The sequence below is a fragment of the Danio rerio genome, chromosome 5 (genome assembly GCF_052040795.2).
Source record: "Danio rerio strain M-AB ecotype USA chromosome 5, GRCz13ab, whole genome shotgun sequence".
Classification (NCBI taxonomy): domain Eukaryota; kingdom Metazoa; phylum Chordata; class Actinopteri; order Cypriniformes; family Danionidae; genus Danio; species Danio rerio.
Genome location: NC_141025.1, coordinates 73811852 through 73933747, shown reverse-complemented (window position 1 = coordinate 73933747; position 121896 = coordinate 73811852). Strand labels below are relative to the sequence as shown.

Below are 121896 nucleotides of genomic sequence, written 5' to 3'. Positions count from 1 at the left end.
AATTGATATAATTCACCCAAAAATGAAAACTTTCTTTCGTTTACCCACCTTTACGTCCTATTTGTAGAAGATATTTTGAAAAACGTTGAAAATCGTTAGCCATTGGCTTCCATTTTAGGAAAAAAAATACGATAAAAGTCAATGGCTACCTTTTTATTAAACATTCTTCAAAATATCTTCTTTTGTGTTCAACAGAGGAAAGAAACTCAAACAGGTTTGGAGTAAACAAAGGCAGAATTTCCATTTTTTGGGTGATCTATCCCTTTCATCAATTCAAAATAATTACATCAACATCTACAAGGAATCGACAGACCAAATAATTCAAAAATATCTGCACACTTTCAATCTATAAGATTCATATTGTATAAAACAAATCTAATATGTGATTTAAACATGTCAATCCATATTCCCTTCAGAATTATTGTTCATATTCACCTAAATATGGGTAAAGTCTAGCTGCGAACATCAATATAGCATAATTTTTACAACATTAATTAATATTTTTACATTACGTGAGGGTTGGGTTTAGGGTATTAAAACACAATTTTATGGGTAATTTAATAAATATTTTGAATAATACTTGGTATAACTACTGTTTTACATTACTGTGAGGGTTGGGTTTAGAGTAAGGGTGGGTTAAAACAATTTTATGGGTAATTTATTAAATATTATGAATAATACTAGGTTTAATTACTGTTTTACTTTACTGTGAGGGTTGGGTTTAGGGTAGGCATGGTCTAAAACACAATTTTATGGGTAATTTAATAAATATTATTAATAATACTAGGCATAATTACTGTTTTACATTACTGTGAGGGTTTTGTTTAGGGTAGGGGTGGGTTAAAACACAATTTTATTATTAAATATTATTAATAATACTAGGCATAATTACTGTTTACGTAACTGTGAGGGTTGGGTTTAGGGTAGGGGTTGGTTAAAACACAATTTTATGGGTAATTTAATAAATATTATGATAATACTCAGTATAATTGCTGATTTTACATTAGACTGAGGGGTGGGTTGAAATACAATTTTATAGGTAATTTAATGAATAATAATACTCTGTATAATTACTGTTTCTACATTACTCTGATGATTGGGTTCAGGGTTGGTGTAGGGGGAGATGTTAATAAAGTACAATTAATGGGTAATTTAATAAATAATATAAATAATTCTCATTTACTTACAGCCACAGCTGTATACCTTCTAGCAACAACCCGAAATATCCTATTCTTTCCCATTCTATTATATTCTATTCATTCCATTCTATTCTATTCTTTTCCATTGCATTCTATTCTATTCTACTCTATTCTATTCTATTCTATTCTATTCTATTCTATTCTATTCTATTCTATTCTATTCTATTCTATTCAATTGCATTCAATTTTATTCTATATCAATCTTATTTCCTTGCATTTCCAAACCCTTCTTCACTGTTGTCATACTCTTTCGGCGCTTTCTATATTTTGCTACATTCCTTGCAGTCAACTGTGAAGAAAAAAAAAGAGAGAGGGTTCCAGTGTTTCTGACTTCATCATTCTCTTGCACACCCCTCCCCCCTCCTGCCTTCCTCTTTATTTTCCTCAACAGCCTGTAACATTCCCTTTGACTGCCTTGTCATTTGGCACTGATTAAATTTTGGGACAAAACAGCAACCTCGAATCCAAGTTCTCCAGACACTGAATGCATTTGTGGTGATTTCTTTTTTTAAAGCATTCATTCTGTTTTCCATATTTCAATTGCAAAGTACACTTCCAACTTTAAGGAAGATTAATTGCATTTATATATATATATATATATATATATATATATATATATATATATATATATATATATATATATATATATATATATATATATATATATATATATATATAATATGATATATATGATGAAGACTATTATTATTTAATTATTAAATTTGTGTATCTAAATATCGCTAGACTTGCTCCAGAACATCATAGAGCTCTGTATATGTCATTTTTACAGTATGTTGCTACATTTCTCAATGCTTGAGATGGGTTTGTTATATTTCATGTAGATGCCCACAAAATCATCCCAATGTATTGCAAATTATCAATATATCCCAAATAGACTATTCAATATCGCAATATATATCATAGAAGAATTAAATATTGCAATGTATATAATCTATATTTAATATAATCTCTATGTTCTGTTATATAACCGGCTGTATTTCTAATCAACAGCAGTAGTAATCATTATTATTCAATGATTTATTGGAAAATAATCTCGCTCTATCGACAAAGCTGAAGTGAGATTGCAAATTTTCATTCACTTTTTAAAGACTAATCTCACCACGCTGAAATTAATTTCAGACATTTTTACACGTATGTTTATCTATCAGAAACAGTATAGTTATGACTGTTTTATTACCTCAATCCTCACAATATCCTACAGAGGTTAAATGGTATGGATGGATGAAATGCCTTAAAAGTAGTCTATATCACACTTAAAAAATACTGGCGGCCTTACATTTTTTTAAGCTGAATCAAATCAATCTTATGAGTCCTTTGAACTTATGATAAACTGATTTAAAACAGTTTGCGTAACTTTTAAGATTAAGTTAGAACATGAGTAACTAAGTTTAATAAGATACGATGACCTAAAAAAAATTCTGTCAGATCTACTTGATCGTATAATTTTACAGTGCAGTATTATTCACTTACAGAATGTATTTCGGATTACGCGTTGGGTTGTAGCAGCCTTTTTTTCAGTCAGACACACAGTCATGTGAATTGTACACATCACTAGATGGCACTGTGTCTTTTTCAGATATTTCCCCCAGAGAAAGCCTCTTCACGATGAAATGGTTTGCTTAGGCTTTTCCAAAACGCCTCACAGCAGAACAATTGTCTTACTTCAGAAGAGTCAGTGTTTGTTTCTGTGCTCCGACGACATTACGATTTAATATTTGTGTTTGGGTTAGAAGTCATTTAAATCTTCATTTATTTACTTTGAGTATTTCGTGTCCTTAGGGTTGAATAACAAATGCTTGTTGCAAATGGAAGACATATGGTTATTCATTTAGGTGTAGTATTGTTAGCCTTCATTGTGCTATGTTTTGATTTGCAGTTTAACCCTTGTTAATTATAATCTCTTACAAGATTCATTTACTGTGTAATTTAAGTCCTTTGGGAAGATTAATAAAAATGTTTGTAGTAGTAGACTACATTGACACGCTTAAGTCGGCAAATTGTTTCCCTTAATTAATTATTAGACCCATTTTTATAAAGCAACTGTGTTTTAATTTGCGTTAAGGGGAAAGTGATGCTGCTCGTGTTCACCTACATTTGGTAAAAAAAAAAAGAGAGATCTGACATGCATCGGGTGATTTATTGGTGCATAAACACGAGAGGACGAAAGTGTTTTCTGAACAGACACCAGATTTAACGATTTAATTGGTGATGTATATTAAATACAATAGGCTACTGGTTGATCTAAATCGTTAGCAGTCATGTGGTTGTTCTTTATTTCTTACTATATTAGGGTAAATCAAATGACTGCAATTTATAAACAATTATGGAAATTAAAAGCATTTTTTACGCACAGACGTGACAGTATCTGTTGGCTACACGTCATCCATTATTACTGTGAGTGTAAAGTAATGTAATGGGGGTTAACTTTATAGCCCTCGCATTTTGGTGCTGGACATTTTTTCTGTTTCAGATTTGATAGATAGATAGATAGATAGATAGATAGATAGATAGATAGATAGATAGATAGATAGATAGATAGATAGATAGATAGATAGATAGATAGATAGATAGATAGTGTTTTTGTCTGGCAGCAAACTAAATCGGAATCATTCCAAACGTAAACACAATTATGGTAATTGATCAATTAATCTGAATGAAAATGTTAATTCGCTGTTTGAAGTGCGCCAACAATGCAAACTCCGGGTGGTAATTACGCGGCGCCTTTGCGCTTTTGTTTAGCATTTGCATAGGGACGGGCTGCTAAGGCTGTCTTCAGAAAAACTTTTTTTTTTTCATGCAGGACAGCCTTCTGTTCGCATCTGGGTGTTTTTCGAAAAGTCAAAGTGTCAAAGCATGCCAAACCACTCACGGAGCTGTTTAAGATTTGGATTGTGAAAACGCGCAACAAACACATTGGCGGCACGTTTTGGCGACTGTGTTTTATAGATATAAAATGTAGGCATGCCATTAAAATTTAATATGAAACATGCAGTTTAGGCAGTTAAAATCTGTAAAATGTACTGATTGAGTAACGAGACTGAAATGTTGGTGTGCATTAACTAAATTTGCATATGCATAAACATTTGCATAAGGGTGAAGAAAATAAACAATGACACTTTAAATACTTTTCAAACAAAACAAGACTTTTTGCAAGACCTGGATAGTGCTCAGCAAATTTGAGTACACCGCCCACAAATCTCTCATTAAAATGAATATTTACTTTAGGAAGCTTTACAATATTATGTTTGTGCATATACATTAGATTGGTCAGTACTGAAGCTAAATCTGTAGCTAATCTAATAAAATAACTTAGAATAATGGTTCAAAATGTATATATACAATACAAAAATATTACATTTTTCTAAAATAGCAAGAATCAAGATTAAAAAAAATTATATATATATATATATATATATATATATATATATATATATATATATATATATATATATATATATATATGCAATTTTGTTGAAATGTTGTAGTTTGTAATATTTTTGCAATATTTTGCATGCATTTAAATGCATTATATTTCCATTTTTAAACTTGTTCTGTAACAAAAATATTATTTTAATAAATATATCTGTTCAATAAATCTGTTTTGTTTAAATGCACCAATATATAATACTCATAATCACTGAGAAATGGATAAAAATGTTCATTTTCAAAATGTGTACTGTCAAATGCGTTTTCTCTAAGTCTGTTTACTTTTCAAAACAAACTGTTATAGCAGTAAATGCATGGTACCACTTGTCATTATTGCCTGTTAAAAAAGGTGGCACTGAAAGGATTTATATATATAAAAAAAAAATATGTATAATATTTTTTAAGCACGTGAAATTCCTTTCTTGTAAAGCTAACGGACAAATCCTGGACCACCTTAACAGATCGTCCCTCCCTCGGCATGTGTGCCATTGGCTGCAGTCTGCAGCGGAGGACCCTGCTGAAATGCAAAACTTGTTGCTGGTGCTTGCGGTCTTTACGCGCAGTGCTGTGCGTCTCAGACATCAGTATGTGATCTATATGGCAATCGTTTCCAAACGCGAAAACTGGTGCTATTGGAAGAGACTTGCTCAGTTTGTAAGCGCTGGCTGTAATTTAATTTGCAGTCAAGCTTTTCGTTTGCGCGGAATATGAGAAGAACCGATGGGACTGTGTTGGCCAGCAGCAGCTCTATGGTGGCGGGCTTTGGATAACGCATGTGCTTCCTATCGCTCGGAGCTCCGGAGACGGGCGCACAAAGACGAGCACTCGGGGTCTACACTGGACTGTTTTCCCCATCTTTTTCCTCGGCTTCATCACTTGTGCAGTGCAGCCCGAGGGAACTATTTATTTTCAACTTATTGAGTTTGAAAGAATCCGTTTCTAAGAGAAAGTGGATACCAAAAATAGGCTGGGTTCGTGGATATGTTTGTGGAACGCTGGATAGTGTTGTGATGCGCGTTCTCAACGCATTCTTAAACAGAAAGAAACGTTTACCTCTGGACATTTGACAGTAAAGTGGAATAATAATCTCTGGAGAATAATGTGATGGAACGTGTTTTATATTAACTTTTCTATATATGTTATAGCATATTCTCAGTTGAGGGTATTTTTTGTGGTAAGGAAGATTTTTATCGTTTGGTTGAGCTTTTTTAATGTGCACATTTTTACTTAGTAAAATAAAAATAAAAACGAACATTTAATTTAATTTAGTACCTCTAAGAAAAACTGAAAAAACATGGAACTGATTATAAACTAGAACGCAAACTTTTTAGTTTATGTGAAGCATCTAACTAGTCTTAAAATATCAGATTCATTTAGAATATCACAGACTTTCCCAGTAACTAAAAATTATTATTAATTGTTTTTGATGGCGATATCACCTTTGAATTTCATCCATGTTTTTTACGTCTTTTTGTTGATGCTTCTTGAGTTTGCCAAAGTCAAAAAATAAAAGAGGCAGCAGACTCTGCAGTGGAGCCAGGCGAGCTGGCTGTCATGTGGGATTGATCGTGGGAAGTATGTTTGAGCTGGAACAGTTTGGGCCACAGATTAATAACAGAAATTTTGGCCACACAGAGAAAAACTTCAACAAGCCAAAAGTGAGCATGAACTCGCATTACAAGAGCCCAGGTTTTCATACTGGAGGCTCGCAGAATACAGCGGAGCCTGGTATGGGTCCACTTAATGAAACTCCTGTGATTGAGATGAACATTAACATGAGTAGAGGAGAACAGTATGGTGGATTTCAACGGGGACATTCAGAACTGCATACAGGGAATCTCCAACAGCAACCCTCCATGCATGGATTTTTTAACCCTCAACAGCCTCATAATCATTCACACGGACATCAGACACATCCACATCAACACTTTGGGGGAAACTTTGGACCTGAACCAGGATCCTCTTGTTTACACAGTGGAAGGGTGATGGGTTACAACAGCAGTATGGGACTCCAGCAAGGGTTCACAGAGGGTTTTGACTCGCTCTCTGAAGGACAGTCAGCAGATGGTGGCTTCTCTCAGCAGCAGCAAAGGACAAGCTCTATGTCGGATTTTCAGCACCATGGACCACCCAGTGGAAATCACCCTGTTCCAGCCCCGTGTCTCCCCTTGGACCAGTCACCTAATCGTGCCGCCTCCTTCCATGGCCTGTCTTCCTCATCCTCTTCATCAGAAAGTCACAATCTTGAGCCAAGGCGAATGCCGCCGCCAGCCGCTGTCGAAGGACTGGACTATAGCTTTCCTAACGAGCCCTCATCCAGACATTTTGACGTGCCTGTGTACTCCCCCTCTGAATCTGATTCTCAGCTTTCTCATTTTGGGACAGGGTGCCAGGTACCAGGGTCCAATTTTCCTGGAAACACAGGGTTGTCTCGCGCTCCTGGAATGCAGGGCATCGCTAAAGAGCACCCCCATGCCCCTCCTCAGCAGCAGCAGCCGTCAGCCCAGCACAGTGTGTTCTTTGAACGTTTTGGGGGTGGACGCAAAATACCAGTGGGGATAGAGCCTGGTGCCAGGCATCCTCTCATGCAACAGCAGCAGCCAGGCTTGATTGGACGACAGAACACTTGCCCACCATCTCTCCCACAACCCCCACTATCAGAGACAGCTTCTGCTAATGTCGGCATGCAGGAGGGTGGCGTCATGATGCCTGGCCAACATAATCAGTTTGAATACCCTATTCACAGACCAGAGAACAGACGGATACATAGTTATGGTGACCCCATCTTCAACATGCAGCAGCAGCCTCCCCCTCCTCAGCAGCCTCCCAACCAGAGGTTGCAACACTTTGATTCTCCTTATTTAAATATGGGTAAGAGGCCCAGGTTTGATTTCCCCAATGCCACTCATGGCAGGGAGAGCTGCGGCAGTTGGAACAGCGCTATGGAGAATAATCTCTCTCCAGCAGCCTACCCTGGCCTGCCTGGAGAGTTCACCCCTCCTGTGACGGATGGCTTCTCGACAGGCCCATCGCTGCAGCTAACCGGGTCTGAGCAACAATCGATGCAGCAGCAGCAAAATGCAGCAATGATGATCAAGCAGATGGCGTCTCGGAGCCAGCAGCAGAGGATGAGACAACCCAGTCTACAGCAGCTGGGTCACCACAATGATGTTTCTCAAGGGCCCCTGGGACCAGGGGGCCCAGTGGGAGGCATGCCTCAGTCGAGTTTTGAGAGAGAAAATGGTGGGAGGATGGTGAACTTTGATGGACGGAGTCCACACATGACTATGGAGAGCGGGTGGTTTCCTGGACCACATCCACCTGGGGAAATGCTAGGTCATCGCATGGGTTCAAGTGGTGAGATGGGGGATCGAGACATCCAGCAAAATGGTCCTGGAATGATGTTCAGAGCTGGTGTGAGTGGAATGGGCATGCAGGAGTCTATGAGGGTCCCTGGAGAGGGCCACGTGCAGCCTTTACTGTCTCCTAACATACACTCACAATTCAACAGTGGCATGGGAAGCCTCTCGCAGATGCAGTCTCCCAGTGCAGGTGTTGGATTGCCCAACACGCCATCAGAAAGACGCTCAAATGACTTTCCAGGACCACCCATGGGTGGTCCGTCCCAGTTTCAATACGGAGGCTCTAATCGACAGGGAGCCTCTCATAGTAACTCTCAAGGGGTGAACACCTCACCGGGGAGCTTTACATGCCAATCAGACTTTCCCACTAGCCAGCGTTCCTCAGTCAGCAAACTTGGGGGACTGTCTTTAGGGAATTTTAGCAAAACGAATGGCAAGGACAATGTTTTTGGACAGAGCTGCCTGGCAGCCCTCTCTACTGCCTGTCAGAACATGATTGCCAGCCTGGGGGCCCCTAACCTCAATGTGACATTCAACAAGAAGACTCAGGCAGAGGGGAAACGAAAGCTGAGTCAGACAGAACAAGACCTGAATAACAGTGCGGTTAATGGCACTGGGAATACTGGGACAGAATATTTCCCAAGCCTTACTGCCCCCCAAAATGGGCAAATGCCTCCTGCTGGAAATAGCAACGCTAAGCCACTGAGTCAAAATCAGACGGTGCAGGGGGAAGCCAGCGCCCTCTCCCCGAATTTCAACATGGACACTACCCCTTGCAGTGAGGGGAAGGCAGCAACAGGGAGTGGGAGAGGGAGAGGGAGGAGAAAAAGAGACAGTGGCCATGTGAGCCCTGGGATATTTTTCCCCTCTGAAAACAGTAACCCTGTTGTGAGTCCCAGCCAGCAGGTGTCCTCAGCAGAGAGAAGTACAGGCACACCTCACGAGAAGCCCCACACCTCTCCATCATGGGGAAAAGGGGGCGACCTGCTGCTGGGGGATCAATCTGACCTCATGTCATCTCTTGATAGTGGCATCCAGAGCGCATCCAAGTCTGAGGTCTGTTCGCCCCGCATGGATTTCACAGATGATGCGGTGGTCACACATTACAGCAATGAAGATGAAGTTTCATCAAGCTCAGATGCACAGTCCTCTGTGAAGCCTGGCTGCAGCCCTTTGTTAGGCTCGCCCAAAATGCCCAATGGACTAATGAGTGGGCAGAAAGGGCAAGGCCTCTCCAACCAAACTACCTCAACATCGGATGGCTTTGGTGGAGCAGGCCATCCGGGTACACCAGGCATGGAGCAAGTCCGCACACCCTCCAGCACCTCTGGCCAAGATGAAATTCACCCGCTAGAAATACTGCAGGCTCAGATTCAGCTTCAACGCCAGCAGTTCAGCATTTCAGAAGACCAGCCTTTAGCTGTGAATAATAACAAAAAAAGCAGTGAACTTGGAGACGGAGAGCTTGCCAGCTGTGGTCCAGATGCGGAGAAGAGCTCTGTGGGCACCATTGATCTTGACACACTCATGGCAGAGCAACATGCCACTTGGTATGTGCCCAGTGACAAGTGTCTGCTCGAGGATTCAGAGGAAGAGAAGTCTACGTGGGAGAAAAATAAAGCCCAAGCAACCATCAAAGAAGGTAAATGTTATTTTTTGTTCTACCAAATAAAAGCAGTGCATATTTTATAGTATTATATTATATTATTTTATATTATGTTATATTATATTATATTAATTATATTATATTATATTATATTATATTATATTATATTATATTATATTATATTATATTATATTATATTATAATATATTAAATTATATTATTTTATATTATATTATTTTATATTATGTTATATTATATTATATTATATTATTTTATATTATATTATATTATAATATTTTATATTATATTATTTTATATTATATTATATTGTATTATTTCATATTATATCATTTTATATTATATTATATTTTAAAATGTAACTTAAATTGTTTTCACTTTCTCTGTTTTGCGCGCATGGACAGTCATAAACTCATGTAGGCATACACACAAAGGACGCTCTCTTTTACATTGTGACACTTTAAGAAATAGCAATGATACTGTTACAATATTATTAGAAGGGAATGACACACAGTTCTTTATTCATTTTCAGATAGTAGGATTTATGTTGGCAATAATGTTAGAGGCTGTTTCAAAATAAATATTGCTAAATTTACTGAAAGAACAGATGACAGGTACTTGATGTAATGTATCATATAACATCGCTTTGAGGGAGAATAAACATTTCACAAATCACTAACAGCAAATGAATGATGGAGGCAGAACAAGATCTAACAATATTTCATGTGGATATTTATCTTCACACACTCTTCATTTACCATATTATTCTGGCATCTTGATATGGTTAACTTTTATTTCTTGCATAATAAGTACAATATTTATTATTATTATTATTATTATTATTATTATTATTATTATTATCATTATTATTATTATATTCATCTCTCAGCTGTCCTTTATTTTAAGTATAATCAGCATTTGTACAACCACTTTCAGATGCATTTAAAGGATCAGTACTGTAATTCCATACTTTAAATATGTGGATCTTTTGTTTACAAAATCAAATTAATGAATCAATTAATAATTAAACAAAATGCATTGACATTTTAATGTTTTTTCGAAACCTAAATATTAGAATGACTAATGTAAGTTGTAGCTTTGTAATAATAATAATAATAATAAGTAGAAGAAAAAGAATTTTTGTTATTATTGTTGTTGTTGTTGTTATTATTATTATTACTATATTAATCTCTCAGCTGTCTTGAGTTTTTTAGTATGATCACCATTTCTACAAACACTGACATTTTCAGATGTATTTGAATATTCAGAATTGTAATGCCATATATAAAAAATGTGGATCTTTTGCTTACAAAATAAGTTAATTAATCAATTAATAATAAAACGTGTTTATATTTAATGTATTTTTGAAACCTAAATATTAGAATTAATGTAGATTGTAGCTGTGTAGTAGTAATACTATTATTATTAATAATAATAATAACAACAACAATTATTTTTCTTCTTGTTGTTAGTATTATTATTTTATTATGAATAATAATATTGTTATTATTATTATGAATATTATATTACGCTCTCAGCTGTCTTCTGTTTTTGTTATGATCACCATTTCTACAAAAACTTTCAGATTCAGTATTTTATTGCCATATATAAAATATGTGGATGTTTTTGTTTACAAAATGAGTTAATTAATCAATTAATTATTAATGCATTTACATTTTAATGCAGTTTTGAAATCTAAATATTAGAACAACTAATGTAGGCTGTAGCTGCGTAATAATTATAATAAGAATAATAATAACAATTCTTCTTCTTGTTAGTATTATTTTATTATGAATAATAATAATAAATTATTACATCAAACGTCTTGGGTTATTTAATAAATTAATTGTAATGCATTTTTGAAACCTAAATATTAGAACAACTAATGTAGGTAATACTGTAGCTGGGAAATAATAAAAACAATAATAACAACAATTCTTCTTTTTCTTCTTATTATTATTTTCATAATCATTATAATTAATAAATTATTACGTTAAATGTCTTGGATTATTAGAATAGCTGCTTGTAGGTTACTATTTTGGCAAACACTTTGATGGATAAAATACTATTATATATTATATATTTTAAAGCTTTAACATTATAGTACTTTAAATAAAATATACACTTCTTTTGTTTACAAAAAAACATTCACCTATACATTTTAATTTATTTTTGAAACCTGAAGATTGTTATTTAATATATTAATAATATAATATAATTTTGCATAATTTGTTTATTATTGATAAAAATAATAACAATAGTCGACATCAATCTTCTTCAAATCATTATTATTACTATTATTTAATAAACCTTTTCTTCATATAGGTTATCTGAATATGATGGAAGATTTTATTTTATAATCATTTCTTAAATCAGATCTCTTGAAAGACCTGTTACGGCTAATAACAATAATTTCTCGCTCATTTACATGAAGCAGCGTAATTATGTCAAACGTGAGCTCATATATTTGATGTGTGTGTGTGTGTGTGTGTGTGTGTCCTTCGCTTGGCACTTGTCCTTTGGTTTAATCAGTGTATGAAACGGTAATTGTCTTTACTGAAAAGGCAGCGGGACGGACACGCATAATTGAATCTCCACAGCCGGGAGTGCGCTTTTCACACGTGTTAATAGTTCGCCCCCAGTGTGCATTATGTGCCCTTTGTTTGGGCTAACTGCAGGTGGGAGGGTGCGCAAGGGGGACTTTCAGAGGAGGCAAACCTTAAGTCAAGGTCCATTGTTTAACATTCAGTGTTGTCAAGTGCACCGTCCCCATCCCATGGTGCTCATTTTTCTGTAGCAAACGCATCCACAACACAGCCCAATGGATTTGTCGCGCATCTGTCTTGAACCAAATGCAAAACATTGTGTTTCTTAGCATTTTCCTCCTTTCTTTTCCCCCCACCGACTGTGCACTTCTCTCCTCATTTTGCAGTCTCCTTCTACCCCCCCTTTTTTTCTCTCTCTCTCTCTCTCCTCTCTTCCTCGCATTCAACCCCCGGAGCTGTAAACGCGCGTTTCGCTGGTGCAATCGATAGCTAGTTAGCACAAATCACCAGCCTTGACAGATTTTCATTTGAGTGGCGTAGACAGCAGAGATGAGAGAAGGGTTACAAAGTGTTTGCGGCTCGTGAAATTGCATGGGATTCATTGCACGCTGACACACAAGGGGACTGTTAGACTCTATAAGACGTTCGTTCACATCGTCATTTTTTTACAGGCCTTTATAACACTTCAATCTCAAAGTGCAGGAATGCGTCTAGTCGTTTTAATTAGGTGACTAAGTACGTTGATAATATGGATTTATGGGATGCTTTAATTCATTTTACAAGTCTCCTGATCATTTAAGTGGCCATGAAATGAACTCCTAAAATTGTGTTGTGAACCAAGCTAGCAGATACGACCAACGTTTTTTCTTGATTTAACATAAGGTATAATCATAGTCATGTATTGCACATCCATGATGTAAATCTCCCGTTACACTAAATCCCAAAGGTGCTCTATTGGATTGAGATCTGGTGATGTGGAGGCCATTTGAGTACAGTGAACTCACTGTCATGTTCAAGAAACCAGTCGGCACATTCTGACCCTAGCATCCTGAAGTCGCCAACCCAGGCTCATTCTGAAAACGTAGTCCAGCGGATGTTTCTGGAGACCGCGAAAAACGTCCCGGCAGGTACGTATTTGTGCAGTTTTTGTTTTCGCGAATCCGCAAGAGGCCGCTGTGTGCGCTTTTTCGTATCTCAAACGTCTCTCGCGAGTGCCGTTCTAGCCCGCGCTGTTCTCGCGTCAACCCACCAGAGGCCGCTGTCTGACTGACCGAATGATTGACTGCGCAAGCGGCCAATCAGCTGACCCACCCTCCTCCTTCCGTGAACCCAACCAGTTTTACCAATTGACCCGCCCGCCCGCTTACTTCCCTAAACCCGAGCAACAAGTTAGAAAAGCCGTCTAGAAAAAGAAAAGCCCTCGTCTGTTTTTTTTTTTTTTTTTAACCACTTTTTCGGATTTCACCACGTTCTCACCCTGTTATGAACTCGTTTGCTTTATTTTTTGGATTCTGTTTTTGTCTTACCTGATTTCTGGAACCGCTCTTCCCCGGACTCGAACCCGGACGCCTTTGCGAACTCCTCCTCTCTGCATCTGAAGCCCACCGACGCACACGATGAGCTGACCGAACAAACTGATTGCGGCGGGAAAGCCCTCCACACGGAGGTAAGCGGTCAGCCGGCAAGCGTAAAAGGGAACGACGTCACACCACCCCGTAGCGTTCGCTTAAAAAAAAATGATATGCAGCCATATGTACCTCCCGGGACGTATTTCGCGGTCTCCAGAAACGTCCACGGGACTACGTTTTCAGAATGAGCTTGGGTTGGAAGTCGCAGCAGAATTCGAGACTCCTCAGACCAGGCAACGTTTTTCTAATCTTCTATTTTTTCTTGATGTAAAATAAGGTATAATCATAGTCATGTATTGCACATCCATAATGTGAATCTCCCATTTCACCACATCCCAAAGGTGCTCTATTGAATTGAGATCCGGTGACTGTAGAGGCCATTTCTGTAAAGTGAACTCAGTCATGTTCAAGAAACCAGTCTGCAAATTCTGACCCTAGTATCCCGAAGTTGCAGCAGAAATTGAGACTCCTCAAAGCAGGCAACGTTTTTCCCGTCTTCTATTGTCCAGGTTTAGTGAGCCTGTGTGAATTGCAGCCTCAGTTTCCTGTTCTCGTTCCCGTATGTTCACATCGCCCTTTTTATTTTATTTTGCAGCCTTTTTAACACTTCAATCTCATGCGTCTAGTTGTTTTAATTAGGTGACTAAGTACGTCGTTAATATGGATTTATGGGATGCTGTAACTCATTTTACAAGTCTCCTGATCATTTAAGAGGCCATGAAATGAACTCTTAAAATTGTGTTTGCCTGATTTTGGTGAGCCTGTGCGAATTGTAGCTTCAGTTTCCTGTTCTTGTTTCCATTCGCTCACATTGTCATTTTTTATTTTTATTTTACAGGCCTTTATAACACTTCAATCCCAAAGTGTAGGAATGCTTCTAGTCGTTTTAATTAGGTGACTAAGTACTTTGATAATATGGATTTATGGGATGCTGTAATTCATTTTACGAGTCTCCTGATCATTCAAGAGCCCATGAAATGAACTTAAAATAAAGATGTGTAGTTGTGAAGCAATATAGCAGATACGACCAAAGTTTTTTCTTGATGTAAAATAAGGTATAATCATAGTCATCTATTGCACATCCATTATGTGAATCTCCCGTTTCACCACATCCTAAAGGTGCTCTATTGGATTAATATCTGGTGATGTGGAGGCCATTTGAGTACAGTGAACTCATTGTCATGTTCAAGAAACCAGTCGGCAAATTCTGACCCTACCTTCTGAACGTTGCAGTAGAAATCAAGACTCCTCAGAGCAGGCAACGTTTTTCCAATTGTCTATTGTCCAATTTTGGTGAGCCTGTGCGAATTGTAGCCGCAGTTTCCAGTTCTCGTTCGTTAACATCGTCATTTTTGTTTTATTTAACAGGCCTTTATAACATTTCAATCTCAAATTGTAGGAATGCATCTAGTCATTTTAATTAGGTCACTAAGTACATTGTAAATATGGATTTATGGGATGTGGTAATTTATTTTACGAGTCTCCTGGTCATTTAAGAGGCCATGAAATGAACTCCTGAACTAAAAATGTGTAGATGTGAACCAATTTAGCAGATACGTCCAAAGTTTTTTCTTGATGTACCCTAGGTATAATTAGTCATGTATTTAATAATTAAATGAGGAAACATTTTTCTGTATAAGAGTGAATCTGTTAGCTCAGAATGTAACATGTACGAATATATCTAATTAAAAACTATATATTTATATTTTTGACAATACATTATATTTTATGAAAATATACAGTGCTCAGCATTATTTAGTGCACCCCATTTTGAAAATAAATATTTGTATCCATTTCTCAGTCAATATAGGCAATGTATTTTGGTGCATTTAAACAAAACTGATTTATGAAACAGATATATTTATTAAAATAATAGTTTAGTTACCAAACATATTTAGAAATTGATTCTAGCAAAATATTGCAAAAATAAATTACAACCTACAAAATTTCAGGCAAAAGGCTTAACTAGGTGGATTAGGTTAATCAGGCGGGTTAGGGTAACTAGGCGAGTTATTGTACAACAATTTTTTTGTCTTGTAGACTATCAAAAAAATATGGATTAAAGGGGCTAATAATATTGACCTTAAAATGTTTTCAAAAAAAGGAAAAACTTCTTTTATTCTAGCCAAAATAAAACAAATAAGACTTTCTCCAGAAGAAAAAATATCATCAGACATACTGTGAAAATTTCATTGCTCTGTTAAACATCATTTGAGAAATATAAAAATCAAAAAGGAGGCTAATAATTCTGACTTCAAGTGTATATACGACCACTATAATATATTTGTGGTTGTATTTATTTCAACTGCTTATAACAGAATGTATTGGATGTACAGCCAGTGTTATGGTGTCAAGAGACATATACATTAGGATGGCAGTAGAGCTCTTCTGCAGCCAGTGTGAACAGGCATTCATAGTTTTGGCTTTGGTTGTGATCAGTCATTATACAGAAGGAGCTGCACTGGTTTTTCCTCAGCCCCTAGAGTGTGCGTAAATGTGTGTGTCTGTAAATGGTGTTAATGACCCCCACTGGACTCTTTAAGGACATGATAAATGACAGAGTGGCTCAGGATAGGTTTATTATCCCTGTCACAGATCCTGACCATATTTCTGCATTATGCAACAATTAATAATTAATAAATATCTGTTCGATACTAAGGAAATAGGTGACGCAATGGCGCAGTAGGTAGTGCTGTCGCCTGACAGCAAGAAGGTCACTAGTTCGAGCCTCGGCTGGGTCAGTTGGGGTTTCTGTGTGGAGTTTGCATGTTCTCCTTTCGTTCTCGTGGGTTTCCTCCGGGTGCTCATGTCAGCTAGTGTGTGCTGTGCAGGTAAATCTCACTCCTCTGACCTCTAAAGGTGCTCTAGCGACAGACGCTAGAGGCCAGAGGCCTCCTTGGTAGAGCAACCGACTTTCATGCGGAAGGTCGCCGGTTCGATACCAGCTCAGAGCGGGTTGGGTAGCATAGGACCTGCAGGGTTACGTTGGTGCCGTGACCCAGATGGGAGTGAGGTTTAGGGGGGTGAGTGTAACAGAGGCCAGCTAGTGTATGCTGTGCAGGTAAACCTCACTCCTCTGACCTCTAAAGGTGCTCTAGCGACAGATGCTAGAGGCCATGGTCTTTAGCCTCCTTGGTAGAGCAACCGACTCCCATACGGAAGGTCACCGGTTCGATACCAGCTCGGAGCGGGTTGGGTGGCGTAGAACGGGGTTACACTCAGGTGCTTCAAAGACATGTGGTACACGTGAATTGGGTAGGCTAAATTGTCCGTAGTGTATGAGTGTGAGTGAGTGTATATGGATGTTTCCCAGAGATGGGTTGCAGCTGGAAGGGCATCCGCTGCATAAAATGTGCTGGATAGGTTGGCGGTTCATTCCGCTGTGGCGACCTCAGATTAATAAAGGGACTAAGCCGAAAAGAAAATGAATAAATTAATGACTAAGGTAATAATGTCAAAGGGTTGAGCTTCTTATATATCCAGGAGCTTTAATATATTGATAGAGAGTATTGGTGGCTCAGTGGTTAGCACTGTGGCCACACATTAAAGAAGGCCGCTAGTTCTAGTCCTGGCCGGACCAGTTGGCATTTCTGTGTGGAGTTTGCATATTCTCTCCGAGTTAGCGTGGGTTTCCTCTGGGTGCTCCGGTTTCCCCTACAGTCCAAACAAATGTGCTAAAGGTGAGTTGAATAAGCTAAATTGCCCGTGGTGTATGTGTGAATGCGAGAGTGTATGGGTGTTTCCCAGTTCTGAGGTGCAGCTGGAAGGTTATCCGCTGCATAAAACATATGCTGGAATAGTTGGTGGTTGATTCTGCTGTGATGACCCGTGATAAATAAGGGACTAAGCTGAAGGAAAATGAATGAATGAATGAACTTCTGTAAACAAAGGCCAAATGGGGGATTTTTTTAACTTTTGACACGATACAGCATTACACTTTACTGATACTGACAAGTTTTTATTTTTTTATTTCCCTGCCTTGAATTTTCGTTTTTTCATTCCATTCCCGACACCCAAAACAAAGCTGTGATTCACATTTGGTGTAAAATAGAAAAACAGCTGAGGGCAAACCCACGCTCTCATTCTGTCACCAGCTTGCTTCTTATTGACTTCCTCTATATGTATTCTCCAATTCCCCCATCGTTTTATCAGCATGTTAGCTCTAAGTTTGATTTATAATATACTTTATTCTGTAACACTTTAGTTTAGGTGCCAATTCTCATAATTAATATTGGCTTATTACCTGCCTATTATTAAGATATTATATGTTTATTAGTGCATACAGTTGAAGTCAAAACAGTAGTGCATACAGGTGTTGTTTTTTTTTAGATTTCCCAAGTGATGTTTAACAGATTTAGGAATTTTACACAGTATTTTCTATAATATTTTTTCTTCTGGAGAAAGTCTTATTTGTTTTATGTCAGCTAGAATAAAAGCAGTTTTAAATTTTTTTAAAACATCCTTTCTTTTCTTCAAATTTAAGGCAGAAAAATATCAATAAGGAAGAATGACTTGATATTCATTTTATAAACGTTTGCTTTAGTTGGTTTTTAAAGCTTTTACGTCATACATTTTCATTTTAAATTGTGTTTTACAAATAGTTTGCGTTGCTCCTGTGAATTTCTCCCTTGCGTTTTAACTGTATGTCTCAAAATGATTGGGATTTATTGGCACCTAGGGGTGCAGATTGTTGTCTGGCAGTCATAAATCATTTTGGAGGGAAAAAATAGGGTTTGAGGTGCTTTTAGAAGAAAGAAAGTGGTCCTTTATGTGACCCTTATGTTGATCTGTTTAATCAGAGTTCATAGGCTAATTGTACATTAGCAAGGCTGTATTCTGCATCATTAATAATTTAAATATGCAGTGCTGGTAAATCGCAGAAAGTAATAATAAAGCTAATCAGTTAGCATACTCGTGTAATGATTAATTAGGAATATGCATGATTGTTTAATGAGGTGGCACGGTGGCTCAGTGGTTAGCACTGTCGCCTCACAGCTGGAACAGTGTGTATTTCTGTGTGGAGTTTGCATGTTCTCCTCGTGTTGGCATGGGTTTCCTCCGGGTACTCCATTTTCCTCCACAGTTCAAAGACAAAATTGGCCCTAGTGTTTGAGTATGTATTGGTGTTTCCTAGTATTGTGTTGTGGCTGAAAAGGCATTCGCTGTGTAAAGCATATGCTGGATAAGTTGGCGGTTCATTCCGCTGTGGTGACCATTTATGAATAAAGGGACTAAGCTAAAGGAAATAACGGTCTATTAAATAATGCATTTAATAATGCGAACAAACAATGAATGATTTAGTAACAAAACATTAGTAAATGTGGAACTATGATTAAGTAGTTAATCCTGTATACGATTGTTCATTCTTAGTTCGTGTTAGCAAACACATGAACTAATAAACCATTATTTTAAAGCGTTACCCATCGTTACTTTAATTGTAAATCAAATAAAGGTTACATTTTAGTTTAAATAACAATTCACATTATGCACAACTGGCTTATTACCAGCCAGTTATAAAGATATGAACTGTTTAATAGCACTTATAAAGTAGGATCTTATTTTACATCAATTATCCAATACCTAAACTACCGTACTAACTATTAAAAAGCAGCAAATTAAAAGAAAACTGTTGTAAAAACCTTTTTAGAGATTTCAAAACATCAGCACTAACTGGTAAATACACCAACAAGTCTCCAAAATGTTGATGTAACTGCAATAAAGCTAGCCATTATCATATAGTTTAGGAATGTTTGTATATTCAAGAATGTTGAAAAGAAATACAGGAGGCTCTTGAACATATATTTGACTTAGATATACCTCTAGAAACCAAGTTGTTACATTTTGGCTGTGTGGATCCAGATACAATAAAGGCAGACAATAAATACCTGATGCGTGCTCTCATGTCTGCCAGTAAAAAAGCAATCACACGCAAATGGCTACACCTGTCAACATTGGGATGTGACAAAAAGGATATGCCCACCATAATAAGGGATTCCTCCGACGACCCCTTAAAAAATCCCTAAATTGCTAAATATGTTCATTTGGAGCTGTTTTATTGTAAATAAATAGTTAAATGGTCAGTAATATGTTTTATTATTATTATTTACAAAAGAAAAAAAATAGTACATTAGCAGCAAATAATGTACATTAGCAAACAGCTAATTAAAATTAATAGCTATTAGAATGAAATACAATCAAGCTATCAAATCTCATTAGCCGTTTCTTCACTGTATAACTTACACATTCTGATTAAAGAGCAAAGAATGAATCTTATTTAGATTTGTTTGTTTGATTACATTTAATAAGAGGTGTCACTCCAAAAATGCACACACTATTATAATAAAAGCATTCGACTGCTTTCCTAACTTTAGGCTCATCTAGGATGAAATTATTTGTGTTTGAAAACAACTCCAACAAGATCGATATCTTAAGATGTAAGATTATTATTAATTATATGTATGTCTGTTTAAACACGCACCTAAAACTCGCTCCGCTTCAAATCTCGTCTACAGAGTCCTTTTGTGAAACAGCATCTATTTATCAATATGGAGCGTATCAGCTGACAGTCACACATTGCTATATGACTGTTTTGAGGATTGCATATGAAGGGGAGATGTAATCTGTAAAGAAAGGAAATCCTGCCGTTTTTATATTTATTATAAAGTGTTTTCGTGCCTAAACAAAGCGAAAGCACAGAACAGACTCACATTTAAAGGGCCATGAAAACCCCTTGTTTCAGCAGGGTGTTTTCACACCTCTACTTTGGAAAAAGTCAGAAAAGTGGGCGTGTCCAGCTCTGTTTAGGGGGGAGTGTCGGAGGAAGAAAAGTGGGAGAGTGTGAGAGTGTCTATTTGGGCACGCGTGAGTTTCAGAGTCAAAATACACACACACACACACAGGAGAAAGTGATGGTGTTTCACCTACATGGACATCTGTAGTCGAATTATTTGCCAAATTATTAAATGGTGGACTTTAACTGCAGTTTGGCTCTTTCATTCAGGGAGTTCATTCATGCCCCTCGCGACAAACGAGATATTTGATTCGAGGAACTGCTCTAAGCGTGTATTTTTCATGCAATGTTTGATACCGCACGGCGAATGAGAGAAAAAAAACCTCCGCATTTCCCGGAAACTTAGATGCACTCGGCAGGTAGCGTCAGAAAGCCGCATGTGTTATTCCGGTCACTAAATGCGGTGAAAACCCTACACGAGGTTAAAGTTTGGTTGTGGTGCTAACATGTTTACACTCGGTGCAATAGTTAACTTAGTTCAATACGAGCAAACTGAATAAACAAAGAGCGCTGGTCGCTCACTTACCAAATCTGTAGAGACAGGACAATCACCAGCAACTAGAGCCGCGTCTTTATGAAGAGAAGAGTACAAGCGAATCCGGATCTCAGTGTTTGCAGATGAGAACAGCTCTCAGGTAAACAATAATCCTCCTTAGACACGTAAGTTATTGTTGTCGAGCGTCGCCTACACTGTAATCCACACGTGAGACTGAGCTCTCACAGAGAGAAAATGAAAACAAAACTTAACTGCAGCAAACTATAAAAGCAACACTTCACGCTTGTTTTGCCAATACAACGTGGCGTCTCTAAACACTGTGACACTAATGAATATTAATGAAGTTGCACAATAGAGCGCGCTGATTGGTTTGAACCAAGCCTTACTCATGCATTAATGCATCACACTGTAAGACGTAATAAGACTCACTCTGGCACAGACGTCCACTCTGCACGCTGGAATACACGCTGATATGTCGTGACCGTGACGCAGCTTCAAAAATTAGTTTCAAACCGGAAGTACGAATTTGCTTGAAATAACGCAAAAACAACCAATTTACACTTTTTAGTGAAATATAGGTGTCCTAATAGTGTTTATAGCAGTGTGGGACACATATACAACTGTCAACAGCTCATGTGTTTTGGTGTTTCGTGACCCTTTAAGAGCAAGGGGCGTCCCCTGCTGGTTCGGTGGTATGGGTTGCGTATAGGGAGGATCAGCTCTTTAATGTTGATTTGTCACCCTTCAGAGTAAGACTGAAAATACGGAAGAAATACGAGAAAATACCTTAACGGGATGATAGCAGGAAAGAACTGTGAAATACAGGGGAATCCAGAGAAAATGGGAGGGTTGACAGGTATGCTACAGCAAGAGCGACCAACGCTAAATAACTATATAGATGCAACTATTGAGATCCACACAATGGAAATCACTTTTGTTGTCAATTTAAAAAAGGATTTGTTGGAGGAATGGAGGAAATGGGTTGAATATATTTTAGTTAGTGTTGGGGCCATTTGTGATATTTATATATATTTATGTTTTATTTGTTTATTTGTTGCATGATTGATTAAGATTAATAATATTATAAAGTATTATTCTGTGTCACTGATTGAGTTGTTTAGTGATATAGAATAACTCCGCCTATATGTCACGTCAGCTCACCTGCTTAAAGAAGGGCTCACAGGTGATGGGTGATCAGCTGGCAGGAGTAGCGGGGAAACCGTTTTTTGACCGTGTTTGTTTGTAGCATTTGTAAGACAAATAAAATAAATTCTGAGATATAAATGCTTGGACGCGTCATGAACATCACTGCTCCTGTAAAAACGGCTCCGAAATAACTAGATGATGCTGGAGACTGTTATAGTTAGTATACTTAATTTTGTTGCTATAAACCAATAGAAGATGTTGAACTGATAGATAAATATATGCTAATGTGTGTACATGTATGCGGTTATGCATATTCATATTGTATTGTGTGATATCCCTATGTGTACAATGAAGATGGTCAGTTAAGATTATTCTGGAAGGAATTATATTATGCCATGCGTTCTCTCCCTTGATGTAAATTGTGCTTCTATTTTTATTTTTATTTCTCTTTATGCTCTTTTTTTATTTTAGGATTTACAAAATTTGAGTACTACTCTGTAGTTAATTTCCCCCACAGTCCAAATGCGGTACAGGTGAATTGGGTAAGCTAAATTGTCCGAAGTGTATGAGTGTGAATGAGTGTGTATGGATGTTTCCCAGAGATGGGTTGCAGCTGGATGGGCAACCGTTGCGTAAAACATATGCTGGATAGGTTGGCGGTTCATTCCGCTGTGGCGACCTCAGATTAAAAAAGGGACTAAGCCAAAAAGAAAATGAATAAATGTTAATACAACCGACAATAATGCACGTAATTTGTATACCACGTAAGGTCACATATTGAGTTTCAAATGTACCTTGAAATGCTGTATGATTGTACTCAATTGAGTGTTCACAATAGACATAAAATAATAATAAAAAAAAACAGCAAATGAGTATTTTATTGAGCAAAAGGTCTTGAACTGTGACTTGTAAATTAAAATAAAGTGTGGCCAAAATAAATAAATGTGTGAATACAAATGACTGTAATGTTATTAAAAATCAGTACTGAAATCATTTGTAATATTTAGCGTGGCGGTAATACTTTTCAGTGTATTATTATGCATGTTTTAGAATAAAAACATAAGATTAGACAGTCACTTCATGTCATTTCCTCTACTCTGCAGTCAGAGGATTTATGTCTCGCAGCAGTAAATCACTTGTCATTTTGCTGATATGTGTATTAGTTCCCCAAGTATTGAGTGTGCTGGTGGAGGGGGGAGGGGAGAGAGAGAGAAAAAAAATAGAGAGAGGGAAAAAAAAAAGCGAGAGAGACAAAGACTGTGCCTGCCTGAACTCAAACCTCCCACAAGATTTCTGCAGGAAGGAGGATTTCAGCTTTCAAACCTCCAAATAAGTCTTTAGCAAATCCTCTGGCGGATAGCAATTAAAGAGGCAATGTGTGGATCAAAATTAGCATCTTTTCTGTGAAATCCCTAGATATTTGGCGTTCAGTGCATTGAATTGGTAAATTCAGTAATATTTTCTGATCAAAATTGAACAGACATATATACACTACCTGATAAAAGTCTTGTCGCCTTTCCAAGTTCTAGGAACAGCAAATAATAATGACTTCTAGTTGATCATTTGGTATCAGAAGTGGCTTATTTGAAAGGCAAACGCCTGTAGATTATGCGTATTTTAGCTAAATAAAATATGATCATGCCATGATTTTGAATTATTTAATTAGGAGAGTAAAGTCTGACTTTGCTTAGACAAAAGTCTTGTCATTTAACAGAAATAATGCACAGTATAGAATATAAAGTCATGCTGCAAAGGAAACAGGATGAAAATTGTGTATGACTCCCATGAGCTTGGAGGACTGCATCCATACATCTCCGCAATGACTCAAATAACTTAATAAAGTCATCTGGAACAGCAAAGGATGCGCTCTGCATGACTCCCAGAGTTCATCAAGAGTCCTTGGATTCATCTTCAATGCCTCCTTCATCTAACCCCAGACATGCTCAATAATGTTCATGTCTGGTTACTGGGCTGGCCAATCCTGGAGCATCTTCTTTGCTTTCAGGAGCTTTGATATGGAGGCTGAAGTATAAGAAGGAGCGCTATCCTTGCAATGTAATGGGCAGCACAAATGTCTTGATATCTCTGATATCTTATACATTCTGCAGATCTCCTGCACGCCTCATACTGAATGTAACCCCAAACCATGATTATTTCTTCACCAAACTTGACTGATTTCTCTGAGAATCTTGGGTCCATCCAGGTTCCAGTAGGCCTTCTGCAGTATTTGTTCAACAGATTATTCATCTGAAAAATCTATACCTTCTGCCACTTTTCCAAGTGATCAAGAAAGTCAAGTTATTATTTTTTGCTCTTATAACTGGGATCCAGACAAGACGTTTGTCAGGTAGTGTACATTGAGTCCCTAAGTATTGGTTGAACCGATACAAGAAATATTTTGTACCTGTTTTAGTGGGTTCTCTTATAAGGATTTATCTTAATTATCATGATTATTATTATTGTATACTGCAGCAGTATGGCGAAGCCCATAACAAATAAAGTTCACTACTACGATGTGTGTGTGCAAAAATGAGAAGAAAGTGGCAATCGTATTGTCTTTCTGAACATTTTTTTGGGTAACACTTTAGTTTAAGTTACAATTCACACTATCTACTACTGGCTTATAACCTGCCTATTATTAAGATGTTAACTGTTTATTAGCACTTCTAAAGTGTGATCTTATTTTTACATCTCTAATTCATACACAAACCCAACTACTACCTTAGGCCGTACTCACACTAGGTACAGTTGCCTCGAACCGGGCCAAAGCACGCTTGTCCCCCCTCCCGTCTCACCCGAGGGCCCGCACTCACACCACAAACGGGCTTCGGCACATTTACGTCATCGCTGGTGCGCTGTTCAGTGAGAAGCACTCTCTCACTCAGCAGCACAGTGGAGATTTCTCTAGTTATATTGTTTCAGTCGTTTGATATGCCGTCAAATATTTCGCCAAACAGTCCTTAGGGATGCGGGGACACGCAGTCAGATATTTCGCCGAACAGATCCGCCACTTTTGGTGCTCATAAACAATCATAAAGCTCTCGTGCTGCAGGAATGAGGAGGTCTGCTGAAGGCGCGCAGCTGTCGTCAAGTGAGGGGTTTGCGTCTTTAATAAACTACGGCAGTTTGCGTTCACTGAACAGTAAGAATGATTAATAAATCCATATGAAACAGCCCTTTAAAAGTCACGTCTCGCTTTCAGTTTCGGGCTTTGGCATGTTTTGCACTCACACACAAGCGTACCGCGCCAAAGCCCAAGTGAACCGCGCTCAGGCACACCTCTTCCAACCGGGCCAGGGCCGGCCAAGTGAACCGTGCTTGAGCCCGATTCAGCGCACTCACACTTCTCAAACGATCCGGGAAACGGGACTGAGCACGGTACGGATGGCATAGTGTGAGTAGGCCCTTACTAACTATTATTAAGCCGCTAGTAAGTATTCATTGAGCTAAAAGTCTTAGTTATTGATTTGTTAATAGCGTGAACTGTACGTTAAAATAAAGTGTGACGACTTTTGTCATAAAAATTAGCAGTTTTCATTTATTCATTTTCTTTTCGGCTTAGTCCTTTTATTAATCAGGGGTCGCCACAGCAGAATGAACCGCCAACTTAAGCCTGGTTTATACTCGACGTGCTCGCTAGTTCGCTTGAGTGCACCCGGCGAATGTGATGTCATCGATGAGTTTGCGGAGGTTCCCTTTGGGTGCGCGACATGATTTCGGTCAGCGGAGCGCATGATTTTTTTTGTGATTTGAGTAAACAGTTTGCGTGGTGCCACAACTGCTTTGAGTTGAATATTAATCACTAAAGAGATTTTGTCTGAAACAATATGACTGTACATACATCTTTATGATGCGTGATCATAGAAATAACCAGATGATCAATAATTCCTGGCTAAAAATTGCAACAGCCGTAGGAAAGGAGGAAAGTTTTTGTTAAAAGGTTTGGAAAAACCTGAGGGACACATTTGTTAAAGTCAAAAGAGGCCATGGCAAAAGTGGGGACCAGGTACACAATCACAGAAATATGTTTTTACCACCATTTATAGGCTTTACACTGATGTATATATTACAATTATTGAATTTAAAACAATTTAATAGTTACAAAACTATAATTAATGAATAAATTATTTCTTTCCAACCTGTAAAAGAATATATAAACCCATCGGTTTACAATATACTGATGGCCTGTTTTTCTAGGCTTTACTGGTGATAATGGTCAGGAAGGTTGGATCATTGTTGCCTTTTTAGCATAAGTATAGGAAATAAACTAGCCAGACAGTAATGTGTGAATTGTGGAGCGGGCTAGATCTAAAAAAAACATAACTATTTTTTATTCAGTGTTTATTTTTTTTTTTTTTTTTTGCTTTTTTTGTCATAATAAAAATATATTTCTAGAGCAACTCATGTTCTGTTGTCATTACCATTTGAATAAACTTTAATAGAATAGCAATTGAGCACATTTAAATATTAGATAAAGCATCCTCATTCAATACATAAACAATAAAAAAATTATTTAAAGTGTTTTTCTTTAACGCATTATTGAATGTATTTTAGTTTATTTAAAATGTCAAATTTAATTTGCTATTTATTTTATATTAAGGCAAGGCAAGTTTATTTATATAGCACATTTCATACACAGTGGCAATTCAAAGTGCTTTACATAAACAGGAATAAAAAAGACAAGTTTAGGACATAAAATGCAGAAAATAAAAATGATTAAAAACAGATAAAAACAATTTAAAATGTGTTAAAATAGGTTATAAAAGAATGAAAAAGAAAACGAAAAAACATAATAGTGCAATCTGTCGGACGTAGCACAGTGCTCATACAGTAAAGGCACAGCTAAACAGATGTGTTTTCAGTCTTGATTTGAACATGCCTAATGTTGGTGCACATCTGATCATTTCTGGAAGCTGATTTTAATACTAAAATTTAAAACTGCATTTTTTTAAAGGATATGTTATGTGTGGCTTTAAAGATTAAAGTACATCAAGGACATCATATTATGTGTATCATCCTTGGCTGCTGTGTTTTGGCATGGGCACTGAGCCTCTTTAATGCATACATTAGTAGTGTTTTACAGTGTGTTTGTGTGTGTGTGTGTTTTGGGGCTGCACAGTTGTCACATTGCTCTTTCTATCTCTCTCTCTATGTATATATGATTGTGTGTGTGTCTGTGTTTGGGGGAGCAGTTTCTAAGTGTATGTGTGTGTGTGTAAGCGTGTGTGCTGGGTGGGGAGGGATGCTTGGTTGCTTATCCAGGCTGTGAGCAGCCTGCTGTGCCCAGCTATCATGGACTATTGGCAGACTCTGCAGGACGTATGACAAGAGAAGGACTGTGTGCGTGTGCTTGTGTGTGTGTGTGTGTGTGTGTGTGTGTTATTGCCTAAGGCATGTGAAGATGAGGGGGTGGTATATGTATATTTGAGGCCACTTGCAAATTCTCAGTTTCTCAGGATTTGTTAGGTGTGTGTTAAGAGTAAAATTTGTCTGATAACAATCCTTAATGTTTTGATCATATAGAAAATCAAAATAAATTTTAATTTGAATTTGTTTTCATTTATTATTCCACGTAATACTGAAATTTTAACTTGTGAGGTTAAAACACTGGTATTGTGCTGTATAAAATGCGATATAACCTTTTAAAATTGACATCGATGTTGTGACATTTTATTTACCATTTAGATTTAATAATCACTGTCATTAGTAAATAAAACTAAATTCAGTTTAACTCTCAAACATACACCTATAAATCCGGTCTTTTAATTTCGGCTTTTGAAAATTTTGATTCTCTGAGTTTATCAGGTGTGTAAAAAGTAAAATGCTAATATTTGACACGAATGAGGCGATGCGAATCATGCGATTTGTGTGAATTGAGCAATTTGCACGAATCGCTTGAGTTGGCGTTAACCAATCAGTAGCGTTACCCAATCAGGAGCTCTCTCTTGTAGCCCCGTGATTATGACGTAGCGCCTGTTGTAGGTGTTTCGAGGGGAAATCCTCGTGCCGACAGCAGACAACAGCTCTTCAAATTGGACTCGGCTCAGTTGAAAGCACCGCTGAAAGTTTCCATCATTCAGGTGTAGTTTCTGGAGGAGTTGATGAACTCACAGAGCTGGGTGCTCCTCAGAAAGGATTCAGTGAACTCAGACATGGCACCGAACGAATCTACCCTGTTTTTCAGCCTTCCTAAAGCACATAAACACAGCTATTCTCTCAATAAAAACCATGCTAGCCATTTAGCAATGAAACTAGAGTCACCAGGCAGACAGAAGCCCTGTCCATCACAGAATCCTTGTCTGCTGTGAAGTGAATTTCACGCAAATGAAGTGACTTTGATGCGCAAATGGCGAAAACTTTGATGCGCAAATAGCGAGATTTTTTTACGCATGATGCATCTGGTGTGAACACAGCATAAGAATAATGATTATTTAGAGCTCTTCTGAAGTTAAACATTGGTATTGTGCATTTTTTATATTTATAGAAGTAGTTAAAATAATCACTGTCACCAGTAAATAAAACAAAAAGTCATGTTTTACTCAAACGTATTCGATTAATGGTAAATCAAATAAAATTAGTTGTTTTTCAATGCTATCTCATTCGAAACTTTTTATTTAATTCGTATAAATTTGTACGATCTTATTCATTTGATTTAGTACGATTTGCTCAACTACATGAATTAATCGGGTTTAGGTGTTGGGTTTCCTTTTAAAATCATACACTTTCGTACAACTAAGCTTGTACGAATTAGCCACTAAACTGACAAAATGTAAAATATTTATAATTCCTCGTAAGATCAGGGTGCTTTTGTTTGTATTAATGGTGTTAGGAAATACAATCCCACCTCTTTTTTTTTTTACCACAAATGTCTCCTCTCTAGATTCCTTTCCCCTTTATTTGTGTCCTCTCTCCTCAGGGTTTGGGGGATGGGTTCGGGTTACTGACCTTTCTCTACACCTTACCGTTTCTTTCTGCAGTACTGGTCCAGACAGGCTCGAGGGCGAGACCAGGCGCCCGTCTCTCAAAATGGCTGTGTGTTAGTGTTAGTGCGTGTGTGTGTGTGTGTGTGTAAAGGTGTTTGTCTGTAGGAGAGAGCAGAGATGACTGTCACACATTTTTAATTTGCTGAATATTCATTTAGAAAACATTTAGCTAAGATTTACAGTTTTACCTTTAATATATTCGACATGTCCGATGTCATTATTATTTATGACAACTTAATTTACAACATGAATGCCATTAAGATGCCATTAAACTGAAAGTATGGAAAGAAAAATTGGCTAGAATTATGTTTCACACGCTCACAATTGAAGTCAGAATTATTCCCCCTCCTGTGGTTTTTAATTTTTTTTTTTGTAAATATTTCCCAAATGATGTTTAACAGATTCAGGAATTTTTTACAGTATTTCCTATAATATTTTTTCTTCTGGAGAAAGTCTGATTTGTTTTATTTCGGCAAGAATAAAAGCAGTTTTTAATTTTTTAAAAACCATTTCACGGTTAATATTATTAGCCCCATTAAGCTATAATTTTTTCCGATTGTCTACAGAACAAACCACTGTTATACAATGACTTGCCTAATTAACCTAGTTAAGGTTAAATGTCTATTTAAGTTGAATACTACTATCTTGCAAAATATCTAGTCAAAAGTTATGTATTAAAAGAAATGAGTTATTAGAAATGAGTTATTAAAAGTATTATGTTTCGAAATGTGTCTTCTTTGCGTTAAACAAAAATGTTCAGGAGGGCTAATAATCCTTACTTCAACTGTATTCTGTAGCTTAATATGGCACTTTTAATGTAAACGATGATTTAAGATAATCTACAAACCTAAAACAAGCATTTCCAAAGATTTTTTAACAAGTTTTATTATTTTTTTGAACATCTGTTTGTATGTTAAAAACTATTACGATGTGGATTGTGTATAAAATTAATGCAATTCCCTGTCTCACCTTTCACCTTTCGCTGTGACATTTTGAATACAGCCTCTTATAAACCTGGGTATGGATTTGGTTTTGTGGCTCAAATAAGAAGGGGGGCAGGGCATCGACATGTGGGTCAATTCTTTCCTAGAGTCATTATGCACATAAATTAGGTCAAACAAGGTCAAAGGTCCTAAAACAGCCTTTTTTTTTTTTTGTTACTTGTTTTTATTATTTTTTTTTAATAAATGATAGTTTAGTAATTTTATCGTCTAAAATTAATTTTGTATGAAGTAACACTTCATGGATTCACATCTCCAGTTAACAGTCCATTTTCTAATGGTAAATTTTAAATCTTACAACAAAGGAATATTGACTTTCCTCATTGCGTTACGTTCTGTAATATTTGTTTTTTGCTAATAATCTTGCTAACTGATGCATTTATTCAGGATTAATGATGGTGACAGTGCTGGTTTTGGTGGTTTTCAAAATAAAAGTCTTTACAACTGGCTCGTAAGTAGGTTCATACAAAATATATGCTTAGAGAAATCCACAGATTTCCATAGCCCAGTTTATGAACTTATGTAAATTTGGGTACATATATATTTATTCAGTTTTTATATTATTTTCAGTCACTTTATTGCCTAATATGCAATGTGTCTATGAGTTATTTACAATACAGATTGTTAAGTAATTGTTATGTGACAGAATGCTGACAAGGAAGTGTGGATCCAAATGCAGGTTTATTACACAGATATGGTCAGGCAAGCAACGGTCAAAACAGGGGCAAACAGATGTATACAGGGAATCAAGAGTCATGGTTAAATAACAGACGAGTGGTCCATCCCCGCAACATACAATGTAAACAAACAAACAAGGCGAGGGTCAAAAGACGTCAAAGCAAGGCAAGGGAAAAGCATCATAATGTTCACAGTAACAGTAAAACAAGGGGGTGGCGCAGTGGGTAGCATGTTCTCCTCAAACAAGAAGGTCACTGGCTCGAGCCTCAGCTAGGTCACTTGGCATTTCTGTGTGGAGTTTGAATGTTCTCTCCATGTTCGCGTGGATTTCCGCCGGATGATCCGATTTCCCCCACAAGTCCAAAGACATGTGGTACAGGTGAATTTGATATGCTAAAATTGGTGGTGTGGCGACCCCAGATTAAATAAGGGAAATAAATAAGACTCAGCACTGATGTGTGTGTGTGTGTGTGTGTGTGTGTGTGTATGTGTGTGTGTGTGTGTGTGCTGTATAAATAGTCCTTGTATTCAGTCTGTAACAATCCTCTGGCTGTGTGTGTGTGCAATCAGCGGAATCTGGAACAGGTGCGTGTGAGTGGTGCATGACTGGATCTGTAGTCCGTAGAATGATTTGTACACTGTAAGAAAAATATTTTTTTTTTTACAGCTGCGGTGCCGAAAAAATGTAAAATAACAGCCATTAAATTACAGAAATTTACTGTAAAATAACGGATATTAAATTACAAAAATTTACTTAAATTTAAATTTTTAGTAAATTTCTGTAATTCAACAACTGTTATTTTACAGTAAACTTCTGTAATTTAACGACTGTTATTTTACGTTCTTTAAACTGTAAAATTACAGATTTTTTTTACAGTGTAGTACTATGCCAGTTTTTAGCGTTTAGAGTTTTTAGTAGAGATATTATATGAGAAACGTCCTTTGTCTAATTGTACGTATGTTGTAAAGCTTAAATAAAAGGTATCCTTTCTTTTATCATTCTTTGTTTTTAGATACTATATTCCTAATATCAATCCACAGCTTTTTACCAAATTCTGCACAGAAAAAGCAGAAAATGTTTGCAGATTCTGTCTGGCCCTGCATATATGACAATCTCGGTTGCCATCTACTGGCAAAACAATGTAACGTCAACTGTCAATCACAACTGATGTCTTCGTTCTTTTCCTTTTCCCTATTTCAGAGGCAGACCTCACTCAAAATAAGAGCGGAGGAGGAGCAGGTTCCTCTGGGACCGCTGGAGGTATGGGTTCTCATCTCCAGTGCCTGTCAGTCCATTGCACAGATGAACTCGGGGAGTCAAAGGGACGCGGAGGGCCTGTTCCTTCATGGCGTTCCCTGCACTCGGACATCTCGAATCGGTTTGGGACATTCGTAGCTGCGTTGACTTGAAGATAAATAGCAGAAAAAGAACTTCCACGATGAGGACACAGAAACAAGACTTCCCTTTTTACACGGAGTCAAGATTAATCAATGTTTCTTTGTCAGGAAAATCTGTGCCCCCCTTTTTTTGTAGAAAACAAAAATGATCACAGCGAGTCTTTCTGTAGGGTGGTATTTTGGGAGGCATAAGACCAGATAACAGTATACCAGTACTGATGCTGTATTTCCAGACCTCTGTATGTTCTGATGGCTATTCTATCCATCAAGTTTTTTGTGCATTCTTTCAATTTCTTTCTTTTTCCCCCGTTTATTGTTCCTTCTTATCAAATAACCCAGATTCTGTCTCAGATCTAGGATCTTTTTCTGACCTCTCACCCTCAGGGCAAGTCATTCTTTTGTTATGGAGAGACAGAAGAGTGCTTTGAAATTTGGTCATCGTGAGCTGTACAGCCTGCTGGCTTTTTGGGAAATTAGTAAAAGTGTCAAGGAAATCCTTTTAAAAGACGTTTCATGGAAATTCAATGATCCACCATCAGCTTTACCACAACATTTTTGGTTACTCTAAAACAAGGGTGCCCAAACTCTTTCTTATAAAGGGCCAAAAATCTAACTTTGTTTTTTGATTGAGGGTTGCGAGCTGAAGTCGAATATTCCAAACCATATTACATCAAACTTGCCATGTGTAATTATCTAATTACTTTGCTAATATTTAAACTACAAAACGTAGCTGTAAAACATACTAATTAATCAACATAGGCTCATTCTGAAAACATTGCCCTATATATGATTCTAGAGATCGTTAATTATGTAAATCATTAGGTATGGTGCTATATTATTTTGTAAATGAAAAGGTGACCAATTTCCTCATTTTGGAAGGCATTCCCAATGTTACCAGTTTGTCAATTATATATATATATATATATAATTATAATATAAGGGCGAGAATGTGGTAAAATCTGAAAACGTGGTAAAAGGGGTTTTCTTTTTCTGGTTTGCTTTTGAAAATTGTTGGTTGGGTTTAGGGAAGTGGGTGGACGTGTCAATCGTTGCTTTGGAAAATACTATTGGTTGGGTATAGGAAAGGAGGAGGGTGGACAGTCAGACGACAATGGCCTATGGTGGATTTACTCAAGAACAGCAGGCACGAATGGCACTTAAAAAGTGTACACAGTGCCCTCTGGTGGATTCGCGTAAACAAAAACTGCAAAAAAACATAGGTCCTTGGTCGTATTTGGTGCTCTCCAGAAATGTATATAGAGATACGTTTTCAGAATGAGTCTGGGTTGTAATTAATGACGCAGTATCAATTTTAACATTTTGTTAATGAACCCTGCAGGCACATGATGTCAACAAGGCGCCATATTGACGTTGTATCCCAACCTACCCCAACATCGTAGGGACGTTGGATTTTTTTTGGAAATGAAAATTGGGTTGACATCAGAACTCAATGTCCAATGTCCAACCTAAAATCGACCTAAAATCAACCAAATATCCACATCTAATCATGTTACACCTTAATGTTGTGGGGACGTTAGCACTATGACATCTATCACATATAACGTTGGATTTTGGTTACTTTCCTACACAACCTAAAATTAACCAAATATCAACGTCATTTGACGTCGCTACTGCACGTCAAAATACTGTTGTCGTTAGACGCTGGCTAGACATTGAATTTTGTTCTCCTGACGTCATGACCTAAATCTCATCTAATATTAATTTCTTATAATGTTGTGTGCCTGCAGGGAACTATAGAAAAAACATAAACAATCCCATTTATAACACAATGGAGATCAATGCTGAATACACTAGTCGAGCTGCTCCTGTCTTTGGCTTGCTTTGCTTGCCGATGTCTTGTGCATCTGTCTGTCAAGTGGCTGTAATTACATTTTAAAAGTCTGATTCATTTACAACATTTAATTTTAGTTGGCTTTTTTGTGGCTCCTCAATTAAACAAATAAACAAATGGTTATGCTATATTGGAAATGAAGATCTCTGTCAAAGGCATTCCCCAATCAACTCCCATCACCAATCAAGGTTACCATTGGCTAACTTAGGCCCGCAGGCCCTACTTCGGGCCCCTCTGCTCTAAAGTGTCTTATTTTCTCAGTACTGCTAAAATAAGTTTACATTTGCATTTTCCATGTTTCACTTTTTTTTTTCTCAATATTATTTTCTTAAACACCCGGGATGCTTCAGTACTGGTATGCCACATGGTTAAGAGGAAATGTTCTTTTGATGTTAAATGGATAACAAGTAGAAACCAGAACATTGGTATTGCACATGTAATTTTTAGGCAATCTTATACTCTTTAGAAACATGCTTCAATTGACCTGAAAAGGGTTAGATGGAAGGTTATAATAATGACAATGTGGAGATCCTTTTTTTTTTTTGTTTCTTTCTTTCTTTTCAATTTTTAAAGTAATATGTAAAGTGCAGTTGTCTGTTTTCCTGCATATTGTATATATATGTATATGTTTTATTGAGTAACTAAATAACAATAAATATGATGTTAATGGTGACACTTGTGATTTGAAAAGTTGTATTTTGTATTAAGTTGTATTTTGCACTATGCAATATTCATTCATTCGGCTACAGCCTGATTTAAACTTCTGCTTCAATGTCACATGTATGGTCAGGCGCAACCTTAGCGCAGTCACATAGCCCTCGTCGTGGCTGACACTGATGCGCCCCTCTTGAAAAATGTAACTACACATCGCAAAGACGCATAGCGCAAGCTTTGTGATTGGCCGGCTTGGTAACATTGACGAGTAAGCCTGATGGAGGGATTGTTCAAGTGTCGATCCTGTGAAGGAGCTCCAGATGGAAACTTTTGATTTGTGTTTACCTTATGATTAAAGTTGTTGCATGTCCACCAGTTCCCACATCTGAATGAGCGAGTTTGAGCTACTTGTACATTAAGGTAGCATTCATAAGGGACTCGACAGCCTGCTGCTAGCTAGCGTTTCGGAAGTGTTATTGCAGAGTAAAACAAACAGCATGCAGAAGTATAAATGCACAACTACGTGCAAGGCACTCATTCACACACACACACACACACATACATTACGGCCAATTTAGTTTTTTCAATACACATATAACGCATCTCTTTGGACTGTGGGGGAAAACAGAGCACCCAGAGGAAACCCACACTAACACGGGGGGAACATGCAAACTCCACACAGAAATGACAACTGACCCAGCTGGGTCTTGAACCAGTGACTTTCTTGCTGTGAGGCAACAGTGCTAACCACTGAGCCACCGTGCCACTGCACTATTGGGTTATATCAAATATTGAAATGCCACCATAGGTTTTAAGTAGAAATTTATTAACTTTTTAACTATTTCACATTTGTACAAAATGCAAATATGCATTATCAAAACAAATGTCAAGTTATGTTTTTGCACTTATTACTTGCTGTGCTGTAAATTATGGAATTACAAATGTTAATCATGGTAAAGGGCGTCAAACACCGGATGCGCCGCTCAGCCTCGTGACATGGCGCACACACGACAGTTGAAAGTATCACACACCAGACGCGCACATTCGCATGGTATTTAAAATGAAACTAATCAGATGGCGCTCTGTGGCGTGGCAGAACTGTCAACTGTGTCCTGAGTCATGGCTGGGCGCCACCGACTTGCAGCACCGCTGTGTGAACCCTGATAGAAACCTATGTTTAGAACTCTGAAATGCATGACGCTGCTTGGCGCTACGCGGCGCTTGTGGTGTGTGACCCCCTTAACAGTAGTTTTTCTCAGGAATTGTAGTTTAATGAGTAGTTTAGAAAATATGTACTTTTACTTAAGTTCATTTTAGTGCTATATTGATACTTATACCGAGTTATTTTCCTTCAACCTGCAGTCACTGCATAAGTTTATTTATTTTTTGTCTACGGTGATTACGGAGTATAAAGGCTCATATATACTTCTGCGTCAAGTGCACATGAATGCTCCGGTGCGGTCTTCGCGCGGTCGCATAGCCCTCACCGCACCGTGACGTGCACCTCTCAATAAATGTAACTACACTAATTCTCACCCCAAAGCTTTTCTTTTTCTGTGTATTGTTATTCATTTATTATTTTATTGTCTTTATTTTACTATTATTTTTCATTTCTTTATGTATTTTCAATTAATGCAAACCTTGGCTTGTATATAGTGAGTGCTAGCTATGTACGCTGGCTTTGTTCTGCAATAAATAAATAATCATAAAAAAAAAAATAACTACGCGTCTCAACGATGCATAGCGCAAACTCTGTGATTGGTCAGCTTAGTAGCTGTGATCAGTGTGGGCTGGACAGAGAGCCAAGCAAACTTTTGAAGCGAGTGTTCACAAGTTTCGAGTCTCATGAGTAGCTCTTGATGGAAGCTATTGTTTTGCATTCATCTTATGATTAATATTGTTGCATTTCTGCCGGTTCTGGTCTCTGAATGAGCGAGTTTAAGCTGCTTGTACGTTAAGGTAGCGTTCAGAAAATATAAAACACCTACGAAGAAAGTCGACACAGAGGATAAAAACCTATTGCCTGCTAGCTTTTAGAAAGTGTTATTTCAGAGCAAAACAAAAAGAACGCAGAACTATAAACGCATATAAATGCAAGTATAAATGACTGTGCGAGGCGGTCGCCGTGGGTCACGCGATCACTCAACGCAGAAGTATAAATCAGCCTATAATAATCAGTCCTGTAAATCCTGTCCACACAAATTAGCATTGTTAAAAAACACATCAGACTGACTTTAAGACATGAATGCTTCATAAATGCAGCAAACATTTAGTGTGAAGCAATGAAAGTGTCCACAAAGATGCTAATTGATTACACTCAATTACAGAGAAACTGATGTTTAGACTGATGTTACCGATGAGAAGATGAATGATGACTGACTCTGTTGACTGAAATCACCAAAATAACCTTAAACAATAACTAAATGAGCAAGCACACACACAACATGCTTGTGTTCTATCAGTGCTTGGTTTGTGGCACCAACATTTGGACACAAAGCTAGGGGCCGTTCACACAGAATGCATTTTTTCTTTCAAATGTGCTCCGCCTTTTTTGTATTTCAATGTAAAAACATAACTAATTTATGTTTTGTCAATTTAGTAGCTAATTTGTACAAATTCGAGTTCTGTTGTGTGGAATTGTATGATTTTTAAAAGGGGGCATTTCCACATAGCAAAATTTCTCTGGCCCAGCTCTGGCCCACACAATCAGGTTTTGCTTGGCCCACATGCCGCAGTGAATTACGGTACATGACTGGACCAAATCTGGCTTCCAGACAAGGGCCAAACACGGACCATATCTGGGCCAAGTCTCAGCCAAGTTAATAACTCATAACTGGGCCTGAACTGGGCCAGATAGGTTGGTGTGTCACGATTGCAATGAAATTGATAAAACCATGGAGTGATGCGCTTTAGGCACACTATGGGCACGCTTTTTCTCAAAGTGACCTGATTGGTAGAATTTTTTTTCTTTACTCAAAAATGATTTTAGTGTATTTTAAATGTGGGTCAAGACTGGCCAAACTCACATGGCCCACTTATCAAATTTTTAAATCTGGGCCAAATACTACGTTTTTCATCTGGCCCAAATCTTGTGTGCCGCCTTAAAGACGGTGCCACCTCTGCCAAACCCGGGCCATGTTTGGCCCACATGCTGTATGCCAGTGCCGGATGAATGCCTGCTGTGCCAGCTTTATGCCAAATCTGGGCCAGAATTCTTTGCTACTAGGGTTGTACCAAACCCCACTCCTAAACCCGATTGTCATTGGGGGATGAGCAAATCATACAAATTTTTATGAATGAGATCATGCAAACTAATACGAATTCGCCAAGTTAAGAATTGCCGTGAGATAGCGTTGGAGTTTTCACTGTTCACCAGTCATCCTTTTTTCCCCAGAGAGAAATACTAATCTGTTAATTTGAGTGAAGTTAGCATAAAGTGTTTGCCATATGCTTTAGCTGCAAGCTGCTGTTATTTTTAGCCACAGGCACATCTCCTATTAAGTCTAAGTGTAAATCATTTAATTAAAAAAACCCCACTGAGCTTTGCAGCATGGCAAACCCTAAAAAGCCAATTGGCCCCATGCTGCTTGAGCTGGATGCTGAATTCCTATAAATACACCGCATGTTTGTTCAGGACAGATATGCATCTTTGGGAAAGTAGCACAATGTTGACCTAAGTCTGCTTCCTCCCCCTCTCCAAAATCAACTCACCCCTCCATCCACCCTCCAAAGACCCAGAGGTGAATGTCTCGGACAGGAGCGAAAAAGAGAACATGTGAAAATGCTGCATTAACGTCACTAACAGAGGTGCTGAATTTGCTTAACTCACACTACCTTTTAATTACATGCTTTATTTTATCTAGAGGAGATTTGAGAAATTTAAAAATGTATTTGGTCAAAATTTATCTAAAGGTACAATTCTCACTATGAATAAACCATTTGCCTCAGTACCCAGTAAGCACACAACATCATAAGACATTAATGTTAGGTTAGGTTTAGGTCGTGATATCAGGTGACCAAAATTAATTGTCTAGCCAGGGTCTAAGGACAACGTTATTTTGGTGTCCAATAATGATGTCAAATGACGTTGATATTTGGTTGATTTTAGGTTGATTTTAGGTTGTGTTGGAATATCGACCAAAATCCAACGCCTTAAACCAATGTTATATTGACGTCAAATACTAACATTTATTCCTCAGGTTTAGCAACCAAAATCCAATGTCTGATAGACGTCATAGTGGCAATGTCAACACAACGTCAAGCTGTAACATCATTAGACGTTGATTTTAGGTTGGACGTTAGATATTGACATTGGTCTGACGTTGGGTTCTGACGCTAACTCGATTTTCATTTCCAAACAAAGTGCAACGTCCCCATGCATAGGGGTACAACGTCAATCTGACATTACATTGACAACCCGTGCTTGGGTAAACTCCCAATTTGCTGCTTATTGATAACTATTAAGGTAGTAGTTGGGTTTGGGTATTAGGTTTAGCCATGTATAGTAAGATCATGCAGAATATGTTGATAGAGATTCAAGACCTGTGAAGAGGTGATGCCAACCAAAGACTTTGAGCACAACACATACACTTAATACACAAATACACTACATTGAACATGTACACAAGGACATCACCTATATACTGCAGGTTAACTATGCTTATACAATGACTTAAACTTTTAAAAGCTATTAGTTACTAGTTCATTAGTTAAAGTAATTAGCAACTAAAGTTATAGTAACTAATAACTTTTCTGATTTTGATTGTAATGTTATTTATTCCTCAATTTCTGTTTAACGGAGAGATTTTTTTCAACACATTTCTAAATAATAGTTTTAATAATTCATCTTTAATAACTGATTTATTTGATCTTTGCCATGATGACAGTAAATAATATTTGACTAGATATTTTTCAAGACACTTCGATACAGCTTAAAGAGCCATTTAAAGGCTTAACTAGGTTAATTAGGCTAACTAGGCAGGTTAGGGTAATTAGGCAAGCTATTGTGTAATGATGGTTTGTTCTGTAGACTATTAAAAACAAATATAGCTTAAAGCGGCTAATAGTTGTGACCCTAAAATGGTGTTTAAAAAATTAAAAGCTGATTTCATTCTAGCCGAAATAAAACATAGAGTTTCTCCAGAAGAAAAAATATTATCAGACATACTGTGAAAATTTTCTTGCTCTGTTGAACAATTTGGGAAACATTTAAAAAGGAGAAAAAAAATTCATTCATTTTCTTTTCAGCTAAGTCCCTTTATTGTTCTGGGGTCGCCACACTGGAATGAACTGCCAACTTATCAAGCATATGTTTGATGCAGCAGTGATAAAATAATGTTTTATAACTCTTTAAAACTGCTCCTTTTGGCCTTTGATCCTAATTGTGCCATTTTGGTGTCTGTCGCTTTGAATTCAAATTTGAGTGCTCTTTTCAAAAAAGGCGGAGCTACAAATGCTGTGTGTCAGCATAGTGGCAGATTCAAAAACAAGACTAACTTCCTATGCTAATGAGGCTAAGCTGGTCACTAATGGGTGGGGCTTTTCCCCCTCTGATGACACGTACAAAGCAAGAATGTCAATCAAAGTGTTTCTGCAGACAGTTTTCATCAAGCGTTATTATAAAAAATAAGCTTAAGAAATGATTAACATTAAAAGTTGGTTATGTTCACACACTGTTGCCACCCAATGGTGTTTAATCCCCTTATAAAAGTCAATTTTGCATAACAGGTGTCCTTTAAAGTGATTTTTAAAGAGAAACTATAACCACAGCCAATAAAAGAACTGTAATATTTATAGTTGTTTTTTTTTTTACCAGATGTTCTGTTGACCTTATTCTAAAATGCGGAAGTGCGCCTGTTTTCGCGATTGTTTTAGAACTTCCGATTCAGTTGCCTATGGGAGAAATGAGGAATAATAAACGGTCAAACTACTTGCTCTACAAACAAATGTTTGCATTACTATACAGACCAAGTAGAATAATATAATAAGAAAAAATCCGCTTGCAACATCAAGCAGCGTAAGAGCAGTTTTTAACGTCTAAAAATGAATGGAAGTGTATGAGACCGGAAGTCTCGAGCCAAAAAGATTCAAATGGCTGCGCCCGCCCGTCTGCGAAGAAGAAGGTGAATAGAGTGTGAATATTTGTGCACCTCAACTAAAGGACGCTCTTTCTTTGTGTGTCCAAATAAAAGTTTGCATTTAGACTGCCGCTGCTTATTTGTTGTTTTTACCTTAAGGATTAGCAGAAATCCGAAGATACAACAGATCCTTGTCTTTTGGCGGTCAGAGACTTTCCCTTTCTGTTCAGGAATGCCTAGCTTTTGCAATAATTCAAATCCTGAGTTACCTGTTGTAATCACATTGGATGACGGATTCAAAGTTATGGAGCATCGCAAATGATCTCCAGCTGCTGTGAGAGAGTGGAGAATATACTTCCATTCATTCTTCCCTAAAGACACACACACACACACACACACACATTCCTCTCTTGCTTTCGTCTGATCCACAGTGTTTTTTTTTTTTTACACTTTTTAAGGTGTCAGTAACACTCTTATACTTCATTTGACAGGATGTCTCTTAATGCGTATCGTCAATGTGTTTCCACTCAAACCGTCACTCTATCTAAATATTTTAGTGTTCAACTGCTGTTTAAGTGATAATCCTGAATTCTTAAGATGTTACAATGTGTCTGAGACGTTTCCAGATTTACACATGTGCAGATCCATCAGATCTCCAACATATAGGCTCATTCTGAAAACGTTGCCCTATATACGTTTCTGGAGATCGTGAATTATGTAGCCAGAAGTATGGATGGCTGCATTTCGTTTTTAAAACAAATACTACGAGGCGGTATGATGCTGTTCCTTTTTGTGCTTACCAGCTGACCGCTTATCTCTGTATGGACAGCTTTCCCGCTGTTACCAGTTTGTCCAGTGGCTCGCCATGTACGTCGGTGGACTTGAGATGCAGAGGAGATGACCACAACGACAGGGTTTGAGTCTGGTGATGAATGGTTCCACAAAGTGGGTAAGACAAACAGAAGCCAAAAATAAAATAAACAAGTAAAAAACAGGGTGAGAATGTGGTAAAATCTGAAAACGTGGTAAAAATCAGGCGAAGGCTTTTCTTTTTTTGGATTGGTTTTGAAAACTGTTGATTGTGTTTAGGGTAGTGGGTGGGTGCTGGTCAATCGGTGCTTTTTAAAACACTTGATAGGATTTAGGGAAGTGGGTTGGTGGGTCAATCAGTGCTTTAAAAACACTATTGGTTGGGTTTAGGGAAGTGTGTGGGCAGATCAATCAGTGCTTTTGAAAACACTATTGGTTGGGTTTAGGGAAGTGTGTGGGCAGATCAATCAGTGCTTTTGAAAACACTATTGGTTGGGTTTAGGGAAGGAGGTTAGTCAGTCGACAGCGGCCTCTGGTGGATTTATGTAATAACAACAAGCGCGAACGGCACTCGTGAGAAAAATTTGAGATCTTAAAAAGTGTACATAGCACCCTCTGGTGGATTCGCGAAAACAGAAACTGCAAAAAACGTAGCTCCTGTCACATATTTAGCGATCTCCAGAAATGTAGAGGTATGTTTTCAGAATGAGGCTTGGTTGTAAAGGCTGATTTATGCTTCAAGTGCACACGTATGCTACGGCGCAGCCTACACGTCAACGCATAGCCCTAAAAAAATGTAACTACATGTCGCAATGATGCGTAGCACAAACTCTGTGATTGGTCGGCTTGGTAGCGCTGACGAGTCTGGGCAGGACCGATGGAGTGATTGTTAACAAGTGTGGAGTCCTGTGAAGAAGCTCCGGATGGAAAGTTTTGTTTTGTGTTTACCTCATTGTTGTTGCACGTCCGCCGGTTCCTGCCTCAAAATGAGTGAGTTTGAGCCACTTGTACATTCTGGAAGTGTTCCGAAAAAACATACACCAGCGAAGAAACTCAACACAGAAAAACATTAACACCCCACTGCCAACTAGCGTTTCGGAAGTGTTAATGCAGACCAACAGAAACAGCGCACAGAAGTATAAATGCACAGCTACGCGTGTTGCATGCGCCATGGGTTAAGCCGGTCACTTGACACAGAAGTATAAACCAGGCTTAAATCCTACACACACACGCATGAGAAGTGAAAGCTACTAAGATGTTTAGCTCCTAGAGCCTCCTACTATCAACAACATGAAGTCTTTTTCTTTCTGCTGGCTTGGGGTTTTTAACCAGCAACCACCCACAGGGGAATATATGGCAGTGAATTAGAGGTCAAGCTCACTAACTTTCAGTGGAGAGTTACTGAATCTTACATACACTGGCCAGAACTGAAAATGTACTATAAAAAGTAAATGTAAAATGCGACAACACCAATTAAAAATAAACTATTAAAGCACAAATGGAATCTAAACTAATCAAATTGATTTTGTCAGCTCACATTGCTAGTTTTGTGGTGAATTTATCTGTGTAAGTCCTTGTAATCTAAAATTGAAACCTGAAAATGCACTTCCTGTTTGTTTTCAGTTAAAGAGCCCCTATTATGGGTTTTTGAGGATGACCTTCCTTGTAGTGTGTAACACAGCTCTAAGTGAAGTGAAATATCCAGCTAAGGCTTAAATCTGAAAGTGCACAGTGTTTAAAACTATTGATTCATCTATATAAGAGTCGACATAGTGCTTCAAATGAACCGTCTTAATAAAGAGTCTTTAGCTGTTTCGGCGTGACGTTGATACAAAACTTAAGCCCCGCCCAATTGTCGCTCGCGCAAACCCGCCCACAAACACTGTAGCAGATCCCGGTTGAATCAAGTCGTGTAGACGTTGTGCTCAGCTGGATATTATTGGAAGTGTGAGGGGAAAGTTAGTGTTATTTTCTCTACCCAAAGATGAAACAGAAGAGTCAGTGATTCAGGTTTATTTTTGCAAAAATACCTCAGCATTATCGCCCAGCCTTGTGCCGTTTCAGTCATTTTTCAAACGCATGCTACAGGAATCTACACGCTTACAACGGGGGATTCGTCGGCCGTTTGTTAAAGCAAGAATCTGAAAAAACTACTGATGTGTGGGACTTTGTCAGAGCTTGACAAAAACTTCCTCCATTTCACAAGTGTAAGTAAGTGCGATTTAAATGGTTGACTTCTTGTTTTCTCGAGCTTGCAAATTATGTATTTAATTGTGTTTTGTTACTTGTAACCGCTCCACGTGGCTTGTACTGTATCTGGTTCACTTTTTATATTCTCATATCACGTCTAAGGCCACATTGAAAATGCGTTGCGTGCTGCTTTGTTTACAGATTTAAATCAGCTGGGAAGCGAGAAAAGGAACAGCGTCATACCGCCCGCATTTGTTTTAAAGACGCAATACAGCCATACAAACATCTGGCAACATAATTCACGATCTCCAGAAATGTAGACGGGTACATTTTTAAAGTCAGCCTCTGTTGCAACAAAAACCTTAAAATGAGCATGTTCCCTTTTTGTATTACACTTAAAAAAATGATGTTTGCTTACAATTCTTGAGGTTTTTTTTAGGGATCAACTAAACTGTTTTATGTTCAGTCCACTTTAATTAGTAAAAACTTATAAGTTAACTTCATTCCTTCATGTTGTCCCAACACAATTTATTTTGTGTGGAACGCAGCATTTTTTACCCAGCAAAAAAATTAAAAAATAAATAAAAATAAATAAATATGCTCTTCTTTTAGGCATGAAATAAAAAATAAATAAATCCCTCATCAGTAATAATCTCTTTTACAATAGGCATCTATGTATCTCATTTACGATTGAACTGCAATCACACTAGTGGTAAAAGGTTTAAGTGGGCGCACACTAGCACAATACGTTCAGTGTATGCGAGCACATGTGGAATATGACACAGGTCAGTGAAAGTGTGTGTGTGTGCTCTTGTATGCGTGTCGCTCTTCTAGTCCTGTTCTGGAGATCTCTGTACCCTGCGGGAGGCTAATTCAGGAAGGAGCCCCAGGTTGTAAGACAGTGCACAGGGTGTTATGGGGGTGGATTCTGCTCTTTCTACCCCATGGCATGTTGCCATCCCCGTCAGACTGAACAAAGATGACTGCCCACCCCCTGGGTGTCTGTGTGTGTGTTTGTCTGGGATTTCTGAAGAGGATTTATGTGACGCTTTCTGAACCATTTTAATTCATTCTTTACCATCTGTACCAGCCAGCATCTCTTTCTGAAGTTTACAATAAACATGTTTTTTTTTTTTCATCCAACAGGAGAGCTATAATTTTTTCAACCACACTACTGTATGTTTCAGTAATCTATTGAGATTAATTATTATTGTTTTTATTATTATTATATTTTACATCCCTACAAGTGAAATGTTTATACAGTTAAAGTCAATATGATTCACCCTCCTGTGAAATGTTTTTTTCTTTTTTAAATATTTCCCAAATGACGTTTAACAGAGCAAGGATTTTCTTACAGTATTTCCTATAATATTTTTTCATCCAGAGAAAGTCTTATTCATTTTATTTGGGCTAGAATAAAAGCCGTTTTACATTTTTTCCAAACCATTTTAAGGTCAAAATTATTAGCCCCTTAAGCCATATTTGTCTTCAGTTGTCCACAGAAATAACCACTGTTATACAATGACTTGCCTAATTACCCTAACTTGCCTAATTGACCTAGTTGAGCCTTTAATGTCACTTTAAGCTGTTTACTGGTATCTTGAAAAAATATCTAGTTAATTATAATGTTTAGACTTGTGTTGAAAAAATTATTATCTCCAAAAACAGAAATTGGGTGAAAAATATACAGGGAGGGCTAATAATTCTGACTTGGGTAGATATTAAGCTACTGTAATTCCAGTTTCCAATTCAAACAAAAATCTTGACTGTCTTCTCATCTCTGTAGAGTAGTGGCCAAAATTGATCTCTAGCCAAGGAAATTGATACTTCATGTTTTTTGTAAGCATAATACATAGTATATTATGCAGAAGAGTCTAAAGTTTTTCACCAACCCAGGCTTATTCTGAAAACGTACCTCTATATACATTTCTGGAGAGCGCCAAATACGTCCCAGGAGCTAGTTTTTTTTTTTTTTTTTTGCAGTTTTTTGTTTTCGCGAATCTACCAGAGGCCTACCGCTTTTTCAGATCTGAAATTACTCTTGCGAGTGCCATTTGTGTCTGCTGTTCTCACGTAAACCCACCAGAGGTCGGATTGAAAAAATGACTGACCAATTGACTGACCCACCGTCCTCCTTCTCTAAACCTAACTGATAGTGTTTTCAAAAGCACCGATTGACTTGCCTACCACTTCCCTAAACCCAACCGACAGTGTTTTCAAAAAGCAATCCAGAAAAGAAAAAGCTTGCGCAGGCACCTGATTTTTACCACATTTTCAGATCTTACCACATTATCACCCTGTTTTTCACTTGTTTATTTTATTTTTTGGCTTCTGATTTTGTCTTACCTGTTTTCTGGAACCGTTCTTCACCAGACTTAAACCCTGTCATTGCAGTCAACTTCGCTCCATGTCATAAGTCTGCCGATGTATGCGGCAAGCCTGGACAAACTGGTAATAGCAGGAAAGCTGTGCATATGGGGGTAAGTGGTCAGCTGGTAAGCGTGAAAAGGAACAGCTTCATACCGCAACATACTGTTCGTTTTAAAGACAAAATGCAGCCATATGTAGTTCTGGCTACATAATTCCTAATCCCCAGAAATGTACATTATATGGAGGTGCGGTGTCAGAAAGAGCCTGTGTTGGTTTTTTAATTGTTTTATTTGTGACATTACAAAGAAACACTAGGAAATGTAGAGGACAATGGGTGCTAATCAAATACAAAGTAGAACCAATGAATATTTTAGATTATCTAGATTATATTCAAATCATTTGATGTATTTTATTTTTCTTTAAGCTTCTTTTCTAAGCTTTTTTAATCGTTAAATGAAACCAATATTCCATGATAAGCTGTTAAGGCTGATTTATACTTCTGTGTCGAGTGATCGGCGTGAGCCATGGCGTCTGCTTTGAGCGTAGTTGTGCATTTATACTTCTGTCTTTATGTTCCTCTGTGTCGAGTTTCTTCACGGGTGTTTTCTTTTTTCTGAACGCTGTCTTAATGTATAAGTATCTCAAACTCCCTCATTCAGAGGTGGGAAACAGCGGATGTGTAACAACTTTAATCATAAGGTAAACAAAAAACAAAAGTTTCCATCTGAAGCTCCTTCACAGGACTCGACACTTGTAAACACTCGCTCCATCATGCTCGCGTCTCTCACCTCCGCCCACACTCGTCATCGGCATTGGCAAATTAAAACCTAATATATTCAATTAAAAAAATAACACATTTTTAACATTTATTTATTGTTTACGCAATAAATAAATAAGCAAATGTTTCACACAGCGAATGCCCTTCCAGCTGCAACCTATCACTGGGAAACATCCATACACACTCATCCACACACATACACTACGGACAATTTAGCTTACCCATTTCACCTGTATAACATGTCTTTGGACTGTGGGGGAAACCGGAGCACCCAGAGGAAACCCACACGAACGTGGGGAGAACATGCAAACTCCACACAGAACTGCCAGCTGACCCATCTAAGGCTCAAACCAGCAACCTTCTTGCTGTGAGGCAATTGTGCTACCCACTAAGCCACTGTAACGTCCAAATGTTTAACATTTAAAGTAAAATGTTTCTCATAACGGTGACATCGGCATGACTAGCTTAAACGTTACAGTAAGTGAAATCTTTTATTGCTTTTATAGCAAAACTCAAGGTTTTTGTATTGTTCTAGGAATGACTAGATTCCACCAGAATCATTTCACAGAGTAACAATGGATGTGATCTCACTTTAATGGCTTTTTGACTGCAGAAATATGGAAAAACGTTAAAACATAATAACCAAACCAATCCAGCTAACATGGAATCAGATGTTTGTAAGCTCATCAAAAGTGGACAGTGCTAAATACAAATGTCAAATGAGTCCAAATGTGTTTTCAAATACATTGTGATCCAGTCAGATGTCCAGCCTTGAAGCGGCTCTGGGACACATATGGCAATGTTGCATTTGTAGCGTAAACGCTAATCTATCTTGATGTGGCCCCAGACAACAATGAAGGACCACCTACTCAGAACACAAAACCAGTGCACCAGGACAAAGGTTTGACGCCTGCCAAGTAGATATAGCTTTAAAAGAAAGCAATCATTTCATTCTTTTTTTGTATATTAAATAGTAATATCCAATGGTATTAAAAGATCCTGCCGGTCAGACTTTATTTTTAAAATCGTACATCTTTGTACGACTGAACTCGTACGAATTTGTACGAATTAGCCACTAAACTGGCAAAACGTAAAATATTTACTTTTTCTCTTGAGATCAGGCTGTATCTGTTTTATTGGTATATACTGTGACTGTTCTGTTCCACATACTACATTAACTATTTGAACCGTTAATGACGATACTACCGTTTACAAACTACAAAGGCACCGCTAGTATTTTGGAGCCATAATATTCAATTCAATTCACCTTTATTTGTATGGCACTTTTACTATGTAGATTGTGTCAAAACAGCTTCACATAGAAGATCATAGTAAATCGCAACAGTGTCAGTCCAGTTTTCAGTGTTTAGGTCCAGTTCAGTTTAGCTCAGTTCAGAGTGGTTTAAAAATCACTACTGAGAAAAAAAAAGAACATAATTAGGAGCAGCCTGCCCAATAGGGATGGGGGATAGCACAATTTTTTTATTCGATATGATACGGATACTTTTTGATTAAATTTTTACGATACCGATCTCGATACCACATATTATTTAAAATGTTAATGTAATTTTACAAAATATATTTATGTGTGTTCTTTTTAATCTGAACCTTATAAATGCTTTAGCAAAACATTTGTAACATTTGTCATGCCAAAAAAGCAATTATTTAATTAAATTGAGAGAGAGGTTTGCCTCCTTTAAAACTCTCCTATAATTTCTTTCATCGCACAGAGGGAGACTGAGCAGAGAAACACTGGGCAGCTTGTTTTTGTTCCCCTTCTTTATAAGTTTCATGGTGTGTTGTCTGTTAGTGTTTATAACAGGTGCTTGTATTGTTGCTGTGTACGTCTCATCACTATACTGCTCGTGCATTGCGTTTTTAGCTGATGAGCACCACAACACGCTGCGTTACCTCTCAGCCATCGAGTCATTCCATAATGCAGAAGTGTGTGACTTGCGTGTGTTGAGTACGTAAGTTATCCGAAAGGCACATGATCGCTCACGTCATGTTCCGTGGCAGATTGGTTGTTGTAATGTCTTGTATAAAAAGCGTCACAGCGCTAAAACATTTAGTTTTGCAGAAATTATTAAAATATAGTAAAAATATAGGTACTTTAAAAAGAAACAATACCAAATTAAAAGCTTCTGAGTATCGATATATCGATAATCGAGCATTGATGTGCACATCCCTACTGCCCAATGTGGACTTGAGATTTTATTGTCCTCCTTATTTCCACTTTTTTACTGTACTAATGTGACAAATGTTTAAACAGCATGTCAATTCAAGATCCATTTTACACTTCATTTTAACATCCTATTCAACTTGGAGTAATAGTTCACTCATTCATTCATTTTCCTTTGGCTTAATCCCTTTATTCATCAGGAGTCACCACAGTGGAATGAACCACCAACTTATCCAGCATATGTTTTACACAGGAGATGCCCTTAAGGCCGCAACCCAGTACTGGAAAACACCCATACACACTCATACACTTCAGCCATTTTAGTTCATCCAATTCACCTATAGCGCATGTCTTTGGAGGAAACCCACGCCAACATGGGGAGATTATGCAAACTCCACAAAGGAATGCCAACTGCTAATCACCGAGCCACCTTGTGAAGTAATGATAAAAAATGTAATTAGTGTTCAATTTATTTCAATCAAAAGAAGAAAATTCAATAAAGAACACAAACAAATTATATTTGAGCTGGTTTTACATCTTTCATCAAAGCGATTGTTCACACAAATTACAAATGATATTTCCAGGATGTTTGACCTCTATGTGACAAAGCAGTCATGTTTGCATAGTTACTTTTTAATTAGCCTTTTCATTAACGCCCTTATTTATTCAGAATAAAATGTAGCAGAAAAACAGAAGGCAGGATTTATTGTTTGAATAACATAATAGGCCAATCAAAGACAATTCAGCTCTAGTGTGCAATTAATCTTGCAGAGGAGATTTTTAAAATGTATTCTTCTGTATTTTCCTTATAGACATTTACTGTTGCAATATGTTGCCACATATTTTTTCTGTTTATAGGGGAATTACCAACCTACATCATCCATGGCGTCACATGGGGTAAAAAGACCGGTTGCAATATAGCAAACTTGTTGTGTTGTGCAGTGAGATGCCAAAATGGAAAGTCCAAAAATAGAAAATTTAAGTTTTACCGTACACCACACTGCTTTTAACGCCAACCGCAGACATCTTTGGCTAACAACCATCATAAGAGCTGAATGGAGTGAGGACCTAATTAAAAGTCCTGGGCTCAGCATGTGTCATATCATATCAGTTCACGCTATGCTGAATCATACAGATTAATCGTTTTTGACTGCTGTAATGATTTCAGCAAAAACAGTTAATTATGGTTAATTAAACTGAATGCTCAGAATGAAATGTAAAGATGTATCTTCATATACCCTGCCATACAGGCGCAGTTTGCAGTTGTTCTGCTTGCTGATGATTACCCGGGCCTTGTACAGTTCTGTCCATTGGCTAGGCAGAACCTCGGTTTTTAGCACTACAGAATTTTGAATCTGGTAATCATGGAACGTTATTTCTGGTACATCACCACGCAGAACAAAATTGTAGGCATCCAAAGACTTGTAGGCCTTTAACTTCTCTCTTGTAAAATCTCTCTTAGTTTCAATGAGATAGCTGTATATTTCGGGCTGGATGCTTGGCCATTTCGTCTTATCCAGTATCTATTGGGAGCAACCCAAGATCATTTTGAAAAAGTAGCCCCGCGGACGTTTCTGGAGACCGCGATTTACATGGCCGGAGGTACGTATGGCCGCATTTGTTTTTTTCGAGCGAACGCTACAGGGTGATGTGACGCCACTCCTCTTCTTCGCACTCGCCGGCTGTGATGGCTCACTCACCTCCGTGTGGAGAGCTTTCTCGCCGCAACCAGTTTGTCCACTTAGCTCGTAGTGTTACGTCAGTGGAGCGAAGGCCCGAACAAGGAGAAGTCTAGAAATAAGGTAAGATGAAAAACAGAATTCAAAAAATAAAAGCAAATGAGTTTGTGACGGGGCGAGAATGTGGCGAAATCTGAAAACTCGGTCAAAATCGGATGACGGCTTTTGCTTTTTTTGCTTTTCTGGACGGCTTTTGTAAATCGTCGCTTGGGTTGCTCCTGGAAGGAGGAGGAAGAGGGTGGCTGGGTCGGCTGATTGGCCGGCCGGCCCAGTCGATTGTTCAGTCATTCAGTCAGTCGGTCAGTCGGACAGACTGTCACTCAACAGCAGTCTCCGGTGGCTTTCCGCGCAAGAACAGCGCGGACGCGAACGGCACGCGCTCCCGAGAGGCGTTCGAGACGCAAAAAGCACGGCACAGCGACTTCTCGCGGACTTGCGAAAACAAAAACTGCACAAATACGTACCTCCCAGGATGTATTTCGCGGTCTCCAGAAGCGTCCGCCGGGCTACGTTCCCACAATGAGTCTGGGTTGATTGGGAGGGTGCTATCGCAAATAGACCTGTCAGATGAACGCCGCTCACTTTAACGTTAATTTTGCAGAAAAACAGTGTTTATCACTGGGTGACAAGCTGTTATAATACACTGAAAGCATTATGCAAATAATGGTAATTATATGTAATCAATATAACTTATCCCTAATACAACGAAAAACTCTGTACCACATCGGATGTCATTCCCTCAGTGTAAATGGTAGCACACCCAGTTTTTTTTTTGTTTTTTTTTTTGCAATCTCAATGTGCGTCCATCCTTAATGTTTACAAACCGGTAATTCACCTATTAGTACAGCCAATGCTGTGGTCTCAAAACCAAATATATTTTCTCTCCTCTACCTCACATAAGAACATTGACTTTGGTTTTTGAGGAATTGTTGCCATGATTGAGCATAAAGAACCTCTAATGAGCTGGCTCATTTTAATATGCAAAGCCATACAAGAGGTCATTTGAATTGGTGTGAATTATGGTTTAATAGGTGGTCTGTGATTTTTTCGATGGGCTTCTCAGGTAGATAAAAAAAGAAAAAAGGTCACCTTTTATTTTGATGCTCCGTTTGTTGAAGTTAAGTTACATTGCATCTACATGCCAACTAATTCTCATTACATTTTAAGTAGACTGTTGGGATTAGGGTTAGTGTAAGTTGACATGTACTTGCAAAGTTTCTTATAGTCAGTTAAATGTCTGTTGAAGGAGCATATCAACAGATATTTAGCAGACAGTCTACTAATACTCAAGTAGACCATCAAAATAAAGTGTTATCGAAAAAAAAAACCCCACAGACACACACCAGGTTTATGTAAATATTTGTTTGTATACGCTAGTCTCAGCTTTCTGGAGTATGTTCCTTCTTTTCTCTTTCTGAAGGCGCTCGAATAAACGTTGTTTTTTTCTGTCTCCTTTTTCCTTCTCCACATGTGTTATTTCCTTTTGGTGACTGATATTTTTTGGGGGGGAGTGGGGGGATGGATATTCTTCCTCTCTCTCTCCATCTCCTCCCATTGCTATTTTTCCTGGATGACATGTCACTGCGCAGTCACAACATCACAGGCCGCCGCTGCTGAAGAGGACAAGCAAATCCCTCCCTCTTCCACTTTCCATCCATCTCCATGAGCCCCGCTCAAACACAAATGCATAAACAAACCTAATTAGCGAATGACAGCAAGCTGGCCATTGGAAGAGCCTCATTAAGGTTTACAAACTGCTTCACGTCAACTACTCCGGCAATGATTTATCATGTCTGGCCACTAAGTCAACAGTGTGTATTTGACTGTGTGTGTGTGTGTGTACCCTGGAATGGGCTGCATTTATGATACATGTATTTCAAATATGTGTTTTAAATACAAAATAGTATTTTGTAATTTGTATTTGATAGGGTTTATGTGTGGAATAAAATCTGTCATAAATATATTGTGCGTAAATAAAATTCACGTATCTGAAATTACAAAATAGTAAAGGAAAACGGAACGTACTTGTAATTTTACGAGGGTACAAATCCAAAATCTGCGATTGGAATAAACACAGATGCAACATTTTCTATGTCTGTTTGTATACGACTACAAAATTTACGATGGGTGTACTTTACAAACACGAAATAGAGTTTCACCACAGACAAGAAGACCTGATTACGAGTACGAATTAAATAGCGTCAGTCCACTGTCAAAATTACGTCTACGCTGTCACAGGCAATAATAAACAAGCGAGAGTCATCAATCACAACGGTATTACAGCTTATGACGGACATTTCTCAAAGAGCGAATAACAAAATCTTACCTGAGAGTGTGTGGGAGCTCGAGTGCCCAGCAAGCACTGTTTATTAATGCCTGTGACAGTGGTGACGAAATTTTGACAGTGGAGTGATGCTTTTTGATTCGTACTCGCAATCAGGTCTTCGTGTGCATGGTGAAACTGTATTTCGTGTTTGTAAAGTACACCCATCGTAAATTTATCATTTTGATACAAACCGACAAAGAAAATGTTGCATCTGTGTCTGTTCTAATCGCAGATTTTGAAATTATACCCTTGTAAAATTACGGTTGCGTTTCGTTTTTCTTTCTGATTTTTTTATCGCAATATGCGTGAATTTTATTTATTCACAAAATATTTATGACAGCGATTTTAATCCATATAAACACCGTTAAGTGATTCACTGAGAAATTCTACACTCGCTGCCTGTAACGTTAACTTACATTATGCTCACTATCCTCGGCCCCTTTTTAATTTTGATTCGGTAAAATCTCCAAGAAACACAACGAAAATAGACCTCAGTAAGTTTCAACCTTTATTACATCTCACGACGGACATTTCTCAAAGAGGGAATAACAAAAATCTTGCCTGAGAGTGTGTGGGAGCTCGAGTGGCCAGCAAGCGCACCGTTGTGATCGATGGCTCTCGCTTGTTTATTAACACCTGTGACGGCAGTGACGAAATTTTGACAGTGGAGTGACGTTATTTAATTCGTACTCGCAATCAGGTCTTTGTGTCCATGGTGAAACTGTATTTCGTGTTTGTAAAGTACACCCATCGTAAATTTATCAGTCGCATATACAAACAGACAAAGAAAATGTTGCATCTGTGTCTGTTCTAATCGCAGATTTTGGAATTGTACCCTTGTAAAATTACGGTTGCGTTTCGTTTTTCTTTTCGATTTTTTTTATCACAATATGCATGAATTTTAATAATGCACAAAATATTTATGACAGCGATTTTAATCCATATAAACACCGTTAAGTGATTTACTGAGAAATTCTACACTCGCTGCCTGTAACGTTAACTTACATTATGCTCACTATCCTCGGCCCCTTCTTAATTTTGATTCTGTAAAATCTCCAAGAAACACAACGAAAATAGACCTCAGTAAGTTTCAACCTTTATTACATCTCATGACGGACATTTCTCAAAGAGGCAATAACAAAAATCTTACCTGAGAGTGTGTGGGAGCTCGAGTGGCCAGCAAGAGCACTGTTGTGATCGATGGCTCTCGCTTGTTTATTAACACCTGTGACAGCGGTGACGTAATTTTGACAGTGGAGTGACGCTATTTAATTCGTACTCGCAATCAGGTCTTCGTGTTTGTGGTAAAACTGTATTTCGTGTTTGTAAAGTACACCCATCGTAATGTCGTCTCAAATGTCGGATCTGTGTCTGTTCTAATCGCAGATTTTGGAATTGTACCCTCGTAAAATTACGAGTACGTTTCGTTTTTCTTTCCGTTTTTGTACTATAGATACGTGAATTTTATTTGCGCACAAAATATTTATGACATCAAATTTATTCAATATTTATGAAAATGGGTTCATATTTTGTATCAAAATACTTTAGCGTCTTGTACTTTTGCATTTTTAAAATACTGTAAGATACTTTATAAGAAGTATTTTACTCTTGCAGGTGGGCCCATGCAGTTTGCGCTACACCACTGAGACAATCAAACTAAGCTCCAAGAACACCAGAAAACTGTAACCTAATTTCTCTTTCTTCTTCAAGAAATTAAAATGTCCAGATCAAATCGATGTTTTCATAGTGTACACACAGTAGATAAACTACTATGGTTCTTCGTCATTTTATTTGCAGTGCAGCGTGAACTGAACACGTGCAACCTCTAGACTGTAATCTGACTTAAGACGGCAGAAAACCCCGTGAAATCTCCTTTGCAGAGTCAAAGAGCTTATAGTTGAAGGGAAAAACAACACAGCTACTAGCTGGTTAAGCGTTAACCCTTTCTCCATTCCTCTCCCCAGGAAGGAAAATGATCTAAGCAGAAAAGCAGCCCGGCCAGAGTCTTGTCAACCTGCTGCATCCCAAGACAGCGCCAGCATTTGCTTTGGCCAGCTCGCAACATTTTTGTGCTTGTTTTTCCATTCGACTTTTTACTGTAGTCTCATGGTTTTGAGACTTGGAAGATGTTGAGGAATGTCTGATTTTATTACAGAGGAAACATAGGTGATTATAAGCGGAATGGGAGCAATTAAGTGTTTTAGCGATGTATTTTTTTTAATATTTTACTTTTTTTTGCCAGTTGAATAACAAAGCCAGTAAACGATCCATAAATTAGCAGTTTTACATATTTTGGGATTCATGTTTTTATTTTTTTGACGTTTCTTTATGCATTATGGAGCCTTGATCTTTTTACCACAAACTTTTAATCTTGAAAAGTAATAAAACGTGAATTTTGATAAAATTTTTAATATTTTAAAGTGAAATATTGTCTGGGTTGGTGTTTTATATAATGCATCAAAAACCTTGTATTAACCTCCAGTAACCTCCAGTCATTCTACAGACTTATTTCTGTATATATTTTTACTTACACACTTACCGGCCACTTTATTAGGTACACATGTCCTACTGCTCGTTAACGCAAATTTCTAATCATCCAATCGCATGGCAGCAAGTCAATGCATTTAGGAATGTCGACATGGTCAATACGATCTGCTGCAGTTCAAACCGAGCATCAGAAGGGGGAAGAAAGGTGATTTAAGTGACTTTGGTTGTTGGTGCCAGTTGGGCTGGTTCAAGTATTTCAGAAGCTGCTGATCTACTGGGATTTTCATGCACAACCATCTCAAGGATTTACAGAGAATGGTCCGAAAAAGAGAAAATATCCAGTGAGCCGCAGTTCTGTGAGAGCCAACGCCTTGCTGATGCCAGAGGTCAGAGGAGAATGGCCAGACTGGTTCCAGCTGATAGAAAGCCAACAGTAACTCAAATAACCGCTTGTTACAACCGAAGTTTATCCCTTTATGACCACAGTGTACCCATCTTCTGGCTACTTCCAGCAGGACAACATGTCATGTCATAAAGCGCAAATCCTCTCAGACGGGTTTCTTGAACATGACAATGAGTTCACTGTACTCAAATGGCCTCCACAGTCACCATATCTCAATCCAATAGAGCACCTTTGGGATGTGGTGAAATGGGAGATTTACATCATGCATGTGCAGCCAACAAATCTGCAGCAACTGCGTGATGCAATCATGTCAATATGGACCAAAATCTCTGGGGAATGTTTCCAGTACTTTGTTGAATCCACACCAAGAAGAATTAAGGCAGTTCTGAAGGCACAAGGGTTACTAAGGTGTACCTAAAAAAGTGGCTGGTGAGTGTACATTATATTATTTCAAACTACTAAAATGTCAATAAAAGTCACTTTGTTAATCACTAGAGTTGAATTTTCAACATCATAAGTTGACAGCGCAGAGATCGACATACCGTAATGCAATTCACAGCCGTCAATAAACTGAAATCTTGTGAATCGCAAAATACAGATAATTTCCTTCAGTGTATAATTGACTTTTTACCTGCTTCCAATCACATCATATAATGTACTTCAAAATGCACTTGCCTGATTATATGCTGAAGTTTTTTACTAAAATTATATTGTTGTTTTTTTGCTGATGTGTATTGACTGTTTGCATATAAATGTGATTCTCAAATCCATTCAGGCTTTCATTAATTCATTCCAACTCTCTATTGACATTCTCCTGAGGAGGAGGAGTAAAGAAGCGATCCATAGAGAAAGGTTGATAGAGAGAAAAAGAAGGAGGGGAATGAGGCGGACCCCTTCTGTCTCTCTGCCTTTACAGAGGAGGGGGAAAAAGAAAAAAACAATTGGTGTGCAAATGGCTTATTTGGAGAAACTTAAAGTGTATTCATTTATTCAGTCTTTTTATTTAGTGTTGTAGTGTGTGTGTGTGTGTGTGTGTGTGTGTGTGTGTGTGTGTGTGTGTGTGTGTGTGTGTGTGTGTGTGTGTCTGTGTGTGTGTGTGTGAGAGTGAGAGAGAGAGAAAACTTTGGGACTTTTTTTTTTCTAAAACCACTTCATATAGAAAGTCTTGAATTAGTTTATTTATTTATTCATTTAATTTTCGGCTTAGTCCCTTTATTAATCTGGGGTTTCCACAGCAGAATGAACCGCCAACTTATCCAGCATATGTTATACACAGCAGATGCCCTTCCAGCTGCAACCCTTTACCGGGAAACATTCATACACACAATCACACACAAACACTACAGACAACTTAGCTTACCGCGCCAAAGCCCAAGTGAACCGCGCTCAGGCACACCTCTTCCAACCCGGCCAGGGCCGGCCAAGTAAACCGTGCCTGAGCCCGATTCAGCGCACTCACACTTCTCAAACGATCCAGGAAACAGGCCTGGGCACGGTTTGGATAGCATAGTGTGAGTACGCCCTAACAGTCTACTTATAGTCTAATGAGAATTAGTTGGCATGTGGATGCAATGAAACTTCAATTCAACAAACGGACCATCAAAATAAAGTGTGACGGATGCATTTATATACTTTTTTTTCTTATTTTTTCAGTTTAAGACTGCTAAAAAAGTATGAGATAGAAATGTTTTTATACATAATTGCAGTTTTTATGAATCTGAAATAATTTATCACAAATTGCTGTATATAAAACCACAGAGAAATAATTTTTTTCTCCAACCAATGACATTTGCAAGAAATGTCCTGATCAAAATCTATATACAAAACAAGATTTAGACAAGTGTGAACAGCAGTAACTGCATTTTTGTAGTCAGTTATTGGATGGATGTGTCAATGGGCCATTTGTGTAATTCGCCCTCAAATTGCCCTAATTATCATTTATTTAGTCAATTCAGTGGTTTTCCAACATTATTTTTTTTTCTCCTTTTTTATTTGGACAGGAAAAGCACAAGCGGCTTTTCTGAAAAGTAGAAATTCCTATCATTTTATTCTGGTTTTGCCTTTTCAGATCTTGTCAAACAGGTTTGATTTTCAGGGAAAGCCAACACTGAACAAATGTGTCCCTTCAATGCAGTTTAGGTTACACAAGTCAAGTTCAGCTTTATAGCCATTGCGCTACAAAATTATTGCTCAGGAACATTTGTTCATTTACTTTTGGTTTACTTATTTATTAGGGGTTGTCACAGCGGAATAGACCGCCAACTATTGCAGCATATGTTTTTCACAGTGGATGCCCTTCCAGTACTGGGAAACACCAATATACTCTGCATTCACACACGCACTCACTAACACTGTTAGCTACTGTTACCAGGGCCGGCACGTCCATAGAGGCGACCTAGGCGGCTGCCTAGGGTGGCAGAATAGAGAGGGCGGCGTCTGCGACACCCCCCTTACCACCCGCGTCTTCAGTTATATCCACGCCTAGTGTGGCAGAATAGATAGGAGCGGCGTCCCCGACACTCCCCTTACCACCCACACCCTCAGTTATATCCGTGCCTAGGGCGGCAGAATAGAGAGGGCGGCGTCAGCTCCCTCGCCAACCCCCCACTTTCACTTTCGGGTAGACCGTCCTTTGCCTAGAGCGGCAGTTCAGCTTGCTCCGGCCCTGACTGTTACTGTAACTAACTAACACTGTTTGCGCTCTCCATTCATAAGGTCACACTTAGCTGATGATTGAGTATAAGGCTTGTTTGGCATGCTGTCCCAGGAGAGAGCCCCAAGCTCATAAGTTCCTCGAACCCGGGGCTCCCCCCTGGTAGTAAGGCGAGAGGGGAGTTTGAGCTCAGGTAGATCTCGAGAACTCCCCTGCTGTAGTAGTTAATGAACAGATAGTGATTGCTCTTAATTGATAACTACTTACTAGGAGCATGTCTACGGTGCCTATTTGGATAAGTAAATTAACTTAGGGCCTACTCACACTATGCCATCCGTACCGTGCCCAGGCCCGTTTCCCGGATCGTTTGAGAAGTGTGAGTGCGCTGAATCGGGCTCAAGCACGGTTTACTTGACCGGCCCTGGCCCGGTTGGAAGAGGTGTGCCTGAGCGCGGATCACTTGGGGCTTTGGCGCGGTACGCTTGTGTGTGAGTGCAAAACGCGCCAAAGCCCGAAACTGAAACCGAGACGTGACTTTTAAGGGGCTGTTTCATATGGATTTATTAATCATTCTTACTGTTCAGTGAACGCAAACTGCCGTCGTTTATTAAAGACGCAAACCCCTCACTGCACGACAGCTGCGCGCCTTCAGCAGACCTCCTCATTCCTGCAGCACGAGGGCTTTATGATTGTTTATGAGCGCCAAAAGTGGCGGATCTGTTCGGCGAAATATCTGACTGCCTGTCACCGTATCCCTAAGGACTGTTTGGCGAAATATTTGACTGCATGTCAATGCATGACAAACGACTGAAAGGATATAACTAGAGAACTCTCCACTGTGCTGCTGGGTGAGAGCGTATGGCAAGCCGTTTTAGCATTAAAACCTTGTTCTGACTATCCATAAATATATTTAGAGATATCTCTAATTATATTTTGACTAGTCATAATTAAAATTCGACTAGTCAGAATGACAATTAGAGATATCTGCAATTACAATTGTACTACTACGAAATCAGATTGGAGATATCTGCAAATATATTATGACTAGTCATATTCCTCCATTGACTTTCATTGAAAAATATTTGCAGATATCTCTAACTGAGTTTTTACTAGTCATAATACATTTGGAGATGTCTTTAATTCGTCATATTTAGAGATATTTACAAATATATTTGAAGATATCTCTAATTAATTTACTATTAGTCAAATTACAGTTGTAGATATCTTGAATTGGATTTTTGATGAGTCAAAATTCAGTTAGAGATATCTCTAATTACAATTGTGACTAGTCAAAAATCATTTAGAGATATCTGCAAATATTTTTCAATGAAAGTCAATGGAGGAATATGACTAGTCAGTCATAATATATTTGCAAATATCTCCAATCTGATTTCGTACTAGTACAATTGTAATTGCAGATATCTCTATTGTCATTCTGACTAGTCGAATTATAATTATGACTAGTCAAAATATAATTAGAGATATCTCTAAATATATTTATGGAGTCAGAACAAAGATTTAAATGCTAAAAAGGCTTGCCATAGAGAGCGCTTCTCACTGAACAGCGCAGCAGCGATGACGTAAGCGTGCCGAGGCCCGATATGGTGTGAGCGCGGGCCGTCGGGGGAGACGGGAGGGGGGACAAGCGTGCTTTGGACGGTTCGAGGCAACTGTACCTAGTGTGAGTACAGCCTCAACTCATGTTTTTGGAAGGTGAGAGGAAACTAGGAAACCTATGTGAGCATGGTGAGAACGTGTAAACTCCGCACAAACACGTCGACTGGCTTGGTAAGGACTAGAACCAGTGACGTTCTTGCTGTGATGACCACTGGGCCACCGTGCCACCCATCTAGAAAAGGAGTAGTGGTGGAAAGGGGGATTCTTTAAAACGAAGATATGGAACTTATATTTAGAGTAGTTTAGGAATCATCTGATTAGTGAATCATACATTGGATAAAGCGGGACCTGTTGCAAGCAATCATAAGCACGTGATCGTCTCGAAATTAGTTTATAAATAAACTTCACTAAATGTACACGTGAAATGTTTTCACAATGAACCTGCGTTGATATTTTTTCTTAACATTTTGTGCTCTACAATATAGTATTACTGTAAATTGAGTAAATAATTTGTTCTTAATATCCGTTTCCTGTTTTATATTGTAATTTAGTGGGTGGAATGGGTTTTAATGAGTTACAGCATGTCAAAACCTCCCATAAGTACAACTTCAAAAAGCTTAGTGTATAGTCCATTGAAGTGGTCTGTTTTGCCACAGGCTGGAGTTGTTCAGACACTTGTTGTTTGTAAGCCAGCTGTGGCCCATGTGAACTGTCATGTCTGCAGTGTATTGGATGACTGAGATTATTTGTGAGTCTGGGTTTATTAATAACAAATGCCAAAGTTTGTGGGGCATGTCTTGTTTGGTGATTGATTGCAGCTTAAAGGAACACATTTAAAAAGTTTCTGACTGTGTGTTATAACTAAACGTTGAGAAGTTTAGCTCTGAATGTTTTGTTATGGGCGGCATGGTGGCTCAGGGGTTAGCATTGTTGCCTTACAGCAATATGGTCACTGCTTCGAGCCTCGGCTGGGTCAGTTGGCATTTCTGTGAGGAGTTTGCATGTTCTGCCCTTGTTCGCGTGGATTTCCTCCGGGTGCTCCGGTTTCCCCCACAGTACTAAGACATTGACTATGGGTGAATAGAATAAGCTAGGCCGTAGTGCATGTGTGTGAATGCAAGAGTGTATGGGTGTTTCCCTGTGTTGGGATGCGGCTGGAAGGGCATCCGCTGTGTAAAACACATGCTGGATTAGCTGGCGGTTCATTTCGCTGAGGTGACCCCTGATTAATAAAGGGACTAAGCCGAAAATTAATAATGGAATGAACGATCCAATAAATAGATACGCAAGACTCACTGCATACCCCATTGTCAGTCATGTAACTGAAGCTAACAAAGAAACGGGTTACACTGCAGTTCCTCAGCATTATTGTTTTAACATAAATAGTCTGGCTGAAAGTGCTTAGGGGGAGTGCTGCTCTGTCCTTACTGTTGCCTGCAGAGAAACAGATAGGACAGAGTAGTTGATTAATAGCCTGGGTGTAAACAAAGCCCTTGAAACAAAAGCGTGAGTGTAAAGAATTAAGATAAGGAGTAACTGCAGTCAAGTTTACCTTCATCCCTCTTCTGTTAATGACCTCAACTGTCGCTTGCCATCTACTATAAGCCACAAGCAGAGAGTGAGCGTATGAGTGGAGAAGCAAGTGTGAGAAATAGAAAAGAGGCTGACATACAATCTAAATTGAAACAAAAAGGTGTGTATGTGAAGTTTCAGCTCAAAATACAGTGCATCTGGATCATTTTTTTATGTTACATCGTTATTCCAAAATGGATTAAACTAATGTATTTCCTCAAAATTCCACACACAATACCCCATAATGACAATGTGAAAGAAGAGTCTTTGAAATTGTTGCAAATTTATTAAAAATGAAAAGCCGAAAAGTCACATGTACACAAGTATTTACAGCCTTTGCTCAATACTTTGTTGAAGCACAATTGGCAGCAATTACAGCCTCAAGTCTTTTTGAATTTGATGCCAAAAGCTTGGCACACCTGTCTGGGAATTTTTGCCCATTTCTCTTTGCAGTACCTCTCAAGCTCCATCAGGTTGGATGGGAAGCGACAGTGTACAGCCATTTTCAGATCTCCCCAGAGATGTTTAATAGGATTTAGGTCTGGGATCTGGCTGGGCCACTCAAGGACATTCACCAAGTTGTTGTGAAGCCACTCCATTGATATTTTGGCGGTGAGCTTTGGGTCATTGTCCTGTTAAAAGATGAGCCGTCGGCCCAGTCTGAGGTCAAGAGCACTATAAAGCAGGTTTTCATTCAGGATGTCTCTGCACATGGCTGCATTCATCTTTCCCTCTATCCTGACTAGTCTTCCAGTTCCTGCTGCTGAAAAAAACATTCCCACAGCATGATGCTGCCACCACCATGCTTCACTGTAGGGACTATTAGCCTGGGAATAAGCAGTCCCCGGATTTCACCTGGCATTCACTCCAAAGAGTTCAATATTAGTCTCATCAGACCAGAGAATTTAGTTTCTTGTGGTCTGAGAGTCCTTCAGATGCCTTTTGGCAAATTCCAGGCGGGGAGTGGCCTCCGTCTGGCCACTCAACTACACAGGCCTGATTGGTGGGCTGCTGCACAGATGGTTGTCCTTCTGTAAGGTTCTCCTCTCTCCGAAGAAGAAAACTGGAGCTCAGACAGAGTGACCATCGGGTTGTTGATCACCTCCCTGACTAAGGCCCTTCTCCCCCTATCACTCAGCTTAGATGGCCGGCCAGCTCTAGGAAGAGTCCTGGTGGTTCCAAACATCTTTCACTTAGGGATGATGGAGGCCGCTGTGCTCATTGGAACTTTCAGAGCAGCAGATGTTTTTTTTCTGTAACCTTCCCCAGCTTTGTGCCTCGAGACAATCTTGTCTCTGACAGACAATTTCTTTGTCTTCATGCTTGGTTTGTGCTTTGACATGCACTGTCAACCCTCGGACCTTATATAGGCAGGTGTATGCCTTTTCGAATAATGTCCAATACAATACTGAATTTGCCACAGGTGAACTCCAATTAAGCTGCTGAAACATCTGAAGAATGCTCAGTGGAAACAGAATGAACCTGAGCTCAATTTAGAGATTCACGGCAAAAGGTTGAGAATACTGACGTACATGTGATTTTTCAGGTTTTTTATTTTTAATAAATTTGCAACAATTTCAAAAAACCTTTTTCACATTGTCATTATGAGGTATTGTGTGTAGGATTTTAAGGAAATAAATGAATTTAAACCATTCTGGAATAAGGCTGTAACATAAAAAATGGAAAAAGTGAAGTACTATGAATACTTTCTGGTTGCACTGTACAACCCAAAAATACTCTTTAAAACACCCTTTGATCCAAAATTGTACTGTTTTAATAACTGTTGCTTTAAATTTAAATGAGATTGTACTCTTTTCAAAAAAGGGCGGAGCTACAAACACCAATGCTTCAGCATAGCAGCATATTTAAAACAGGACTAACATTATCTCTATAAAAATGACTGGAAATGTCAAAAGAAGAGGAGAAGAAGGTAGGTTAAGGGGACTACCGTTTCCATTTGTGCATCCGCATGTATAATCCTGCTAGTCGCTGACATTATCTTCAGCAGGTATTGTGTGAAAACAGAGGAATGGTTGCTTCCCTCTCAGGGCTGTCTGTGCTAATGAGGAAAAGTTCATCACTAATGGGCGAGACCACTGAGCCACCTGTATAGACATACAAACTAAGATAGATCACAGAAATCACTCCCTGCGTTCGCGTGGGTTTCCTCCTCTGACTGTAGTTTCCCCCACAGTCCAAAGACATGCAGTACAGGTTAATTTGGTAGGCTAAATTGTCAGTAGTTTATGAGTGTGTGTAAATATTTCCCAGAGATGGGTTGCAGCTGAAAGGGCATACGCTGCTTAAAACATGTGCTGGATAAGTTGGCGGTTCATTCCGCTGTGGCGACCCCAGATTAATAAAGGGACTAAGCCGAAAAAAAAATAAATGATTGAATGATAGATCAGAGTCTTCAAGTAACATGAGAAAACTCATCCTTCCATTCCAAAACCCGAATTATTCCTCTTTCGAAGGGAGAATGCTTTCCTCTTGTGAAATGTAAATTTGAGAGCCAATACCGTCCATCATCACTTCGTTCCCAACAACACACACACATACACACACCACCCAAAGCAATGTCGAGCACAACCCCTCAACCCGTCAAAGGGCATCGGTCTCCCATGCTTTACCCCAGAAGCAACTGTTCTTTGAATGGTAGACGACATAGAAAGAGGCAGATCAGAGTGACTGTTCTCTGCCGCTAGTAATCATGAGGAAAAACTGCAACACGTGTGAAGATCATGGAGATCTGAAGAAACAGAAGCAGAGCAAGAAAAAGACAAAGAGAGAAGATGCAAAGACTTAAAACTGTTATAACCCATAGTCTTGTGTCTTGGGGTGCTGGAGGCAATAAGGGTAAGGGTATGTTTTGGTATTGCTTGCAGTTACAAAACACATAAAAATGGTTCATTGGAATTTTTTCCAGAGACCAAAATATAAATGTGAAGGGTCATTACACCTTTGCAAAAACAACAAAGCTGCTTTGGCATAGAACTGTTTGTAGCTACTGTAACTACACTTTACACTACCTGACAAAAGTCTCTTGCCTATCCAAGTTTTATTCATCATTTGGTATCAGAAGTGGCTTATATGAAAGGCAAAGGCCTCTAGATTACGCTTATTTCACCAAAATAAAATATGATCATGCCTTGATTTTTAATTATTTAATTAGGACAGTAAAGTCTGACTTTGCTTAGACAAAAGTCTTGTCACTTAACAGACATAATGCACAGTTTAGAATATAAAGTCATGCTGCAGTGGAAACAGAATGAATATTGTGTATGACTCCCATGAGCTTGGAGGACTGCATCCATACATCTCTGCAATGACTTAATTATTAATAAAGTCATCTGGAATAGCAAAGAAAGCATTCTTGCAGGACTCCCAGAGTTCATCAAGATTCTTTGGATTCATCTTCAATGCCTCCTCCATCTTACCCCAGACATGCTCAATAATGTTCATATCTGGTGACTGGGCAGGCCAATCCTGGAGCACCTTGACCTTCTCTGCTTTCAGGAACTTTGATGTGGAGGCTGAAGTATGAGGAGGAGCACTATCCTGCTAAAGAATTTGCCCTCTCCTGTGGTTTGTAGTTTAATGGGCAGCACAAATGTCTTGATACATCAGGCTGTTGATGTTGCCATCCACTCTGCAGATCTCTCACATGCCCCCATACTGAATCTAACCCCAAACCATGATTTTTCCTTCACCAAACTTAGCCATGCAGGTTCCAGTAGGTCTTCTGCAGTATTGTGGCGATTGGGATGCAGTTCAACAGATGATTCATCTGAAAAATCGACCTTCTGCCAGTTTTTCAAATAATCAACTAGACGTCAAGGTATTATTTGTTGCTTTTACAACTGGGATCCAAACAAGACTTTTGTCAGGTAGTGCATATGTACACCAAAGTATAATAAGATCATTGTAAATGAATACATGAATACCTTTAAATAACCAGCTCTTGAATAGATTAAGCTGCGGTGTGAGCCAGAATCCATGCCAGTAATTACAGTTTGCCAATATTCTCCCCCTATTTTTCGTAGAAATTTAAAACACACAGAAACATGGAAAAATGTGGTAGGACCAACTTGATCTTGCTGTCCACTTATTATTATTATTACTTTCATAGCAATAGCACATTTCTGTGCTGGCATTGTAACTGTTGAGTCTTGTTCTTCCTCTCATATTTCTTGCGGTAGTTCCAAAAAGGTGGGAGGATGATCTGATCTTTCAACGATGCAGATGAACAGTTTACATGTCAATCGCAAAAGACCCCCGCAACAACTGCTCTGGATAAGCTAGGTTATCTATTTATGGGTTGCCGCTTCCTTTCTTCACACTTCTTTCGAAAGTCAGGCATAATTAATCAGAATGTTGCTGGTCAACACAAGTATACATAGGTTCCTGAGTGAAATCTCAAAAGCTGAGCTCCTAAGAACCGGTTATCTTCTTCTATTTGTTCAATGTGTAGCTATTAACTTTAGATTAAATTGGATCACCTGTTTTGAATGATTATATTTTTGTGCACTTGTGTTATAAAGGCTTCTTATCACTTCAGTTAATAGGTGACTAAGTAATAGTTTTATACATTAATTTTTCTTCAGCTTAGTCCCTAATTTATCAGGGGATGCCACAGTGGATTAAACTGCCAACTGTTCCAGCATTTGTGTTTTGGCCTTTCAGTTGCAACCCGGTATTAGGAAACACCCATACACTCTCGCATTCACACACACACACTCATATATAACTCAGGCTCATTCTGGAAACATATCCCAGCCGACGTTTCTGGAGACAGGAGGTACGTATTTGTGCAGTTTTTGTTTACGCGAATTTCATGTCTCGAGCCCAGGGTGATATAGTATATAACTATATATATATATATATATATATATATATATATATATATATATATATATATATATATATATATATAAATATATATATATATATATATATATATATATATATATATATATATATATATATATATATATATATAGTTTCTGTTCTCTTTTCTACATCTGTTGTTTGACCTCTGCGACTCTTCCGCGACCCCTAAGTGCATACAAATGCAGCGGGAAGTCTGTAATTGGAAGGGATAGGATAGAGCTGGGGGTGAGGAGGACTGGAATTATAGAAAGAGAGAGGTAGAGCCTTAAAGGCAAGTGAGGGAGAAGGGTCTGACGTACATGTTAAGACATGCCCCAAGCAAGTTTCTCCTCTAAAGTGGGATAAAGGCATCTTCAAATAGAAATATATGTAAAATTCAATGAGTTACTATACAAGCCATTTGTAAATTTGAACAAATCACACTAACATATTTTTCCTACTTGGGATTTTTGTTGTGTTTTGTTTTGTTTTGTTTTTTTTCAGCAAAAAAAAAGCTGATGCAAGAAATTATGGGCAAAAAAAACATGTGAGAGTCGAGTTCTTGTGTGAGTCTGGATATGGTTCCCCAATGTGGTACAGTTCAGACAAAACAATAAAAAAGGCATGGGTATTTCTATAGAAGTTTTTTCTCAAACTTTCCTCCATTTCTTGGGTGCAAAAAGAAAGAAAATGAGCCTTTCTCAGAACCAAAGCCATATTTCTTAATATTGTAGTCTTTAACTTCACCTCAAACTCTACACAAATATAGTGAGCACATCCTCACTATTGTCAACAAATTACGTTACCTCAAGTTTGAGGACACACCCATGTATACATGTATAAGAGACCACAATGCAACAAATCACAAGCAGTCACAACAGTAGTGACCAGGGAAATGTGTCACAGCACACAATTCATCACAGACTTCTGCATAAATCCTGTTTAGATGATGACCCTGAAGGGTCCTTATGGTACCGTTTCATAAGACGCCATTCTTTTTCTCGCTTACCAGCCGAACACTTACTGCACCTTAGTATGGATGGCTTTCCCGCTGTTACCAGTTTGTCTGGTAGCTCGACATGTACATCGGCGGACTTGAGACACAGATCGTAGTTGACCGTGAAAACTGGGTTTGAGTGTGGTGAAGAATGGTTTCAGTATGGTTCTTTTTGGGTCCAAAAAGAAAGAAAGGGAGCCCTTCTCAGGACCAAATCCATATTTCTTGATATTGTAGTCTTTAAATTCACCTCAAACTCTACACAAATATAGTGAGCACATCCTTACTATTGTCAACACATTGCGTTACCTCAAGTTTGAGTACACACCAATGTATGCATGTATAAGAGACCACAATGCAACAAATCACAAGCAGTCACAACAGTAGTGACCAGGGAAATGTGTCACAGCACACAATTCATCACAGACTTCTGCATAAATCCTGTTTAGATGATGACCCTGTAGGGTCCTCATGATACCGTTTTATAAGATGCCGTTCTTTTTCTCGCATACCAGCGAACCACTTAATGTACCTTCGTATGGACGGCTTTCCCGCTGTTACCAGTTTGTCTGGTAGCTCGACATATATGTCGGCGGACTTGAGACACAGAGCGGAGTTGACCGTGAAAACTGGGTTTGAGTGTGGTGAAGAATAGTTCCAGTATGGTTCTTTTTGGGTCCAAAAAGAAAGAAAGGGAGCCCTTCTCAGGATCAAATCCATATTTCTTGATATTGTAGTCTTTAAATTCACCTCAAACTCTACACAAATATAGTGAACACATCCTTACTATTGTCAACACATTGCGTTACCTCAAGTTTGAGTACACTCCAATGCATGTATAAGAGACCACAATGCAACAAATCACAAGCAGTCACAACAGTAGTGACCAGGGAAATGTGTCACAGCACACAATTCATCACAGACTTCTGCATAAATCCTGTTTAGACCTTGTCGTGTCCTCATTGTACCGGGATAGACCAACAATGCATGAAAAAAGCCCAAGATTTTCAAGACTGGGCCATCAATGATTGGAAAAAAGTGGCATGATCTGATGAAATAAGTTGTACTGTATCTTGCCCTCTCTCATCTTCTCCATTGTTGGCTATCTGATAGCAGATATTTCAAATAATTACGATAACTAGTTAAATTTGAACAATTAATATTCTGGGAAGGATAAAAGGTCAGATTGCCTTGCCATGGTCACCTGAAAATGCAGCAAAATATACACTGGGCAAGGTATTTCATGCTTTGCAGAAATGTGCTAGTCACACATTTCTGAATACAGAGATAACAGGAGAAATCCAAACGAAATTCAGTGAGATTCCAGTGAGATGGAGAGAGTTAAGCACACGTAATAGACGAGAGAGGGGGAGATGGATATGTGTGTGCGCGCATATGTGTGTGTGTGTGTGTCTTTATTAGCACCTCTCCTTCTCTCATTTCATTTGTTAATTCAGCTGGCAGGAGGGTAACACATCATCAGCCTTTTAATTTACTGGATAGCCAGGGGCGCACACACACAGTCTGTTACACACACCTTCTATCAACGCAGGCTTTGGGAAAAGGAGCAATCATGTATCTATAATTGGGTGCAACTTTGATGAGATTTGAGAATAATGCTCAAATCATTTAATGCTACATCAACACTTCAGTAACACTTTATAATAGCCAGTCCATTATGTAATGTTTAACATATTATTGGTCATGTACAATTAAAAAAAGAAACACTATAATATATGAAGCATGAAATTTCTAGCGGAGTGTAATGACTAATAAATATAAAGGTAATAACAATTATAACCGAGCAAAGTGGATAACGATGGTGCCTTTCGTTTTTCTGCATTTGAACATTGAACCAGTCCTGGCATGTCGCCTGCTCTGTGTTTGGATATAGTAGTTCACAGGTGTCCTTATAAAGAATCCAAGCTTCAGATAAGGCAACAGTGAAATGGCTTGATTTAAGATATAAAGGGAATGTCCCTGAAAAAGCGTGCAAAGTCTAGAAAACATTTGGGTCCCACTTTATATTAAAAGGCCTTAACTAATATGTACTTACACAGGGTTTAATAGTTTGTACAATGTACTTATTGTGTAAATACATGTATTTAGTGTGTACTTATGCTTGATTAAATACCTGTATGTATTTACATCTGTAATTAACTTCTGTAGTTACATTTGTAAATACACTGTTGACCATCCTCAACCTTAACCCACCCTTAAACCTACCCATACCAGCAAACCTGTCCATAACCCAACCTCTTTCCCAACTCATGAGCACCACAAGTGTTCTCAAATACATTATGAACACAGTAAGTACATTGTGTTTATTTTTTGATGCAAGTACATAGTAGTTAAGGACACTTAATAAAAAATGGGACCAACGTTTGACTATTCAAACACAGCCTGAGGCGTGCATATTAATGAATTAGCAAGGGTCAATTCTGAAAACATAGCCTTATATATGTTTCTGGAGGTCGCGAATTAAGTAGCTAGAGCTACGTATGGCTCAGGGTGGTTAAGATGCCATTCTTTTTCTTGCTTACCAGCTGACCACTTACCGCTGTATGGACAGCTTTCCCGCTGTTACCAGTTCGTGCGGTAGCTTGATACGTATGTCGGTGGACTTGAGTCACAGAGTAGGCCATGACAATGGGGTTCGAGTCCAGTGAAGAATGGTCCCAGAAAGCAGGTAAGACAAAAACAGAAGCCAAAAAAAATAAAGTAAACAAGTCAATAACAGGGTGAGAATGTGGTAAAATCTGAAAACTTGGTAAAAATCTGTTTTTTTTTTTCTTTTTTTGGATTGCTGCGTTTTCAGTAATACAGCGATTGGGTTTAGGGAAGGCGGTGGGTGGGTCAATCTGTGCTTTTTAAAATGCAATTGATTGGGTTTAGGGAAGGGGGAGGGTGGGGGTTATTGGTCGGTTGGTCAGTCAGTAAATCAGTCAGCATTGACCCCTGGTGGATTTATGTGAGAACAGCAGGCACGAATGGCACTCGCGAGAAAAAATTGAGAAATTTGAGCCTCTGGTGGATTCGCAAAAACAAAAACTGCAAAAAATGTACCTCTTTGGACGTATTTTGCTCTCTCCAGAAATGTTTATAGGGGTACGTAATCAGAATGAGCCTGGGTTGTCTTTTTTATGATCTCAGAGCTGCATAAGAGTTGTGTTCTCTTAATGACGTAGCTGCTCGTCAGGTCCGGATGAATGACCTAAAGTAGGCATACATGCAAATGCAGAGAGCATGGTCCGTGAGTCTCGTCACAGTTCGTTAAATCCTCTGACTGGCCCGTTCATGGAATTCCATGGTTCCAATCATGGAATTTACATAAGAGCGAGAAAACAGTGGTGTCTGAAGCTCACACTATGACCATTCCCATATAATGGTCTTTTATTATTCTACTATGCCTTGGTGTACCCAGATTTTCATTATAGGGCACCTTCAATGTCGTTTTTCATTCTATTACCTTTTTTCGTAGTTTGACATGAACTTTTTTGAATAAATTTGACAGAAAATATATGAGAACTAGGCAATGCAGTGGCACAGTAGGTATTGCTGTCACCTCACAGCAAGAAGGTTCGAGCCTCAGCTGGCGTCTCTGTGTGGAGTTTGCATGTTCTCCCTGCGTTTGCGTGGGTTTCCTCTGTGTGCTCTGGTTTCCCCCACAGTCCAAAGACATGCGGTACAGGTGAATTGGGTAAGCTAAATTGTCCTTAGTATATGAGTGTATGTGGATGAAAGTGTGTGGATGTTTGCCAGAGATGGGATGTGGCTTGAAGGGCATCAGCTGTGTAAAAACATGCTGGATAAGTTGGTGGTTCATTCCACTGTGGCGACCCCGGATTAATAAAGGGACTAAGCTGTAAAGAAAATAAATGAACAAATTTATATGTTTTTAATTTAATATGTGAGTAGGGAAGTCTTGGATTTTCTCAATCCAATTTAAAAATTCTTGGATTCTTTTCACACTGCATTACTATTTGGATTAGCATTCAGTTGCTGCTGCAGTCATATTGCATTATGTATTGGTGACAGGACATTACAGACTGAATGACCATAGGACTCGCAAACTACATTTCACAATATAACATGTGCGAAAAGTTTTAAGGGCAAAAAACGTGGTATTCAAGTTCTTGTGCGAGTCTGGATATGGTGCCCCGTTGTGGTACATCTCAGATAAAACATCAAAAAGGCATGGATGTTTCTATTAAAGTTTTTTCAAACATTCCTCCATTCCTTGGATACAAAAAAGGAGAAAGAATCTTTCACAGAACCAAAACCAAAGATTCATTCTAGTATTTCTGCAGAACTACAACTCCCAGGACTCTTTGCAACCATCAACTCCTGCAATAGCTGACAATAATCCGGGCACTCACACACAGACACAGCTGTAGCTTGTTTTCAGTAATTGCATGGACTATATATGCACTTCACTTTCTCACTTACATGGCTTAGTTTTGTTTAACTGTAGCATTACAAAGTATTTGCCTTGTCTTGTTTTTCCATGCCTTGTTTCCAGATCCTCGCCTTGTTTATTGATTTTTGCTGTTAGCTGCCTGTACCGACTACACTTTTGGATTGCCCTGTAAGTACCCGTTTGCTCCTGTTTGACCGTTGCCTGCCTGACCATTCTTTGTTTAAATAAAGACGCTGCATTTGCATCCTCAACCCCGTTACCTGTATCGCCTGTTACAATAATACCTTATTACCTTATATAACTACCATATAATACCTAGCCATACAGTATTATTAACATTGATGTATCAAGGTTTACTTAGTATTTTTGGTTCAGTGGTTGCTGGTTATCTGCGATACGCACTCACACACACACACACACACACACACACACACACACACACACACACACACACACACACACACACACACACACAGCTCAGGCTTTTCATGACTTTTCCCCTCTGCCCTTATGCATTCCAGCATTTCACTTGAGTCCTCCTCCTTTTTCTGAGCCCTCACTGCCTCTGATTCACAATCCACCTTGTGCTAACCCCCCCCCCCCCTCTCCTCCCGCCCCTCCAAATCCTCAGTCCAGCCTCTGTCTGTTCATGTCTGGCTCCTTCTGACAAGAGAGGGAAAAAAGGAGCGAAGGAGGGTGGATAGAGGGACTGTTTTCCTTTGTTTCCTGTCACAACACAAGCTTCATCAGGAGACCTGGCTTCTGACCCCTTTCGGATTGTGTGAAGCTATTGGGAGTCAAAGGGAAATGCTTCTCATTACATTACGGAGAGTGTTTGCTCACATTTGTGAGTGCATCCAAGCGTACATGTGCGAGCAGGTTTATGGAAAATATTGTCAATGTTTTGTATGTTTACATGTGTTCGGAAAGTAATCATTAAACCAGGCTACCAGTTTTAAATACTACGGTATAAACTAAGCTGAGAAATATGGAACTACAATGAACTACAATGAACTACAATGAACTACAATCTTTTAAGCTGGATAATTGCCTAAAATTAAAAACATCAGACTTAATGTAATTCACATAAACAAATGAAAACAACTCTGAACATTCTGAAAATATTGCCTAATATGCATTTCTGGAGATCAGCAATTATGTAGCCAGAAGTACGTCTGGCTGCATTTCGTCTTAAAAACAAATACGGGGCGTATGATGCTGTTTCTTTTTGCACTGACCAGCTGACTGCTTACCTCCATGTGGACGGCTTTTCCACTGTAACCAGTTTGCTCAGTGGCTCGCCACGTATGTCCGTGGACTTGAGAAACAGAGCAGAGTTGACTGCGATGACAGGGTTCGAGTGGTTCTAGAAAGACAAAAACAGAAGGCAAAAAATAAAATAAACAAGTAATTAACAGGGCGAAACTTTTAAAACGTGGTAAAAAATTAGGCTGCCACCAGGGCTTTTCTTTTTCTGGATTGCTTTTGAAAACACTGACGGTTGGGTTTAGGGTAGTGGGTGGGCGCTGGTCAGTGTTTGCTTTTTAAACAACCCAGGTTAATTCTGAAAACATAGTACCGTGGCTGTTTCTGGAGACCACGAAATACATTCCGGGAGGTACATATTTTTGCAGTTTTTGTTTTCGCAAATTTCGCGAGAGGCCGCTGTGTGCGCTTTTTCGCATTTCAAATTTTCTCTTGCGCGTGTCGTTCACGCTGTTCTCGCGTGAACCCACCAGAGGCCGCTTTCGAACGACTGAATGATTGACTGGGCGACCGGTCAATCGACTGACCCACCCTCCTCCTACCCTAAACCCAACCAATTTTAAAGATTGACCCAGCCACCCGCTTACTTTCCTTAACCCAACCGAAGGTTTACAAAAGCCGTTCAGAAAAAGAAAAGCCCTCGTCTGATTTTTAACACGTTTTCGGATTTTACCACATTCTGACCTTGTTGTATTTTATTTTTTTGGTTCTGTGTTTGTCTTACAGGATTTCTGGAACCGCTCTTCCCCGAACTCCAACCCGGTCATCGTTATCGTGATCAACTCCTCACAAGTCCCTGTAATTCAAAATGCTTAAAAATCATACTTAACGAGCATGTATGTATATTTATACAACAGTTCTGTCTGGTTCTTGAATCTGATTGGCTGATAGCCGTGCAATATTCTCCAAATATCAGCACTCGTCCAGCCTCTTCACTCTTGTTTATTACTCTACCCACAAACAGCAAAAAGCAGAGGACACTCTACAGTTTGACAAATATTGCAGTTGTTGGACAACATAATATACTTTCAAGTATTTTTAGTCGAGGATGTAGTTGTTTAGATTGCAACTATGCAGTTTATTTGTAAGGATAGTGCCTATTTAAAATATTTATAATTTTGGCGCATCAGATTCAGTGCATGGGCGCCATCAGCCTGTCTGAGTAGACCAAAGAGAGTGACAATTGGCGTTCCGCCACAAGATGGCAACAGGGACCACATTTTCTCAGCATATGTTCCAAGCTACAGCTGAACAAATCATTACAAATCAGGTGAGATTTTAAGAGTGTAATCTCTCTCTTTTGTATTTTGTAGTGCTGTATTTATACCACAGAATCTGTTAGTGTTTGCTTTGCTTTGGCTTTTTTGGGGGTTAGTTATTGTAAAATCCCAATCACAACAGAGAAATACTGGGAAACCTCTGCAGACTGATGGCATTTCATGACTTTCAGCCTTATAATCTTAAAATATGAGCAAAATCACCTACTTTGTCATAATTTTAGACATTATGCTAGAGAAGCATTCAAATACCAGCTCTAAAGTGATGTTTGTGAATTAGAAACAGTTTCTGCTGTTCTGACGTCAGCTGCAGATGTAAATGAATGGCGGTAGAAAGTAGTTCCGTGTAAAGGGTTTTTATAAGGGTTGTATAAATGCAATAACACATGAGTAGCATTGCGATATGGCTGTATATCGGCCTCGAGCCAATGCACACCTCCCACCAGTGCTGATATACAGCCACATCGCACTGCTACTCATGTGATATTGCTCATACATATTAGAAATATGACGCAGGTTGGGTTTAGGTATAGGGCCATAAAATAAGCTTTTTTTGTGTAAAATATATTTTGCCTGTTCGTTGAAATTTACTAAATTTAAGGTAACTGGTAGCAATTTGTACAAGTTGTTTAAACAAACAAACAAAGTTAAATATTACTACATTTAATTTGTTTACATTTCACCCATATCAATTGTTTGCAACCACTTACCTCAATAAATGTAGTAAATCCAATTAATCTTTTTTTCAGTGTGTGTGTGTGTGTGTGTGTGTGTGTGTGTGTGTGTATGTAGGGGAACGGACCATCTGTGGCTTCCATCAGGGCCGTTGAGATCCTGCTGAGTCTACTGTCAGGCGCTGAGACCCCGGTCACCCATCACAAAGCCCACTGGGGAAGAGCACGAGAGGGAGGGAGGGAGAGAGGGAAAGAGAGAGAGAGAGAGAACAGAGCACAACCACTGCATTCCACAGAAAGAATGAGATGTGAAATTTGAGACAGAAAGAATAAAACAAGAGCAACAACTTCACCTTTTTCTTGAACTCTGCAGGTAGAATTGTAATTCTGCTGCTAGAGCTTAATAACCAATTAAAATAGACCAAATCAACTTCATATCCAGTTTTATCATTCATTTTTATTCAGTTTAGTATCTTTATTAATCAAGGGTCGCCACAGCGGAATGAACTGCCAACTTATCCAGCATGTTAATACACAGCAGATGCCCTTCCAGCTGCAACCCATCACTAGGGATCCAGATTTATCCAGTATATAAATGATTATGCTTACTGCAGGTAATTACCGTATGCTTGTGAGAAGCTCAACATTTCATAGTGATGTTTGGTCTTAGGTTTTCAGCACAATACCTACAGTACTCTGTAAAATATCTGTAAATTAGCAGGTTTTTTTTTTTCATATTTTGTGATTCATGTTTTATTTTTTTTATTTATTATTACCAGGGCTTGAGATTAACTTTTCACCAGTCACCAGTCACAGTGGCTAGTATTTTTTCAACATTACTAGCCACTCTGCATTTTCACTAGCCACAATTTTGCTGTTGGGAAAATAATTTTTATATGCAGAAATTTAACTTTGACAGGTTAAAATTACTTGATTTAGATTTTGTGTTTTGTCCACATGCCTCCTAATTCATTTCACATTTTGTGCATCGTGTATGAGCAAATGGGCCATGGTTTCATAGTGTTGCATTACAATTAGTTTTTATTTCACATCACTTTTCAGAGCTCAAAATTAGGAATTTACCAAATTTATCTCTGACCACACCAAACAATAATTATTTCTTAGCCACAAATTTTAAATGTGTCAAAACAAGCTAAATATAGCTGTATACTATACTTTTTATTTAACAAAACATTTCTTTAAAAAAAAAACAAAGAAAAACAATTGACTTTTAAAAATAATTATTGTGATGCATCAAAATCATGCACAGTAATCTGTCCTCGCTAAAGGTCTCTCAGATCACCAGTAACTACACATATATGGAGAGTTAGTCTCATATTACAGCAATGGTGTTGTAAAAAAAATTATTATTAAACCATATAAACAAAAATAACCGTAAGCAAAAGAAAGCAGGTCAAAACATATTGTGTGATAATGGAAGAATGATCACACAGTTAAGGCCAATTAATAATCTGTTCAAAGCGAAAGCAACAGGGGCTGCTTACAAAAAAACACATTGGGAGCTCTTGAAAGCAGCAAGACTGTGGGTGCATTGGCATGACTTTTTGTCTGGTTTATATGAAATAGAACCGATCACAGTTGCATTTCAGGCACAGTTAATGTTAAGCCCTGATTATTACCATTTATTTATGCTTTTGAACTGCATTATGGGATCTTGATCTTTCTTCCAACAACTTTTAACTATGAAAAGCTTAACACTTCTATGACTTCTATAAACATTTTCAATAGGTTTATATGATATATTGTCTGGGTTGGTGTTGTATATCACGCTGCAGAAACCTTGTAATAAACTGCCAATACATTTTCTGCTATTTTACAGACTTGTTTATTATACACTGTTCCCTTGTTAATCGCGGTTACGTCCTAAAAAAAAAACCTTTAATAGACGAAATCCGTAAAGTAACCAACTTTTTTTTTTTTTTTTTTACAGTTATTATAGATGTTTTAAGGCTGTAAAACCTCTCACTACACACTTTATACACTTTTCTCAGACAGATATGAACATTTTCACATGTTTCTCTCTCGTTTAAACGCTCTTATAGTTGAAACTTTTATAGAAAAATAAGTCCAGTATTATAAAACGAAACCAAAGATCAAAACCTGTTGTCAGATGCAAACATCCATCGCTGTCAACAAAAGATTCACAAAGCTTTTTAGCTTTTGTGCGTATAATGTTGGCAACCAGCGTAATGGTCTTTTACCTGCAGTCCGCAAGGCTAAAGCAGACTCCGGACCCCGGATGCGCCGTGCACATGACATTTGGAAGTAACACACACCGGACGTGCACATTGGCATATTATTTAAAATTAAGTTATTCATTTGGCGCACTGAATAAGTTTCCTGTGTGGTAACTGGGCATCGCAGACAGCCGCAATAATATTATCCCATAATACTGAAAGACCCACAGGCTCATTCTAAAAACATAGGCCTATATACGTTTTTGAAGATCACAAATTAATTAGCCAGTGGTATGTAAGGCTGCATTTCACTTTTAAAACGAACGCTACGGCGCGGTATGACGCTGTTCCTTTTTCACACTTACCAGCTGACAGCTTACCTCCGTATGGACAGCTTTCCCGCTGTTATCAGTTTGTCCAGTAGCTCGTCATGTATGTCGACAGACCTAAGATGCAGAGAGGAGTTGACCATGACAATGGGGTTCAAGTATGGTGAAGAATGGTTCCAGAAAGCAGGTAGGACAAAAACAGAAGCCAAACAATACAATAAACAAGTAAATCAGGTCAACCGGTGCTTTTGAAAACACTATCGGTTGGATTTAGGAAAGGAGGAGGGTGGCTCAGTCGATCGGTCGGTCAGTCAGTCAGTCAACAGCACCTCCGGTGGATTTACACGAGAACAGTAGATGCGAATGGCAATCGCGAGAGAAATTTGATATTTCAAAAAGCGAACACAGCGCCCTCAGTGGATTTGAGAAAAAAATAGCAAAAAACTTAGCTACTGGAACGTTTTTGGCACTTTCCAGAAATATATATAGCGATACATTTTCAGAATGAGCCTGGGTTGGAAAGACAATCTGTGATAAGCTTATCCCCTAATACTTCCTGGTGCATTTACTGTTGGCAATTTTGCCAATTGTCTTCAAGTTTTGCCATAGGAACAAGTAAACTGTAGATATGAAGCAACGTGAAGATTTTACAAAGCCATACATGAACAAAATTCAGTTTTTGCTTTGTCTTTGTCCCCGGGGCCACTGCTGGATGTCTGTCAGAATGTATGTCACTGATTGATCCAGTGGCACACAGCACACAAACACACACACACCTCTTCTGCCTGCTGGCAATAGCACATATGAGACAGGACTAACATGTCGAGTCAAACACATACAAATCTCAGTTTGTGTCTGCTAAAGGTGTTGAAGGAACAAAGAATATGTACAGTACATCCATTTGCATTCATATGATTGATGTGCTCACATAAAATTAAAACAAATGTCATTACTTTTATATGCAGTGGAAATCAGAATTATTAGCCTTCCTGTGAATTGATTTTTCTTTTAATCCCAAATTATGTTTAACAGAGCAAGAAATTATTTATAGCATTTCCTATAATATATTTTGTTCCAAGAAAGTCTTGTTTATTTTATTTTAGTAAAAATAAAAGCAGTTTTTAATTTTTTTTTAAAAACATTTTTAGGTCAATATTATTAGCCCCCTTAAGCAATATATATTTTTTTTATTGTCTACAGAACAAACCATCTCTATACAGTGAATTGAATTACCCTAGCTTGCCTAATTAACCTAGTTAAGTCTTTAATTTTACTTTAAGCTGAATACTAGTATCTTGAAAAATATCTAGACAAATATTATGTGCTGTCATCATGGCAAAGATAAAAGAAATTAGTTATTAGACATGAGTTATTAAAACTATTATGTTTAGAAATGTGTTAATGTTAAACAGAAATTGGGGGGGGAAATATGCATGAGGGCTTCAACTGTAACTAACTAACTAACTAACTAACTAACTAACTAACTAACTAACTAAATAAATAAATAAATGAATAAATGAATGAATAAATGGTAACATTTTAATTTAAGGTTGTACAACTACCAGCGATTTAATCCTTACAAATTGCTGGTTAGCGTAGAACTACACAATCGCATAGAACTACAAAATCGGCCATTATATGGACTACAAGATCCAGTCATGCACTACACACACCGGTTCCTAATCCTGTCTGATTGCTAACACACACAGCTGGGAGCTGCTCAAAGACTAATTAGATGGACTTTAAATACACTGTAAAAAATGCAGGGCTCCACACAATTCATTCCTGTTGTCCCAACACAAATCAATTAAGTTAACACTTTTAACAAATTTATGTGGATTGAACATACAAAAATTAAGTTGCTGCAGTGAAATCTCAAGAGATGTGTTGTTTCACCTGATTTTAAATAAATAGCTTAAACAGGTAAATATATATATATATATATATATATATATATATATATATATATATATATATATATATATATATATATACATACAGTTAAAGTTAGAATTATTAGCCCCCCCAAATTATTAGCCCCCCTGAATTATTCGCCCCCCTGTTTATTTTTCCTCAATTTCTGTTTAACGGAGAGCAGATTTTTTTCAGCACATTTCTAAACATAATAGTTTTAATAACTCATTTCTAATAACTGATTTCTTTTATCTTTGCCATGATGACAGTAAATACTATTTGACTAGATATTTTTCAAGACACTTTTATACAGCTTAAAGTGACATTTAAAGGCTTAACTAGGTTAATTAGGCTAACTAGGCAGGCTAGGGTAAATAGGCAAGTTATTGTATAATGATGATTTGTTCTATAAATTATCGAAAAAAAAATATTGCTTAAAGGGGCGAATAATTTTGACCGTAAAATGTTTTTTAAAAAATTAAAAACTGCTTTTATTCTAGCCGAAATAAAACAAATAGACTTTTTCCAGAAGAAAAAATATTATTAGACATACTGTGAAAATTTGTTTGCTCTGTTAAAAATCATTTAGGAAATATTAATTAAAAACAATTCAAAGGGGGCTAATAATGCTGGCTTTAACTATATGTACAGTGCGCACACACACCTCTTTGCTGAGTCTTGTGATATTAAATTGGGAACATTACAACACGTTTCCCTTGCCTTGCCTTGCCGGTCTTGACCCTCAACTTGTTTTTTTGTTTGTTCATTTACATTTTATGCTGCCTGCATGCCTTTTGACCATTCGCCTGTGTATTGACCACGACTCTGAATTGCCGGTATACATCTGTTTGCTCCTACAGTATGTTGACTGTTGCTTGCCTGACCCTTCCTTTTAATAAATTTAATAAAGCTGCATTTGGATCCAAAAATATAATCCCTGGTGCCCCCGTGCTCTCTCTCCCCGGATTATAAACCAAAAACACAACCACTAATAATTAAGAAAATATGATTTATTTACAAAAAATAAGGAGCAAAAATAACATTGGGAGGGGTTCAGCCAAAATAAATGACAATAAACCAAGCTAACTAAGTTAGAATAAATTTCCCTGGAGAGCAGATAATAAAATAAAATACAGAAAACTCACCTCCCTACTAACAAACACAGGAGAAAACGAAAATAATAAATAGAAGGCACCAAACCTTCCTACCATGCTCCAAGCCAGACAGGGAGATGGAAAACTAGGTTTCTCCGGATAGAATTAACAACTTCACATCAGCATCTTACAAAACGCCACATAAGAGACATCAGCAACAGACACTCATTTTCATCACTTGAGCAATAACATCTCCACTGAGCTTTGGCGTGGGTTTCCTCTGGGTGCTCCGGTTTCCCCCATAGTCCAAAGACATACGCTATAAGTGAGTTGATTGAACTAAATCATAATTTATTTTGGTAAAATAAGCATAATCTAGAGGCCTTTGCCTTTCATTTAAGCCCCTCCTGATACCAAACGATCAGCTAGAAGTCAAGTTATTATTTGTTGTTCCTAAAACTTGGGCAACATTACATTTGTCAGGTAGTGTACATGCTGGTTCTTGTTAATTAAGCAAAAAAAAAAAAAAAACATTTCACACAGATTACACACATTAAAAATCTTCTGTCCCATAGCAAAGCAAAAACTAAGTAGTCACTTTACAGAATGTGGAGTCTCCTGTGCTTTGCCAAAATATTTGAGATCTCTTAGTCTGTGTCTTAAGTGAATTTAAAACAGCCCCACATCTTCCCCTGGGTGGGTTTGTTGGAGCAGTCCATTTTTTGGCTGGAATATTGAAAAGTATTGTCCTGACAACAAGACATGGTTCTGAAGCTGATTGCAGCTACTCTTGTCAATACTTGTGTTTTTGCCAGCCACGCTCCAAAAGTGGCTCTCAAGAAAAGGAGAGGGGGGTGGATAGGAAAAGTGAATTTTTCGGGAGGTAAGCAGAAATCGGGGGATCCAGGGATCTGTGGGTCTTGATGACTCCCAGATGTTAAACAGACCCTCCCCCTCTAATGATTACATTTACTCATTTAGTTTCATCCAAAGCCACGTACAAATAAGAGATACAACAAGGCAATGTAATTATATATTAATTTAATATAATATAAAGTGATATAAAGTTTCAGTTATTGTTAGAAAAACAGTAGCCTGAACAGGGAGGGATTTTTAATAAATGTAAAAAGGATTTATGTCTATTTTATTTAATAGTGGACGGCACGGTGGATCAGTGGTTAGTACTGTTGCCTCAAAGCAAGAAGTTTGCTGGTTCGAGTGCTGGCTGGGTCAGCTGGCATTTCTGTGTGGAGTTTGCATGTTCTCCACGTGTTGGCGTGGGTTTCCTCTGAGTGCTCCGGTCCAAACACATGCGCTATAGGTCAGTGGTACTCAACCCCAGGGCTGCGGAACGGTACTGGTCCATGGATCAATTGGTACCGGGCAGCACAAAAAATCATTACCGTTTCATTTATTCTTAACGTTCACACCAAAAGCGGCGAGAGCGTCAAAGTAGCCGGAAGTCATTCATTTTCAATGGGAGCCGGCGGCGATAAGTGACGAGGAGCAGCGCGCCTTCGCCGGTGTGTGTGTCAAGGAGAGTTGAAATCAAGTCAACTTTATGCTAATGAGCTATGACGCAGTTTGACGATAAGCAATCAGAATGTAGAAGTCCACCGCTTGAGAGGAGTCCAGAGAACACAGACCTGTGAACTTTAGTTCCAACCACAGTTGGATTATTGCCAGATTTTCAATTATTTACAATGTTTTCTTACAGGAACATGCATTAAATAAGTTACTGGCGAGTTACTGATGTACATTAATGTTATATATGTTTATCTTTAAAAAAGCGGGAATCTCATGCGACAGTACAAAACAGTATTGCTGCTTCAGGATATTTCAGACATATGGACACATTGGATAATTAAGTGGAGCAAAGCGACAGCACACGCAATTTGATCTTCCATTGTTAAATGAATTTGATAAGAAGTGCGCAACATTTTCACGCTAGAAAGCATGTTTTATGCAGGAATGTAACTGATATATGCTGGAACGTCCCGTTAAAATATGAGAACAATGTAGCGAATTTTGTCGCTCTCGTCGCAGGAGCTGAAGACAGACAGCGTTGTCACCTGGGCGGCCAGAGCGACCTTGATCCGGTTTCCCCCACAGTCCAAAGACATGCAGTACAGGTGAATTGGGTAGGCTAAATTGTCTGAGTGTATGAGTGTGTGTGGATGTTTCCTGGAGATGGGTTGCGGCTGAACGGCCATCCGCTGCGTAAAAACGTGCTGGATAAGTTGGTGGTTCTTTCCCTTGTGGGGACCCCAGATTAATGGAGGGACTAAGCCGACAAGAAAATGAATGAAGTCTGATTCATCTCCATCTTCAAATAATAGTGTCAGCACCAATGCAACATGAACCTACACACCGAAACATGCAAAGCACAACTGATACATCTTGAAGCTGACTTGATGATCACAAGTGTGCTCTAAAAAAACTCTTTTCTTTCACTTTATCCGTCACATTAAAACAGCACTGCACACACACACACACACATCCGGTCAGACATATGCAAACAATAAACTGACGATAACATCTAACAAGTTGATTTGCAGATGGTGGCAGAAGATGAGTCCTCTAACTTTGGAGTCAGCAGGCCTGCGAGAGATCAATGAGCATAGACTGTGAGCCAGGGGCAGGAAATCGAGGCTATATCTCCAAAAAAAATCAATCAGCAATTTAAACTCTGTGGGAGCGGGGTGGAAGATGTGTGAAAAGAGGAAAGCAGAAAATATAGGGATGAGTGCCTTCCCTCTGTCAATAAGAAGAACATTCCTGGCGAGTCAAAGACTCCATTATAGTTCAGTCCAAAGGTGAATGGCAATCAGCAGCAGTCATGACCTTAATAACAATACAATTAAAAATAATGATAATATTAGTCTTTATGTTGTTGTTATTGTTACAGTGGGGGAAATAAGTCTTGAAATAATCACCATTTGTGTCAGAAAACATATTTCTAAAGGAGCTGTTGACTTTAAAATTTTCACCAGATAAATTTCAACCAAATAAATGAAAAAATATATGAGGCACGCACATTACTTTTAACTGGGTGCTCAGCCAAATTTACTGCAAATGTATTAAATTAAAAAGGCTGACACAAAGTGTGTAACATTTCGAGCCCACAGCTCTTCATCAGTGTTCATCACAGTGAGGTGCTCCTGTTCGTACACTTCTGGATCACATGATCTCCTACTATCTCACAACAAGAAAATGAAAAAATACAAAAATATTATACACTTATAAATTATTCAACTTACAGTTGAAGTCGGAATTATAAGCCCCCTAAATTATTAGCCCCAGTTTTTTTTTTTTGCCCAGCTTCTGTTTAACGGAGAGAAGATTTTTTCAGCATATTTCTAAACATAATAGTTTTAATAACTCATTTTTAATAACTGATTTATTTTATCTTTGCCATGATGACAGTAAATAATATTTGACTAGATATTTTTCAAGAAACTTCTATACAGCCGAAAGTGACATTTAAAAGCTTAACTAGGTTAATTAGGTTAATTAGGCAGGTTAGGGTAATTAGGCAAGTTATTGTATAACGATGGTTTGTTCTGTAGACTATCATATATATGTACTGTAAAACAAATAAGACTTTCTCCTGAAGAAAAAAAATTATCAGACATACTGTGAAAATTTCATTTTCCTGTGTTAAACATAATTTGGGGAATATTTAAAAAAGAAAAAAAAATTCAAAGGGGGGCGAATAATTCTGACTTCAACTGTATATAATCAAAGCGAAAATACAAAAGCAAACCATAATACTACATTACAAATGATAGAAAACAGGGAAATATAACAAGGAAACAGCAAAATATTACAACAAAATATAGCCAAAAAACCTTTATCCAAACAACTAATTTAACAATTATTAAAAAAAATGACGAATGTCCAACTCCTCATTTAAACCTTTTGGAAACAATGTTTCTAGAGTGAAACTCCAAAAGGCTTCACGTTGTAACAGCAGCCTATAAAGATCTCCCCTCCTTCCCCAATGTGGATACTTCACAGCTTAAATCCCTATGTATTTTAGAAAGGAGACAAAATGTCTCATACCTGAGAAATGCTGCACAAGAGGGCTTCTATGTTTATGATGTCGAATAGCGCATCGATGTTCAGAAATGCACATTTTTTACTCCTCGTCTTACCTACATAACATGAACCACGCCACACAGGCACCGCAGCATATAGATTACGTTAGCAGTCATCACGAAACAGTCCCTCGAATTTTGAACATTTTAGCTGTATGAGGATGTATTAAAATTGACGTTTTACATGAGAAGTTGCATTGTAAACAATTCCCCCATTTAAAACGACCATATGGTACAGTGTTTAAAAAATGCGGGGAGGGTTTTAGATCAGCCCAACACACTCAGGATATTAGATGCTCTTTGTGTACTAAACGGGGTGAATTTTCAAAACACTCTTTGAGAGTAGGATCACTTGAAATAATATGCCAGTGTTTTAATAACACTTTCTTGATGTCTTTGGTCACAGGCGAATATTTCATATAACAATTAATACAACGATTATGCTTTTTTTATTTTAACTAAGCTATCCTCCTGTGACATATCTTTGACGTGATTATGTGCAGATTGTATCCACTCCTCTTTATAAGACCGTTCTTTAAATTTATCTGATAAACTTTGTTATTGTTTAAAATCTTCATCTCTACAGCAGATCTGACGAATACTACTAAATTGACACATAGGTAACGAACGTTTTAATGGTACTGGATGGTACGAATGTCCATATAGAATAGTATTACGATCAGTGGGGTTTTTTGTATAATGTTGTTTCTATACTGGATGCAGTTAAAAATGCAAGTACATCTAAAAAATTCATTTAGTGTTTGTGGAATTCCATAGTTGTCACACAACCAGCGATCGCTCTCCAGAGTTCGCTGGTTATCACACGAACTCTATGGACTACACTTCCGCCTTTTCCTGGACTACATTTTCATACATGCACTGCTCCCAGACACCCATGCTCACACATCTTGCTTGATTACATTTACCAGCTGAACCTTGTCAGAGACTGATACAAACCATTCATAAGCCACTCTTTCATCCTTCCAGTTTGTCTTGTTTACCCTAGTGTGACATTACAACGCGTTTCCTTGTCTTGTTTTTCCGTGTCAGACCTTAGCCTTGTATCCTTGTTATCCTGTTTAGCCGCCTGCCTTACGACCTGTTGCCTGTTATACTAACTACGATTCTGGACTGCCTGAATATACCCGTTTGCACCTGTATGACCACTGCTTGCCTGACGCTGAATAAACCTGCATATTGGATCTTACCTCAGTTGTATCTGTCACTTCCTCCCCGTCGTTACAATAGTGAACTTCTTGAATATATAACAACCAAATGAATCCATATATGCGAAGAAAACAAAACTAGATAGTTTACAACTTAAGTTGTGTGTAATAAAATGAAATGACACATGGAAAAAGTATTGAACACATGAAAAAAGAAAGGTATAGAAAAGGCAGTGAAAGCCCAGACAGCAGCTGAAATCTCTCAGTAGTTCTTCAGCAACCGTCCGCCCTTCATCTTTATAAATTAATATTCGCTGTTTCAGTCCAACGTCTACACTAGCAGGATGATGAAGATAAAACCAGGGTGAACATTTCAGCAAGACAACGATCCAAAATTCAGCCAGAGAAACTCTCAAATGCTTTCAGAGAAAGAGAATCAGGTCAGCCAATGAAGTTATCCTAAATAAACAAATACACAATCATTCATTCAGGTAGACTTACACTATGGGCTTGTGTTTGTATATTGAGATTAGCTGGAGTTTTTGTATTGAACGGTGTTAATAAAGTCCTTCTTAAGGTGAAAACAGCTCAGCAGTAAAGTAATGATCGCAGAGGAAGTGGTTCATGGTGTTCAGGTCAATGCCACATTGACTTTATTGAACGGGCGAGTCATCCACTAGCAAAATGACTGACAGACTCGGCGCTCGCAATCGAAATCATGGATTCATCACTGAAATAAATAAATAAACCAGAGCATCTGCAAGCAAAAGGTTCTTTTTTAAAAACCCTTCATATTTACCTGTAGAAATTAAATTACTAGGTTGTTCAGTGTGGCTGGTATATTAAGCTGCTTGATTTACAATGTATCAATTCCACTTCTTTCCTTGAAAGACATAGAAGTGGCTGGTGAACTGGGAGAACACAACATATAAATTATGTCACCAAATTATGTTTACAAGGAGGAAACAGAACATAGATTATGTGCCTATCATCTAGCGCAATGATGCAAGTGTTTTATGCTAGTTTCAGCGTGGCCCAGGTAACATTTTTACGTCGTTTTCAACATTTTCAATGCGTTTAAATCAATTTGTGCACCCACAGGCGAGCTGATCTGAAAAGGTGTTTTAAGGCTTGTTGCTATTTTAAGGCTACTACAACAGAGTGCGGCATTGACTTTAAACCAAGTTTTGGTTAATCAATTGCAGTTGCCTAAATAATTTTCATTTTTAAAGCAAGTTTTACATCTCATTTACATATCAACAGATGCACTAAGCATAGTGTAGAGACGAATGAGCAAAGTTAATGACAATGAGTAGGCAAAAGGAACAGAAAAAGACACTCAAACATCTGTCGCAATATAAACATGTTACATTATTGAAATAAAAGAAGGATACAGCGGTAGAGCGACCATCACACACTTCTCCTCAGAGATCGCCAGAACTGAACTGAGCTCCCATACATGCGTGCTTACATCTCCAAGGTAAAACAACCACAGAAGAAGTCCTCTTAAAGGGGACATTTATACACAATGCATATCGAACATTAAGCGAAAGTTACAATATCACAATGATTAACCTCGAAAAAAGCAGAGCGATCACTACCAGACTGCTGTTGTGTTTGCGATAAGGAGGGACGAGGCTGAATCCAGCTTCTTATTCGCAGCTTCTTATTGACTCTATCCGGTCCACCTTAAAAACCGCAACACTTCCGTTTTTCAGCTTCTTATTGACTCTGTCCGGTCCACCTTAAAAACTGCGACACTTCCTGTTTTTATCTTCTTATTCACGCTCAAGAAAACACACAACAGTTTTAATCTTCTAAGCAAGGGCTTATTATGTGGTTCTGATGCCATCTTGTGGATAGATAACGTCAACCGTCTTTGACTAATGGACACTGATGCACTAATGATGCAATAATTCAATGTCTCTCAGAAATGCTAAATATTTTAAAATAGGCAATATCCTTATAAATAAACTGCATAGTTGCAATCTAAACAACTACATTCTCCACTAAAATAGCCTCAAAAGTACATTATGTTGCCTAACAGCAGGAATATTTGTCAAACTTTAGTGGACACCGATGCACTATCGGTGATGTTCAACAGAAATGACTGTGATTGGCCGTGAAGGACATCAGTTCACTGCTCTTCACCCAGTGCAAACACAGATACACGGACGCTGGAGCACGAAGCAGCCACGAAGATCAATCGAGTCATGAAGCGAATCACTCGCCTGTGTTTGTACTCGTTAAAACAATGGTGGGTAAACTGATGAACTTCTCAGCCAATCACAGTAATTTCTGTTGAGCACATAAACACAATGGCAAATCAGCGTTGTTTAAGAACGCCATCAACAGTGCCTTAAATGTTAACGGGAAATGGACGTTTTTTTTTTTTATTCAGTAACAAAATCCAGTATCATCAAAAGTTTAATATAATAAAAGAATCAGTTTATTAACTTGAGTTTGATAAGTGACATCTAAAGCGTGTGTTTGGGAAAGAAAACATCAGCTAACTAGCGTTATTTCTCTTAACTTAGCTGAAAATGAGGTCTGACATGTCTTTTTATTTTCACCATTCTCTCAAAACGAATGTATGGGTCACTTGGAAGGCGGTGAAATTATAAATTTGTGTTACTTTCTCTTCACTGATAAAATATATAGCAATGTACACAACGTTCTTATGTAAGTCCAAGCGATACTTCCGGGTTTCTTCCCACCACAGCCTCGATTTCACTTTTAAAAATGGTGGCCGCGTAAAATCAGTCTATAGCGAATGTCTTTGGACTGTGGGGGAAACCAGAGCATCTGGAGGAAATTAACATGCAGAGAACATGCAAACTCCACACAGAAATGCCAACTGACTCAGCCGAGACTTGCTGTCTTGCTGTCAGGCAACAGTGCTAACCACTGAGTCACCGTGACGCCTTCATGTGAATAAGAGAATTATTTTTTTCTCATATGGATAAAACAAGTCTAGGATATAAACCAAAACAGGGCATGCAAGTGTGCATTTCATTTCGGTCTTTTGCTAGTTGCTCTTTTTTTTTTTTTACCAATGGCTTGCTCACCTTTATCACCCTGTTAGCATACTGCCAACTAATGACTTTTCTCTGGCAATTTAAGCAACCAGTATTAAATCCTGTTGAGTGCCCCTCAGGTCTCCACATTGCTTGTGCGCAGTTTACACTGTTTAATTAGACCCAATTTGAGGTAATGGTGTGATCAAGCATATAAAATGATCAGCCATTTATTCCCAGCTTCCCAAACTTTCAGTTAAAAGCTGACTAGTATGGCTAGAGAGATTAATATATGTTGTAGTTGACCTAATGTATCATAAAGACTCTCAATTTTGAATGTATTACAGGAAGCAAAGGATGTTGTAAATCAGGTTCCTCTTCCTTGTATGTAATAACACATTAAATTAATTGACTACATAACAGCATGTTTGCACATAGCATTGCACTTTATTGAACACTCACAATCAGTTTACTGGGCAACACAAATAAAACAACAAAGCACTGCACCATGACTATTTCAATTGTTCTTGTAATTACTTTCAATGCAACTGTGCCTCATTAAACCATCTCAAAATCAATGTGTTTGGCATGGTTAAGCCTATTACTATGCAGAAGGGGTCTTATTGAAAAGGTTGCTTTACGATTGCTTTTTTATTTTTATTATTTTTACAAATAGTTTTATCGAATTTATCATACACTTAAAAATATATATATACTTTGAACCAACTTGAAAAATGACAGTAATTCATTCATTTGTTCTCAGCTTATTCTCTATTTCAGAGGTCACCACAGTGGAATGAACCACCAACTATTTCAGCATATTTTTTATGCATGGGATGCCCTTCCCAGTACTGGGTTGTGACTGGAAACACCCATACACACTCATACACTGCGGCCAGATTAGTTCATCCAATTCACCTATAGCGCATGTCTTTGGACTGCGGGGGAAACCGGAGCACCTGGAGGAAACCCACGGCAACACGGGGAGAACATGCAAACCTCACATAGAAATGCCAACTAGCTGGGACTCGAACCAGTGACCTTCTTGCTGTGAGGCAAAAGGGGTTAATCCAATCCTAAACCAAGCCACCATTTACAGTAATTAGATACAGCTAAAAATTGTTGTCATTCTGAAAATATAGCTTAACTTTGGTTCAAACTTTAACATTTATTTAATCTAAATCAAGTATTTAACTCCATTTTAAAAATGTAAAATATAATGCCATTACTGCCCAAAAGGGATTTAATTATTATATATATATATATATATATATATATATATATATATATATATATATATATATATATATATATATATATATATATATATATATATATATATATATATATATATATATATATAAACATTACTAATTTACTACATGGACTTGTAATGCATTGTTAAAAATAGACTTTAAATTGACTTAAAACATTACAGTAATTTGTTACAGCTAAAAAAAAATTTAAAAAAAAATTGTCTTTGTCAAAGTAGAATTTATCTTTGATTCAAACTTTAAAATTTAATTTAATCTAAATCAAAATGTTACTTTGATATAATGAATATTTAAATTTTAGAAAAACAAACTAATCTTTTTCATCCTCACATCTATGTATAATTTAAAGTAAACAATTGCTTAAATTGTAGTTTTGAATTGGTTGAAGCTTAAAAAGTATTTAATATTAATTTTTTTAAAAATTCTGCCCAAGATTTAAAAATAAATTAATAAATAAATTACTAAAATATAGTTTTTATAGAGACCATGAATTAATTCAATTACTTTGGTTCAACTTAAATATTTATTTTGGGAATTCTTTTTTTTTTTTACTAAAATAAAAGTACATGAATGCATACATACATACATACATACATTCATACATGAACATTTGCAACCCAGGCTCAATTTTAATACGTACCTCTCTATACATTACTGGAGAGCATGAAATTCGTCCCAAGAGTTCTTTTTTTTTTTTTTTTTTTTTTTTTTTTGCAGTTTTTGTCTTCATGAATTTCCCTACTGTGTACGATTTTTAGGATCTCAAATTTCTCTTAAGTATGCCATTTGCATCTGGTGTTCTCACATGCATCCACTAGAGACCGCTGTCGACTGGCAGACTGACTGACCGACCGAAATCCCCACCCACCACCTTCCCTAAACCCAACCAACAGTGTTTTCAAAATCAATCCAGAAAAAAGAAAGCCCTTGCAGCCGCCTGATTTTTACCATGTTTTTAGATTTTACCTCATTCTCACACTGTTATTTACTTGTTTATTTTTTACCTTTTTGTTTTACCTGCTTTTTGGTAACTGTTCTTCGCCTCATCACGGTCAACTCCGCTCTGCGTCTCAAGATCCACTAACATATGCGGAAAACTACTGGGCAAACAGGTAACTGCAGAAACGCCATCCAGACGGATTTAAGTGGTTAGCTGGTAAGCGCAAAAAGAAACAGAAGCCGTCTGGTGCATCATATCACCTCATAGCGTTCATTTTAAAGACGAAATGCACCCATACGTACCACTGGCTACATAATTTGCGATCTCCAGAAATGTAGACGGGGTACGTTTTCACAATGAGCCTGTGTTGAACATGTTATTGCCATTTTTTTCAGGATCTGAAGTATCTGCTGATGCTTTTATTTATTTTATTTATTATTTATTTATAAATGGCTATAAACGTCACGTAAGATGGCAATCAAATTCACATTAGAAATACATAAAAACAAAAACTCTAAATACAAAAAAAAAAACTTGGTTTAAAGTAAAAATACTACTTTGAGCAAAAATAATGCTTTTAATTTTACCTAGGGGGTTTCTTTTTTGTTTTAAGGCAAATTAAATGAAACAGGTTCAAATCAGAAAACCCTTTTTTCACGTAATCCAATATAGAATTATACTTTGAATGAAAGACACGGTAGTTTCAGTGTAACCACACATATATTTGGGGGCTTAGTTTAGTCAGTGTAACTTTATTCAGGTACATGGGTTTACTACAGCATATACTGAAACATTTTTGTTTATTTGCTTGGTTCATCCTACATAATCAGTCTGCAAAATTCTACTTTTACAGGGATACTGCAAGAGTAAGGATAACAATAAACTGAAGTGCCTAAATAATACTTTTGGCATTTTTTCCACCCCTTTCTCATTCGGTAAGAACGCCTTTTTGGAAATGTTCTGAATCAAAATAGCATCAGTGTGAGCAGCACTCACATCATCCAGATGTGTGTTTCGCATTGTTGTCATAGTAACCAAACCTCTTCTCTTGGAAAGGGGCCTAGAGGCTTCTGAAGTGCATATTTTAGGTGTGGAATGTGACTGGCTTGAAAGCAAAATGAGCCGAGAGTGTGTGTGCTGGATGGAGCAGTGAGATTTTTTATTTTTATTTTTTTGCATAAAACCATCTCCTGAAATATGATTGATAAAATGTATGGTTAGTATATTTTAATGACTGAGAATTATAAGGAATGACTAACATTTTTAGCAGTATGTCAATAGAAAATTATCACACTTTAAAAATAAATAAAATAAAATAAAACTAAATGAATAAAAATCAAATAAACTTTTTTGTTATCTCAACTTTAATCAATGAACCTGACTAAAGCTATTATCTAGAAATAAATAAATATACAATAGCAGACTTGTGATGTAGAGCAGAGTTGACCGCGATGACGGGAGAGAAAGCAGAAACGAAGAACAAGCGCGAATGGCACTCGCGAGAGAAATGTGAGATCTGAAAAAGCAAACACAGTGACCTCTGGTGGATTCGCGAAAACAAAAACTGCAACGCATTTTCTGAGACGTATTTGGTGCTCTCCAGAAATGTATACAGGGGTACGTAATAAGAATGAGCTGCAGATAACTACTCTCTTCCAATAAGAATGCAAAAAGCCAACCCAAAATGTATTTCTAGCACAGCCACGACAATGCAAAAGACATTTCATCAATTTTTTTACGCATGGTAAAGAAAGAAAAACAGAAAAAGTCCATCTAAATAAAGTGGTGTTTATGGGATAAGCTGATAATCATATATAGGCAATGTCATCATTTACAAAGCATTGCATACAGTGAACATCATGCAAAGAAAAAATAACAGTTTACCAACCTGAAATATTACAATTATGATCTGTTTTGCCAATGTAATCAATATATTAGGTGCATTAACATCCCGTACACTTCACTTTTAGTGTTTTTTCCACTACCTTAATTATTATTGAAATAAATAAATATACCTCTCTGGGCTAGGCAATTAATTAAGCAATCGCTCAAATTCATTGATGTAGCCACAGTAATTGGGCGTGACCGATATATTTGAACTTATGCAAATGGAAATGCAGACCCTATAGGTACAATTTTCTGAGGAGCATTGTACAGATCTGCGTAACTACCATGAAGCAAACACAAAAGCTAAACCTGGAGGAAAATCGGAGTTTGCAAGATTAGACGCATAAGCTGTTGTCATGTTCCTATAAAATAGAGTTTGAGGAGTGGGGCTAATCTAGTGATACACTTTATTATCATGTTTATACATCATGTATATGTATTTATTTGGTTATTTTAATTTGTTTCCAGGGTGTAAATAACTGTGTGTGTTCTATGCTGTGGCTGGGTCTAAAAAACACATATTCTTTGTGTTTAATATCAGTCATACGTTCAATTTTTAAGAATTATTATCTGTTTGTGAAATAAATTTTGCTAGCACTTTAGTTTAGGTCACAATTCACAGTAACAACAAACCATTAACAAACTACTAGTTTAATAAACCCCTAATTAGATGTTTATTAATAGTTAGGGTCACACTTTACAATAAGGTTCATTAGTTAATGTTAATTAATACATTTACTAACATGAACAAACAATGAACAGTACATTTACTACTGTATATGTTCATGTTAGTTAACGTTAGTTAATGAAAATGCAGTAGTTCATTGTTCTCATTCTCATTGTTCAGTAGTTCATGTTAACTCATGGTGCATTAACTAATGTTAACAAGCATGGACTTGGATGTTAATAATGCATTAGTAAATGTTCAATTATGATTATTAAATGCTGTACATGTGTTGTTCATGATAAGTTCATGTTAGTAAAGGCATTAACTAATGAACCTTATTGTAAAGTGTTACCATAGTTAGTAAGGTAGAAGTTGGGTTTAGGTTTTGGGTAGGATTAGCAATGCAGAATAAGATCATACTTTACAACTACTAATGAACAGTTAATGTCTTAATAATGAGCAGGTAATGGGCCAGTAGTTAATAGCATGAATTGGGACCTAAACTAAAGTGTTACCATTTGATAGCAAACAATTTTGACTAAAGGCAAAGTTAAGTCTTGTAACTTGATAAACCTTAAATGCTAAATCAAAATGCAAACTGCTTGCTCATAAATATTTGAAAAACTAACCGAGGGTGTGCAATTTTAATTTCGGGGGGTGAACTCTTTAGCTCATGAATAAATGAACACATTAAACATCAAACATCAAAATAAAGCCTGTACTGATCTGAAGTCAGTACTCCATCTGATATGCCAAACCTTTTTTTTTTCCTCCTGCACCACATGTCCCTGTTTTCACTATTTATTTTTCAAGAGTTCACACTTAGCTGATAATCAATAAAGCGTATTTGGCATGCTGTCCCGGGAGAGAGCCCTGAGCTCGTAATATCCTCGAGCCCGGGGCTCCCTCCCGTTAGAAGGGCAAGAGGGGAATTCGAGGTCAGGTAGGTCTCGAGAACTCCCCTGCTTGTCACCGTGAGAAGTGTAAACTCAGGTTGTATTGGGTGATAATTTGTTTTAGTCGATTGCTATGGTTTATGTTTTTGGACGGTGGGAGGAAACCGGGGAACCCAGGGAAAACCCACGCGAACACGGGGAGAACATGCAAACTCCACACAGAAACACCAACCAGCCCGATGGGTTGGACTAGCGGTGTTCTTGCTGTGAGGCAACAGTGCTAGCCACTGGGCCACCGTGTCGCCCGATCAGAAAAAGTGGGAGGATGTAGGGGTGGAAGGGGGGGAGCTTCAAGACGAAGATAACTGGAGTGGAAAACTCAGGTTATTTATAATGCTTCCGTAATCATCTAATAGGGCTGATTACGGAGCTAACAAGGAGCCAGCCGTGTTGATTATAAGCACGTGATCCTCTCGAAATTAGTTTATGAATAAACCACACTTAGAGGAAATTTGCATTTGTATTTTCACCGCAAACCAACACCTCTTGTCATGGGACTGGCACATGTGCTCGGTTTCCTCTGAGGAAGGAAACACACATCAGAGGAAAAAGGAATAGATGCTGAACATTGATATAATTGTAAAGAGCTTTGGGTGTACAGCTATAATCCTTAAAGCACCATATACTGTATATCAGTCGAATCCTTCATTCGGTTATTTGTTTATTTATTCATATGCAGACAATGCAAATATCTTTAAAATGCATCTATCAAAAATATTAAACTGGAAATTCTGCCATCATTACGCAGTTAGTCAGTCAGACAGACGGTCGGCCAACTAACCTCTGGTATGCTTAAGCGAAAACAGCGCGGGCGCAAACGGGGCTCGTGAGAGACATTCGAGATACAAAAAAGCGCACACAGCGGCCTCTCACGGATTCGCGAAAACAAAAACTGCAAAAATACGTACCACCAGGGATGTATTTCACGGTCTCCAGAAACATCCACGGGACTACGTTCCAGAACAAGCCTGGGTTGCAATAGATGGTTTAGAACTTTAAGTATTTAATAACTTTGAGAATTAAAAAAAAAATAGGAACTGGAGTTGTAATTGCCATGGTGTAAAACATGGCCATACAGCTACTGACATACAAAAACAGGTACAGGCGCACTCTCAGACTGACTTCATTTCCCTTTTGCAATTTACTGTTACACACGTGAGCGCGCTCCCAGCCGTGGAGTCATCTATCTCAATCAGTGCTGATGATGCTTTATTAAGCACTCAAGCAGTGGAGTATAGAGTGCAACGGAGAATAGAGACACGACAGGAGGGGAGCAGGTGGTTGGAGAGAGATCTTTAGTAATCATGTCATAAATGCAGCTCCAATGGGACTTGCAAGTCTTCCAACGTGCAAGTTTTACATAGGTCTCTTTAAAACAGGATTGGGTCTGCCTGCTCCTAAAACTGACTGTCAAATTAGGAATATGGCTATTTTTTTTTTGCCTTGCACTTTAGCCAATGGAAAAAATATAGCTGGACTTAGATTGACTACGTTTAGCTTAATGCTCGTATTGTGTTTAGTTTGACTTGTTTTGAACTGTTATGCTGGGTGAAGCACCGCATGACTCTCTCTGGTTTACTCATGGGATGTTTTTCCCTATTTATTCAGTTGAGTTTTATTGTTTGAACTTGTGTGATGGACTTGATTGAAGTGAATTCCACACTTTCGCGACAAACATGTTGCTCACTCCACATCATTCACGTCTTGAAAATTCAAAACTTTGTCTGTAATTTACACACGCAAATACTTTATTCTGCTTAATTCTGTGGGTTGGTTGGTTAAGTTGGTTTGGTTTGGTGGGTTAGTTGATTGGTTAGTTGTGTCGGTTTGGTTTGGGTTGGAGTGTGGGTGGATTTGGTTGGTTAGTTGGTTGATTGGTTAGTTGTGTCGGTTTGGTTTGGGTTGAGTTGATGTGTGGGTGGGGTTGGTTGGTTGGGTTGATTGGTTGGGTCGGTTTGGTTTGTTTTGGTTTGGTTTGGTTTGGTTTGGTTTGGTTGGTTTGGTTGGTTGGTTGGTTGGGTTGGGTTGGGTTGGGTTGGGTTTGGTTGGTGGTTTGGTTTGGTTTGGTTGGTTTGGTTTGGTTGGTGGTTTGGGTTGGGTTGGTTGGTTGGTTGTTTTGGTTTGGTTTGGGTTGGTGGGTGGGTGATTAGTTTGTTGGTTGGTCGGTTGGGTGGAGGTTGAGCGGTTGGTGGGTGGGTTGATTGGTTGGGTTGTTTGATTGGGTCAGGTTGGTTTGGTTGGTTGGTCGGTGGTTTGGTTGGTGGTTTGGTTGGGTTGGTTAGTGGTTTGGGTTGGTTGGTGTTTTGGGTTGGTTGGTTAGTGGTTTGGGTTGGTTGGTGGTTTGGGTTGGTTGGTTGGTTGGTGGTTTGATTGGGTTGATTGGTTGGGTCGGTTTGGTTTGGTTTGGTTGGTTGGTTGGGTTGGTTTGGATCGGTTTGGTTGTTTGGTGGTTTGGTTTGGGTTGGGTTGGGTTGGGTTGGGTTGGGTTGGTTTGGTTTGGTTTGTTTTGGTTGGTTTGGTTTGGTTGGTGGTTTGGGTTGGGTTGGTTGGTTGTTTTGGTTTGGTTTGGATTGGTGGGTGGGTGATTAGTTTGTTGGTTGGTCGTTTGGGTGAAGGTTGAGCGGTTGGTGGGTGGGTTGATTGTTTGGGTTGTTTGATTGGGTCAGGTTGGTTTGGTTGGTTGGTCGGTGGTTTGGTTGGTGGTTTGGTTGGGTTGGTTAGTGGTTTGGGTTGGTTGGTTGGTGGTTTGATTGGGTTGATTGGTTGGGTCGGTTTGGTTTGGTTTGGTTGGTTGGTTGGGTTGGGTTGGTTTGGATCGGTTTGGTTGGTTGGTTGGTGGTTTGGTTCGGGTTGGTTTGGTTTGGTTTGTTTTGGTTTGTTTTGGTTGGTTTGGTTTGGTTGGTGGTTTGGGTTGGGTTGGTTGGTTGTTTTGGTTTGGTTTGGTTTGGGTTGATGGGTGGGTGGGTGATTAGTTTGTTGGTTGGTCGTTTGGGTGGAGGTTGAGCGGTTGGTGGGTGGGTTGATTGTTTGGGTTGTTTGATTGGGTCGGGTTGGTTTGGTTGGTTGGTTGGTGGTTTGGTTGGTTGGTGGTTTGGTTGGGTTGGTTAGTGGTTTGGGTTGGTTGGTGTTTTGGGTTGGTTGGTTAGTGGTTTGGGTTGGTTGGTGGTTTGGGTTAGTTGGTTGGTTGGTCTGGTTTGGTTGGTTGATTGATTGATATTTTGTGACCTTTCTCATTTAAAATCATGAACATTCAAACAAAGACACTGATTTGTTATAAAATGGATGTCAACATCAAGACCTTCAGTTGCCATACATTGTGGAATGGTGCGATGCAGCTTCAATCTGCTTTTCCAAGTTGAACCTCAAATGTTTAACTTTATGTTTTATGTTATAATTGAGCTTCAAAAAGACACTTGACATAGAGCGTTTTTATCAGAAACGTAAAAGAAATTCAACTTGAAAAGACATTCTGAGCAGCAGAAAAAGACTCTGGTGGTGGCATTTTAAAATAGCCCTCAAGACTCCATAGGATTATAATGTAAAGCAGATGCTTTCAGCTTCAAAAAAGATGGCAAGTGTGAACATAACCTTAAAGCTCCATTTTACAACCCAACAGATGTATAGTACTTTCACAATTTGCAGGTTTCTCCACCACTATTGACACTTTAAAATGTTTAAACTAATTTAAACTGGATTTAATCTGTATTTAGCTAAAACCGAACGTTGGATTGAATTCACTTCAGCAATGGCTTATAATGTTTTAGAAGAACACAAGTTCAGACAAGAACACACACTGAGAAATGGCTATTGTCTCTACCCCCTCTTATTTTCTCATTGCCTTTAAACCAAACCAAAGCCTTTTGTTCTCTCAGAATAAAGTCTTGCATTTCAGCTGCTGATTGTAAGTCACTGTTTGGAGTTTCTTCTTGAATGTTCATGGTCTTGATTTCTATGCCGTGGATCTTTGTTTGTTTCCTGATTGGATTATTATTATTAAAATGTGCTGCTCATCTTTGCCTGGCATCCCTTGATACAAGTGTGTTCTGTTTTCCATCAAGAGCCATGCACATTTCTGATGATGTAAGATGTAAGCAAAATCACCAGAATCAAGTGAGTTTAAAACCATCACACTTAGACACTTTTTGTTCGCTTGTTTTTTTTTGTTTTTTTTTTTACAGCATCATGATTCATTTTAAACCTAAACCTCTTTCTCGCCTCAGCACTGACAGCATAGCTACATCACTTTGGCCTTCTTTCCATTGATTTTATAGTGCTGCAGAACAGTCAGCAAGGTGACAGGATCTTGACCTTCCACTAACAGTAACGCGGCTCTTCAATTACCTGTCACCAAGCCAGCACTTCTAGGGTAAGCAGACTAAGTTGTCTTTCAAAGGTCTTTCCTTGTAAAAACTTAAAGAACAGTGGAATTGTTCAAAGAAAAAAAATTATATAAGGTTTACCAGTTCGATATTTGTAAACTAGCTCACATAGCATATCAAGTCAAGTCATGCTTGATTGCTTATGTGTGGAAATACAGTGGAAGGAAATGTCAAGTCTTGCAGGATCAATTCGAATGTTATCAATCGATTGAATAGGCGCTATCAATGGTTATCAGCTGATAGAGCTGATATCAGCTGATAGATATGGGCCAGTAGGGGCCTTCTGCGCCTACTAGTACTAGTAGGCGCAGAAGACTGTAATCATCCATCCACATAATTAATCGGCTACACTAATAGAGAAGACGCCAGATCCAGATCTGTTTTTATATTACTGTGATGGTTGGGTTTAGGGGTGTGGTAGGCGTAGACTTTAATAAAATACAAATAATGAGAAATTTAATAAACAATATAACTTATTCCCTTGATCAATCGGCTATACTAATAGATAAGACTCTACATTCAGATTTGTTTTTACGTTTCTGTGATGGTTGGGTTTAGGGTTGGCGTAGGGGTAGACATTAATAAAATACAATTAATTTATGAATAATATAACTAATTATCTTTAATTTCCGGCCGTATGTGATCTATAGCTGATTAATCATGTGGATGGATGACTACAGCCTTCTGCGCCAATTAGTAGTAACAGAAGGCCCCTACTGGCCCATATCTATCAGCTGATAACCACAGATAACGCCCATTCAATCGAGTAATAACATTCGAATCGGCTGGCAGGACCATGGTGCTACATAACCAAACATGATCAAAAATATGAACACAACACTGGAGGTAAGAGCTATATCAGACCTATACATAACTACATACTGGAACGGTAATCTAACTTATACTGTAACTCTACACATAACCTAAGACAGACTTTACAATTACTTTTTTATAAGACAGAACAATGTTGTGCAAGACACTGTGCAAAGTAGCTATTGCAGGTTGAAGAAAACAAGTAGGGAAACATGACATGTTAACATGCCTGTACATAATGGTCATACATTTTGGGTTGAATAATTGTCAAAGAAGAGTTTTAGTCATTTAAATCGTGATCATTTACTGGAATCCAAAATTAGTAAGCTTGCACAATTATAGTTTATTCATTTTTCCTTCATTCATCAGGGGTTGCCACAGCGGAATGAACTGCCAACTATTCCAGCATATGTTTTGCACAGCGGATGCCCTGCAACCCAGCACTGGGAAACATCCATACACACTCATTCACACTCATACACTACGGTCCATTTAGTTTATTTAATTCACCAACAGCGCATGTCTTTGGTCTGTGGGAGAAACCGGAGCGCCCGGAGGAAACCCACGCCAATTTAGGGAGAACATGCAAACTCCAAGAAATGCCAACTGACCCAGTTCGGACTTGAACCATCGACCTTCTTGCTGTGAGCCACCGTGTTGCCACAATTATCATAGTTTATTCATTAATTTTCTTGTCGGCTTAGTCCCTTTATTAATCCGGGTTCGCCACAGCGGAATGAACCGCCAACTTATCAATTTTTACGCAGCGGATGCCCTTCCAGCCGCAACCAATCTCTGGGAAACATCCACACACACATTCACTCATACACTACGGACAATTTAGCCTACCCAATTCACCTGTACCACATGTCTTGGGACTGTGGAAGAAACCGAAGCATTTGGAGGAAACCCACACGAATGCAGGGAGAACATGCAAACTCCACACAGAAACGCCAACTGAGCAAAGGTTCAAACCAGGGACCCAGCGACCTTCTTGCTGGAGGCGACAGCACTACCTACTGCGCCACCGCCTCGCCATTATCATAGTTATCTCAAATAATTTCGATTAGATCAAATGACCACTTTCAATCAATAACTGTCCTACTCCACATGGCTATGCTTATCCCAGTTAGACCGGCAACCAAACTAACAAATGGATGCAGATCTAAGCTTTCCCGTTAGACAATAGGTTTATTTTAAACCTACAGTATGTTTTAATAGCACTGAGACATATCATAAATTTGGAGATAACGAAACATACCAAGATTTTAATAATGGTCCCATACAGCCGTGCAAACATATAATTTTGACCCTGATGTCTCATGGTAAAACTGATATAGGCCATGTTTCCCAAAAACATCATAAGCCCAAGATAAAATCATTGAAAAAAAGCTGAATACATATTACAATTATTACCTGCTCACCAAATGAAAGTATTTCATGACAATTGCTGCTGATCCTTAAGTGTTTAGAAGTTTTTGAAGTCCTAAAGTGTATAGTAAGAAGCCAAGCATGTGCAGCCACCTGCAGGAGAGCTACAAAATTAAATTTGAAGAGTATATTTTGTATATTATATATGCATATTATTTTTATTACTATACAACATACTGTAAACATAATCTTTTATGAGTGTTGCATGCATTGTGGTGGGGAAGTTGTACTTATAGGAATGATCCCTGGTTGATAGAAATAACGAGAAACGAAACTTATTACAACAACATTACAACTTGTTTTTTGTGCATTTTGACAGTAACACATCTTGGTCACACTTTACAATAAGGTTCATTAGTTAATGTTAAGTAATGCATTTACTAACATAAACAAACAATGAACAATTCATTTACTATAGTATTTATTAATTTTAATAAATGTTAGTTCATGAAAATACAGTTGTTTATTGTTAGTTCATGTTAACCCCTGGTGCATTAACTAATGCTAACAAGCATGGACTTGAATGTTAATTAATGCATTAGTAAATGTTCAATTATGATTAATAAATGCTGTACATGTGTTGTACATGATTAGTTCATGTTAGTAAATGCATTAACTAATGAACCTTATTGTAAAGTGTTACCCACATCTTTAAATGACAGTCCCCTCTTCATCCTCTCTGACACAATGTGATCCGCCTTTAACATTTAAGGATTATTTGCATTGTCATTACAGCACAGCAGAGCTCCATTCATTCATTTTACTTTGGCTTAGTCTATATTTCAGAGATCGACACTGCGGAATGAACTGCCAACTATTCCAGCATATGTTTTACAGACATATGAACAGACTTCTTCACAATAACTTATTTTGTGTTCAACAGAAGACACATTCATTAAGGTTTAGAAGCAAATGAGGCAGAATACATAATAGGATAATTCTCATTTTGTGTGATCTATCCTTGTAAAGTGCAAGCTTACACTAAAATCACACTAGAGTTTGTGCATGCGAAAGGGGGGAGGGGGGTAGGTTAAACATGATGATTAGACATTTTAAAAAGTGAGGTCATGTTTTGGGTAATGCAGTGGCGCAGTAGGTAGTGCTGTTGCCTCACAGCAAGAAGGTCGCTGGTTCAAACCTCGGCTCAGTTGGCGTTTCTGTGTGGAGTTTGCATGTTCTTCCTGCATTCGCGTGGGTTTCCTCTGGGTGCTCCGGTTTCCCCCACAATCCAAAGACATGTGGTGCAGGTTAATTGGGTAGGCTAAATTGTGTGTGTGTGTGTGTGTGTGTGTGTGTGTGTGTGTTTCCGTTTCCCAGAGATGGATTGCTGGATAAGTTGGTGGTTCATTCCGCTGTGGTGAACCTGGATTGATATAGGGACTAAGCCGTCAAGAAAATGAATGAGGTCATGTTTTGATCTTCGATTGGTCTCACGCAGTCACGTGATGTGATTTCGCAGGTCAGAGTTCACCAAGTAGAGGTCTGCGTGGGACTAATTTTTTAATCCCGCTCCCGCAAGGTTTTATTCCGTACCCAATCGCTCCCGCCGTACATTCAGCCTAAAATCATCCTGCTAAATTTAGATCTGGTTTCCAAAATCTCATTTTTAAATTGGGAACTACCAAAAAAAAGAGAGAGAGAGAGCAGATAAAACTGTAGGTTGTGCAAGGATTGTAGAGATTGTGAGACACGAGTGCTGCCTTAAACCTGACGTTCCAGTCTTGTGACTGCTAAAGGGTAAAAATTTGAGGTATAATCACATTATGAAAAGGGTAATATTTTTTCATATGCATTTATGATGCATGAAAAAGATTCCAATACATCAGACTTGCCTGATGTGGGTTTCCCAACAGTGAACTGAACCTTTTCTAATGCAGCCTGAAGGACAGCGCATCTTCACTCTGCTTTCTTATGTTGGTAAAGCCCACTCTGAGGACTGTTGTGCAGATAAAGCGCACACAGACTGTGTGAAAAATAAAGCACATGCAGAAAGCACTGGTCATGCATTCATCATGTGTAACAGGCTGTACCGGTGCTCAATAAGAATGAGGAAATCACAGATATGCTGTTCCGAAATAATGTCAGAACCCGAGAGCGTTATATTGCTAGACTGTGCACTCCTGTTGAAATTACACCAGAGTTAAGGCTCGTGCACACCGGATCGCTTTTCGTTTGTGTTTATCGTCAACGTTTTTCGAGACATTTTTCCAAATTCAAACCCAATTGATTTTCACTGGCATTTATTCTGAAATTTATTCCCATGTCACAAGAACTCTGGTCGGGTCCTAAGGGAATGCAGCCTTCTATCACCAAGCTCTGCAACTCAGCAAACTGTGAAACCTGTCGCACGAGATTGCATTTCCGGTCTGACGCATTCGCATGTATATGAATGAAAGTATATAGGGAGAAAAGTTCAGTGTGACCACGGCTTTAGTAAAAATTCCCACAGTCCTCATTTAAATGAGGTATCCTTGTTAGTGTTAGATTAATTACACAGGTACCATTCCAATCAATCAATCAATCAATCAATCAATCAATCAATCAACCAACCATAACTCTTAAAGCTCATATACATTCATTTGTAGCTTTAGATGTAAACAGCCATCACCCTTAAATCCATTGTTAATGGGAAGCAATCCTCTAGTATTCACTGCTGGTAAACATTACACTTTCTTAGTCCTCGGAGCAATCAATCAGCTTTCTTTAATAAATGCAGCTCATTGATGGCTTTGGCCCCTGATTAAACAGACCAATTATACTAATTGTTATTTTTACATTGTGATTTTAATGGGCTCAGATCCATGATATGTGAAATCATTAACTACAGTCATAGAAGGTTATGTTGATTCTTCGCTAAAAGATTTAGATTTTGTTTTGACAGCGGTCAGGACTTGGGTTTCAGGAGGAATACTTACAGCATTTGTGTGGGGGAGTTTAGTGAGAGAAGATAAACATGTTCTTTTAAACCAATGTTTCATGTGTACATAGACAATACCTGAATAGTATTTTGTCAGTCTAAGGCCCCGTTTACACTAATACGTTTTAGTTTAAAAACAGCATTTTAGAATAAAAACGATACGCGTCCACACTGGCGTTTCACTCAGGGTTTCTGAACAACTTTCCATCTACATTACATTACGAGCTGTGCTCGTCTGACTGTTCATCAAGGATCTACTGCTGCAGAGGTGTGCTCGTTTTTGTGATTGTTTTAGAACTTCCGATTCAGGTGCCTATGGGAGAAATGACTAGAAATACCAAACAGCAGCAAACGGTCAAACTACTCGCTCTACAAACATGTGTTTGCATGGCTATACAGACAAAGTATAATGAATGGAAGTGTATGAGACTGGAAGTCTTGAGCCAAAATAATTCAAATGGCTGCGCCCGCTCGTCTGCGGAGAATAAGGTGAATATCTATCACCATATATTGGTGATAGATATTGGTGGAAACATTGGCTGGCTTGGTAAGGACTAGAACCAGTGACGTTCTTGCTGTGAAGCAACAGTGCTAACCACTGGGCCACCTTGGCTCCCATCTAGAAAAGGAGGAGGAGTTGGGGTGGAAGGGGGGATTCTTCAAAACGAAGATGGCTGTCATATGGAAGTTGGGGTATTTATAGTGGCTTAGGAATCATCTGATTGGTGAATCATAAATTAAATAATGCGGGACTGGCTGCAAGCAATCATAAGCATGTGAAATTAGTTTATAAATAAATTTCACTTAGACAAAGTATTGGGCCTTTTGGGATTCCAAATGTGAAAAACACTATTAGAACAGAACAGAAGGCATCAGATTAACGGGATCGTCATCTGTTGCCAAAAATACATACAGTTTGAATTATTAGCCCTCCTACATTAAACGTAATAGTTTTAATAACTCATCTCTAATAACTGATTTATTTTATCTTTGCCATGATGACAGTAAATAATATTTGACTAGACATTTTTCAAGATACTAGTATTCAGCTTAAGGGGACATTTAAAGGCTTATCCAGGTTAATTAGGCAAGTTAGTGTAATTAGGCAACTCATCGTATAACAATAGTTTGTTCTGCAGACTATCAAAAACAAACAATGCTTAAGGGGGTGAATAATATTGACCTTAAAATGGTTTTAAAAAAATAAAAACTGCTTTTATTCTAGCGGAAATAAAACAAATAAGACTTTCTCCAGAAGAACAAATATTATCGGAAATACTGCAACAAATTTGTTAATTTGTTAAACATCATTTGGGAAATATTAAAAAAAAAAATTCACACAACGGCTATTAATTCAACTTCAGCTGTACATGCTTTCATTAGCAGCGCTTTTCACACCAAACTATCAAATGACTGAGATAAATCTTATATAGTTTCACAATTAATGACGACTTAAGTATAACCAAATGTGGCTCAGGGTGTCAGTTTAATCGCTGTAACAAAATTCAAACATTCCAAATCCCAGAAGTCTCTTGGAATGAGGCAAATGACAGCTGCTGGGCCTCTTAAATTAACTTCCCAAACTCATGTTGAGCATGCTCATCTAAATGTATGTGTAGTAATGGGGGACGTGAGGGGGAGCAATTAAACCAAGTCAAACCAGCCGTCTTGTTTTGCAAGGTTGTCATGGTTATGACTTGTAGGGCTGCAGCGAAGAGACTGTTGTGTTTGTGGAGAGGAATGTGAATGATGTGCTTGTGGTGAAGGGCTTGAACATTTCTCAGAGCTGTGTTGCTGCCTCAGAACCAGGAAAGCATGAAGATTTGTGGAAAAGAGTTACTGGGTGGAGAGTTGGTTAAAGTAGGGTAGTTTTTTTTTTAAATGATGTATCGCGAGTGAATACTGATGAGCTTTAAATCTGCTGTCAAGCTAGAATTTGAGCATGAAATTCTGTGAAAAGGGGCAGGATAAAATAAGATTATGCGATCATTAACGATTGCTCTATATTTTCTATTTGTCCACAGAAGGGTCACATTTTGATCTCCTACTGGGGCTGTTCCATAAACCAAGCTTAGAGAAAAAGCCAAGCTTATTTTGGTAAGTCTGGTTTATTAATGGCGGATTTGCTTTCATAAGTGAAGTTTATTTATAAACTAATGTTGAGAGGATCACATGCTTATGATTGCCTGCAGCCGGACCCGCATTATTCAGTTCATGATTCACCAATAAGCCACTATAAATACCCTAAGTTCCATATAACAGCCATCTTCGTTTTGAAGAATCCCCCCTTCCACCCTAAGTCCTCCTCCTTTCCTAGATGGGTGGCACAGTGGCCCAGTGGTTAGCACTGTTGCCTCACAGCAAAAACGTCACTGGTTCTAGTCCTTACCAAGCCAGCCAACGTTTCTGTGCAGAGCTTACATTTTCTCACCATGCTTACGTAGGTTTCCCCCAGGTTCCCCAGTTTCTTCCCACCGTCCAAAAACATGCAACTTAAGTTAAATGACTAACCCAAATCACTATTGACATGCTCTTAGTAAGTAGTTATCTATTAAGAGCAATCGCTATCTGTTCATTAGCTACTACAGCAGGGGAGTTCTCGAGATCTACCTGAGCTCAAACTGCCCTCTCGCCGAGCAAACGGGAGGGAGCCCCAGGCTCGAGGATCTTATGAGCTCAGGGCTCACTCCCGGGACAGCATGCCAAACAAGCTTTATAATCAATCATCAGCCAAGTGTGAACACTTGAAATCAAATTTACAATAGTTTAAGCTCAGTTACTCTGGCAATTTATGCTGGGAAACTAGCCAGGTGTGGGGCAGGTTAAATCTCAGGCTTAAGTCTTAAGCTTAATCAAGGTAATGTTAACATTTGCCTGTCATGATTAAGACTTTCCTTAATAGACTTTAGGTGTTTGTCTTGTTTCTAGTCCAAATATCTCAGAATTTTTAAATCAAAAAGCATTTTCTAGACAAGAGAAAATGATTGTCTTGTTTTTAGAATATGTCAACTTTATTTCCTTAAAAACAAGCGAGACAATCTGCCAGGGAGCAAAAGCAATTCTGTTCCAAACCAAAAACAAGACTATTTGAAAAAAGTCACAACATTTTCACCTTTTTAAATTATTTGTCTAGAAAATGCTTCTTGATTTAAGAACTTTTCAAGAGTTCACCCTTAGCTGATAATATATTATAAAGCGTGTTTGGCATCCTGTCTCGGGAGAGAGCCCTGAGCTCGAGCCCGGGGCTCCCCCTCGTTGCAGGGCGAGAGGGGAGTCTGAGTTCAGGTAGGTCTCGAGAACTCCCCCTGCTTGATAATGGTGGAAGTAGATTATGAATGCTATGGAGTGTCTATGTTGTCAATTTAGTTTTGTCAATTTACCTATGATACATGTTTTTGGTCTGTGGGAGGAAACCGGAGAGCCCGGGGAAAAGCCACACAAACATGGGGAGAACTTGCAAACTCCACATGGAAATGCTTATTTGGCCAGGTAGAGTCTGAGCCAGTGACATTCTTGCTGTGAGGCGATGATCCTAACCATTGGGCCTCCGTGCTGCCCTGACAAAGAAATGGGAAGAGTAGGGGTGGAAGGGGGAATTCTTCTAAACAAAGATGGCTCAGGTAAGATGCTCTGGTTATTTATAGTGATTAAGGAATCGTCTGATTGGTGAATGAGTGTTAGCTAATAAGGCCCAGCTGCTATCAATCATAAGCGCGTGCTCCTCTCGAAATAAGTTTATAAATAAACTTCACTTAGATATTCAGACTAGAAACAAGACAAAAACAAAGTATGAAAGTATCATAATCCAGCACAAAATTAAATGAAGATTTAAAATAGCTTACTCTGCAAGTTCAAGCAAGTCTCAGATATTAGCACTTACTTCACATTCCTAGATATATACACTAGATATCGCATAGGGACCCTGAGCATGCGTCAATAGCGCCGCCACATTGGTACAGTGCTCCCAGGACAAATGTCATTCAACCGCACTAGTCAAGACAGTGTTATTACGTGAAGATGCGGGACTTTAGCGCTGTCTACGAGTGTAGTAACAAGCAAACAAAGAAAACAAAGCACAAAGGCAGAACATTTCATAGGTAATAATAAGTTTTTTTCTGTTTTTATATGTTTTGAACTTTTGTGCTAATCAGGTAACGTTATTGATGATAACAGTCACTTACTGCATTCACTATACGGCAAAGCAGCTATAACTTGCACTAAACACTAGTTCGGGGGAGTCGTTCGGGGAGATTTATTCACAAACGAATCGCTCCCTCTTTCGGTTTGAGAAGTGAAAGCAGGAGAGGAGCTGTGTTTCAGGACATGATTAGATCAAATTTAACAGGAAGTGTGAATAGTACATTTCTGTACACACAAACACAAGCTTTTTGTCAGGAATGCCCGTGCGGTCACTGATCCATCAATGTAGAAAAGTGATGTAAAATTATAATTTTCGTAATTAGAAAAATAAAATTACATACTAACATCCAGGAAAACTCCCGATCATAGATATATGTGTATATGTGTATATCTCTGGCTTTGGATGACCACAGTCCTCCACTGTACCTTGGTCCCGCATTCATTTCAAAGGAGCGCTACCCTGTACCAAGATGGTGGCGCTATTGACGCATTCCGTCCAATAGACAACAATAGGCCAGGCGACATCTAATGTATATATCTATGCTTCACATTACTAAAATAATCAACTCCCGAAAAACTCAAGGAAAAACTTTATGTATTTTCTCACAGTGCAGTGTGTTGCGTGTACATTAAACCACAACCCAGGGTGAGAGCATTCCACTGCTATGACTGATGTACTCCTGGCTGCTCAGTCGAGTGTGAACAAGGTGTCAAGATAATCACACATGTCTAAGCCTTCTCAGCCTGCACACCTGTCAGGCATTAGCTTTTGTTTTTTCCCCTTTACTACGGTATCAACATCTCCATAGAAATGACACACATTGCACTAGGCAACAATAGGCACAACAGAATAATTGTGTTGAGCAATGTGATCACTTTTAAAAGAGAATTAGGTGTGGACTCTGAGGTAAATGTACACGGAATTTGATTTCACCATGTACAATATACACTCACTGGCCACTTTAGTATTTCCCTGTCCAACTGCTTGTTACTGCATATTTCTAATCACCCAATCACATGGCAGCAATTTGATTCCAAGCATGACTGGACAGGCTTATTCAAAATTAGAAGTCTCCAAGCATATAGCTCATTCCCAGTACTTAATAAACTGAGAGGATGCAAAACAACATGGAACACTGGAACAGGTCTCCAGTCTCCAGAGGCTTTGGGCCTTCCAGATCATTTCTTCCTGCAACATCCCTTGTTTCGAAGCACTGACCTGTCCTCATTGATGATTTGCCTTTAGGGTCTTGTAGCTACATTTGGATTGACATAGAGCAGCTATGTGTACTGACAGCAACTCCTACATGCTTTGATTTATTTATTTAGCACAAATTGTCTTCTCACCTTAGGACACTTGTGTATCATTTTGAAGCTTTTCCATAAATTCTTGTTAGATTAATGAGATTATTATTGGAGCCTGAATATGCCGTAAGAAGTGTGCTAGATCACCTAACTTCATATATGAAAAGATCTTTAGATATATACTATAATTGCTCACAGATATGGTTTAGTTTGAACTTTTTATCAAACATTTAGGGCTCTATTTTGACGGTCCATGCGCAAAACGCAGGGCGCAAACGCTTTCAAGGCGTGTCAGAACGCATTTTTGCTAATTTAAGGACGGGAAATCTCCCTTGCGCTTCGGCGCATGGTCTAAAAGGGTTTAGTTATTTTCTTAATGAGTTATAGGTGTGTTTTGAGAATAAACCAATTAGAGTCTCATCTCCCATTCCCTTTAAGAGTCAGCTGCGTCGCGCCAAGAGCGCATTCGCTATTTACAGGACGCAAAGTAAGTCTAAGTGGAAAAAATGAGCATTTCACAAGCAGTTGACAGTTTTTTAACAGAAAATTGTTAAACAGAGCATCTACTGCGTGAGAATGAGAGATAATGGATCACTTTCACTCTTGGATAGGGAAACCTTCACGCACAGACATCAATTAGTCTTTAAATAAATACTTTTGTTTGTTAAGCGCAAATATTAATTTCAAAACTATTTCTAAATTCAGTTCTAATTTCCAGCAAACAAATAAATGAATAATAATAACAAATGTGCTCAAAAACCTGAGTTATATCCTAAAACACATGCTGTGCCCCATATGGTCCAAAACCTGACAGGTGGGCAAATCTAAGCTTGTTTTTAATAAAACAAATATACATATGGATATAATAAATAATACTGCTAATAATAATAACATTATACAAAAGCAAATTGTTATGAATGAACTGAAAAAGCCTCCCGAGATGAAGAAGACATAAAGTGAAGTTTAGTTTTAAACTAATTTCGAGAGAAGCATGTGCTCATGATTTACCCAGCTGGTCCACATTAACTAATTATGATCCTCCAATCAAAGGATCCCAAATCACTATATATATCCTCATTTCCTTTCTACAACTATCTTCGTCTGGAAGAAACCCCCCCTCCTCCCCTTCTTCCTCCTTTATCCAGAATGGGCGGCACGGTGGCCCAGTGACTAGCACTGTTGCCTCACAGCAAGAATACCAATGGTGTTGGGTCCTCGCTGAGCCATCTGGTATTTCTGTGTGGAGTTTGCATGTTCTCCCCGTGTCCGCGTGGGTTTCCCCCGGGTTCCCCGGTTTCCTCCCACCATCCAAATGTGCTCTATATTATAGATAAAACAAGCCTAAACCTTTTTTATAATGTCTTACTCTCAGGAAGTTCGCCTTGGCCTCAGCAGCGGGGGAGTTTGAGATAGACCTGAGCTCAATCTCCACTCGCCCTGCAAAAGGGGGGGAGCCCTGGGCTCGAGGATCCCTTGAGCTCAGGGCTCTCTCCCGGGACAGCATGCCAAACAAGCTATGTATAAATCATGAGCTAAGTGTGAACTCTTGAAAGCAGTGGTTTTTCATATTTATGTAGGCTAGAAAATAATGTTTTGTAATATTTTAATCCTTTATATTTATATCCTATATCTATTCTTATTATATCAAAAAATCTTTTTTCTTACATTTTCATTCACATTTAGTCATTTAGCAGACACTTTTATCCAAAGCAACTTACAAATGAGGACAAGGAAGCAATTTACACAACAATAAGAGCAACAGTGAATAAGTGCTATAGGCAAGTTTCAGGTATGTAAAGAAAGTGTAAGAAGACTTGGACTTGTTGTCCAGATACCTGGAGAAACTGACATTTCTTGACAAGATGTTGCATCCGGGCTGGATCTTGTTTATCTGGCATGGAGATAAATCAGGGACTAAGCTGAAGGAAAATTTTTTTTTTTTCAACAAGAAACATGATCTGATCATCCATTACACTCAAATTAAAGTATCTCCACTTATAGACTGATGAAACCAATTCTGTCTGTCCGTTTCATCCTAGAACGCTTTAGTTTGTACTTGTTACCAGAGAAATTCCCTATTTCAAAGCACAAATGGCTCATATTTACCCTTCAAGCCTCTGGAACTGTGCAGGGTGGGGTCTGACAGGCTTGGGAGGAGAAAAGATGTTAAAACAGCATAACCAGCAGGTTTTTGGCTCTGGAGTTTTAAATGAAACTTTTCTTAGGCTTTGATCCAGAGAGGGAATCTTTCTTTACAGGTCTACTTCAGCATTCCTCCTATACGAAGACAAGAAGACGCATGAACTTTGACCCTTGCCAGAGGAGACAGAGAGGCCATATTTGTTTGGAAGTCATCTGATTTTTTTCTTTGCTTCAAAATCCTCCACATGTGTAAGTAATTAGGTTCTGTGCTAGACTCCTCCAATGAGAAACGAATCCAACTAGATCTGTTCAGATTCCACTCACAAACAGCACATGTGTTCATGCACACTTTGTTTCTGTTTTGCCATTACAGGGGTGGTCCAGAGTGTGTTTTTAAATTTTGGTTTTGTTCATGGGGTACAAAGTAATGTGTGCTCATGCTTCAAATCATATAATTTTTTCCTAAATCTAACTTTAGTTATATACTGCTACTCAGCTAATACGAAAACGATTGTCATATTAAATAATAAGATTAATTCCTGACATTAATATAGCGCTTTTCTCATGCTACATAGGCATGGGAATTCTGTTATCCTCAATGCAATGCAAAAGGCAGCTGATATTAACAGGTGGAGTTTAGTGAAATTCGTCACTTGTCAATCATTCGCTAGTCCTCCATTGGCCGCACCCATACATACGTCCTCTTTTTCTACGAATTCTCTGCCCAACATTAAAAGAATTTCTCCGTCCGGTTAGGCTTTCTCAACTGTGCATATTCTGTGTTCAGTTTTAACACATTTCTGCAGACAGGAAGTTTAGCTGCAGAGCTCAAGTTAATTTGAGACAATTAGGTCTTTGCATCTCTATCAGCTGCATCTACTTCTGCAAAAATGCTTCATTAGTATGCAACATAGGCATGGGCCAGTATAAGATTCTGATGGTATGAATACTTTGGATAAAAATATCATGGTTTCACAATAATGTGATTTCCGATCTAAAATATGTTCTTTTTAAATGTCCGGGTAAAAAAAAAATAATAATAATAATAATAATAAAAATAAGTGCCCTTTGAACACAACATATTTTATTTTGAGAAACATTTAGAATATTCTGGAGCAGTAAATCTGTCAGGCTAAACAGTTCAAGTGAATTATTGACTTGTTCTGACTATTTCATTTAAAAAAACCTGATTTCTTTACAATTTAAAATGGCATTCTTAGATATATATTTTTAAATCTTACTCATTCCTTTAGGAATGGTATTGCGAAAAAATTTGATGGTTTTAAAACCCTTACTTTTCCAAACCGCAGTATACTTTGAAAATAGTTATCATCCCATGCCTAATACAAAGCAAATAACACTCAACAGAAGTTCAGTTCATATATCAACTTTAAGCAATACAAATACAATTGTTTGATAAAAAGAAAAAAAACATACAAACCACAGCCCTGGAAATTGAAGAAAAGATTTCTCAATGAAAAGATCAGAGTTAGAGAAAATATCCGACTGGGGATTAAATCCCAGTGTCCATTAAATCCCAATCCTGCACACCATTTGCTGCTTTGATAAATTGGTCCAGAGTTTGCTGAGCAAGCAGTCTATGTGCCATTAGGGCTCGCTGACCACTGCTCATGCATGACATTAACAATTCTAGTTAATTAGTAAGAGTGATGTCAGTACCACAGGCGAAAGCACTGAAAGCCTGTGTCAGAAAAACAAAACAGGGCAAGATTTGTCTTTGGTGACATTTGGCTTTGAGCACATCAGAACTATAAAACAATGTGAGGTATACCATGGTATAAATTTATTTTTATTTTTAATTTACTTAATTATAATGGACAATTAGCTTTTGTCTTGAGATAAAAGAACCTCATTTTTTTTTAGATAACGGGTTTTTGTATGCACTCAATGAGCGTGATGTGACAACTTTGTATTGGTTATACACTACCTGACAAAAGTCTTGTCGTTAATCCCAATTATAAGAGCAATAAATAATAACTTGACTTCTAGTTGATCATTTGGAAAAGTGTCAGAAGGTCGATTTTTCAGATGAATTATCTGTTGAGCTGAATCCCAATTTCACAAATACTGCAGAAGACCTACTAGAACCTGCATGCAGCCAAGATCTTCACATAAATCAGTCAAGTTTGGTGAAGGAAAAATCATGGTTTGGGGTTACATTCAGTATGGGGGTGTGCGAGAGACCTGCAGAGTGGATGGCAACATCAACAGCCTGAGGTATCAAGACATTTGTGCTGCCCATTACATTACAAACTACAAGAGACGACAAATTCTTCAGCAGGATATTGCTCCTTCTCATACTTCAGCCTCCACGTCAAAGTTCCTGAAAGCAAAGAAGGTCAAGGTGCTCCAGGATTGGCCACCCCAGTCACCAGAAATGAACATTATTGAGCATGTCTGGGGTAAGATGAAGGAGGAGGCATTGAAGATGAATCCAAAGAATCTTGATGAACTCTGGGAGCCCTGCAGGAACGCTTTCTTTGCCATTCCAGATGACTATTAAAAAGGAGTCATTGCAGAGATGTGCATTGGAGTCATGCACAATATTCATTCTGTTTCCACTGCAGCATGACTTTATATTCTACACTGTATATTATTTCTGTTAAGTGACAAGACCCAAGACTCTAAGCAAAGTCAGACTCTAAAATAAGCGTAATCTCAAGGCCTTCGCCTTTCATATAAGCCACTTCTGATACCAAATGATCAACTAGAAGTCAAGTTATTATTTATTGTTCCTAAAACTTAGATAAAACTTTCGTCAGGCAGTGTACATGATATGAGACCTACAGGTGATAGTCTTTGGTGAACACAATATTTAAGTATACACATTTCTGGATAACTAGAAATACTCGAATACTTGAATCACTAGAATACTAGTTTCCATTTCATCAAAGAGTAGTGACCCCTCTGACCTTTTTTTTTTCTTTTCATACTTATTTCTTGCCAGAATGGCACAGAGGTCTAATTGTTAAGGAATTCACCAGGGTAGCCCCATGATCGGTAGGGGGTTTTGGGTCAATTTCCTGATGCTTTCCTTTCCAAATAAACACAGATGACAAACGGTGGTCCTCAGAACTCTGAAACATTCCTCATTGTGTAAACCTGTGCGTGTGTGTGCACATATGGCAGTGAATGGGGGAAAGAGAAAGTTCACTTTTGCTTATTTGCACAAAATCCCATAGTTAGAGATAACTACGTGTACACCAGGAGACCGCAATGTGACTTATTTTGTCAGCGCTAATGATAGTAAAGCCTGAACTAGCTTTGATTCACACAATTTTTTGCAAATATGCAGTTTTTGCATAATTTGGGTTGGTAACACTTAATTTTGATGGTCCATTTGAGTATTAGTAGACTGTCTGCTTAATATCTGTTGATATGCTCCTTCAACAGACATTTAACTGACTATAAGAAACTCTGCAAGTACATGTCAACTTTCACTAACCCTAACCCCAACCCCAACCGTACTACTTATAATCTACTTTTAATCTAATGAGAATTAGTTGCCATGTAGATGAATGTAACTTAACTTCAACAAACGGACTATCAAAATAAAGTGTGACCTTTGGATTTCCTTACATAAGATGGAAATAAAAGTAATTGCAGACACTGATTATGAGTCTAAAATAATTGATTTTACAGACTGCAGAGTATTTGATTTGAATGTATTCATTTTACTCCCGCTTAGTCCCTTATTTATCAGGGGTCGCCGCGGAGAATTTAACCGCCATGTATTTTTTTGTGTGAAATTAAATTTTAGTGTGCTTTCACACCTGTGTATCGATTCAGTTGTTCTGAAACAGACATTACAATTGTTACATTGTTGCTCTTTGTTCTTGGATCGGTTCGCTTTCACACTGCACAGTTTTATAATCGGACCAAAAGACCAACGACGTGTCTGAAGAGAGATGCAGTGGGGAGGGGTGAGAAGGGTACGCGACGTAGGCTATTTGAGGACCAGGAGGGAGACGCGAGATTACTGGGAGATTATCACTCGTTTGCGGGCATCCAGGAGACTCGCGAAACTTCCCGCCCTACTCATAATTCTCTTTTCATATAGCCGTATGCCTATTACATATCCAGAAAACACTGTGATATAACCGCGCTCGGATCGTATCGATTTCTCACTGCAATTGATCCGCTCCAGAGTTCGTTTCAATTGAGCTGAGACCACCTCATTCAAGCGATCTCGGAGCGATCGAATCCTAGCACGATTCCTGGTTTCACATATGCCAAACGAACAGCGCTAACTGGCAAACGAGACAGGCTCCAAAACAAAAGTGTAGGTGTGAAAGCACCCTCAGAAGGTCATGATTCACACTCATTAAATAATTACTTTATGTAGCTCATGAGATACAAAACACACACATTTCTGCACAATGCCTTCTTCAGTGCGTAAAGAATAAACAAATAATCCAACACAGGCTCATTCTCAAAATGTAGCCCTTTATACATGTCTAGAGATCATGAATTATGTAGTCAGAAGTATGTATGGCTGCATTTAATTTTTTTAATGAACGCTTTTCGTGCTTTCCGGCTGACCGCTTACCTCTGTATAGACAGCTTTCCGGCTTTTACCAGTTTGTCCAGAGGCTCGCCGTGTATATTGGTGGACTTGTGAGGCAGAGAGAAGTTGACCATAGCGTCAGGGTTTGAGAACGATACGGTTCCAGAAAGCGCGTGAGACAAAAACAGAATAAAATAAACAAGTAAATAACAGGGTGAGAATGTGGTAAAACGTGGTAAAAATCAGGCGAGGGCTTTTCTTTTTCTGAATTGCTTTCTAAATTTGTCAGTTGGGTTTAGGGAAGTGGGTGGGCGGTTCAATCTGTACTTTTTAAAATACGGTTTACGTGAGAACAGCAGGCACGAATGGCACTCGCGAGAGAAATTTGAGTCTCTGGTGGATCCCCGAAAACAAAAACAGCAAAAAACGTAACTCCTGAGATGTATTTGGTGTTCTCCAGAAATGTATATAGAGGTACCTTTTTTACAATGAGCCTGGGTTGAAATAATCAATTAAAAGTCACAAGAAGCCAAATCTGAAGATTATCTAACAAAATAACATAACAGTTCAAAAACTAGTACAGCCAAATTTAATAAAAATATTAAATACAAATTTAAAAAGAGGAAGAATCAAGAGAAGCATTTTTGTATCTCAAATGTCTCAGGCCAGTGCCGTTTACGCCCGCTCTGTTCTCAGGTAAACCCACCAGAGGCCGATGTTGAACGACTGTCTGTCTGACTGACTGAATGCTTAACTGGGCGACCGGCCAATCGGCTGACCCACCCTCCTCCTTCCCCAAACCCAACCAACAATTTACAAAAGCCGCCCAGAAAAACCAAAGCCCTCATCTGATTTTTACTACGTTTTCAATTTTACCACATTCTGACCCTATTATGAAACGACGGGGTTCAAGTCTGGCAAAGAACGGTTCCAGAAAGCAGGTAAGACAAATACAGAAGCCAAAAAATTAAATAAACAAGTAAATATCAGGGTGAGAATGTGGTAAAATCTGAAAATGAGGTAAAAATCCGGCAGCCGCGAGGCCTTTCCTTTTTCTGGATTGCTTTTTAAAACTGTTGGTTGGATTTAGGGAAGTGGTTAGGCGGGTCAATCGGTGCTTTTGAAAACACTATAGGCTGAATTTAGGAAAGGAGGAGGGTGGGTAAGTCGATCAGTCAGTTACTCAGTCAGTCAACAGCGACCTCTGGTGGATTTTCCTAAGAAGAGCATGCGCAAATGATCTTAAAATTAGAGATCTCGAAAAGCCTACACAGTGGCCTCACGAAAACTGCAAACAAACTTACCTCCTGGAACGTATTTGGCGCTCTCCAGCAATGTATTAGCGGTACGTTTTCAGAATGAGCTTGGGTTGCGGAAAACTCTTGCATAGAGAATCATATTTATCCAAAACAAACATTTGTTGACATTTGTTTACATGTTCTCCCCCGTCAGGGCTCTCTCCAGTGCAATGTATTCATTGCTAATAATGGCTATCATGTTTTGTTTGTGTCGAAAAAAATATATTTGCATTTCCAATACAAAGATGTTTACTGTCAAACCCTTACAGGTGATTGGTTGTTTGTCCACTGTGCTTCACATAGACTCTCACGTGGGAGTAAGCAGTCCCATGCCAGTCTGTGCGTATGTGTGTTTGTGTGTGAATGGGGATTTGCTAGAAGGCCTTTCATGCAGCTTTCCAAAGTCTGCAACAAGGCCCACCGGGAATCCTAACATGCAAATTAGCTGTGGTGAAATTGAAATGTATATGGGATTATTTCCTCTCGATAAATGATAAAGCCTGCCTCTGATAAATAATAGATGGAACATCAAATATTCATAGCATGCAGCTAGTAGATAGAATCATGATGATGGGCCGCTGCTTACTTCTCTATGCTTTAATATAAATAATAAAACAATGGTGCGGCAAAGTCCCAGCAGTCCAATTAACACATTCCGAGAGGAAAAGCTAGCGGAAGAATGACGGGGACTGTGCGTGTGTGTGTGTGTGTGTGTGTTGGGTGAGTTGGGGAGAGATGGTGTATGTATTTGGGGGTGGTGTTGATTATACTGCTACATTTATATGCATATCTACACACACACCCTTGTGCATTAATATTTTTATTCATTCATTCATTTTCTTGTCGGCTTAGTCTCTTTATTAATCCGGGGTCGCCACAGCGGAATGAACCGCCAACTTATCCAGCAAGTTTTTACGCAGCGGATGCCCTTCCAGCCGCAACCCATCTCTGGGAAACATTCACACACACTCATACACTACAGACAATTTAGCCTACCTAATTCACCTGTACCGCATGTCTTTGGACTGTGGGGGAAACCGGAGCACCCGGAGAACACCCATGCAAACGCAGAGAGAACATGCAAACTCCACACAGAAACGCCAACTGAGCCGAGGCTCAAACCAGCGACCCAGCGACCTTCTTGCTGTGAGGCGAACGTGCCACCCACTGCGCCACCCATGAATATTTTCTTTTCTTTTTTTTAATATTTCCCAAATGATTTTTAACATTTTTCACAATATTTCCTATATTATTTTTTCTTCTGGAGAAAGTCTTATTTGCTTTATTTTGGCTAGAAGAAAAGCAGTTTCTTTATTTTATTTTTTAACTATTTAAGGTCAATATTATTAGTCCCCATGAGCAATATTTTTCTCGACAGTCTACAGAAAAAAACATTGTTATACAATAACTTGCCTAATTACCCTAACCTGCCTAGTTAACCTAGTTAAGCCTTTAAATTAGAGTTGCACAATTAATCGGAAAAAGATTGCGATCTCGGTTTAACCCCCTAGACCAGTGGTTCTCAAACTGTGGTACGTGTACCACTAGTGGTACGCGAAAAAAATACACTTTTACCCTTTGACATGAACAGTTACGTGATCAGCACCAGCTGTTCCCTGAAGCGTAGGATCACATCGGTGCAGTGCTTAGAATGTTTACTTTAGTGCATCAGATGCTAAAAATAGGGTGTGCGGCATCGGAAATTGCGGAGCAGATTTGCACTAGAGAAGCGCTTTTGCAGACCAATACTGTTGTGTTGGCATTTCAGTTAATACAAACTCAGTAATCTGCCCATGCTGCATCATTGGTAAAACAGCTATCACAAATGTGTTAAAAAATGTGTTCGTAGTTGTGTAAAATAATGCATGTTTTCGATATGTTATTTGTTTTGTAAAGCGTTTGTTTTGTAAAGTTAGTTTTGTTAACTAAAAGTGGTTTTCAGTTCATTTGTTACCTCAGATTTAGGATAATTAATCTGGATGCGATTCAAATGTCGCGGGACACAAATAGACTCAAGCAACTTTACCATGCTTGAAGCTTGGAGCTATAGAATAATTAGTTAGTCTCTATGTGCGGTTAACACAAACTCCAATAATTAATCTGCCTCGTCATTATGGTGGTACTTGGAGAGACAATTTTTTCTGAGGTGGTACTTGATGAAAAAAGTTTGAGAACCACTGCCCTAGAGGATCTTAATCCAGCATTTCTACGATTCTGTCAATCATATTTTCAAGTTCAGGAGAGAAGCAAAGGCGGCTGCATGAGTTTCACACACGTTGCTCAGCGACATGGACACTTCCAAATGATGTTAAAAGAGTCACATTCTGTATTTATAAGGTATAATTCACCCAAAAATGTCATTTTTGTCTTTATATAATGATGTATTCGCGGCCGGGAAATCACATGTGACATGAGCTGCTGACTGTGCGGGCACACGCCCTACTTAATGATAGATGCGTGCGTGTCTACTTTAGTGAACAGAACTCGCATTTGCTGAGAGTAACAGGTAATAAAGTTGTAAATAATATTTAGTTAGTGGCACAGAGTGATCATTTGAGAGCCACGTGTGACGTACATTTACATTTAGTCATTTAGCAGACGCTTTTATCCAAAGCAACTTACAAATGAGGACAAGGAAGCAATTTACACAACTATAAGAGCAACAATGAATAAGTGCTGTAGGCAAGTTTCAGGTATGTAAAGTGTAAGAAACAAAACATTAGTATTTTTTTTTTTTTTTTTTTTTTTTTTTTTGAGTACAGTTAGTGGTGGAGCCAGAGAGGCAATTGCAGATTAGGAAGGAAAATAGAGACTAAATAGTTGAGTTTTTAGTCGTTTCTTGAAGACAGTGAGTGACTCTGCTGTTCTGATGCAGTTAGGGAGTTCATTCCACCAACTGGGCAGATTGAAAGCGAGAGTTTGGGAAAATGATTTCTTCCCTCTTTGGGGAAGTTCATTCACAGAACGCAAGTTTCTGGAGGGCACATAAATCTGCAGAAGTGAGAGCAGATAAGAAGGAGCGCAGCCAGAAGTCGCTTTGTAGGCAAACATCAAAGCTTTGAATTTGATGCGAGCAGCAACTGGCAGCCAGTGCAAACGAATGAGCAGCGGAGTGACATGTGCTCTTTTAGGTTCATTAAAGACCACTCGTGCTGCTGCGTTCTGAAGCAGCTGAAGAGGTTTGATAGAGTTAGCTACAAGTATGAACAGCACTAAGCAGTAAAAATGAAATGGAAAGCGTGCACTTCATTTAAATAATCATATCGCATTATAGACTGCGACAAGCATTTGATATGTTTTTTTCTTTCGTAGCAAACAGAGTTGTGCATGAAAATAAATGTTTACAGTATCAGTATAACTACTCGAGCCTATATAATGTTGATTTTACCAGTGAATCAAATGGTCTAATAATGTTTTCAATGAAAGATTGCAAGCATAGGCCTATATCTCAAACATATATTAAACATCAGAATTATTATAAGTAGAATAGAAATATTTATAGAAACCAGTAGACCTACACATAATATTATTATTGTTTTATCATATGTTTGAAAAAACAATAATCTCATATTAAGCTTTATTTTACATTTACAGAATCGTGAGAGAAGAATCGTTATTTTAAGCAGAAAAAAAAATCGCGATTCTCATTTTAGCCAGAATCGTGCAGCTCTACTTTAAATGTCACTTTAAGCTGCATTGAAGTGTCTTAAAAAATTTCTAGTCAAATATTATTTACTGTCATCATAACAAAGATAAAATAAATCAGTTATTAGAAATGATTTATTAAAACTATTATGTTTAGAAATGTATTGAAAAAAAATCTCTCTGTTAAACAGAAATTAGGGAAAAATGTACAGGGAGTCTAATAATTCAGGAGGTCTAAACATAAT

At 38.3% G+C, this 121896-nt stretch overlaps 1 protein-coding gene across 2 annotated transcripts; it reads left to right on the top strand.

Annotated features, from left to right (window-relative positions):
* The first annotated feature begins 5188 nt into the window (after positions 1–5188).
* mn1b (MN1 proto-oncogene, transcriptional regulator b) lies at positions 5189–70651 on the top strand. Of its 2 annotated transcripts, XR_015491920.1 has the most exons (3): positions 5189–9650; positions 32102–33199; positions 70465–70651. XR_015491920.1 is itself a non-coding variant. In XM_087254370.1 (2 exons), exons 1-2 carry the CDS (start codon positions 6224–6226, stop codon positions 32308–32310), a joined length of 3636 nt encoding a protein of 1211 aa, XP_087110496.1. In that variant the 5' UTR covers positions 5189–6223; the 3' UTR covers positions 32311–34823. The 2 variants fall into 2 exon arrangements, 1 of the variants encoding a protein (XP_087110496.1); XM_087254370.1 differs by lacking the exon at positions 70465–70651 and having other exon boundaries at positions 32102–34823.
* The last annotated feature ends 51245 nt before the right edge of the window (positions 70652–121896 follow it).

Coding starts and splice junctions, on each gene's coding strand:
- mn1b (XM_087254370.1), top strand. CDS start 6,224: ATGTTTGAGCTGGAACAGTTTGGGCCACAGATTAATAACAGAAATTTT. Junction 9,651..32,101: donor CCAAGCAACCATCAAAGAAG/GTAAATGTTATT, acceptor TCCCTATTTCAG/AGGCAGACCTCACTCAAAAT.